The sequence below is a fragment of the Carettochelys insculpta genome, chromosome 4 (assembly GCF_033958435.1).
Source record: "Carettochelys insculpta isolate YL-2023 chromosome 4, ASM3395843v1, whole genome shotgun sequence".
Lineage (NCBI taxonomy): Eukaryota > Metazoa > Chordata > Testudines > Carettochelyidae > Carettochelys > Carettochelys insculpta.
This window is the reverse complement of record NC_134140.1, coordinates 68,929,757-69,073,935: the sequence shown is the minus strand read 5'-3', so window position 1 is coordinate 69,073,935 and position 144,179 is coordinate 68,929,757.

Here is a 144,179-nt window from a genome sequence, read left to right as displayed (position 1 = left end):
AGTGGTGAAAAAGACAGCCCCCTACTGGGTCCTTTAAGAAAGTCTGGGAAGGGCTAGCTGTGGTGTAATCCAGCAGCGAGCTTAAGTTACAGGGCTGTTGATGCTGGAGCTTTTGCTTCATTTTGATTTTTTGATCACTCAGAAAGAGCGGCGCTATCAGTTTTGATAGAGGATTAAACCAGAGGGAGAAGCGAGGCATAGTTGGTTCATATGATGAGAAGGTAAACACTTGCTACACAAAGCTCTTTAGATTTGCACAAAACTTCCAAAATGCTTTAATTTCAACCACTCCAGTGTTGTCCCAAGTTCCCTATCCTTACAATTTTGCTTTGATTTTGTTCTGATTCACTCCCAGCCACTTGTCGTTTTGCATTGTGGTGAAGGTTTGCAATAAGAAGTGCAGAAAGTGTAAGAATAGAACTTATTCCTTGGGAAAAAATATCATTAGAGAAAGAACATCTTTTACTATGCAGTGACTTCCTGCATACACAAAAATTAATTCCAAGCTGTTGTCCTTGACATTCACAAGAACTGAGTTCAGCATAGTTCCTGAAAGTACAATGCCAGCATAACTTCTGAAGATGCGGATGAAATGATATGGAAAACACTGGGCAACTAACTAAAACATGATACAACCGTTGCCAAGCAAATAAAGCACAGGGGCATTCGTCCTGTAAATTCAGTGTTGTATATAATTCATGTTTTATATTTTGTCTGAAGAAAACAAAGATCCATAATATATACAGCAATATTTTTGTTTAAGAAAGACTGTGTTCTATAGGCCTGACAGTGGGAGTTCTCCAAGTTCCATTGTGAAAGGTCAGTGGACTGTGGTACCTTATTGTTAAAGTCTGTGCCTACAGGGAGAAAAATAATAAATGTGGAGTTTGATCTTATATTACATATGGTCTGACATGAAATAATGTGTGACAGCTTGGGTGGTTTTTACATTACCTGCTGCCACTGTTAGTGGTTCAGAATTTATTGAGAAATGTATAGGTGCTTGAGTTTCACATAAATTAAGATGATAGATAACTTAAGAGTGTCCCACAAGACTAAATCTTTCATCCCAATCTAAAAATCCCTTTTTTCGCCTTTTAGCTTTCATAAGTAAAATGATGCGTGTATAGGAAGAAACCTAATTAAACCATGCAGATGCATGCTAAAAAAAAGTGCCAGTGATTGCATTACATATGAAAATAAAGACCCATAACCTCACATTTTCTTGACATATAAGTGTAATACATAATTCAGTATAATATGTGTTGTTTTGATGTATACGTATTTAGAAAGGGAGGTAAGAGGATGCTTTATAGTGATCTTATGAATGAGGCACAAATCATAAAATGGATTTAGTAATGTATACTCTCATTAGTGTAGAACAACTTGAAGTTACAAGCAGTACATTAACAAATGAGTGTTCTCAGGCTGAAACCTATAGCCTATTATGAATAAGTTAGTGGCTTTAAATCAGAATATTTTACAACTTGCATTTAGTCTAATCTTGTCTTATACCAAAAAAGACTACTTTTAACTATGACATCCTATTTACTAAATGAAAATGATGCCATATCATTTCTTCCTGGATGAAACATGCACATCTTTTACCCTTAATTAAGTCTTACTGGAAATTCTCCATCAAAATATTTTTCAGTGGAAAAATGCAGTTTCTGCAAAATTGAAATTTTCTACAGAAAAGGGGTTTTTGCTGAAATTTTTCATTCCTTCATAGGAAAAACTGAAATGAAAAAAAATATTGTTTGTCACTGAGTTAACTTTAATTGGAATATTTGGTATGCCAAATTGAATTGAAAATTGAAAATTCCCAAAAGTTTTTGGGAAGAAGGGGCCTCTGGAAGGAGGACTGCCTTCTGGAAGACCCCTTGGGGAGCCACAGTTCTACACATTGTTTTGGAGTCCAGAAGAGTGTCTTCCAGACTCCAAATCATGTGATCTTATGCTAATGAGGCATGGGGAGTTTGCATCCGCACCTCATTATTATATTTTGGGCTGTTTATTAGAAAGTGGCATGTATACAAACGGCCATGGAGAGATCCATTAATAGCTAGTAGATAAGATGATCAGGGATGCAACCCCATTCTCTGGGTGTCCATAAACCTCCACCTTCCAGAAGCTGAAACTGGATGACAGGCGATGGATCACTTGAAATTACTGTTCTGATCATTCCCTCTGAAGCATCTATTATTGGCCACTGTCAGAGACAGGACACTGTGCTAGAAGTACCATTGGTCTGATCCAGTGTGGTTGTTCTAATGTTCTCGTGAGACTCTCCTAAATATGCTACAGGCACACTGTTACATATTCTACAGAATATAGAAATGTTATTTATGCTGAGCACTTGCACTGCTCAGTTGCCTTGTTCAGTAATATTAATGCTCCTTTTGATGTGTATTGCTCCAGTTTGTAAAACAGCAGAAGAGCAATCCAAAAGAAATGCATTAATAATTTATCCTAGAATAATATATTTTGTCATTTAGAGTGATTTACAAGAGTTAATGGTATTTCCTTGTACTAGCTGGCAGCTTGAAAGAGGATTTCACTGTTAATAGTGACAGCTAGTGGAGCTTCTTCTTTATTAGTATTAATGATACAGTAGATGCCATTAAAAAGTCAATATGCATAGAACAGTACCGCACACAATGGAGTCATTTCTTGAACCGTTTTATAGGTTGGGTGAAATGCACCTTATAACATTGCCATTGGCTAAAGGTTATTTAAAACATCAAAATGTGGATTAAGTGGTACCTAAACTATGTACTTAATCAAAGAATCATAAAATTCTAGGGCTGCAAGGGGCCACAGGAGGTCATCTAGTCCAGCCCCCTGCCTAAAGCAGGATCAACCCCAAATAAATCATCCCAGCCATGACTATGTCAAGTTGGGACTTAAAAAGTTCTAGGCCGTGTCTACACTAGCCCCAAACTTCGAAATGGCCATGCAAATGGCCATTTCGAAGCTTACTAATGAAGCACTGAAATGCCTATTCAGCTCATGGGAATAAGGGGACTTCAAAGTAGGCAGGATTCTTTCGAAAAGGAGCCCCATCGGGACGAGCTGCACAGCAGCGAGGCGCGTCAATTTTGAAGTGCCACGGCTGCCTGCATGCTAATGAAGTGCTGAATATGCATTTCAGCGCTTCATTAGTAAACTTCAAAATGGCCATTTGCGTGGCCATTTCGAAGTTTGGGGCTAGTGTAGATGTAGCCCTAGGGATCGAGAATCCACCATCTCTCTTGGCAACACATTCCAGCCCTTCACCGTCTTCCTGGTGAAATAGTTTTTCCTAATATTCAACCTACACCTCTCCCACTGCAACTTGACCATTTCTCATTGTTCTGCTATCTGTCACCATTGAGAACAGTCTCTCTCCATCCTCTTTAGAGCCCCCTTTAAGGCAGTTGAAGGCTGCTACCAAGTCACCCCTCGGTCTTCTCTTTTGCAAATGAAATAAGACCAAATCCCTCAGCTGCTCCTCATAGGTCATGTACTCCAGCCCTTTAACCATTTTTGTTGCCCTCCCCTGAACCCTCTCCAATGCATCCACATCCTTTCTACACTGGGGGTCTCAGTACTGAACACATTACTCCAGGGCCATTTCTATACATGCCACTTTTTCTGAAAGTGGCATGCTAATAAATGGGCTGAAAATGCTAATGTGGTGCGGATGTAAATTTCTGGCACCTCATTAGCATACGTTCACATGATTCAGAGTCCAGAAGATCAGAGTCCAGAAGAAGCTCTTCTGGACTCCAAAACCACATGGACCCTGGGGGGAAATTTTCAGAAAGAAAGGGCTATTTCACCAGGAGGGTGGTGAAGCACTGGAATGTGTTACCTAGAGAGGTGGTGGATTCTCCATCCCTAGAGGTTTTTAAGTCCCAGCTTGACATAGTCATGGCTGGGATGATTTATTTGGGGTTGATCCTGCTTTAGGCAGGGGGCTGGACTAGATGACCTCCTGTGGCCTCTTGCAGCCCTAGAATTCTATGATTCTATGATTAAGTGCGTGGTTTAGGTACCACTTAATCCACATTTTGATGTTTTAAATAACCTTTAGCCGATGGCAATCTCATAGGGTGAATTTCACCCAACCTATATAATGGTTCAAGAAATGACTCCATTGTGTATGGTACTGTTCTATGCGTATTGACTTTTTAATGGCGTCTGATGTATCATTAATACTAATAAAGAAGAAGCTCCACTAGGTGTCACTATTAACAGTGAAATCCTCTTTCAAGCTGCCAGCTACTTCAAGGAAATACCATTACCTCTTGAAAATTTTCAGGAAGAAGGGGCTTCTGGAAGGTGGATTTCCTTCTGGGAGATCCCCCAGGGGCCGCGCCTCTACATGCTGTTTTGAAATCTGGAAGAGCTTCTTCCAGACTCTGAATCATGTGACTACATGCTAATGAGGCACTGGAAATTTACATCTGCGCCTCATTAGAATTTTTGAGCTGTTTCTTAGCATGCCAGTTTTGAAAAAAAGTGGCATGTGTAGAAACGGCCCTGATGTGGCCTTACCAGTGCTGAGTAGAGGGGAATAATAACTTCTCTAGATCTGTGGTAAATGCTTCTCCTAATGCACCCCAATATGCTGTTAGCTTTCTTGGCTATAAGGGCACGCTGTTGACTCATATCCAGCCTCTCATCCACTGAAATCCCCAGGTCCTTTTCTGCTGCACTGCTACTTAGCAGTCGGTCCCCAGCCTGTAACAATGCTTCGGATTCTTTCGTTCCAAGTACAGAACTCTGCACTTCTCCTTCTTGAACCTCACCAAATTTCTTTTGGCTTAATCCTCCAATTTGTTTAGGTCACTTTGGACCCTATCCCCACCCCCTCTAGCTTAGTGTCATATATAAATTTGCTGAGGGTGCAATCCATACCCTCATTCAGTTTCTGAATAAAGATGTTTAACGGTACCAGCCCTAGAATTGATCCTTGGGGCACTCTACGTGGAACTGACTGCAAACCAGACATTGAGCCATTGACCACTACTTGTTGGGCCCATCCATCAAACCAGCTTTCTATCCATCTTACAGTCCATGTAGCAAATCCATACTTCCTTAACTTATGGGCAAGAATGTTGTTGGAAACTGTATCAAAAGCTTTGCTAAATTCAAGGTACCTCTCATCCATTGACTTCCCCATGTTCAGGGAGCCAGTTACACCATCATAGAAGCTGATCAGATTGCTCAGGCACCACTTTCCCTTGGTGAATTTATGTTGACTACCCTTGGTCACTTTCCCCTCTTCTAAGTGCTTCAAAATGGATTCCTTGAGGATGCCCTCCATTATTTTTCCAGGGACTGAGGTAAGGCTGTCTGCTCTATAGTTCTCTGGATTGTCCTCCTTTCCTTTTTTAAAGGTGGGCACTACATTTGCCTTTTTCCAGTCATCCGGGACCTCTCCCAATCACCATTAGTTTTCAGAGAGAATAGCCAAAGGCTCTGCAATGACATCTGCCAATTCCCTTAGTACCCCTGGATGTATTAAATCCAGACCCATGTATTTTTGTGCATCTAGCTTTTCTAAATAGCTCTTAACCTGTTCTTAACTCTTAATCCAGGTACTAACATGAACTTTCCTCACAGGCAATATTGTTAGATCCAGTCATAGAATCAAAGAATTCTAGATCTGGACGGGACCTCAAAAAGTCATCAAGTCCAGTACCCTGCACTCATGGCATGACTAAACACCATCTATACCATCCCTATTAGATATTTATCCAACCTGTTCTTAAATATCTCCAGTGATGAAGATTCTACAACCACCCTAAGCAATTTATTCACATACTTAACCACCATGACAGGTAGAAAATTTTTCCAGCTGTCCAACCTGAACTTCCCTTGCTGCAATTTAGCTCATTGCTTCTTGTCCTATCATCAGAGGCTAAGGAGAATGTTTCCCCGCCCCCCCCCCCAACTCCTTGTAACACCCTTTTAGATATTTGGAAGCTTCCATCATGTCCCCCTCAGCCTTCTCTTTTTCAAACTAAACAAACTCAATTATTTTAATCTTCTCTCATAGGTCACATTTTGTACTTTTCATCATTTGATTTGCTTTTCTCTGGATACTCTCCAATTTCTCTACATCTTTCCCAAAAAGTGGTGCCCAGAACTGCATATACTGCTTCAGCTGAAGCCTAGTCAGCACAGAATAGAAGTTAATTCTCATGACTTGTCTCACTCACAACCCTCCTCATGATGCAAACATTTCAATGGTCATGAATCATGGCCCCTCCCCGAATAATATGACTAGTTTAAAATCACGAGATTTTGGAAAACAATGATTTCAGGGTTCTTCAAAGTTGTCTTCTGGATTTTGAACCTTTAAGATAGACTTGGGTCACTTTTTCAAGTTTTAATCTGCAGCCAGGGGTTACATAAAATTTTTCATTTTAAATGAAAAATTAGGTGCTCACAAGATTACAGAAGTTGAGTCTTTAAGAAAAAGATCCAAATATGATAAAATCCCAAGTATTGGCAATATACAGTAGAGTGTTACTTCACAGGTAGGCCCAGTAACATCAGTGGAAGGACTCATGGAACAAGAGCTGACTTAATTTGAGGAAGGATAGCAGAATCTAGACAGTTTTGCCAAATTAGTCTAGCAATGGACCCCTGGGTCCTGTTTTTGATATCAAGGGATTTGGAGATGTTGATGCATTACATGTGTTGTTTTCCTAATAAATATTCTATATAGCTAGAGTAAGAATGAAAGTGAATGTGGGAGGGGGAACTTCAGTGGTCTGAATGAATAATTTTCAGAATACTGTGTTAGTGGGGTTCCCATTTTTGTGTTGATGATGTATTTATGGAAGTGCAGAATTGAGGTAAGTGCACTGAGTAACAAAGCAAATTACATTAGAAGTGTAGTCTTGTTCAGTTTGAGCTTTGCAATTGGAAATAAGTAGTTCACCTTCAAAAAGGAACAAAATCTGATTTCAGAGGCAGGCAATCTGTTGGATTACATCTAGTAATTTATTTTGGAAGCTTTTGGAATGCTATTGGCATTGAAATTATGAGGAGCACTATTTCCTTAACTATAATTAAAATGGGCTTGATTGTATAATCCTCCTTCTTGTAGTAACAGCATTTGCAGGAGTAGATATTGGCCTTACTAACACCTAAGCAATTTAAAATTTCTGATTACTCTGTTAAAATCCTAGTGTCAATAGTAAAAGAAATAAAGTTGCAGTGCTTCTTTATGAGCACAGTTTGAGTTGTCCAGGGACTGTGAAAATGTAAGATGCATAATTTTGTTAAAGTGATTTAAAAAAAACCCACATGTTATGACTTATAAAAATCATGCTTTTCAATGACAGGTTTGCTTGCATGGATTTTAAAAGCCTAACTGTATCTTTTAAGAATGCTCACTTCTTGGTCACAAAATGTTGGTGTTAAACATGCAGTCAAACTTTCCCCCTCTTCTTTCACTTCCACTTGATTGCTGTTGAAGCCTATGGAACCTACCCAGCCCAAATACATCATGAATATTCAGGGTTTGTAGGGGCAGTTGAGGAAGCAAAATCTACCTCAAACCTGAAATTAGCGTCAGGACTGTGTGCCCGAACCCTGCAGCTACTATTCCATGGGGCACTGTGGTCTAGTGGAAATAGCATTAGATTGGGATTGCGGAGATACAGGTGCTTCTATTGGTTTGCTGGGTTACACTGTACATTTCCTTTAATTCCTTGGGCATATACTTAACTATGTAAAAAATGGGGATTATAATACCCCTTGTGAGATATGTGGATGAAAAGTGCAGACTGAAATAATAGCTGCAGCCAATTTTGTGGGATATTGGGGCATTGTAGCCCTATAAATAGGGACTAAGGCTCTTGCCCTGGCTCAGGCTCAGCTCTCCTCCAGTATAAGTTTTTGCACTGGCCTACACATGGTTAGCATGTACTCCTCTTTCCTCAGTGCACAAGGGGCACACAGGCTAACTGGTGTGGCTGGTAAGCTAACAGACATTGATGCAGGGCTGAAGTGATTCAAATCATCTTGTATTAGCCCTACAACCTAAAGAACTCCACCCCTTCAGGTTAGGTTCAATGTTCTGTGACTATCTATTGGTACTGTTCCAAAAAATCTTTCCACTTTTTCATTTGTGTAGCTGCATCTATGCTGTTTTTCTTGTTAGAGGGTTTAGTAGTGTGTGTTTGGTTCAAACGGTTCTGTAAATATGGGTGCGTCTACACTAGCTGGCTACTTCGAAGTAGCTGCACAAAGTCGAAATAGCATCCATCGTGTCTACATGCTCCATATGCTATTTCGATGTTGAAATCGACGTTAGGCGTCGGAGACGTTGAAATCGCTATTCCCATCCAAAGATGGGAGTAGCGCCCTACTTCGACGTTGAACGTCAAATTAGGGAGTGTGTAGACGATCCACATCCCGCTACTTCGAAATAGCGGGGTCCTTCATGGCGGCCATCAGCTGAGGGGTTGAGAGATGCTCTGTCCAGCCCCTGCAGGGCTCTATGGGCCCCGCGCGCAGCAGACTTTAAAGCACCACGGATCCGGATTTCCTGTGGCAGGAAGCTGAGAGCGTGCAGGCAGCACCATACGCACGTGCTAGCCTTGCACGCCCTCTACAGGCAACGCCTCTAACCAGCGCCATGGCATTGAGCCAGCCCCCCGAGCACCCCCAGGGCTCCCCTCCTAAGGGGACCCAGGCACCCCCAGCAGCCAAGTGGGGGGCCAAAAAGAGGCGGGGCCCCTCCTGGTTGGAGGCCGAGCTCTGAGACCTGCTGGGGCTCTGGGGTGAAGAGAAGGTGCTCCACATGATGGGGAGCAAGTGGCAGAATGCAGAAGCATTTGCCCGACTGGCTGAGGGCCTGGCCACCCAGGGTCACCCTGCCTGCACTCCAGATCACGTCCAGAGTAAGGTGAAGCAGCTGCGGCAGGGATATGCCCGGGCCCAGGACTTGGCCAGATGGTCTGGGGGCTGCCCCCGCTGCTTGCCTCTATTACAGGGAGCTCAGGGCCATCCTGGGCCCCTGGGACACCTCCTCCCCCCTGTCCACCCTTGACACCATGGCCGACGAGCCCCAGCAGGCCTCGGAGCCAGAGTCTGGCCCAGAGGCCAGCCCTGCACCCCGGGGCCCAGCCGATGAGGCCCCCTCAGGACAGTGGAGGAGGGGTCCAGCAGCAAGCGGGGGCGCTCCTCATTGACCTCCCCTCCCGGAGCACCAGCCGGGTGTCCACCCACCGGCCTTCCCCCGACCGCGACAATGGATGGTCAGGTACGTACCCCGCAGAGCACACACCCATGGGCCACGGGGCAGGGGCACCAGACAAGACCGGGAGCCTCACACCCCCCCAGCAGACCCTAACCCACAAACACTCAGCCACAGTACAGTCCCAGGATGGTGGCATGGCCATCAGCGCCCGTCAGCACTCACACCCATGGACAGCACTCAGCCTTAACCCCAAGGGCAGGGGGACAATCCCATGGCAACAGCCAACAGGGACATCAAACCCACTGACGGGGACGGAGACCCAGCACCCAAGAGTGGGCAGGGGGAATGGGCTGTGGGCCAGGGCACTGTACTAACAGCCTTCCCCTCCCTCTCTCCCTCTCTGCAGCTGCGGCATCCAACGCCCCAGGCAGCCAGGCACCCTCCGTTGTCCCTGACAGCCCGCCAGAGGTCAGCCACTGCCAGCGCCCAGAGACACCCCCACGGGCAGCGGGATGGTCTCGCCACCACCAGACTCTGAGGATGGCCCCTGTGGATCCCCAGCTCCTGGCAGCTCTCTGGCGGCAGATGGAGGTGGCGGAGGAGAGACTCTGCTTCGACTGGGAGGAGTCCACCCAGTGGTGGGCAGCATGGGAGGACTTCATGGGGGTCTTCCGGGACATAGCCGGGTCGATTCAGGAGGCCGTTGCCTGGCTCCCCCGCCCCTGCTGCCCCCTGGGCTGCCCTCCCTGCCACTCAACCCGAGGCCCTCCCTGCTGCACCGCCTGCTGCCCTGCCTGCCGCCCCACCCGCCTCACTGCCTGCTGCACCGCCTGCCGCTCCACCCGCCTCGCTGCCTGCAAGCTCCACAGAGCCCACTGGGGCTGAAGACCAGCCAGTGGAGGCATCCTGGCCGTACTTGCCGGTCCTCCCAGCCTCCAGCTGGCCACTCTGGGGACTGCGGACACGGAGGGTGGGTCGCAAGCCATACCCGCTGGGGGTCATACCCCTATACCTCCACACCAGACTAATGGGCCAACGGCCGAGCCAGCCACGGGGCCCCCATGTATATAGTTGTCTCCCATGTACATAGTTTCCCCCCTTTTTGTATATTGGTTGCAGTTTCTGTTGTGAACAAAACAAGTTAGCAGTTTTCAGAAAAAAAAGCTTTTATTTTCCAAAAAGCTGGAGGCGTGTGCTTGTTGGGGGGGTGGTGTGCGGGTGTTGGGGGCTGTGTGCGGGCAGTGAGGGCTGTGTGTGGGGGGGTCTTCTGGGGAAGGCCAGGGAGGTGCTCAGGGGTCTCCCTGATTGAAGTGGGCCGGCAGGGCCTCGCGGATCTGTACACCCTCATGGTGGGCCTGGCAGCTGGGTGTGGTGGCTGGCTGGGGGAAGCCCATGCCGGCATCGATTGCACACTCCTGGACGAAAGCCTCCCCTTTGCTCTCAACGATGTTGTGGAGCGTGCAGCATGCGCCCACAACCTGGGGGATGTTTTGGAGGCTGATGTCCAGTTGGGCAAGGAGGCACCACCAGTGGCCCTTCAGACAGCTGAATGTCCTCTCCACCACCTGGCGGGCGTGGTTCAGGTGGGTGTTGAACTGCTTCTGGCTGGCATTGAGGTGGCCAGTGTATGGGTGCATGAGCCAGGGCTGGAGGGGGTAGGCAGCATCTGCCATAAGGCAGAGGGGTACAGTGGTGTCCCCCAGAGGGCTCTCCCTCTGGGGGATGTAGGTCCCTGCCTCCAGCCAGCGCACAGGCCCAAGTTTCTAAAAACATGGGCATCATGTGTGCAGCTGGGCCAGCCCACATGCACATCCTGGAAGCAGCCCCGACTGCCTACCATGGCCTGCAGGACCATGGAGTGGTAGCCCCTGCGGTTTATGTGTCTTCCTCCACTGTGGTCTGAGGCACAGATGGAGATGTGGGTCCCATCCAGGGACCCGAAGCAGTTTGGGAACCCCATGGAGGCGAATCCAGAGAAGGCTGCATCCAGGTCCCTGAGTCAGACAACCCTCTGGAGCAGCATGGCGTTAAGCGCATGGACCACCTGTGGGGAGGGAACACAGGCACCCATGAGGCTGTGCAGGGTGCCCCAGGGCCCTTCCCCCAGGCCCCCACCCGGGCACCTTCCTAGGGCTACAGCAAGGTAATGGCAGAAATACGATCCTTGAAGTATGTCTCTTGGCTCTCTTAGGATACCAGCTGGTACCCTAGTTGTGCGCATTCCTTTATGGAGGAAATGTGACAGATGTAACTGGAACTTGTTAGTAAAATCAAAGTGGCTGTACCAAAAGTTTGGCTATATCAGTCATTTTTTCCAAAGTTGGAGTATTTTGTTTTGGTTTGTGAAATATTTTTGAAAAAAGAAATAGAATTTTCTTTTGTTGTTTATTCTTCCTGTTCTTTCTTTAAACCTGTCCTGAAGAACTGAATGATGTTCATGTTTTCAACTTGTGAAGCTGACGAAGTTGTGAAAGGAAAAGTTGTGAGAAGGAAAAATGTAAAAAGAAAGAAAATTTGAAAAGCTAAATAAAGAGAGAGAGAAACCAACCCTGGGTCTTCATTCCACCACCATTCTGCACCTGCTGAGTCTGTGATTGAAGTTTTCCATGCTGGGATCCAAGCCTCCTGTGTGGGGCTTCATACGGCAAGGAAGCAGAGGGTAAGCGGGGTCACTTGATATTACTATAGGCATCCCCACATCACCAATCTTGATTTTTCCAGTTTGGGAAAAAGTCCCATCCATGAGCTTTCTGTACAGTCCAGCATTTCTGAAGATGCCTGTGTCACGTACCCTCCCCAACCATCCCACACTGATGTTGGTAAAACATCCTTTGTGATCTACCAATGCCTGCAAAACCATGGAGAAGTACCCCTTTCAGTCTATATACTCAGAAGCTGTGTGTTCTGGGGTCATAATGGGGATGTGCATGCCATCTATTGCCCCACCGCGGTTAGGAAACCCTGCGGAAGTAATGCCATCCACTATGGGCTGTATGACCTCTCAGGGTCACGGTCTTCCTGAGGAGACACTGACAGATTGCACGGGCCACCTGCATATGCATGGACCCCACTGTAAATCTGCCTACCCTGAATTGATTAGCCAATGACCAGTAACTGTCGACTGTTGCAAACTTCCACAGAGCGATTGCCACTCGCTTCTGGACTATTAAAGCTGGTCTTATCCTCGTGTTGCTGCACTTCAGGGCAGGGGCCAGCAAATCACAAAGTTCCATAAAAGTGGACTTACACTTGCAAAAGTTCTGCAGCCACTTCTGGTCATCCCAGGACTCCAAAATGATGTGGTCCCACAAATATGTGCTGGTCTCACGAGTCCAAAACTGCCACTCCACTGTCAGCAATGCATTCAGGGCAGCCAGCAGCTGTGAATTCTTGGACTGCAGTTGAAAGATTTGATCTTCAAAACCTGCATCATCATCATCATCACCACGACCACACTGAACCATCACTGTGCTTTGTAATAGAAAGCAAAATTGCACAACAATCCAGGAACCTGACGCAACAGTGTGTGCAATGACTCACTAGTGCTGTGCTGGAGATAATGCCAGACAGAATGGGATGATCTCCTATTCGTTTTTGTGTGGTTATTGGGTGCTCTGAATTCTGGGACAGTGCTTTGCATTCTGGGATTCCTGACATGAAACACCCACAAGCAACTGGGGCTAAGGCACTGTGAGATGGGTACCCACAATGCACTGCTTATGCAGTTGAACTTGGATAACGCAATGGGGACGTGGAAACTCGACTCAGAGAAATGGTGTCTCGAATTTCCAGAAGGTTTGGAGACACTTAGATTTGAATTCATAAGAATGAGGTTAAAAATCAAATTTAGTAAATGTTGAATTTATCTCATAGTGTAAATACAGCCCAACTGATAAAGGGACAGAGTGTAAATAGTTTTAAGGAGTCTGCCATTTGTTTTGAATTGCTACATGGGTATATACACTGGTTTATAACTTACATTTTAATTCTTCATTAAAAAGAAAGGTTATAGGGTTGCTGATCCTCCTCAGTTAGCAGGAATGACCGTGACGTGTTACAATAGAATTCTTAATTCCCTGATTAGGGGATTCTCTACCTGCTGCTTAAAGCATGGCTCTGTGTTTGTCCTCACGATATGATTTCTCTTGGTTGCTATGTCTGTCAATATATTTCTATGATGCACATCACTGGGACATCTAACCACTGTCAGTATCTGTGCTTTCAGGGTACTCAGAGTATACTACCAAATGTACTCTCTCCTACTCACATTCTGCTATTTCCACAGACATAGCTAGCCCGAATTTGTGTTTTAGTCAGCTCCTTTCTTCCACTCTTTTGTGTGTTTTGGCTCCTTTATATTATTTTGCAAACTTTTGAATACAAAGTCTCCACTGACACCTGCAATTATTGGCCATGGCAGAACAAACAAGTGCAAAGGAAATCCTTAACTTCAATTTCCTTTCCCTGAAGGAAAAACTATTTAAAGAAAACCTCTCGCACGGCTCATCATGATATGAAAACCTGAGGCATGTTACATTGTTGCATTTCTCAGACCAGCTCTCAGAAAGTGGGAAAAAAACCCAATTTACATTAATCCACAAAGTCCATTTCAGACTTGCTAATCTCTTGGACCAAAAATACTTCCAAAATCATCTTAACTGGAGCTCTGGCTGCATGAGATAAGCAACAGTGCTGAGAAAATCTTGTTTCTTCTTTTCAACCTAAATATCTATACCTAAGAGCAAGTGCTCTGCTTGGCAACATGAAATTTAGAATGGCTTGCCTGTATTGCGTTTTTCTTTATATTGCATATTTTCTTGAACAATTTAGTAGAACTGGAGAAGTGGGAGATGTGTAAGAGGCAGTACTCAGACATTTACTGCAGAGGATGAATGGCAGTAACTGTTTTACTAAAACACAAAGAAGCATATGAATTCGTTTATACACACATACACACCAGACCTGCCAGTGTTGTGATAGTTACCAATCTGTTACTTGTATCAACCTAATGGCCAGTTGGGCTGAATGCGAGAGGGGAACCAGTCTCTCTTGATCCAGACTGATGCCTCAGATCTTGGCAAGATGGAATTCAAAGAGTCACGCAAGAGACCCCATGTATGGATTTTGATACATGATGCCGTATTCATTCACTTTGCAATGTATGCGTATTTGGAGATTTCTTTTATTGTTGTTTAAAGTTAGTTTGATAATGACTTTTATGGACTTTTCTGACACCTTTTCCTGCCCCACTGGTGTCAATGGGATTTGTTATTTTACACACTGGGAGCACTTGCTTTTAGTGTCATTGTTGCCAACCTGCCTCTTATCCATTACCGAACACAATGGCGCATTCAACAGTTTTGCTGTGGTCCCAAATCCCCATCTCCTTCTCTGACCATCTGGATGATGTGCTGGCCTTCAGACTGGTTTCTTTTTGAACAATCACATTCTTTAATTACACAAACACGATGCTATCCTTTCCGCTTTCTCCATTTAAGCCAACAATAACCTCTCAAAGTTACATTGAAATTTAGTAATCAGAGAAAGCTTGGGTTTTAGCATCTGGTAAAATATTTCCTCCCCATAAATCTCCTTTCAGCTTCACAGAGATGGTTCAAATTTCATTCCAGTGTAAAGGTTGTATGCACTCACATCCCAAGGGGGCTTGTGCAAACCATTAGCACTCTTGTGAATTTCAGACATCTTTTAGGAATCCTTTGTTGAACCTACACCTGTGAGAGATTAAAGAAAAAAAAAACCATAATCATTGTCCATGGCCACTATAACAAGAGTAAATAGTTTTTTTTTGTTGATTTTAGTTTTTCAGCCCAAAAAACAAGATGAAACCGTATAATATTGGAACTTACAGAGGCAGATGTGGCAGCCTGTTCGTATTTATTTCGTTTGTAAAGTATTATGCACAAAGATTGGATCTCAATCTTTCGCCTCACACTTTCTCTCAGAAGATGAGTTTGTTTTTACTTTGAGTATTTCAATCAAAGTATTTTGAATCATGGGTCAAATAGTAAGTGTGACAGTCTGCACTCTTATGGTTAACACTTATACAAAATGATGATAAATTGTGCACTATTGTAAATCTTGCACCATTGGAAAAATCTTCACTAATATTATCACCTGGGGTAAGGGAGGCTACGCCATCTTGCTACGGGCAGCCAGTAAAAAACCTGGCTATGGAAATAAGCTTTGGGTGCTATTTGGTGGGGCAGAGCATAAATAAATAAAAGGCAGCCGGCATCCTCTTGGCTGGCACAGACAACAGGTAAGTCTCTAGCTACAGCTACATCAGTGAGTTTTGCTGGTAAGACTCTGGTTTTATGGGCAAATCTAGTGTAGTGTCCACAAACAAAATGGGATTTGTTAATAGTGTCTTGACAATACTTGGCATGTTCACCGACAGCATTCTGCCTCTTGGCCATGAGGCATAATGCTGCTGTCGAGATTTTCTGTGTGTGGATACCCTGGGTGGGGGAACTTTTGTCAACAGAATGGTCCTCCATGGCACTGGCCAGCTGGAGCTGTGAGATACCCTCTTCACAGCAACCACGTCTCTATGATTTGTGCCTCCAGCTGCTCTTTAAGCCTCACAGACCACCCCCCAGGAATCCTGTGGCAGGAAGCTGAGCCCATGCAAGCAGCAGAGTCATACCCTGCTAGCTGCATGTGCTGGCAGCCACCCCCTGGGCCCTGGAAACATGAGTCAGGCCACCCAAAACCCCTTCAGCCCCTCACAGGACATGTCTCAGGCATCCCAGAAGTGGACCCCCTCATGAACAGGCCTTCTGGGCCAACGGGGCCATCCTGCTTGACCTCAGCAACATGTGCAGGAATGCCCCAGGTTATGTTTGCCTGGCCACAGCCCCGGAGATCAGCCACCTTGCACACAACATGGAGCAGGTGCGAGCCAAGGTGAAGGAGCTCCATCAGGGCCACATGTGGGCCCAGGATGCCAGGTGACGGTCCGGGGTGGGGGCAGGGACATCCACTTGCCTCCACTATGATGAGCTCAGCCAGCTGCTTGAGGGGTGGGGGGACGATTGTACACCATCCATCAAGGACGTTGACATGGCTGCAGCAGCCACCCCACCGCAGTCAAAACCAGAGCCAGAGCTGCACCAGGCACCAAGCGTATGCTTCACAGAAGTCCCAGCCAGGGAAGAACTCAGACCTGAACTCCAGCCAGGAGACCCTGGTGATTGTGTCAGGCCCCTCCAGTGAGGCCACACCCTGGACATCATGGGACCTCTTTGGGGAACCCGCTTGTGAGTACTCCACATGTCAGACACCCCGGGGAATGGGGGAAGTACACACATGGATTGTGTGACTTGCCAGGCTGGCCCAGGCATGGCCCACGCATGTGGGCCCAGGCTGAACAACCATGCACCGTGTGGCATGACTCACCAAGACTCAGCAGGAAACCAGCCCTATGGAAGACCACACACACCCCATGTCCCCACGGAATTGGGGTCCTGGTGAGGACCAGTCCACCCCTAGCTTGCTCACTATCCATGTGGGGACCCTCCTGTGGCTGGACACCCCTCTAAGCTCCTATACTCTTGGGTGGAGGAGCCAGGGGGTGCAGCAGTCAGCCTGCTCCCCACGGCTCCACAGGGTCATTGTGTGGCAGAGCCCGCTGTGCAGGACACACATGGCCATGGTCTCAGAACAGCCCCCTCCTAGGTGTTGGGGGGTACTGTTTGTGGTGGGTGGGGGGTACAGCTGTAGGGGCTGTGTGGGTGGAATGACTCACCATCTCTCCTCCCATACATATGCACCACCAGAGGGCCGGGATAGTGCCTCCTCCTCACCAAGGCCAGCTAGTTCAGGCCCCCACCCAGAGCCAGCCAGTCCTGAACTGGCACCCACCACAGCCAGCACACTACCACCATCACCTCCACCACAGGTGCGGGCCCACCTACGATGGTCCTGCCACACCACTGGCGAGAAGGCAACATGTCTCTATGGGGCTGCCATGGCCCACCAAAACCAGCTGCAGAAGCAGGACCAGCAGTGGCAGGAGTGGGCCCTGGAGTAGTGGGAGGTGGTGTGGGGCCCAATGCTGGCTGAGCTCTGCAAGATTGGGACCATCTGGGAGGCCACGCTACGTTGGGTGTACCCACCCACTGACTCTGCTGCCCTGGTCCCCTTCCCACACCTGCCCCCCTTGAGCCCCTACCATCTGGTTCTCCCCCACCCCCCATGACCATTCCTCCCATCCCTCTCCTCCAGTCCCCATGCCAGAAGCCATGTTGCAGGCTCTGCAGTGAGCAATGCCTATGGCTGGTGCCCCTGCTCCCCAAACCTCCCTCCCCCCACGCTTGCCCTCTCTAAGCCCCAGTCCCTCCAATGCACCTGTTAACCCTGCCCCTGTCCCAGCTCCATAAACCCCATACTTCCCCATGCTCCCAGCCCCAACCTTGCTCTGAGAAGGACCCCAAACCCATGGCGGGAGGATTTCCTGCAGCCAAGGCTGCTCAGGGTTCTGCTCCTTTGTGGGATCATGCCCCCCAAGCCTCTCTAGACTGAAGCCACCCATCCCCTGTCCCAGGCTCCTCAATCATGTTCAGAAGTTCCCCCCATCCCAAACCCTGACACTGTACATTGTTAGATGTTACTGCACATTGTACATAGTTTCAGTCACAATGTTTATTTTAACACATTTTTCTCTGTTAAGTAAATGGTTCTTGGTTTACCACCCCCGCATCCCTCTTTACTGAGGCGAGTTTGGAGGGGATGAAGGGTTGGAGGCAGGGTTTGTGGTGGGGATGGGGTAGGACTGTGAGCCTGAGACCCCCTGCCATGGGTGCCCTCAGCGGGTCTTTGGGAGAAGCTCTCCCCTAGGGCCTGCCTGATGTGGATCTCATCCGTGTCTGCCTGGCCACAACCAGCTGCTCAATGCCATGTTCCACATCCATCTCCCACCCCTGGAGGAAGAGCTTCCTCTTCCCCTCCACGACATGGTGGAGGGCACAGCAGGCAGCCACCACTGTGGGGATGTGGGTCTACCCCATGTTCAGGTGGGTGAGGAGACAGTGAAACTTCACCTTCAGATGCCTGAAGAGTCAGTAGACTGAGTTATGTGCCTAGCTGAGGTGGGCATTGAAGATCTCCCTGTTATGGTCCAGGTGGCAGGTGCATAGGCGCATTAGCCACATCATGAAGGGCTACACTGCATCCCCTACCATGCACAAGGGCATGTGGATGTCCCTGATGGGCACGTTGTGCTGTGGGACATATGTGCCCACTGCCATCCTATGGCAAAGGCTGGAGCACCTAAAGACCCTGGTGGCGTGTGCCTGGCCCGACTACCCAATGTACACGCCAGTGACCTGACCATGGTGGTCCACCAGGGCCTGCAAGATGACCGAGTGGTACCCCTTCTAGTTCGTACACCATGCTGTGCTGTGGTTTGGGCCGTAGCTCGGAATGTGAGTCCTGCCTATTGCCCTGAAACAGTTTGGGAATCCAAGAGTGTAGAAGCTGGCCGTGGTTGTGTCCACGTCGCTGACTTAGATGAGCCTCCTCAGCAGGATCCTGGTGATAGCCCTTACCACCTGGAAGTAGAGGAGACCAAATGCACAGGTGAGGTGCTGTGGGAGACAGTTCCTGGGCCCTGGCAGCCTCCCTGTCCTCTCCCAAGGTCCCTCCATGTGGCCGTCCCTCCGGCATCAGGTCTCTGTGAGGGTGGGATGGCCTGGCACCCCCAGGGATGGGGCTTCTCCAACCCCCTCAGCTTATCTGGCCCCACCCCCTCAGGGCCCCCCTTAGCTGGAACTCCATACTTCCCTCTCCACCCCCCTACTGAGACCTAGTCTGAGAGTGGCTTACCTGCATCAGGACGGCCCAGTGCTAGACTTCCTCACCCTGAACTGATTCACCACGGAGTGATAACTCTTTGAGGTGGTGCGCTTCCATAGTGTGATGGGGCTGTCTGGCCACATGGGGGCGTCTTGTTGCCATAGCGCTGTGGTGAGCCAGGTGCAGAGATCCTGGAACATCTCCCTTCTCACACAAAAGTTCTGCACCCACTGGTGGTCGTCCCTCTCTTCCACTACTAGGTGGTCCCAACAGTCCACACTGGTGTTGTGTCACCACATCTGTCGTGGTAGCCCAGGGGGTGAGGGCAGGTGGTGCACTGGTGCAGCAGGGGCATTCTCAGCATCATCAAAGTCTGGCAGGTCCCTGTGCATGTGACGAAAGAATCCCAGCACAATGGAGAGCAGTGCCTGCAGCAGCCACTGGGCAGTGAGGGACAAGCCTGTGGGCTACTCCTGGACCATGCTGGCTGTGCCCTGTTTTTGATCCTTCCGGGGGAGTCTCTGGGCCTGCAGCAGCCTGTGTGTGCTTCTCAGGGTCCTTGAGGCTCAGCATGGGCAGGCACTGGCCAGGGGGAGGGCGAGCCCTTTAAGAGTGTGCTTGGCTGGAGCTCCCAAAAGGGCTTGCTGGCAATGTTACCCTGTTTCCTGAGCTTCCAGGGCCCTGTTCTGTTGAGAAAGTGACCAGAGAATCTGGCTGCCTTCTGTCAACAGAGTGGAGTGCGCTGTTGATCTACTCCTGTGTATGGCCACGATCTGTGAACGAGATTTTTTCCCAGAAGATGTCTTCTGAGAGTGACCTCTGTCAACAGATGGCTGTAGATGAAGTGGGCCATGCTGTGAAAGACATGAGAATATGCATCTTACAGCAAAGAGACTTTAACAGCAGATAACAAAGGGAAATATGTGAACTGTAGTTTATGCTCAAATTTGATATGTTGAGGCTTGGTCTTAATAGAGATAGCAATTACCTCACACATTACAAAGACAGCTTCCCTGTCTTTGATATGTGTAGTGATCTCAGGCAGGACACTTAGTATTTTGCTCATCGCCTCCCCCCCTCCACTCCACTTCCACTTCCCCCCTTCAGTCCTATGTATCTGAATTGTCAATTTTTATTTCACAAAATTTTTTTTTGATCTCTGTGTTATAAAACCATCAGCAGCGTACTGGGAATAGCACATCTCCAGATCTGAAGAAGTGGGTCTGTCCCACGAAAGCTCATCACCTAATAAATCATTTTGTTAGTCTCTGAAGTGCTACATGACTGCTTGTTTGTTTTGTTAGAATACAGACTAACACAGCTACCTCTCTGTTACTGTTCAGATGGCTGTAGTGTAACCGTAGCCTGTAGGTGTAGGCTTCTTGGCCTAGAATGAGTTTGCAGGCATTGGATGGCAGCAGGAAAAGGGGATCTGGCCTCAACCCAGGGCCCTATTAGCGGTAGGCAGTCCTGAACCATGCTGCTTTGCTTCTTGGCAGCTTAATCAGATCCCTTGGCTGCTTCCTTCTCTGTATAGTTGCTGGTGCTCCACTGAGCAACAGTTCTTTCTCCTCTCCCCACAGTCAGATGTTGGCTGCTTCACTCCCTCCTCAGGGTCTCCCATCTCCTCTGGCAGTGGGCAGCTACTCCACTCAGAGGTTGGTCTTGGATGCTACTGAGTACTCTACTTCCTGGAAGTGATGTCTACTCTCTCCAGTGGTCCAGCCCCGACTGTCCTCCCAGGTGGTCCTTTTATACATTTTGTCCTCCCTGAGCCTTCTAGGGAGGGCAGATTTGACTCTGTGCACCAGGGTGAGTGTAGTGGTCCCTCACCCTCCAGTTCACAGGGAGAACACTCCACTTCAATACATCCTGTTAAAAAGTGTGACTCAAAATTGTAGGTGAAGTTATGAGATTTTGCTCTCTGTTTGTTATTGAAACATATGAGTCTGGGGAATGTCCACAAACCAGCTCCCTAGAAATCACAGAAAGAGTTATGAACAAAAGTCTTATATGTTAAGATGCACGTATATACAAGGTGCAAGCAACAATTTTCAATTCATATAAAGGAGTTAATGTAGAATACATGGGCAATGGACCAACCTGAACCCATGACATAGCAAGTATTTTTCCAGTATAGAGAGCCAAGATATAAAAAGGGAGAACAAAGACTTTTGGCCACCTCCTCCCCCAGCTAAACTGGAGGCAACAATGTTGTCTGTAATCCCCCCCCAAAAACCAAACCAAAACCAAAACAAATACCTCCCCACCCCCGAAAACAAACAAACAAATAACAAAAAAACCCAAACAAAACCCATTGAACAGGGGAGGGTGGGGGGAGTGATTTTAACTGGGAAAACTTTCCAGCTACCATAGACAGCAGTAGGCATTTGGGTAAGTGAAATCTTGTCCTTCCAATTCAATTTAGCTTGATAAAGATTAGGAATTAGACTGCAATGCTATCCTTTTTCCTTTTGTAACCAATTCTGATCTTCTTTCCTTGTACCACTTAATATAACTTAAAACCTATCTTCCTGCAGTTAATAAATTTATGTTATCTAAGCCATTGTGTTTTAGATTAAATTTATGGAATCTACTCAGATTACGAGGACTGGTACATATTCACACCATTTGATGGAATAATGAAGTAATTAATGAGCCAGCTGTGATCAGTGTGGTCCTGAGCAATGTAAGATGAACATTTCTGGGGTGCAAGGCAGGAGTTCAGGGAATCAGCAAGTGTCCCCCTGCTTACAATTTGTGAATGGCTGTGGGAGCCTTCATGTAACTTTGGGAGTGCCTTCTCATGGCTGGTGGGAGATGCTTGTTACTAGAAGAGCTGTGTGAGTGGCACCCTGAGCTAGAGAGTTAAAGGTCTGTAGCCAGACATGAACTCCCCCATTTGGTCTTTTCTTCTTCTCCCCCGCCCCCCACTGGGAGAGACAGAGAGAGAAACAAGCAAGGGAGACCCGTAGCCTTTGATGTCCTGGGAACGCAGGTGGGCTGTCTCGCCCAGCATCTCTACTATACACAAAAACCAGACAGTGAATGGGCTAGCTAATGGCTGCCCTTCTGGCTGATCTCAGTAATTGACACGCCTGATCACTTCCCCAGGAAGAACGGGGAATCTCCGCCCATCACCTCCAAAGGTGTCCAATTGTCCACAATTCACAGGTGCAAATTGAGCCTTGCACCTTCCCTGGGAAACCTGGGTTTCAAAAACATTCCTCCCGATTGGCCACTTGAGACCAGGAAGAAGCCTACGTGACAAAAGGGGTACAAGAGGGGTTTGGCAGCCCACCCCCTTTGCGTTTCAACCACCTACACCTGCTGGCCAGGTCTGGAATTAACTCCCGAGACTGGGGACGCCTGGTTCGTATCTACTTCTTCCCGAGGGATTGAGAGAAAGATTCTGGGTCACACCGGATCTAGGAGGCAGGGGTAAGAATTACACCTGTATTACACTTCTTTCCTATAGGAATTGAGGGAAAGACTCTGGTTCCACCAGGTCGAAGAGGCAGGGGTGAAAATCACACCTGCAACGTGCCTTTCTTGTGTACACATTAATTGTATTAGTTTAAGCTAGCTAGTTTGTCTAAAACTTTTCTTAAGTTAAATTGTGTTGTTTCCCCTTTAAAACCACGAGTACTAACTTGTACTTTAATCATTTGTCTTAGTTAAATTGTTTCTTTCTTTGTATAAATAAAAAGTAACTGTTAAAGCCTCTCTAAGTGTAATTTTCCTCTTGCTGCTGTACCCGAACTAAACACAAAGCAAAGAACCCAGCCTGCCCCCGCTGCTTAGCGTAGCTGCTGGTGTGGCATCACCCCCTTTGCCCCACCAGACCTTTAGCTGGAACCTGGGTATCGGCTCACAAGGTCACAGCAGTCAAACAGCTCAGATTGTACCTCGTCCATGTTGCACAGGGAGATGAACTAGATCATCTAATACGTCTTTTCTTTCTTTCGATTCTGTTCTATCTACTACAAGGCTTTATTCGGTTTTGATTTTGCTTTGTGCAGAAATCCAAGATGAGTTTATTATTTAAGAGGTGAACCTAAAAATTATTATTGCTGGCTTTAAAATAAGATCATTCTGACTAACTGAACACACGTCATGAAGAAAATTTAGACCTCAAATGAGAGCTAACTTGAAGGCAATTGAATAGCACATAATTATAAGTAGAAACTAGAAAGCAAGAGCCTAATGAAAATACTCCCTTTAATCCTACTGGAAATGAATTATCATTTTACACTCCAAAAGGAGAAGCTGTCTACAACATTCCATATGGGCCAAATCTGAGTTTGCCTAAGAGCCTGATATACTGAGTGGCTCAAATTCTTCTAGAGTTGTAATTTTGTTTTGCACATATGCACTTTAATACATTTGTTTAATGAATTGGTGAGCAGACTCTAGGTTCTGTTTGCCTGAAGTCAAAGGTGAAATTTTTTTGACATCTCAGATGATTCCTTACAGGAACCATATAAAATAAATCCTCTTTAATGATTGGAAACATCAATTCTTTTAGGTCATAGTTTAGGATGCTGGTTAGTTGTTCACACCTGAGTATGGAACTACACACAGAAAGTCACTTCATTACGTAAACTACTATTCACTAAGGCTATGTCTTTCAAAAGGGGGATGCTAATGAGACACTTTGGGATGTGCTAATGAGGTGCTGCAATGAATATGCAGTGCCTCATTAGCATAATGGTGGCCGTGGCACTTCAAAAGTGCTGCTTTCGATCTCGTGTGGCTCATCTACACAGGACCCTGCAAACTTCGAAATGCCCTGATTCTATTTGGTTATACTCATATCCCAAAGTGTCTCATTATCATCTCCTTTTGGTGGTGGGGGGAGGAGGGTGGCTAGTGTAGACCTACCCTAAATGCGTGTTTCTTTACAGGAAGTAAAAACTATTTACTATGTGAAGACTTTCTCCTTTTATTCATTAGAATTTCTGTCATGCTAATGAAGTGTACTACAGAACATAAATGTTGAGGGTGTCAGTCTGTTTTGGAGTGTTTAACCAGTGTAGTAAATGTCATGAAGGAGCTTTCCAGCGTGTCCTCTTGTTCCATTCCTGTCTCATCATCTGATGCAATAGTTTTTTTAAATGAACTTTGCTGTGGAGCCGTATTTCAGAGACAGTGACTTCAAAAACAGCGTGCCGTATGTTACAGTTTACTGCTGTGAACAGAGTTCCTGAAGCATTATCTGTCAGATGTTGGCTGGCTGATAATATAAACCTTGTTTTATTTTTCAAGATCATTCCCTTTAACAGCAACACAGGAGTCTGCAATATGCAGTTGTGCTTCCCTCCCCTGAATCTTTTAAAGTATGGCTTTTTTTTTTCTTTTTTTGGTTAGCTAGACTATGCATTTGAAAGGATTCTCGTCATGTTTGGAGCAGGCCTTTGTGTAAAAAAGGACAAGGGGAAATAAAAGGGGATTTTCCATGCTTATCACTGAATTCTCTAGGTAAGGTCAAACTTGTCTGCATGAACATTTCTCATGCAATAAAAGGTAAAGTGAGTTGCTTTGAGGAACCCCCTCAATTTCTAAATAATTTTGCAGAGAAAACGCTATAAAACATGCAGATTTGAAAACTGCAGATACTAGGACTGTGGTCTAATATGCTAGGCAGGTTCTCTCTCTTTTTATTAAAGTGACTAAAGAATGAGACATTCAGATGCCAGATTTTCCAACTGGACTGCATGAGTTTTTGTAGTCTTTAGGAGGGTGAATATCTGTATGGACAGGCTGGACAACATGAAAAAAGGATTAGCACAAATCAAACTTCAGCAGTTATTTCAGAGGTGACCAATAAGGGAAATTATGTTATCATAGGCTCAGGGTGATGTGCAAGATAATGAGGACCTATGTTGTGTATATATTGGTATTCAAAAAGCAGGTTGTACTGTCAAATAGTAAATAAAGAAGTCATGAATATTAATACGCTGTTAAAGTCTGCATGAATTCCCCAAAGGTAACTGAATGAACTGCCTTCCCTCTTTTGCTTATTAATACGTGCAGGATGTATGTTATATTCATAGGAAAGCATATTCCTTTCCTTATGACCTGTGAACTCTGAGATGCATTATGACAAAAAAAAAGAAGTAATTTTCTCGTCAGGTATGCTAAGGAAAAAGCAAACTAAATAATGTGAAACAAAAATTACACATAAAGAGCAGCTGCTGTAGTGACTGTACAGCTGTGTCTAGACTAGCCCCCAACTTTGAAGGAGGCCTGGTAATTAGGGTGTTGGAAGATTACTAATGAATTGCTCTGGTGCACATGGCTAAATGTCTCCCATGTCAGCTTCGAAGTGAAGGAGTAAAGGCACACTTCAAAATACCTTCGGCTGACCTGCGGCTACAGGCAAGACGGAACTTTGAAGTTTCACAACACCCTAATCTCTTCAAAGTTGGGGGCTAATCTTTATCATATGCCATGTACAGTAGATTTCTTTTTCTTTTCTTTTTTTTATTCCAAGTAACATTTCATATTAAATTTTCTTATATTTCCTATTCATTTTTATTGTGTTTATAAAACAAAGTACTTTCTCGGGCTCTTCTTATAATTAATATTTCATAAAATGGGTTCCCATTAAATAGAGGAGTTTTATGATAAGAAAGTGTTTTTGTTATATTTTGATTATTATTCAGATCTGACTTAATACAACAGCGTTCCTTGTTTTGCTCAGTAGCCACATCCATTATGAAAGATGAAGTGATACACAATTTACTAGAAGGTTAATTTACACATACTCATTATATGTATTTTTATACAAGTTTCTACTTGCTACAGCCAATTATTTTTATAGTTTTCTCATTGTGTGAGCAACAATTTACTATCTTTATTGCAGTGCGAAGTATAGCACCTTTACAATGCCTGTGAAAAGTCTTGTAATGAATTGAACTAGAACCTTTTAACAGAAGACATCATGCCAGACTTAGCTCACAGGCTTTACACTGTCTTATAAAATCATGTTGCCACATAATGAGCATCCATTTGGTTACAGAACTCACTAACAGGACTGTGCTGAAACTGATATTAATAATGACTTCAGTGGAATTCTCTGATTCGCACAGTGCTTTAATAAGTTATTCAGAGGGTTTCTAACAGAAAACCAAGGATCATGACAGTCATATGCTCTAATGAAAAATACTGAGAACTACTTCAGACAGTCATCAAAATTCAGTAGCAGCATAAAGCTGCTGATAATCTCATTCAAGGCATGGTTGGAATAACAAAGTCTACGGTGAAGGACATTTTTGACAAAATTGGGCAGCCTGCAGTTGAATGAGGGACGAAATATTACTCATGACATTGATTTGCAGGCCATTATGAACTTTGTATGCATCTTTTTAAAGCTATTTGCAACTTGTGTAGAAACTAGCAACCAATCCAGCCCTAGCCCATAAATCCTTTTTTTAAAAAAAAGTCTCAAAATCCTCAGAGTGAGTGTGCAGATAGAGGTACATGTTGAACCTCTCTAGTCTGGATGTTCACTTATCCTGGGTTTGGTCGGGTGTCCCATAAAATTTGTTTACAGCCTCCTGTCCTGTCCTCAGGCTACGTCTAAACTAGCACAAATCTTCGAAATGGTGCTGCACTAACAAGGTTCGACCGATAATTATTCGAGAGACATCAGCTGGTTTTGCCAAAGATATGGGTGTCAAACTCAAACATGGTGCCCTTGTTAACTGCTTGCTTGCACTGAGCAAAAAACATTCTGCTGGATCTACAGTTTAACCCATTTACACTGGACCAAATTCTTCTCAGATATACTGGCATAAAATGCTAAACAATGTCAGTCCAATTCATATTTACCCTAGTGTAACTTGTCATCCCTCTGTTATGGTCCACTTTCTTGGACACTGTGGTATGTGAAAACTAGTGTTTTCTCTGGAGATGCCTTCATTATGAAAACTGAGCATAAGCTACCAAGGTCCTCCTATAAAATGAGGAATGTCCTAATATGCCACTGACTTGAAAGGGTGTTAAGGGCACTTGGAAGAAGGAGAAGGAACTCAATAGCTTACAGGTTCGTTTCTGGTGTGCTAATCTTATTTTTGAAGCCCTTGATTGATAGGTTTAAGTGAGAGCTGAAGTATTATTTCCTTATGTTACAGCACTAGATTCTCCACTATGCCTAAGCTCTGCTCAGGCATGGAGGATAAAGGTGCTTTCATCACCCTTCTTCATCTGACTTGCTTCTTCTCTTCCCTTATACACCATTAGCTTCATTTTGTGCTATGTAGGAGGCACAAAGTGAACTTGGAGAACAAGAAATTTTGGCCCAGTATACACAGGTGAGTTGTATCAGATGTAGGTTTATGTTGCTAGTCCTTTCTGCAGTATTGAAATATTATTCTCATCTGTAGTTGCAAATTTACATGTGTATTCCATGGTATGACTAGCAAATTGTCTAGCTAATGTATCTGTCATCACAGTACCCATGGACTGTGATTTGACGAATAAAGGGCCCAGTTTTCAGTCCAATTAATCTTGGTAGGGAGAATTGACAAGACTGGGGAAAAGGCAGTACTAAAGCAAAGTAGAAATCAATTGAAAACTAACCGCATATATCCAGCTAGTGTTAACCTCCTGCTGCTGCTGCATTACTCTGTTGTTCTTCTCTGCTGCCTTTACTTGTATACATTAGCATGTGCCCAGCCAGGACTGTGGGATTTTTGTATGACCTCACAGTTTCCTAATTGGATGGTTAGCGCAAATAGCCAACATTCCCAGAGTGACAAGGTCAATAAACAACAACAGAACCACCTGTATTTATCTCTGAAGGAGAGTACAGTGGCAGCTTCACTCCTGCTGTTATAAATTACTCCTGCTTTATACAGTCTCAGGAAGCAGAGATACTCCCTCTGAACTTCTTCCAGGCTTATTTCCTAAGACATAATTTCCTTCTATCTAGGGAGAGGCTTACTTTATAGGGACTGTATGGGGCTGGAGCCAGGTACTCATACCCACACTGCCCAGTAATTCTGTCATAGTAGGATTGAAGTGAGTGTAATTATACAAATGAAAAGGCATCTAATAGTGGTTTCTGAAAAAATGGTCAACTAAAAGCTACAGTATCTATTATTCTTGTGATGTGTACCAGCAATTCCATACCTCTGTGACTATATTGTCAGCACACAGAGTCGGAGTCAAAATAGCTTTTCATGCAACATAAGACGATTTCTTATTTTTAATTCATTTTTAAAGAAGTAGAGTATCCAACAACTTCTTTTTGCATAGGAAATAAAATATATCCATTTGGTATAAATATTAGAAAACTATCTCTATTTCACATCTAAGTGTAGATAGCTAGTGTATTATAAATGACCCATATGCACAACAAAGGTCAAATTAACTAGAGCAGACACAATCAGATATATCTGGAAGAGGTACCTAGGCATCTTTTGTAAATACACAAAACTGGCTATGCAAATTGGGCAGCTCTGTGTGTGACTGGGTACTTAGGGATGGACATACTGAATGTGCCACACAAAGGCATGTTTTTGGTATGGTTATACTTATTGTATCTTCCTTTGAAAAGATGGCTTTAGGTTTGCTAGTTAATATTCTTGCTGTTTGTGGAAAATTATATCAAAGATGGCAAAGTCTGATTTCCCTATTAAAATTTATTTTTGGATGGTTTAAAAGTTGCATAAGAATTTCTAGAAAAAAAAGTAGTTTCAGTCCTCTTCAGTTTGGACATTGGGCAAGGTTGAATTTTCTCAGGCTCTGGGAGGAGACACTTTGTTATCCCCATCCTCTTGGCTACAGAATGGAAGTGTTTCCTATTCCCAAGCCACCTATGCTAGCCTGAAAGCAGGAAGATGGGTGGCTTTAGAGACACTGCTTTGGGGCAATGTCAAATTCATACCAGTTTTGCTGAATGTTTATTTAACCTCCCACCTAAAACTATTCAGGCATTGCAATGCTTTGTTTTGCAGTTTTTAAAGGAAACTTTGCAGCTTATTAGTTAGAAATGACTTTTTGTTTCAAAATTTCCTTTTGTTTAATGTTAATAAATTCAAAATGTTTAACAATGGTCAAAATCAAAGAGAATACATGGTTTGACCAAAAATCATCTAGCATTTGCCCAATACTATCTAAGAAACAACTTGGGAGGAACAAAAAGATTACATTATATGATAAACTAGTTGAATCGGGGGCTTATTTACAATCATTCAGAATTACCTCTGAACTAGCCATCTGTTTCCATCGACTGATATGAAATAAACAGTTTACTCCAAAATACTTAAACTATTTTTCTAACTGAAGGGGACATGTCATTTTCAAGCAAAATGAAATCTCATATTTCTATGGCTCTTCTGATTTTTTGAAAGAGAATAATGGATGACTCCAGAGAGCTGAACATGCATTTTAGACTCTCATGCTCAGTTCACTTGTCAAGAGCATGTGCTAAGGTGCAGTAATGTCTCCAGTTGTGGTCCTTGACTATATATGCTTTCTGCATTCATTAACAAACACATCACAGTAGAGACCAATGTGTAGGAATCTATCTCTCTCTCTCCCTGTGCCTTTTTTGTAAATGTGGACAGTAATTATATTAAATATAAAGGTGTTCAAAATACACATGTGATGAGTGTGTGTAAGAGAGGTTAATGAAAATTTTGAGTACAAACAGTGACTGGTAGTGTGATTTTGTGATAACATACTACAGTTTTATACAGTAATAAAGGTTTTATAGAAATTACCTTTTTGGATCTTTCTGTAATAGCCTAAATTGAAAATATTCTCTCATTTCCCTGCTCTTTCCTGGTACTTACAGGCAAGGACATGCTGGGAAATATAGTCCCTTCCCTCCCCCAGGGTCTGCTTTCTAGGCAGGGACCTGTCAAAGGAACTATAGCACCCAGAGTGCCTTGGATTTCCACATCATGCTCTTCAGGCTCCCTCTGCACAGCACAGCAGGGAGGAAGGGAGAGAAACCAGAAAAAGGGGTGGTGTTTGCACCCTTTGCACATCCGCATGTATGGGCTGCAGTATTCCTCTAATGGCTGAGAAGGCTGGCAATTTCTTTCAGAACTACAATACCACTCTCTACTGAGCCACTGAAGAATATTGGAGACACAATCTGTAATTTCTTTCCCCCAGCATGAGATCGTAAATTATTGCTCTTCCATGATCTTCATAGGTTCTGACAGCAAGGATTGCTCCAGAATCTGGATCTTTCTTGTGACAACACGGCAAGCAATCAGAAACAGGACTCAGCCTTCATTCATGACAGTATGCCCAACTTCTACAAGATGTCTCATTCACTTCAGTTGCATTACTCATGAGACTGGTTGAGACTAGTGGCTGTAGGGTAAAGTTTTTTCCCCTTCTTGGGTCTTTAGATATTCATGTAGTACAGAAACTGACATGTTCCTCATTAAAAAGAAAAATAAATCCATGAAATGCCGACACAACAAAATGATTATGATTATAACCAGAGAACAGAAAGGATATTAGAGCTTTAACACATATGCTTTTGAATTTAAAACACTCCATAATTTATGGATGACTATTATAACCTTCGCCACATTCAGCATCCTCTGAAATTCACAAAAAGGTAAAGAAAGCTATCACACCAAAATAAGCTATAATTTTAACCTTTATCTAACCATCAATCTTTCCTTTTGTAGATTTAAAACAAACCATTAACTTTCTGTTTTAAAATAGTAAGTATGAATTTGAATTCTAAAGCAAGTTTTACAATAACTGCTTCAGAGCAACAGATTTATAGATAGAGTTTTCCATCAAGCTATGACATCACTTAACTCACAAGTACTTAGCTTTGTCTGGTTCCTTAAAGATGTGCTGGAAATCTTCTACTGCACTGAATGACTACATACACCATCCATGCATGCTCACAACAGCAGACTGTGTAAGAATATTCACTGAACTTTAAGTAATCAGTTGAAACTAATGTTAGTCTTTTGAAATGTTGGTGACTAATATGTGATTTATTCAGGGCTAGATTATGAGTTGGAATACACAATTTAAATGGGGGAGCAAAATCCCCCTTATGCACTACTTGGAGGTACCCACTTAGTCCTCCTCCAGAGCAAGTTGGCATGGAGGGTGCGTCTACACTAGCACCCTATTTCAAAATTAATTTCGAAAGTGGCCCCAATTTCGAAAGAGGCTGTGGAGCGTCTACACGCTCAACAGCCTCTTTCGAAATTGTTTTTGGCGAAAACAGGTCCAAATTTTGAAATCGCTCTTCCCATTGGGATTGGAAAGAGCGGCCCCTTTCGAAATAAAGTTTCTAAATAGTGCATGTGTAGACGCTCCGTGTCCCGCAATTTCAAAATTGTGGGTCTGCCATGGCGGCGGCTCCAGGGAGTACGGGAGATGCACTAGCAAGTCCTGGCAGGGCTCTATGGCCCCTGGCCAGCCCCTTAAAGGTGCAAGGCTCTGGAAACCCCGTGCAAGAAGCTGAGAGCATGCCTAGGGCTCAAGAAGCACGAGCTTAGCCCTATACATGCTTCAGCAGCCAGACAGCTGTGCCACCCAGCCCATCAGAGGGATGGCGAGCCTCCTGCACTCTAGGGCACCGCAGGAGGCCCCCTCTTCCCCACCTGAGGGGTCGCCAGAGGACAGCCACGGCCAGAGAAGGAGGGGCCCATTCTGGACGGAGGCCGAGGTAAAAGACCTCCTCGGCCTCTGGGTGGAGGAAGAGGTGCTGCTCCACAGCAGGGGGAGGCCCCGCAACGCAGCTGCCTTTGAGCAGCTGTCCCTGGGGCTGTGGAAGTGGGGATACCCCAAGCGCACAGCTGCTCAGGTCCGCTCCAAAGTTAAGGAGCTCAGGCAGGCCTACAGCCGGGCCAAGGATGCCCGCAGCCGATCAGGGGCCAGGGCTGGCCCGAGGTGCCCACACTACTGAACACTGCAGCAGCTCCTCGGCCCGAAGGACGTCCCAGAGCCGTTGGTGCAGGTGGACACAGGCGACCCAGACCCTGACTGGGAGATAGACCCGCTGGAGCAGCTGGGACCCTCCAGCCAGACCACACCTGGGGGGGCTGGGAGCGACTCGGGGGAGGGGGGCATTACTCATCACAGTCAGTTCTGGGACCTCCAGCCAGGTGCCCTCGAGGCTGGTGTCCCCGGACCTGTTCTCCGGAGGCCCAGGTAGGTGACAGATGGATTGGGTGGCCTGGGTCGGGGGGGGGGGCTATCCCATGGTACCCTGCCCCGTCCCAGACCCAAGCATGGCACCATCCAGCACCTGCACCCATGGACAGCACCCTAGCCTGCCTGACTGGGGAGGGATGCGGGGGCCAGGCTACAGCCAGCAATTGCCCCACAGAAGAGGCCCTGGTGGGCACACAGGGGTCCCAAGGGGGGTCGGCAGGGGAGGCACCACCTCAGGGGATGGCCTGAGGATGGCACAGGTGGAGACCCCGGTCCCGGGAGACAGCACTGATTGGTGACCACTCTCCCCTTGTGTCTCCAGAGCATCATCCTCTGAGGGCCGGACCACACCCGTGCCATCCTCGGCCGGAGCCAGCAGGCTCTCCTCCCCATTGCCCCGGGTGCCGCCTGCCTAGACCTGGATGTCCCGATGCTGGTGGCTCTAGGACCCGCAGGAGGCAGCAGAAGCCTACACTGCATCCATCCGGGAGTAGACCGCCGTGCTCCAGGAGCGGCTGCTCATGGAGGGGGAGAACAGGGCCTGGCGGAGGGAGGTCTGGTCTGAGGTGGTCGCAGCCCTCTGAAAGCTGGCCCTCAGATGGCCCCCATGCCACCCCGCCGCTGCACCTTAACCCGCCCCCCCCCGCTACCCCTGAACCCACTCCCACTGCTGCCCCTGAACACATTGCCCTCATCCCACTCACCCTCAGCCCATCTGCCTGTCTTGCCCTGGCCAACTGGCTGGTCATCAGTGCCAGCCAGGAGGGGGATCCCCTCCCCGTCCCCTCCCAGCCCCAGCCCCAGCCCCAGCCCCCACCCCCGCCCTGCCCTGCCTCTCCCAGCCCACGCTGCTCTTCAGCCCCTGAATGACCCTACCTCAATGTCCTTCCAGCCCCCCTCCTGGACCCGACAGGGTCCCTGCACCAGGGGCGGCAGGGGCACCCGCACCCTCTGGGGATCTCACCCCTCCACCCCTGTGGGGGTCTAGGCCTGCCCATGCCCGTGGCCCCAGCTATGGGGGCATGCCCCTGCCCCATTGTATATAGTTATCCCCCTGCTCCCCCCATATTTAGCCCCAATAGGAAGACCTCATGCCATTGTTTAACAGCCATTTATTGACATAGTTAGTCCCCAGTTATTAAACCTTTTTGTGCACCCCAGTGTCCCCTGTGTGTGTGGGGGGGGCGCCATGCTGCAGGGTGGGTGTGAGCCACGTGCCAGGTGGAGGTCAGCATGGCTCCTGCTTGAAGGCCTCCCTGAGGGCTTCCCGGACCCTAACCCCTTCATGCTGTGCCTGGTGGCACAGGGCTATGGGCAGCTGCTCATAGCCAGGGCTGCTGTCCACAGTCCACCCGGGCATGTAACGCTCCTGCTTGCCTTCCACCACATTGTACAGCGCGCAACAGGCCGCGACCACCCCGGGGACATTGCGCAGGCTCACGTCCAGCTTCACGTTGAGGCATCGGAAATGCCCCTTGAGGCGTCCGAAGGGCTGCTCAACAGTCTTGCAGGCCTGGTTCAAGCGGGCATTAAAAACGTCCTGGCTGGCGGTGGTGTGCCCAGTGTAGTGGTGCATCAGCCACGGTTTTAATGGGTACACCCCATCGGCCACCATACATGGTGGCATTGTTGTGTCCCCCACAGGGAGCTCCTGGGCAGGGATGTACGTGCCCTCCTCCATGCGCTGCCCCAGCCAGGAGTTGCGGAATACCTGCGCATCATGGGCTCGACCGGACCAGCCAATGCAGATGTCAGTAAAGCGGCCCCAGGCATCTATGAATGCTGGGAGCACCACCGAGTGGTACCCCTTGAGGTTTATATAGCGTCCTGCACCATGGTCTGGGGCACGGATAGCAATGTGCATGCCATCGAGTGCACCGAAGCAGTTCGGGAATCCGAGGGCTGCAAATCCCGCCATGGCATCATCCAAGTTGCCAAGGCGGACAACCTTCTGCAGGAGGAGGCGGTTGATGGCCTGGACCACCTGTAGGGAGGCACCGACATGTTGGCCTGTGTATCGGGGAACCCCCCTCCTGCCCCTGCCGGCCTCTCACCTGGGGGCCCCCTGACCCCTGACCCTGCAGGCCTCTCACCTGGGGGCCCCCTGCCCCTGCAGACCTCTCACCCGGGGGCCCCCTGCCCCTGCAGGCCTCTCACCCAGGGGCCCCCTGCCCCTTCCTGGGGAGGGTGTGGGGCCGTTGTCTGACTTACCTCCAGGAGGACGGCTCCCATGGTGGCCTTGCCCACTCCAAATTGGTGCCTCACTGACCGATGGCTGTCTGGGGTGGGCAGCTTCCACAGGGCAATCCCCACACGCTTCTCGACTGAGAGCACGGGCCACTTGCAGGTGTCCAGGTGCTGCACGGTGGGTGAGAGCCACTGACACAGTTCTATGAATGTCTGCCTTGTCATTCTAAAGTTGGCGAGCCACCTTTCGTCATCCCACTGGCCCAGGACCAGCCTCTCCCACCAGTTCCCACTGCTGGGGTGGCTCCAGAGGCGCCATGGAGGATGGGGGATGGGGAGCGGTGGCTGCCCCCCTTGGCAGGGCCTGCAGGACACGTGTGGGTGGGAAGGTGGGCTCCAGGGCATCCACCGCGTCCAGGATGGCGATGACCACCTGGGTCCTGGTGACAGTGCCAGCATTGGATTCTGGCAGCTGCTGCTGCTCCATTCTCCTTTTGGTTCTGGGTGCACAGTCCACGCAGTGGTGTGTACTGCTCTGCTGGGCTCTGTGTGTGCAGGGTGGATGTGTTTGGGAGGGGCTCTTTAAGGGCGCTGCTGGCTGTGTGACCCGGAAGGGCTTGTCAGCCATGTGACCCCATGCGTGATGTTTCCTGGGTGCTTATTTCAAATTAGCCCATTTTCCTGTGTGGACGCTCTCTTTTGAAAAATGGAGGGTGTTCTTTCGAAATGGCGGATCGGTACAGCAATCTGTTTTGTGTGTGTAGCCACGCTATTTTGAAATCCCTTATTTCGATTTTCTTTTTCAATGTTACCCTTTCAAAATTTCTTTGTAGTGTAGACACAGCTGGAGTGAATGAGAGGTGGAAAGAAGTAAGTAAAGCCTGGGTTGTTCTCCCCCAGAATTCCAGCCACCACAACCAGGCTGGTGCAGTGGGTGTTGTAATTCATGGATGGGATCAGCCATCAGTAAATTATGACCCTTTTGAAGTAAGGGGCTAATGACTGAACTGGACTTCACTGAGGTAGCTGATGTACAATGCCTCTGGCCTATTCTTGGGATGATGTGCTTTATGAATCAGAGGTGTTTAGCAGTTCCCTAATTTTCCAACATATTTTCTTCAGTAGCTCCCTTCTTTCTTTTGCATGGATTTGACTTGCAGGGTTGTATCAATACATCCTGAAAAGAGAAACTTGGGAGAGGAATTTTGAGCAGGTCATCATGCAGTGTCACAGACTCACCAACCCTGTGAAGGCTCAACTCACAAAGCCCATAGGACTCTAACCACAAGGTAATCCTAATATCTTTGAGAAAATGCCAAAGACATCAAGATACCTGTGAAATTGGGCTGCTCCTTTGCCCAAACTCCTGGCAGCATGGGCCAGAAAGGAGCTACTCCTGACTTTGTTTGATCACCATTACTTGGGCATTACTGCTATAAATGTGTGGTGGATGAGGTAAGTGATGGCAGCTAATGGTGAAAACCTGGCACTACTTCCACAGAGCTTCAAATGTAAAAGCTGTGTCTAGATTGAAGAGAACTGTTGGCAAAAGGTACGCCAATTGTGCAACATATTTGTGTATCTCCCTCCTACAGTTCTGCTGGGAGAGGGTTTTTTGACATTTGACTAGTCTACATGGGGCCAAATGTCAGGAAAACCCCCTCTGCTGACACATCCCTTCTTTCTCGTGGAATAAGGATGTCTGGGATTTTGGCAGAAGGCTCCAGGAGTGGCAGGCTTCTGTCAGGAGATCTCCAGGCTCCCAACAGAAGCCTGCAATCTAAACATAGCCATAGTTACCTTGGGACAAGGGTAAATTATGCATGTTTTAATTTGTTCCGCTCTTCCCAGGCTTACCAGAAAGTTTGCCTAATGTTTGCATGACTCTGTATGTCTTTGGTGTGGTGGGGCTGGACATGATCAACTATAAATCAAAGGCTAAAGCATGTGGTCCTTAGTCAGACATAAGTTCGATCTCACTTAGGGAAATTTTCCTTTCCTTCTGGTAAAATTCCTTTATCAGCTATGTCTAGATTACCACAATTTGTTGACAGAAGATTTTGTTGGAACATGCTGCCAAGCAGATCATAAGAGTGAGCTACTCTCTTGACAGAGACTGCAGACCTCTCTATCTACAAAATGGCCAACCAGAAGTACCGCAGACAGGGCTGCCCAGTGTCACAGAAGCCCTGTTTGTTGACAGAGGGTCCCACAGAATGTCCAGACCAGCTTTCTGTCAACAGATCTCTGTCAACACAGGCATTATGCCTCATGGGGAGAGGGATAAGACTGTTGATAAAAGTGCTGCACGTTGTTGATTTACTGTTGACAGAATGCCTTGGAAATCTGGATGGTTCCCGGGTTTGTTGACAAAACCCTCTGGCGTAGACATAGCCATAGTGAATAATATCAACTCCACTCATCTACAAGCTGGTCTGGTCTACAAACAAGCAAGTGTATACTGAGCAAGTGCAAGTTATGACTGAAGCTTTTGCATTGGTTCAGAGTCACAAAGTAAAGAAGCATATAGAGCTTCTCATGGAATGTCATGAAAAACCTGCTATTTGTCAAACAGAAAAATACAAGGCACCTAATGTAGGTAGCGTGAGGAGACAAGCCTGTTTCTCTGGATCCTTGTCCTCAAATGAGGGCAGGAAAGGAGTGGACTAGACCAGCTGTAGAGGGGTTGATGTCAGCTCTCCATGAGGTGGAAATGATTATGGCCTGCATTGTACAAGATGTTGCTGGATAGTTTTAGATGTTATTTTAATAAAGTTGAGGCCCAGTTAAAGCCCATCCTTCCCCTGTTGGCTTTCTTTCTGTGTATCCAGGACAAGAGTCAAAGGAAATGATGATTTTAATAATTTACTTCAGTCAAATCTGAAAGGAGATTTATGGGACCAAAAAAAAGGCACATGCTGGTTTCTCTGAGAACAGTGTGGCTTACTGAATTAGATTACTGGACTGGATTCAGAAGACCTGGTTGTGTTCCTGACACTGGCCTCGTGAGTGGCCTCAAACAAGTCATATCATCCCCTGGTTGCCTCAGTTTCCTCATTTTTAAAATGGATAATGATGCTTACTTCCTCCGTAAAGCACTTTCAGATCAGCTAGTGAAAATGGCTATGTAAGAGCAAGGGGTTCCTTTTTCCACTGCCAAATTTCATGGGGCTGCTGCAAACAATGGAAGTATGAGAGAGTCTTTTAAAAGAGTACACAAGAATCTATTGTAAAGGTTAGTATTAAGCAGCCTAAATGTATCAGCTAAAGTTATAATGATGCCATGTATGACAGGGATGCCGTTGCAGGGCAAGTTCATTAAGATCTGGGCTAATGATGTCACTGATATTACAGTCTCTCACAGAATGGCTACGTCTACACGTGCACGCTACATCGAAATAGGCTGAATAACGTCTACACGTCCTCCAGGGCTGGCAACGTCGACGTTCAACTTCGACGTTGGGCAGCACCACATCAAAATAGGCACTGCGAGGGAACGTCTACACGCCAAAGTAGCACTCATCGAAATAAGGGTGCCAGGAACAGCTGCAGACAGGGTCACAGGGCGGACTCAACAGCAAGCTGCTCCCTTAAAGGGCCCCTCCCAGACACAGTTGCACTAAACAACACAAGATCCACAGAGCCGACAACTGGTTGCAGACCCTGTGCATGCAGCATGGATCCCCAGCTGCCGCAGCAGCAGCCAGAAGCCCTGGGCTAAGGGCTGCTGCACACAGTGACCATACAGCCCTGCAGGGGCTGTAGAGAGAGCGTCTCTCAACCCCTCAGCTGATGGCTGCCATGGCGGACCCCGCTATTTCGATGTTGTGGGAAGCGGATTGGCTACACGTGCCCTACTTCGACATTCAACTTCGAAGTAGGGCGCTATTCCCATCCCCTCATGGGGTTAGCGACTTAGACGTTTCGCCGCCTAACGTCGATTTCAACTTCGAAATAGCGCCCAACACGTATATCCGTGACGGGCGCTATTTTGAAGTTGGTGCCGCTACTTCGAAGTAGGGTGCACGTGTAGACATGGCCAATATGTTCAAATGTAGGGAAGATACAGATTTATTTTTCAATAGAGTGTATTACTTTATTTTATAATGAGTGGAACGAAACAACCATATATGCCTCAGCCTTGCTTGTAGTAGCTTCTCACCTCTGAAGGTGTAAGAAAGCAAAAAATATACATTTTACCATTTATACAAATATTATTGTAAATCATTGAAAAATTGCTGCATCAGCTAGTTTTTGCTACTTGTCTGTTTAATGACTGTAATGATTTTGGGATTGCCGTTTGTTTTTTCTATTTGGAAGTATCTGTTGTATTTTAATCAACTTTCAGACACACACAGGCTATGTCTACACCAGAAGGTTTTGTCGGCAAAGTGGCCAGTTTGCTGACAAAACCCACAGAGCATCCAGATTTCCAAGGCATTCTCTTGAGAGTAAGTAGACAGAATGTAGCACTTTTGTCAACAGCTGTACCCTGCTCCCCATGGGTGAGTTTACAATAGCAAGTACATTCAAAATTCAGATCAGAAGACTGAGTTCTTTCTAAAGAAGCCACGGAGCATCGACACTGACACAGCGCTCTTTTGAAGTTAGTACTCTGTTCCTGGGATGGGAAAAGTGCCCTCCTTTGGAAGATTATTTCAAAAGAGAGTAAGTGTAGATGCTCCGCTGCCCACTCTTTCAAGAAAGTGGTCCTCCATGGCCGCAATCAGCTGGCAGGTGGTGGCGCTGCTCACAGCGCAATTGGAGCTCTATGGCTCCATCGTCCGGCTGTGTGTAAGGACACAGGCTCCCACAAACCTTCAGAAAGGAAGCTGAGAGCATGCAGGCAGCAGGGAGCTCATGCTGCTGCCCACCCAGACATCAAAGGCGATGCCCCAGCCCGTCTATCACCCTCCTAGGCACCATGGCCAGCGCACCTGACTCCCGGCCACCCCAGCGGCCATCCAGGGACCAGGGGAAGTCCTCGCAGGAGGGGAACCAGCCCCCCCAAGCACCAGGTCCCCTCCTGGACCAAAGCCGAGATGCAGGACCTCCTCGCCCTCTGGGTAGATGAGGAGGTCCTGCACCAGACGGGGGGCCTGGCACAGGAACTTGGCAGTATTCGAGCGCCTAGCTAAGGGCCTCACTGGCCGGGGTCGCCCAACCCAGACCCCGGACCAGGTGAGGTCCAAGGTGAAGGAGCTCTGGCAGGGCTATTTCCAGGCTTGGGACATGGCCGGGCAGACCGAAGCCTGGGCCACTCCCCCTCGTCCTCTGTGGTTGGGCTCCCTGGTCCCATCGTAGGGCTGGGCTGGCTTCTGGAGTTGTGGAGACATAAGGGGGGAGGAACAGGCCTTTAGTCCCAGTGAGGAACCCCTTGAACCACCCCCCCCGTCCCTCCCACCCCATCCCAGGGGCCCTGCACAGACCTGAGCCAGGGTTCCCCCTCTGGGTTGTGGGAGCCCTAGCTCTCCTCTGCCACCCTCCATCCCTCCGCAGCCTGACGGTCCATGGTGCTCTCCAGCCTGCATGGTGCTGGGTGCCACACGTAGGTGTCCTGGAACCGGCCTTTGACGTTGACCAGGGCCTGCAGAACCTCCGAGTGGTAGCCCTTGCAATTCACATAGGCCTTGTGGCTGTGCTCTGGGGCCCGTATGGTAATGTGGGTGCCATCCAGTGCCCCAAAGCATTTGGGTGAAGCCCAGCTCCTGGAATCCCCGGATGGCATTGTCCAGGTCCCCGATGCAAACCAGCTGCCTCAGGATCACCTTGCTGATTGCCTGGATGACCTGCAGGGCATAGGGGGGTGCACTCATGCACGTGGGGTGGGATGCGGCTTGCCCACCTGTGCCCATCCCCATCCCTGCCCCTGTCCCCAGGGTGCCCACCCGTCTCCTGACAGTGCCCCTCGCCAGGCTGCCCCCCCATATGCAGTCTAAGTGTGAGCTGGGCACAGCTTACCTTGATAAGGACAACCCTGACGGTGGCTTTGCCCACCCTGAACTGGTGGCCAACAGATTGGTAACTGGCCGAGGTGGCCAGCTTCCATAGGGAGATGGCCACCCTTTTGTGCAGACAGAGCGCCAGCCTTAGGTGTGTGTCCCGGTGCTGGAGAACTGGAGTGAGCCAGTGGCACAGCCCCAGGAACATCCCCTTGGTCATCCTGAAGTTCTGTAGCCACCAGTCATTGCCCTAGTCCTCCAGCACCAGCTGGTCCCACCAGTCGCTGCTTGTGAGGAAGCTCCACAGACAGCAGACGATGTGGGGGACCAATTGGGGCTATTGCGCCCTGAGGATGGCTTCCAGGAGGGTGGCCATTGTGGTGTCCACCTGGAGCCACTGCAGCACAGTGGCCAGGACCATGGCAGTGTGCTGGCTATGGCTGCGATGGAGGTGGGGTGTTGCTCGCGGTTCATGCGGGCCTGGGATGCTTCCTCTAATCTCTCTCTCTCTCGCTCCCTCTCTCTTGCTCTCTGTCTGCCCAGGGACAGGGTGTGAGCCGATGCTCAGGTGCCAGCTAAGGGTCTGGTGGGGCAAAAGTGAGTGATGCCACACCAGCAGCTATGCTAAGCAGCCAGGGTAAGCTGGGTTCTTTGGTTTGTGTTGAGTTCGGGTACAGCAGCAAGAGGAAAATTACACTTAGAGAGGCTTTAACAGTTACTTTTTATTTATACAAAGATGGAAACAATTTAACTAAGACAAATGATTAAAGTACAAGTTAGTACTCCTGGTCTTTAAAGGGGAAACAACACAATTTAACTTAAGAAAAGTTTTAGACAAACTAGCTAGCTTACACTAATACAATTAAGCTACGTCTACACATGAAGCCTACATCGAAGTAGCTTATTTCGATTTGGGGGGGGGTGCGGTTGGGTGCTCCGTGGTGTGGGCGTAGGGGCAGGGAGTGTTGTGGAGGAAGGGGTGGGCAGTGGGGGGCCTGGCAGAGTTCACCCCATGGCCTCATCATCGAAGTGGGCCTGCAGGGCCTCCCGGACCCGGGTCCCTTCGAGGTCCACCTGGCGACTGGGGGCAGCGGGTGGCTGCAGGTCAGCCCTGCCGGCCTCCACAGCCCAGCCCTGATAAAAGGTCTCCCCCTTGCTCTCCACCAAATTGTGCAGGGCACAGCAGGCACCCACAATCTGGGGGATGTTGTTGGGGCCCACATCCAGGCGGGTGAGGAGACATCTCCAGCGTCCTTTCAGGCGGCCAAATGAGCGCTCCACCACCTGGCACGCGTAGTTCAGGCACTGGTTGAAGCGCTCCTGGCTGGCGGAGAGATGGCCTGTGTACGGGTGCATGAGCCAGGGCCAGAGTGGGTACGCTGCATCTGTGATGACGCAGAGGGGCATGGTGGTGTCCCCAACAGGGATCTCCCGCTGGGGGATGTAGGTCCCCGCCTCCAGCTGGTGGCACAGGCCCGAGTTCCGGAAAACCCGGGCGTCGTGGGTGCTGCCAGGCCAGCCCACATAAATGTCCTGGAAACGGCCCCGGCTGTCCACCAAGGCCTGGAGGACCACAGAATGGTAGCCCTTGCGATTGATGTAGCGTCCTCCACTGTGATGCGGGGCACGGATGGGGACGTGAGTCCCATCCAGAGCCCCGAAGCATTTGGGGAAGCCCAGGGTGGCAAAGGCCGCGATGGTGGCATCTGGGTCCCCCAGCCTCACGAGCCTGTGCAGGAGCATGGCGTTGATGGCACGCACAGCCTGCAGGGAAAGCACATGGGAGAGCACCAATGAGGGGTGAGCAGGGTGTGCGTGGCCCTGCCCTCCCCTCCCCTGCCCTGCCCTGCCCGGGCCCCTCTCCCCTGCCCTGCCCTCCCCCCGTGGGTCCTCTTACCTCCATGAGCACAGCCCTGATGGTGGCCTTGCCGACACCAAACTGCTGTCCCACGGATCGGTAGCTGTCTGGAGTGGCCAGCTTCCAGACAGCGATGCCGACCCGTTTCTCCACTGGGAGGGCATGCCGCATGGCGCTGTCCTGGTGCCTGAGTGCGGGGGTGAGCCACTGGCACAGCTCCATAAATGTCTGCCATCTCATCCTGAAGTTTCTGAGCCAGCGGTCGTCGTCCCACTCCTCAAGCACCAGCCGCTCCCACCAGTCGGTGCTGGTGGGGTAGCTCCACAGGCGGTGGCATGTGAAGCAGGGGGGGCGGGGTGCTGCAAGGTTGGGGGTTGAGCCCTGCTGCCCTGGGGGCAGCTCCTCCTCCGGTGTAGCAAGGAGGTGCTCAGCTGCCTCCCGCATGGCATGGATCAGGGCGAGCCCTGCTCCTGCCAGGAGGGCTGGGTGGACCTCTGGCTGCTGCTGCTGCTGCTGCTGCTGCTGCTGCTGCTGGGGGTCCATGCCTGCGTCGCCCGGGGTCTGTGTGCCTATGGCTCCTCAGACCGCGTGCTGTGCAGGCTGCGTGTGTCTGGGAGGGGCCCTTTAAGGGAGTGGCTAGCTGTTGCCCCGGAAGCACTAGTCCGCCCTGTGACCCTGTCTGCAGCTGTGCCTGGCATCCCTATTTCGATGTGTGCTACTTTGGTGTGTAGACGTTCCCTCGCAGCGCCTATTTCGATGTGGTGCTGCGCAACGTCAAAGTTGAACGTCGACGTTGCCAGCCCTGGAGGACGTGCAGACGTTATTCATCAAAATAACCTATTTCGATGTCTCCAAATCGAAATAAGCTACTTCAATGTAGGCTTCACGTGTAGACGTAGCTCTGATGAGGATAGCGGCTTCGAAGTCTCGCCGCCTAATGTCAAAGTTAACTTCGAAATAGCGCCCGACACGTGTAGCCGTGACGGGTGCTATTTCGAAGTTAGTGCCGCTACTTTGAAGTAGCGTGCACGTGTAGACACGGCTTTAATGTGTACACAGGAAAGGCACGTTGCAGGTGTGATTTTCACCCCTGCCTCTTAGACCTGGTGGAACCAGAGTCTTTCCCTCAATTCCTATAGGAAAGAAGTGTAATACAGGTGTAATTCTTACCCCTGCCTCCTAGATCCGGTGTGACCCAGAATCTTTCTCTCAATCCCTCGGGAAAAAGTAGATACGAACCAGGCATCCCCAGTCTCGGGAGTTAATTCCAGACCTGGCCAGCAGGTGTAGGTGATTGAAACTCAAAGGGGGTGGGCTGCCAAACCCCTCTTATACCCCTTTTGTCACGTAGGCTTCTTCCTGGTCTCAAGTGGCCAATCGGGAGGAATGTTTTTGAAACCCAGGTTTCCCAGGGAAGGTGCAAGGCTCAATTTGCACCTGTGAATTGTGGACAATTGGGCACCTTTGGAGGTGATGGGCGGGGGTTCCCCGTTCTTCTTGGGGAAGTGATCAGGCGTGTCAATTACTGAGATCAGCCAGAAGGGCAGCCATTAGCTAGCCCATTCACTGTCTGGTTTTTGTGTATAGTAGAGATGCTGGGCGAGACAGCACACCTGCGTTCCCAGGACATCAAAGGCTGCCTGTCTCCCCTGCTTATTTCTCTCTCTGTCTCTCCCAGTGGGGTGGGGGGGAGAAGAAGAAAAGGCCAAATGGGGGGTTCATGTCTGGCTACAACAGGGTTGCTGGCCTTCGGTGTGTGCAGGCTGAGGCATAGGAATGGCGGGGGTGCTTTAAGGAGATGGCGGAAAGCAGCCCTGGAAGGGCTTGTCCGGCATGCGACCCTGCCCATTGCACTTCCTGCCCCTGTTCTTTTGAAAGAGCACCCTGGTATGTGTGGATGCTCTCTTTTGAAATTGTGCTGGGGGCCTTTTGAAGGAGCGGACTGAACCTTCAGTCCCCACTGGTGTGTGTGTGGATGCTCTGTTTCAAAAGGCCATCTTTCTACGTTCTAGACGCAGCCCATGAAGAATAATGTCTCTGTCAACAGAAATCTGGTCTGCTTGTTCCGGTTGGCCCTCTGCCAACAGACAGGGATTCTGGGACACCGGGCAGCCCTGTCTGCTCTGCTTTCAGTTGGCCATTTTATCGAGAGAGTTGCTGGGCTGTCTGGCCTCTCTCTGTCGACAAAGTGGATCATTCTGACTGGATCTATGCTGGAGAGTTTTGTCGACAGCAGGGGCCTTCTGTTGCCATAATTCAGGGAGCATCCACACACTTAAATCATTCTGTCAACAGATTCTCGACAGAACTCTGCATTTGCCTCCACAGTATTATCCCTCAAAAATTTGAGGCATAACAATCTGTCTACAAATATCAGAGAGGTAACCGTGTTAGTCTGTAGCTTCGAGAACAAGAAGAAGTCTTGTAGCACCTTATAGACTAGCAGATATTTTGGAGCATAAGCTTTTGTGGGCATGAGTTGGGGGTTGGTTTCAAAGGGGTATTTAAAGAGTGGCGTCCCAGTAAGAGGGAGGGCGAGAGCTGGCAATGTCTATTCAGCAAGGTGGAAATGGCCCAGTATCAACAGCACAGAGAACTAAAAATATTCATTTTTTATTTAATATTTTTAATATTAAATCAGTTAAGTCATTTAATATTTTGGTTCTCTGTGCCTTAAATATTGAGTCTGTTCTGGTATGGCTATGGCCTGAAGAAGTGAGTCTGTCCCATGAAAGCTCATCACCTAATAAATTATTTTATTAGTCTTTAAAGTGCTACTGGACTGCTTTTTTGTTTTGTTATGCCTCAAATTTTTGAGGGATAATACTGTCGAGGCAAATGCAGAGTTCTGTCGACAGATTGCTTTACGCATGTGGATGCTCCCTGAATTATGGCAACAGAAGGCTCTTTCTGTCAACAAAACTCTCTAGTGTAGGCCCAGCCCCAGTGATCCACTTTGTCGACAGAGAGAGGCCAGACTGCCCAGCAACTCTCTCAATAAAACGGCCAAGCGAAAGCAGAGCAGACAGGGCTGCCCAGTGTCCCAGAACCCCTGTCTGTTGACAGGGGGCCAACTGGAACATCCAGACCAGATTTCTGTCAACAGATCTCTTACGGTATAAGATAGATATCTTCTGTTGTTTTATAATTCTAAATAAATCTAACCTCTTTTCTTGAGCTATCATCTTTTTCTCTATCTCCCAAAACTTAGGGGGTGCATCTAATTGCAGACACATGTAATACCAACCTACAATGAAGACTCTGACACCAAAATTAATTAGCCTGAAACTCAAATGGAAAATGGGCTTCAGATGTTACTTTTGCTAGCACTGTGCTAACACAGTGAGATAGATTTTCTAGGTTAATACTGAGAAATTCTAATTTAGGATTAGTGCATTTTCCTGTTCCATGCTTCTTGGGGGATGATGGAGATAAAATTGCTGGGGTTCAACAACTTCTAATATGTTGATGGAGAGGAAATACAGGTGAGCATTGTTTTATTTGAACTTTCAGGAGCAAGGAAACTGCTGTGAGGGCGAACAGGTTACAGAAAAGCTTCTGAACCCTGTGGACAAGACTGAATTGCTTCACAGTGTTTTCAGGAAGGGAGGCACAGCTGAAATGTCTTAGATCACCACAGAAGTTTGGTATCTGGATGATATTCTGCTCATGCGAGCCCAGGTATGATTTTATTGATAACTGTACCTTTCAACTTGATTTAAATGCACATTATATTAACTGATTAAAAAGGAAATTAAAATTCATATTCTGTAGCACTCCATTTAAATCTACCCAGAGTAGATCGCAAAGCCATTATCAGGATACTTCAAAATTTCTGTTCAATAAAGGCAGAGCTATCTGATGTTCCACAGCAGTCCTTTTAAAACTTCTGAAGACTGCCCGTTATTGTAGAACCATTGGAAACACAACTATATTGCAGTTACAGGTGAGCATGAGTGGATTACATCTTTACTGCTCCTCGTTGTTAGAACAACTTGTACTCCTACTGTTTTTACTCTTTAGCTTTAAAAGTCCTACTGAACACATCAAACTCTTTGGAGCTTTATCCATTAATTTTAATCTATGAAAAAAGAGCTGGAAGGAAAGTCAAGCAATAGTTAACCAATAATGTGCATCCTAATGAATAAAAATCATAAATATTACAGGTAAAATGGACATGTGTGTATGGGAAACCTTTTAAGTGGAAGGTATATTTTTTTGTAGTGAGTGGTCTATCAAACTTTTCAGAGCGAGCACCAATGTTCCCAAAATAATAAGTCTGCTCATGTCATTGCACAGTATTTCTTCTGCACACCCTAGATTTAGATTGCTTTGATATTTGCTCAACAAGTCTTCCAATTTCTTTTCAGTGATATATGAATTATTTAAGGCCTTATACCCCCCGCCTTTTTTTTTTCTTTATGAGAATGAGAACGAGAATGAGAACAAGCCTTCAGAAATGGCTTGGTAGCATGACCCTGACTATTAACATATAAATAATATATAGCTGGTCTATATTTCAAGAGATATTATTTGGACCCATAAAGGTATTTGAACAAATCCGTTTGTTATTTAATCCTCATCCACAGAAATATAATCACACTAGCACCCGCCTTGAAAGATAAACTAATAAATCTTGTGAAGAACTGTGGACACCTTCAATATTTGCTTTGAGAAAGTAGTGAATAAAGCATATGTATTGGTGAACAAAATATTGATTGATATACCCATCTTTCCTAAATGCTGAGGCAGTGCGGCTGTTAGCCTTTATTGATGATGGCATGATGGTCATTTTTATTTCAGCAACAAATCATAGTATGACAGATATGAAGGTATCAGGCAATAAATCATCCATGAAGAAGAAACAAATCACTTTAAGAAAATATCTAGTTTGAAGAATAGAATTTACATGTCATTTTCATATCAAACCGGGGAACAGCATTATATAGTATTGTTTCAAAGCTGAATTGATTTGTGTTAAGTATATACCCCTTTCTAAACTAACAGGACAGAGGAGACTGATTTTTAAACCAAAATATATTTCAGTAACCTAATTTTGGGGGAAGAGAGATGCATTGTATTTGTGCTATTTTTACTTACCAAAAAATGTAGTTTGTTTCCCTGTTTAACTAAACATTGAAAGAACTACACATGTTTTATGGTACATTTACTGAGAGGTTAATATTGAGGCATTTCAATTCAAATGTGATACAAATAATAACAATAACTACATAGAGTTGCCTTATAGATGTTTAATGGTGTACAATTTACTTTTAAAACAGTGAAGGCATTTAATTCTATAGGGAATTCCTGTGATGAGAGTTAGAGGAACAAGACACATGAAAACCCACGGAGGATGCGGGAGCAGATTTACATGAATTCCCAGTCCTATTAAAGCTTTATAGATCCACACTGCAGAACAGCTAAGGAACCAATCTGCACACATTTATATGATAACAACGGAGCCAGGTGGCTATAAAACAAGGGATTGGGTAGAGCTCCTGTATTTTTCTTTCTCTGGAACAAATTCTCAGCTCTGGGAATATCAATAATAGAGTACTACCTAGTATCTGATCTCCTCTGCTAGCTGTCTGATCTTCATCTTGCCCTTCTGAAGGCCCTTGTGTAACCCCTGCCTCCATCTGCCGCGGTCATCTGCTAGTTCTTCCCAGTTGTCCAGCTCGATGTCTACATCTCTGAGATCTCTCTTGCAGACATCTTTGTAGTGCAACTGGGGGCGTCCAGGAGGTCTTTTGCCAGAGGCTAGCTCACCATACAGGATGTCTTTTGGAATCCTTCCATCATTCATCCTGTGGACGTGGCCAAGCCAGTGGAGTCGACGCTGCCTGAGGAGGGTGTGCGTGGTTGGGATTCCAGCTTGCTCAAGGACGGCGGTGTTGGTCACTCTGTCCTTCCATGATATTCCAAGGATGAGCCTGAGGCAGCTCAAGTGGAAGATGTTCAGCCTCTTTTCCTGGCGGGCATACAGGGTCCAAGTCTCGCTGCCATACCTGTGTATGCCATTCAAATCCTGCTGTCCACAGACATCAAGAGGGGGTGAGAATTCCTAACCAAAATGGACAGCCTACTTCTAAACACTGATATGGCTCGATGTGCACGCAACAGTTCTCACAATGGTTAAGTGCTGTTTCTGTTGAGACATCATAATCCCTCTTACCTTCACCCAAAAAGAGAAACAAAGTTTAAAGGTTCTTTAACAAATAGAATCATGCAGTTGGTTTGGGGTAGCAAGAGAGACCCCAGCTTTTCACATAATGACCTATGAGAATTGTGATTGATATTTACAGCCCAAATGACCTACATTTATGTATTGAGATTGGCATAGATGTTTATTTCCTTTCTAATTTTAAACCTTTAGCTCTGTTATGTTAATTCAGTGTGACACTGATTTTTCTGCACTGTTCTCCCCCTTTCCAGCTCAAAGTTCTGTTTCTGTGCACAAACCCCAACATAGGATCAAAAGAGGTAAACAGCATTTATACAGTCAGCCAGACCAACCTTTCTACATCTGCAGTAGGCATCAAGACTGGACTGAGAAGTTAATAGGGTTGCACCCACTTCAGCTGGGGGAGTGACTGAGAAGGGAGGGAGTGGAAACCCCTGGATGCAAGGGATATGGATTATGGAAACTCCCTCATACTAGGGGTAAATCTAGAACTGACTGAAGGTTTATAGTCTATTGGTTATTCAGTTACTGGCTTACCCTGAATGTGCAGGATTATCTGTGACCTAGTTAGTAGGCTGAGTCCTAAGAAGCAGATAGCTGGAGTAGCTGTCAGTGGAGTACAGCAGAGGAGGAGGGCAAGTTATGTTATTCCACGCTCAGACACAAGATTTCACAAAGGCTGGTGAGTCTCACTTTCAGAGTTTCATTGCATTTTGCCATTTAAATGATAATCTGTTCTCAGTTACAAGTAAGTCTCTTTTAAACTGATATTTTCACTCAGTGCTTTTTTTTGGAAATGGGGTCCCCCTGAGCCCCTGGCAGGGGATCCTGCGGCTGGGGTTGTCAAGGTGCCGGCACAAAGAAAAGTACTGGTATTGGCCACTAACACCACCTGCACACTAAACCCAACTACTGAAATGAGACCAAAGTCCACAGGAGACTAGACTATGAAGAGCCAGAGCCAGAGAATAGATGAGATTGAGATATACCAGTGCATTAGGGAGACGATTGTGAGACAAACCCACTTGCTAGCATTCTGTGGATGTAGCTCTGTTTTCCTTTGTCAATGGAAGAATTGGTGAGTCATTTAATGCTACATATTCACCTCCGTGTGGTTCTGCTTGCAAGATTTGCACTAGCCTCCATGTCTGTAGAGACTCCATCATCACAGAAGCATTCAAAAGGGTTCACACCATAGTAATTCTTGGGTGTAGGAGTCTATCTGAGGAAAAAAGGTGTTTCATTAGTCATGGCAAGTTCTGAAATACAAATGGAAAGGGGGACTATGTCAGTCAGTTATCAGATTTCATTATTCAGAGCATTTAGCATTTACCATGGGTTTCAGGTATCCTTTCTACTTGCAGTTAAACCCTTAATGAAACAAAGATGTTTCTGTACCACAGAAGGTATTATCATTTGTTGGATTTAAAAAAAACCCCAGACCTAGACATTCTTTTCTTCTTACCTCTGAAATATGCTATACTTCTAATTTGCAGTGTGTATTTATGTAACTCATTTTGGAGCAGAGACAGAGGACAAACAAGAGGACGTTGTGCTTTATGAGAGCACACACTTTTATCAGAATGTTAGAAATTTGCTGTTACAAAGGTTGAAGGAAGTATTTGAAGATATCTTTTGTGTGAAACATTTACATCAATCCTCGGGACTGCAGCAGTTACTTGCATTGGTTAAATAACTGAGTCTTTTTTCTAAACGGAGTTGTAGATGAGACAAACACACAAAAACTCCAATAAGTTGTCATATAACTTTTATACATATTGAATTCGAAGTGAAATTAAAGTACCAGATCTCTTGGAGTCTGAATGGGATCTTTCACCTGCCACACTGCATTTCTATGGATTCACAGCAATAAGTCACTTTTATTCTAAGTAGTAACAGAGAGAAAGCTGTTCTGGTATGGCTATGGTCTGAAGAAGTGGGTCTGTCCCACGAAAGGTCACCACCTAATAAATTATTTTGTTAGTCTTTAAAGTGCTTTTTTTTGTTTTTATTGTAAGTAGTACATTTATTTCACTTAGCTGTCTTTGAGGATAAAAGTCAATATAGTAAATGATGGATATTTTCCTTTGTCCCCCATTCTTATACTTTCTAGCTCAACTGATATTTTAATTTTGTTTTAGATATTAGATATATCTTTTAAATGAAGTGGATGAATTTATTAAGACAGTTTTTGAAAAAATGTATGGTATTGGGAGAATGCCCATGCCAATATAAATTTGCCTTTGATTCTAAAACTCTTCTTTAAGTGCTGATAACTGGATTCTTATTCCTGGGGTTAAAATAGGTCCAGCTTCCTGGTGCCAGTGCAGCTGCTCTCAGTTGAACAAATTAAGCGAAGGATGGCTGCACTTGAGCTACAAAGGTTCAATGAGACTGAAGCTAAAAGGGGAACTGAGGATAGGAAGGATCTGCTGCAGTGCCTCTAAAGACAGACAGTAGTAGGGGACTGTTTCCTGAGAGTGTGAAGTTAGTTCAAGGAGCCCTGAAGAACAAGAAAATGGAGGCCGGATGTTGTATCCTTTGGTGATGAAGGGATGCTGAAGTGGTGGCCACTGTGTTAAAGTGCAATTTTTTCATTTTCCCTGCGTCTTTTTATAGCCCATTGATTGACATCTAATCATATCATGGCATATCTCCAGAGGACTGGAAATTTCCAACGAATAATAATGAAAATGAGTGCTCCGGTTTACATGCAAGATAAAAGCTGATTTCATAGTGATATTGGTTGTGAAGACTAAGTCATCTATCAAGAGTTGGTTTGAGGATTGAAAAAAAAAGCAGTAGAAAAACCTTGAACCTGACTAAACAATCTGTAGTATCCATCATAGTATTTCTAGTGTACATTCAAATTTGACTTCACATCTTTGCCAGCAACTGCAAAGCAATATTGTATGTAAGATTCAATTATATATAAACCAGCTGAACACTGTGTTTCTAATTTCTTTACATAGGCTGTCTACGCCCCAGTTTCATCAATAAAGATTAGAAATACACACTTACCCTGCTTTTCAGGTCAGTAAGTTATTAACAACATGTAAAAAGACAGATTAATGTTTTGTTATTGATTCAGATATGTTGTCATGCTTTCTAAATTAAAACTGACACAATCAAATAAATATATTTTTGAAAAAGAATTCAGTTTTATAGTTGACAGTCACTTGTGCTGGGTTGTCAGAATTTTTATGGTTTCTGCCATAACCATTTCTTGCTAATCAATCAGGTGACTATTTATAGGAGAAACAGAAGCTGACTTTGACAAGTATACATCAGAGAAAAAAAGTTATGTTTTTGCAAGCTAGGAATTTATTTTCATGTTAAAAAAACTGTAACTTGCAGCACAAGGATATTTTCATGACATTGTCTTTATGTCCCAGTTTCAGAACTACTGCTGAATAAGCCAGCCACAAAGAATAATGTTTTTAAGTGTGAAGAAGGATGGGTGCATATATTTTCTCTCTTAGGGAAGTGAACATGTTTGGTTGTCTTTTGTGGAAAATATTTAAATGACTAGTTTATAAATGGAATTATATATTCTTATAAGAATGTAAATAAGAAACTTTGAAACCACATATTTTCAGGTTAAAAAGTGTTGAGATAGAATTAGGGTTGAGAATATCTGTCAATAATTTAGAAAGCTAACAGAAGTTGTAATAATTCTGAATGAAAGTATTATAATCACATAAAATTGTTAGTTAAACTTTAAATAAAGTCAAATGTTAATATACAAATATATAGAGTTAAAGAACCCAAACTCCCTCTCCCATGAGCAAAAAATCACGAGGCTAATGTGTCATTAGATTCCAATTGATTTTTAAATAGGTGGAATTTTTAAACAAATATTAATGGTAATTTTTGTTATCCATCATAACTGAAAGTTTCTTGCTAAGAAGGGCTTGGTATATAAAATATCCCTCAAATAATTTCATGGAGACTTGTCCTCACCATCATCATTGCTTTAATGCTCAGAGGCTGTCCTTAACAAAAATGGACATTGCCTCCAATGATTTGGATTGGAAATGAAGACAAGGGAAGAAGGTAGCCCTCTGTGGTGTCTGGAGTCAGAAATGAGCACTGTGAGAAGCAGGTTGGAAGAACCTATAACAATGGTTGTTGCTTGCACATGATGAAGTTATTCCCACTGAGAACAGTAGGGCATTGCAAGCATTCCCTGTGAGATTTTTTTCTGAAAAAAAAAAACATTGTTCTTCAGATTCTTTTTGCTCAGGACATTTAGCATTGTAAACCACAGTGTTACCTCTCTGCCTTATCAAGAGCAAGCTTTACTGGAGGCACATCAGTGATGATGTCTTGACTCTCCTCATGAGAACATATCTGGTTCAGGCAATGGTGACTGGAGGTCAACAAAGGACAATACCAACTTCCATGCATGCTTTTAACAGGGAAACACTTTATATGATTTCAGCTAAGCAAACTGGATTCAGATCCACACTTTACAGTGAGCAGGCACACACGGAAGAATGTACAATTAAGTATTATTCAGCTCATAGCAAAGTCTGATGTGCCTCTCCCTGTAGTACAAGTATGGATGAGTATTTCTGAGACCTTTGCTCTTGCATGTGTTACCGAAACGTTTCAGCTTGTTCCAGTCCTTGAAATGCTGTGCCTTTGTATAATGACTTCATAAGGTGCTACAATAGCCTAGTGCGCAGACTTCAGGCTCCTGTCATACTAAATTTTGTTGTGCTACTGCACTTGTGGTAAGCACCCAGGTTCCATAGTGTTTCACTAGACTAGACGTAAAAGTGAATGTAAGGTAAACCAAACATGTAGAACTTGTACTCTTGCAAGGCACTTCTCCTTTACACTTCCGTGTTGTCATGCACACTACAGGTTGTACTTCCCTGGTCCAGCACTCTCATGACCTGACCAGTCCTGAACTAGGGATTTGCTGGAGCTGGGAGATCAATGCTGGCTCCTCTGCTGTCAGGCTCCACTATCTCAGCAGCAGAAGGGCAAGCACTGACTGAGTGTGGGGCACTGGTGGGGGAAGAGGCAGGGTGGCTGCAGCGCCCCATGACCAGGGACCAGAAATGCAGCCCCATAAGAGCTCACTGGCTGTCAGGCTGCACTCTTGGCCCCTGCCTGCAGGGTGCTACAGCCACCCTGCCTCTTCCCTCAACCCCTCCCACATGACTTCTCTTCCTTCTCCCCTGCCAGAGGTTGGGTGCCACAAATGAGCTATTTGTGGTGCTTCAGAAGATTTTTTGGGGTGGGGGGGCAGAGGAGGAGTTGCTGAGTGTGAGGCCTGGCTTTTCCCCATGAGGGCTCCCACCTGGGAGCACCCCCAGGGATGCCAGATTACAGAGATTCCCAGACAATGGAATTCTGGACTATAGAAGTCCAAGCTGAAGATGTGCCTTACTGGGGGTCTGGAACCCAGGCCACCTTCTCTCCTTTGGTGTCATCTCACTGCAGGTTCTTGGGCTGTTGTACAACATGAGACTTTCTTCTTTCTCCTGAGGTGTTGGCTTCATTCCCTGTGTCAAAGCATTTGTCTCTCCTGGAACGGCTTTCCTGGAATAGTTGCTGCTGCAGAAGATACACACACATCTAGAACTGGAAGGGATCTCAGGAGGTCATCTAGTCCAGTCCCCTGCCCTCTTGGCAGGACCAAGCACCATCCCTAACATCTATTTGCCCCAATCCCTAAATGATCTCCTCAAGGAGTGAACTCACAGCCCTGGGTTTAGCATGCCACCGCTGAAACCACCGAGTCCCAATTTCTGCAGACTATTTTGTTCCCCATTAGAGAGTCTGTGAAGCACCCAAAATTGCATGTAGCAGCCCGTGTGCTGCTTGGGCTGTAACAAGGGGTCAAGCACCTCTCCCTTAGATTGGTGTCTAGTGGAAAAACCTGTGTTGCTCCACAGTTTCTTTGTGCTCTGGGGACCAATAGGTCACCAGGGCATAGGCAGTGAGTCACATGGGCCCAAGTGCTGAAGCACCCAGAATATTCAGGGTGGGGGTTGGGCTCCAGCAATGTTTTGGAGTCAGGTCTCTCCCATGCCTCAGAGTGGTTGCTACTTCTATGGTGGGTGAGTTTGAAAGCTGTAAACGATGGAACTGCCAGCTGCTGTGTGGCCTGGGGCAAAGTGGGAGAGGGACCTGGCTCTGTGCCCTGGAAGGGGTGGGGCTGAGGCCATTCACCCCTCAGTGCCACGCAGACTGTTGTCCTGCCCTCCCCTCCCCCTGCCATACACAAACACAGCTGCCTGCAGCTGAAGCAGCACTGCCACAGCACTTCAAAAAAGCATGGGGCTACAGCCACCTCTGGCACCAAAGTAACAATGGTGGTGGCTGGAGCTCCGGGCCCCTGTGAAATGCTGGTTCAGGGGGCAGCTGCTCCCTTTGTGTCCCCCCGTTAGTGGACCTGGCTGTACACAAACTGCAAACAAGAGCAGTGCCAGAGGCAGCAGTCTCACAGTAGGTGGCCCCTAACTGCTGTACCTGTGTGATAAGAGGGGGAGAGGGTGGGAGGCGACTGGCAGCCTCCACTTTGGCAGCTCCCCAGGGGCAATGATCATAGAGTCATGGAATCACAGAGCCAGAAGGGACCTCAAGAGGTCACCAAGTCCAGCCCCTGCCCCAAGCAGGATCAACCCCAACTAAATCATCCCAGCCATGACTATGTCAAGCTGGGACTTAAAAACTCCTGGGGATGGAGATTTCACCACCTCCCTAGGTAATGCATTCCAGTGCTTCACCACCCTCCTGGTGAAGTAGATTTTCCTAATATTCAACCTACTCCTCTCCCTCTATAACTTCAGACCATTAACCCTTGTTCTGCTGTCTGTCACCACTGAGAACAGTGTCTCTCTATCCCTTTTACAGCTCCCCTTCAGGAAGTTGAAGGCTGCTATTAAATTGCTCCCTCACTCTTCTCTTTCTGCAAGCTAAATGAGCCCAGATACCTCAGCCTTTCCTCGCAGGTCAGGACACACATCACATAGAGCTGGAATTGACGTCTGGAGGTCATTGAGTCCAGTTCCCCTGTTTGCCCCAAGACCCCTAAATGGCCTCCTCAAGGATTGAGCTCACAACCTCAGGTTTAGCAGGCCAATGCTCAAACCACAGAGCTCTTCCTCCCCCTAACAATGAAGGGGTTTCCTATAGAGCAAGATGAAAGGAGGGACCTCACACCTGACCAGTTACTACCTAAGGGGGCTTCTTGGGTGAGTATCTTGTGGAGACCTCCTCCACCCTATGCAGGGCAAGGGTCAGCCCCCATCCCCCACGGGCAGCTTGGGAGTTGGTGGTAGGCCCCATGGAGTCTGGGACAGGTGCGGGCAATAGAATGGGTGCAGCAGGGAGTGGGGAGATGGATATGGGCAGCAGACCCCACAGTGGTGGGGTGGGTTGATGTAGAACCTGGCACAGAGACCCTTCGCCTTCCTGCCCCAAGTCATAGGGATGCACATGTCAGCAGCAGTGTGAGCGAATGCCCAGAAGCTGCTCTAAGCCTGTTGCACTGTCAGCAGCCTCCCCTACCCCCAGGCTGTTTGAAATCGTCTGGAGTGTCAGGTGGGGCTGGAAGAGACACAGAGGGAATGCATAGTGTGGCTGAGGGCTTCAGGGATGAGGAAGCATGCAGGGGCAACAGTGAGTGGAGTCCCCCACCTCCCCAGGAGCCATTGCCAGAGGGAGGTGCCCCCCAGCTAAGCTTGGCACTCCCATGCACTCCACTTCCAACAGAATACGCACCTTCTCCCCTGCAGCCCCCAAACTCTGTCCCAGAACCTGCCCCCCGGGACCCATCCTCTGCACTACGGTAGAGTCCACACTCTCCCTCTGTCCCACAGGCCAACGTTCCTCTAGTCATTACCATCCAGGTGCTGATTTCTTTTCATCCACGTGAGGAATGAATTTTTATGTGCAGTGAGGACTCTGCGTGAACGTGCACCAAGAGTAGAAACATAAACCTACCTCTAGCCTCTTTCAAATGATGCCCAGCTGATTAGCATTCTTTCTTGAGCAGCCCAACCTATGCACAGCTTAGAGAGAACACTGCCCCAGACTCCAACTTCACCCAAATGTCCTCATAGTCTGCACCCAGCACCCCAGTCTCCAAATGCCCTCCCAGAACCTGCACCTCAGGCCTCCTCCTGCACCCAAGTCCCCCCAGAGCAGCACTCCTCAGCCCCTGCACCCAAACTCTCTCTCAGGGCCTTAGGCAGGTGGGGGTGGGAAGAGTTTGGGTGGGGGAAGGGCAAGGGTTCTGAACATTCATGGCAAAAACCTGCTGCCCCTGCACTAGGGCAACTAGGACTGCTACGAGGCTTGAGGCAGTGCTGAGCTTCAGAGTGCTGCAGCTGTTTCTGCTGGATGAGGTAAAGTAACAATTGTGCATTCTATGTGTTGTTATTCTGCTGTGTACAGCTTGAATTCCATCTGCCCCTGGTTCCATTACTGAGCTAGCTTTGTGCCTGCTAATCCAGGGCTCTGGGGAGGAACAGAAAAGTCACACCTCGAATGCTGCCCCATTTTTCGCTAGGGATCATCAAAGTTGCTGGCATTTATGAGCACTGCTTGAAGTGACCCATAATGACAGTTCAAAGTTAGCTCAGTACAAGGGTGCCTCAACCTTACTTCCCTTATTTTCTTGCCACGTCTCTGCACCGTACAATCAGAGGATTCTCCAGTGAAGGAGCTTTTGGCTAATATCAGTTAACATGGATTAAGGGCTGCTTTGAGTCTATGGCATTGTAATGAATCCTTGAGAGTATGTACTTTTTTAAGCTACTGTCTGTTTTTCCAATATGCCTCCATCAACTTCCTCACTTTTTATCCTTGAGTATCTCAGGTTAAGACTGCAGCATACACTTTTATGTGTTTCTGAAGATTATTTCTGGGACAGGGGCGCAAGAAGTGAAGTGAACGCATGATGTGACGGGCTTGATTACTAATATAAAATCTATAATTAAATGGTTTATAAAGACTCTAATGTTGCCGAGACAACAAGCAATGGGAGAGAAGTGACTCTCCCAGATGCTTAAGAACCATGGTTGTAAGTCATTGTTGTTCTTCAACAGTAATTCTATTTTTGGAGTCGAATTAATTTGTTCTTGCCACTGGTATATTAAGAAGTGATGTCCATAGCCACACCTATTAAGAGCCTATATTAGTGAGGAAGATGTGTGAATAGCAAATTATTTTAATCATTTATTATTCCTGATGACTAGTAAATTACTTTAATAACACTGACTATACTATTCATGTATTATTTGAGAGTGATTGAAAGTGAATATCTGTTGAGAAGGCTCTGCAGCTGCAAACTTACTTTAATATAATATTGTATTTACTTTTCAATATAATTTAATTTTCTTTCTTCCTCTTTTCATTCAGTCATCTGTCGTTCAAACACCTCTATATCTGCCTGCTTAGTATTGCTTTGCAATTGTGTAGGGCATTTCGTTCTTGCAGCTCACTCACTGTTTATTCACATTTAATTAAAAGCTATTCTTCCATCAGCCTGTCTTTTAACAGAATCACTTTTAACATTTAAGTCAGGGGCTTGAAACTCCTTAATCTAAGATGAGTTTTCTGTAATTTCAATCAAATTCAATAATTAAAACGTCTATTTTATATGATTTGGTGTCCAAATTTTTTATTTTTTTTAGTGAATATATAAATCTTATATGCAGATAAATTATCCTGTAACGAGCATTTTTGTTATTTGCATTATTGTTTGTTTGCCATAAAAATGCTATTTTTCATCAGTCTTTCTCAATAATGCATTAATAAAGACACTGCGCATGGTATATTGTTTCCATTAGTCCCTCTGACGTGATTTTTTCATATATTTCTGTGACGTTTAGAGAAGGGTCGATACATTTTCATGCTCAGAGTAGAGCTTATGTTGGTCTCAACACTTCTCAGGAGTAACGTTTTATGGAGGATACTTGACCATTGACAGAAACCCTCTGACATTGGGGTGAGGAAGAAATTGACCATTTCCCTCTCTATATTATCCTAGTGCAGATGGAGTAAAACACTGCCAGTGTGGTTTGGTAACATTTTATATCCACTTTGCATGACTTCTCACTGGTATAAACAGTGACAAAAGAGGGAGGACAATTGTGAATTGGATCCAGTCTCTATAAGCATGGGAAAAATTTTATGGTTCACTGAGTGTAAACGTTAGGTAAAAATACAAAATAATTGTACTGTAATTCTTAGCATCCACATTAAGAATGCATACAAACTCACTGCTACATGAAACAGAGTTATAGCTCAATTGACCGTACTCTACAATGGCCATTTTGTACTAGGTCTTGATTGCATACTACCCTATGGAGTCCTGAACCACCAAGTAGGACCTGGAAAAACATAGAGAATGAAACACACTTTTTGATAAATCATAGAAATTAGTGGCCACTGTAGATCTTGCTGATGTGTACTGAAGGTTCCTTATTCTGAATTAATGTAGTATCTATCATAAATAGTGGAACTGAACTCTGCTCATGTTCCCAGAAGGGCAAATTGGACTAGAAGCAACTTAGTGGCATGGACAGAAGAGTGGACAGGGTTAATGAAGTTCCACTTCTTCAAATTAAATTACATTCACAATCATTTTTGGTAAATAAAACAGTCCCTTTGAAAAAAATACTAGTGACTGGCCATTAGGGACCTTTTACTTTGCAAGGGCAGGCACTAGTTAAAGTGTGACATGCTGGTGTTTACAAAAATTTTACACTCCTCTGGTGCAGATTAAGGCATCAAGCAGGTGGACCCTAAGATTAGAGGAAAAATGCAAAATGATCAGTACTGCAAGAGAAATTGATTTTCTGGAGCAATTTAAAAGGTGAACCCTCTGTAGCTCTAAATCATTCTTGAACTATAAAAACAGTTACAATTTAGGATATGATTTTGTCAAAGAGGTCATAGTTTTGGGACCTCCATGACTACCTCTAAGCCAAACCTGTCAAGTGGGGCACTGGAACGGGTGAGTCATGGAATGTTCTCCGGCCACCCAGAGCTGTTGCTGCGGCTGGGTCAGCTCTCCTCCCCCACCTTTCTGGAACAGCAGCAGTCAGCTCTCTGCGGGAGCCACAGCAGGGCTGGAGCTGCAAGGTCTGGCAGTGCTCTATTTGTCCTCCCTAATTGGTATCCAGGCTTCAGATCGCCAGTTGCATTCTTTATTAAAATGGGGTATTTTTAGTAAAATCAGAGACCAATTCATGAAAGCCCACCACCTTTTTTTATTGCCTGAGAACTTTTACTTAAAAACCAAAAGAATATTTACCCTTAAGTACAGGTTGCACCTTTCTAGTTCAGAGCTCTCAGGTCTGGCAAAATCTGTAATCCAACATTATTTTAATTAGCCAGATGACCACTTCTTATGGGTGAGACCAAGTTTCCTGTGGTCCCATAAAGTATGTTTCCAGCCACCAGTCCTGGCTCGCAGTGTTCTGTGCTGCTGTTTAGCTGTAATTTGTCCCAAAGAGCCCAGTTAGCAGTGGAAGTGTGGGTAATGCTGCTAGACAATGTTGACCTCCTGTGGTATGGCAAATTCTCTTGCTCAGCACTGGTCAGGTCCAGAGAGTGCTGGACTAGAAAGGTTCAACCTGTAGTGCCGTCCCAAAGAAATCCAAAACACAAATGCACACAAAAGGAAATGTAAGGAAGGGATTAGAGTATTGCCCTTCACAGCTGCTGGGGACAATTAGGTTGTGTTGCAGGGGAAGCTTAAATGGAAGGACTGCCCCATCAACAAATGCTCTTCTTGAGGCATGGTGCTATTAAAAATGTCATATTGACAGAGGTATCTATAATATAGTTTCTTAAACTACCAGGGACCACAGTGATGTTATTCATCTATTATGCTACATTAATTGGCATACATCTTACTGGCATGGTAAGGTAAGTTTCTGATTTCCTCTGAGATAATCACAGCATTTTATAAATCTTAATTATGGTCATTAGTTACCAACAGTCTTATCTAGAAACTTGAATTGACAAATAATATAAATACACCTTAAAAGTTTACATCCTAAAAGGTTATGATAATTCTTCATTTGTTGCACTCTCTTTTTTTTTAAAGAATAACTCCTACCATTCTTGATTCATCTTCTGGTTAAGAACTTCACTGAAGTCAGTAAATATTATCTGTTTAGAGTTGGTACCTTTTAAATACTATGGCCTTAATTGTCAGCAAACATGTAAGTGAATTACTAAGGTTGACATCCAATTAACACAGTCTTTTACAGGCTTAATGAACAATGATGAATTTAAATTGTATGGCACTTTTAAAGTAAGTATAATTACATCTAGAGCGAACAAGAGAGATTGTTGTTCAATTGATCTATAATAAATTATTTTAGTTATTTGTATTGAGACGTTCGTAATGAAGATCACAAGTCATTTAAATCTGTCTGCAATAATGTGCAACAAAACATTAATTCCTGCAATATGTAGGAAAATAACAGGGTAAGATGAGACACTGTTTCATAGCATATTCTTATTTTTAGACATAATTAGTAGCTTCTGTACTACTAACATTTGTGGCTTTTCTTGATTTCCTTTGACATTACTTTGTTGGTTGTGAGAAAAACATTGCTTGTTGTCTAGGTAACATTAGAGACTTGATAAAACATTTAATTATAGCTTTAATTAGCAAGCATGGCCCTCACATCATATGTTTATTGCATCTCTCTGCTCCTCAGAAGTATGAAGAGTAGGCTTTTGTTAATCAAAATTCCTTAGGAAAGGATTAATAGTTCTATCCAGGCCTAAGATCACTAGTTGTATTCATTATTAAAATAGTGGGACCAATGCTGCTCTAACACCCAGGGGGGCTGACTGAATTGCTGGAACCCTGCACAAAGAAGTGACGCCTTGGTTGGAAGGGGTGGTGCTGAGGGCTAGCCTTCCTGCAGCAGCCCTTCAGCACTGCCAGAAGTGTGCTACCTGGGGCTCTGGTGGAGATTTAAAGAGCCTAGGTAGCAGCAGTGGCCAGGAACCATGGGCTATTTTGAATTGCTGGGCCCTGGGGTAGTTGCCCCCTTTGCTCCCCCTGTCAGCAGGCCTGCTTAAACCAGTTTTATGCCGTTCCAATTCCAGACATATTATTGGAGTTATTCCTGGTTCATATCAGTGCCAGTGCAGACTCAGGTTTGTTAAATATAACAGAGCAACCCATCCACAAAACCCTTCAAGAGATGGTGTCTGATTCATAGCAGCATGATCCACAGATTGTAAATCCTTCTGTGTAAGTACTGTCCTTTTTTGCTTTGTTTGGACAATGCCTACCACAATGAGGACCTAGTCCATGACTTGTGCTCCTTGGTTCTACTACAATAAAATAGTCTTTAATCTTTAAAACGATACCTTTGCTCAATCTTTCTAACTCAGTAATTGTGGTAATCGATTTATTAGGATATGCTGTTTGGCAAAATAAATTGAAGGCTTAGTTTGTGATTTATTATTTGTATGACCTTAGCCCTTAGGAACTCCAGTTATGGACTCGGACTCCATTATGTTGGGTGCTGTGCAAACACAAAATAAAGAGGATCTCTGCATGAAGGAGCTAGCCATCTAAGTACAGTAACATGTCAGTATATTATGTAGCTAGGTATGTCAAAAGACTGGAGATAAGAGGCACAACGAGAAATCTCAATTTATCCTTTGATAACCCAATAAATATATTTTGCGGAGGTGCTAGCCACCCAGCGCACCCATTGCCTTCAGATCAAGTTGTGGGTACTCAGCTACTCTGTAAAATAGTGAGGAGTTAAAGTTTGAAATTTGGTCAGAATATTTAAAGCTTTTTTCTTTAAAGGAAATTATTAGAGTGAGTCACAAATTCTCAGTGAAGCAATTTTTGGTTTGGAAATGGAGTTTTACTGAGATCCAAATATTTCATGGTGATGACTTCAACACAATTTTTGGTTGACATAGGAAGGCAAAACAAAATTAAAACTTTCTTAGATTTTATAATGTTAAAACTTTCCAATTTTTACTTTTTTATTCATTTCATTTTGACTTTAATATTAAAATATTAATGTAACAGTGTCTAATATATGTGCTGTTCCATTTATACATTGTCTTATAATATTTGAGCATTATGCAAACAAAATGACTCAGAAAGTCCCAAACTGAATTTTTTTTTAAATTTTCATTTCCTGGAAATTTTTGATATTATTATAGAGGGGTAAAAGTTTCAAAATGTCAGAATTCCCCACTTAATAGAACTTCTAATTTCTATTAATTTCAGAAACTAAGCATTCATGCAATGGACTTGATTCTGCATTGGCTTTGCAGTGGTATAAAAAGTTAAGGGCTGACTCTTCTGAAGTAAAGAGTTTAAGAGCTGCAAAGAAACATCTATTAAATATACAGTATGTAGATCTGCTTTGTACAAGGATTAGAACTCCTCTCTAGATCATTCTAGTCAGCAGGGAGTTAGCTTCTCAGAACCAGGAAGATTGTCAAAAATACAAATGCTTGTTAAGTGTCAAATTAAATGGGAGGTGAGACATTTGTGCACTTGAATATGTCCCTGTAAATTAACTTTGTACCTAGGCCATTAGTTTTAAAGGCCTGTACTTCATTAACTTGGTGTACCCTCATCTGGCAACTTCCATCATCCTCCATGATTTTATCCTGAGTGTGGCCATGTTTCCTGTGGTCTCATAAAGTTTGTTTACCACTGCCAGTCCTGGCTGTCAGAGTTCTGTGTAAGTGTTGGTAATGCTGCTGGACAATATTGACCTTCTGAGGTTCTGCAAATTCTCTCTTTCAGAATCAGTCAGGTCCTGAGGGTGCTAGACTATAGAGGTTCAACCTGCAGCATAATTTCATGATTGTCTAAGAATGGCTGCAGATTATGGCATGCATATCTGTCATTCTGTGACTTCATTCCCAGACATTTTATATTAGGAAGGCAATAATTTAGGAAATAATATTACAGAGAACCACATGAGCATTTTTGGACTGTGTTCATATTATCATGTCAGTTTTATCTTCCAGAAGACTTATTTATGGCACAGTAAAATCATTAGAAGGACAAGGTGGGTGAGGAAATATTGTGTGTTGGACAAACTTCTTCTGAGAAGGACAGTCTTTCAATCTTACAAGGGTTATATTTCTCTATCAATGATTAAAGCTGCAGTCAGCAAACAAGGAAGAATAATATTACAAGTTTAGTACCATTGCAATATAAACTGTGCCATAATTAGGCATTTTAAACAATCAGTGATTTAGTTTCAATCTTAGATTCCACAGTCATTAAACAGTCTCATTTAAGTAATAATAATCTGGTTAAATCTGAGCAGGAAAGTGGTGTTAGAGATGGCAGGATGACAGAAATAAGAGCAGTGTTGCCCAGTTACCTAAGTAAGTAACTCACACTTCTCTTAAATAGCCAAGAAAGACTGGAGCCAAAATAGTAACTATGGTGCGTGAAAAACTTGATTATTTCACTAACTAAGACATGGTTCTGTGGGATGATCGAGGCAGTTTCATGTATTACCCTGAAGAAACACCCATGTATCATTTGTAGTGAAGTAGAATGCAATGAAATTATCGTCCTGCAAAAACAGATTTACAGATCAGAACGAAATTTTTCAGAACCATTTTTTCTTTAAATATTGCATTATTCATAAAGGTCAGCTTAGTGGAGAGTTGCATCCTATTACTCCTGCACTTGATTGAGCCCATTATGCACATAACTCTTGGAAGACATAAGTTGTGAACTTGGATAATCATGGAACACTAATACTGGCACACTGGCTTTCAAAGGTAATTAGCAGATTGGCACATGCCCAAGATTGGTGGCGTCGTATTCAGAATTAACGGAAGTTAGGGGTGGCTGTAGAAACCTTAGCACCAGAAAAAATTTGGCTGCAGGAGACCAAATTGATTGCAAGCAGGTGTAACTGACATCAGAGATGGTACTTCTGTTTATACCAAATGTAATTTGACTACATTCTCCACTGTTCTTTCATACTAACAGTCGGGGACTATTGAATTTCACTGTAATGGAAGTGGAGGTCATGAACTAGAGCCTGGATTCTGTGTAAGTAAGCTCAGGCAGGTTTTTATTTTCATCTGGGATATATTTGTGGTTTTGTATCTGTAGTATAGTTTCATGAATTTTGGAGGTATCACATTGTCCCTGATTAGATTACATAATTTTCCTTGACTTCATGAATTCTACTTTGTTTAGAAACTGTTGATATTGCATACATATAATTTTCATTTGGATCCTGGGATTTTGTTCTTAGTCCACCTCAATGGAATATTATGAATGGTAGCTGATGCAAGCTTGACAAACACCCTGAGGTCACTGAAGGTTGGAAGTATGAAAAGCATAATAGAGATTCAATTTATTAAAGACTGTGTCCACCCTTGAATCATGCTAAGTTTAAGCAAATACTTTAATGGGATCACTCTGGTCTTCTCGGCTCTATGGAGCATTAACCAAAACCAGAGTGATGGTGTTAATCGTCATAAAAGCCTTCTGGAGAAATCTCTTATGATGCTTGAATTCTCCAGCTGTGGAAGATATCCAGGAGAATTAAATGAAATTTTGTGAAGACTCTTGAATCAAGTGTTTCAAGGAAGATGCAAGGAAAGAGATAAAGAACATAAATACTGCAAAAGACTTGTTCTGCCTCCCTTGCTCTATTAACGCTCTCTCAAGTTATTTGCCATTGTAGTCAATATCACAGATGATGAGGGCAGCAGGCAGAATTGGTTACCAATAAGGAGATTCTTTGAGGCCGTGTCTACACGAGCCCAAATCTTTGAAATGGCCATGCAAATGGCCTTGTCAAAGATTACTAATGAGGTGCTGAAATACATTTTCAGCGCCTCATTAGCATTCCGGAGGCCTTGGCACTTTGAAGCTGCCACGTGGCTCATCCAAACAGGGCTTCCTTTCAAAAGGACTTCAGGAACTTCGAAATCCCCTTATTCCTATCTGCCGAGGAAGGAGCCCTATCTGGATGAGCCATATGGCAGTGAGCTGCAGCAATTTCAAAGTGCCACCGCAACCAGCATGATAATAGCTTTTCAGTTTTGTCATTTACTGTTGGTTTAGCAATATCTTGCTGGATTAATGGAAGTGGTTTAGAAGTTTCATTTTGCATTTATTGTCTTGGTAGTCTTGTTCTTCAGTACATATAAAATCCCCTTTTTCTAACCGAAAACAATAGCAATCCTTTTATGGGGTTTGGGAATTTATTTTGTTCTTTCCTTTTATATTTAATTGGTTTTTCCCTCTGAAAGATTTTCATATTTTTAAATTTCCTCCAACTGTCTCTGGAAAGATGCCATCTTCTGTTGATATTGGGTGTCCTTTTACAGATTTCTAAAGTCTTAGGCCTGTGTTGTCTTGCCAAATTTCTGTTTCTTTACCACACTTTTCCACTTTTCCTTGTGAAATGAGTCATCTAAAGTAGAAGCTTAATTCACAACACCTCAGTGAGAGAGAAGACTGCATGTTTATTAACGAGGACAATTCTGAATTATCTTCTTAAGGTCATAAAGTGACATCAACTTAGGATAAAGCCCACATTTAAATTAATGTCACTAATGTAGATGGAAACTGGTGCGTGGATGACTTTAAAGTTGCAGATTAAAGTTTTGACTGGATGCTAGATAGATGTGTAGATTTATGAGGAGTTGCACTGAACAATGTGTTTAAGGAGGTAAAGAAAAATCCTCTTGTCTAGCTCTTCAACAAATTCCTTCCCCTGCACATACCCCCATTAATATACATTGCCTTAGTCTTGGCTCAACTGGAATCAGCTCTTCCTTTTCTGTGAGTTGGTCTCTTCTAGCACTGGATCATGTGGCCTCTAATGGTTTGAAGAGGGATGGAGAAAGGCAGCTGAGGGGCCTAAAAATAACTGGAAATAGCTGTATTCTCTAATAAAGTTTTGAAGTATTTTTGCAGAAAACTTTATTTTCAGTATACACTTTTTTTTCTTTCTACAAATATAATTTTGAAACACAAACAATTTTGTCTTAGGCTAGGTCTAAACTGCAGGCTTCTGTCGGGAGCCCGGAGGTCTCCCGACAGACAGCTTCCCCTCCGTAAGTGTTCTGCAGATATCCTGGTCATCCTCGTTCCATGAGGAAGAAAGGATTGTCTTGGTAGAGGGGATTTTTCCTGACATTTGGCCTTGTGTGGATGGGCCAAATGTCAGGATAGATACTCCTAACAGAACTATCAGCAGGAGATATGCAAATGCAGAGCACAGGTTGCATATCTTTTGCCAACAGTTCTCGGCAATCTAGACATAGACTTAATGAAGACAGATTAAACCAAGCACAGTCTCATAATAGACCAAAAATGCTCAGTTGTTGGAGGGTAATATATAGACATTCCATAGAAAAAACTCAACAGGGTATTAAATTACCAGTCTAGAAACAATAGCAATTCACCAATTACAAATGTATGTGTATATAGGGTAGAAAATTACCACTAAATTTTGTTAAGTTCAAATGAAGGCTATTGTAAAGACTGTGGTATTCTGTCATAGTTTAGCATTTTTATAAAACAAATCTTCAGGTACGACATTTCAGGTAAAGTACGGAGCTTTTGTGTCTGATAATACAGTACACATTTTGCCTTGCAGGTTGTGAATTTAAATTAGACTCTTTGCATACGTCTACATTGCTCTACAGACTTGTGTTTGCAGGACTCATGACAAACACAGCAGTGTGGACGCTGCTTGGATGTTGCAGCTCAGGCTAATGCTTGGGCTGTCAAACTCCCATTCCCCCGCATCCCCTCAACCCCCAGATTTGAAAGCCCAAACTCCAGCCCAAGCTACAGCATCAACATTATCATTTTTAGCAGGCTAGTGCAAGCTCTGTCAGGAACCTGGGCTGGGAGGGTCATTCTATGTGGCTATGTAGGCTAACATTTTATGGACTAAATCCTGTTGTCTTTAACCAAGCAATGTTCCAGTTTATTTTTAATGAGAGTGCTGTCTGAATAAGAATGAGAAAAATCTGCTCCAACAGACCATTGAAATGTAAAATTACTTTAAAGGGGGTAGTGCTAATTAGGTAAGTTCAAAGGATCAGAAGGAGCGAAGAACTGATTCCATTGTCCTGCACTTTCTACAGTTCTTTACACCAGTGCAAATCATGTGAAAAGTGAGTGTTTAATGACATACCACTTTGAACTCATATTTGTTGCACTTGTGTGAAGGAAGGAATGGGTGAATCCTCGTTTCAATTCTTTACTCATTCTAAAATGTGTGCTACCACAATTTATCTATGTTGAACGACATCCTGTTTTATGAATATTTCCACTGAAAATCAATAGCATCATTCAATGAGTGAGATATTACTCAGCAATGGTGAAAGAGAAAGTATCTGGTCCATTGTGATCTTGCGTAAAGGACCCATTCAAAACTGTGGAGGTGTAATAACCAACATAGGAACTCCAGAGGTTTTAGCTCTCATCTAGATCAGTCAGCTAGAATACGTTGCCTCTTAGTACTTTAGCTATGTGGATAAATATTATATTTAGCTGAACCTTAATGTAAATATACTATTATACGTCTAAAGAGAAATAAGAGCTGTATGAGCGGCACATGCATGTTGCAGAGGAGAAGGAGCCAGGAGAGTGCTCATGAAGGGGACGATGTTGGAAGATAAAGCAAGGTTAGGGATGGTATAACGTTGTGGCTCAATAGAGTCCTTCCGGGAAATTAAGGTTTTCTTTTCGGAGTTTTGAGGTAGAACTTTCAAAAGTACTCAGTATGGTGTTAATTCTGCTGCTGTTGAAATAAATGGTGACAGTTCTCTTCAGTGGAGCAAAGTCAGAAGTTTTGAAAATTTTGACTCTAGTATGCAGAAGTTACAGGAAGAGGAACAACTCTCTCCACACCCCACTCCCCAAATATTACATGGCTAGGAAACCAGGAGAACTAAACCCATTTATATGTGCGAGGCAGCTTTGTAACAGTTGCATTCTGGTTTCTGCTTTCTCCACACTTTTTCAGTTTCTTTGGAGTCCCTTATTCCCTCTGTGACTTTAATAAAGGTCTTCACACACTTTCTTTGTCACTCTGCATGTAAATACAAGAAATCTGAGGAGACAGTTGCTACAAACCAAGTAGAGGCTCCGTATTGTGCTACAGAGGCTGCGTCTACACGTGCACGCTACTTCGAAGTAGCGGCAGTAACTTCGAAATAGCGCCCGTCACGTCTACACGTGTTGGGCGCTATTTCGAAGTTGAAATCGACGTTAGGCGGCGAGACGTTGAAGTCGCTAACCCCATGAGCGGATGGGAATAGCGCCCTACTTCGACGTTCAACATCGAAGTAGGGACGTGTAGACGATCCGCGTCCCGCAACATCGAAATAGCGGGGTCCTCCATGGCGGCCATCAGCTGGGGGGTTGAGAGATACTCTCTCTCCAGCCCTTGCGGGGCTCTGTGGTCACCGTGGGCAGCAGCCCTTAGCCCAGGGCTTCTGGCTGCTGCTGCTGCAGCTGGGGGTCCGTGCTGCATATACAGGGTCTGCAACTAGTTGTTGGCTCTGTGTATCTTGCACTGTTTAATGAAAGTGTGTCTGGGAGGGGCCCTTTAAGGGAGCGACTTGCTGTTGAGTCCGCCCCGTGACCCTGTCTGCAGCTGTGCCTGGCTCCCTTATTTCGATGTGTGCTACTTTGCCGTGTAGACGTTCCCTCGCTGTGCCTATTTCGATGTTGGGCTGAGCAACGTCGAAGTTGAACATCGACGTTGCCAGCCCTGGAGGACGTGTAGACGTTATTCATCGAAATAGACTATTTCGATGTCGCAACATCGAAATAAGCTATTTCGAAGTTGGGTGCACGTGTAGACGTAGCCAGAGAGGTTCAGAAGGCAAAGAAGTCAGAGAATAGAAATAACAATAAAGGGCAACAGAAGCAAAGAACAGACAAAGGACAAAAAAGAGGCCACAAGGAGACCTAAGAAAAAAGAACGGTGGAGTGAAAGATCCAAGGCATCCTTCAGTCTGCATAGACTATGGATCGCGCCCTTTGTAACTCCATTTAAGATCGTCATTTGCAGCATTGACTGTGACTGTAGAGGCCCACATGAGAGTGATAGTCCTTGTTATATCTGCCGTATATGTAAAAAACTTTGATTTCCTTTTCTTAATAATTTCCTTGTTGGTTTGCCTGGTGCTCATTTCAGTCACTCGTCAGGTTTGGGAACCTTAAGCCTTATGCACCCAGTGAGGCAAGTGAACTATGGCGAGATAGTACCTTACTGGCTGGGGGCTGCCCAGCTTAAGGCAGGCGGTGACTGTCCAATGAGATGCGATGATCTCTCCCACCATCGGAAGCAACCCCTGGTGCTCGTTCTCTACGCCAGTCGAGCGAGAACTTATAACCGGTATCTGTTGCCTCCTGTGTTGGTTCAATGCTGTTAAGCGATGCTGGAGTACCTCTCCAGGTGCGAGCCTGGGCAATTTTTATGGACATCCTGGGCTGCCCAGACACCAGGCCTCCCCTCTCAGCTTTACTGATATAGTCCAAAGGAAAGGATAACCTCTACGTTTGGCACCAGCTCAGCTGCAGGAGTTGCCGGGACAGTGCAAGAAGTTGACACAGAACCTCCTTGGGACTCCCCTCTGAATTTTCTGTCAGGGTTTACTCCCTTATCCTTACTCCTTCCCAGGATACCCCACAAGGCAGTGGGGCATCTTCCTCCACCTTCACAGGAGTTGTCAATTTGCAGCACCACAGCTCCTGGTCTGCCGTTGAGACTGTGCATTAGAAGGGAGAAGGAAAAAGTCCCTCCATAAGGTCGGTATGTGAGACAGACCAGATCCCCCTCACTGTGTTTCGTCTGCGAGCTGACGCAGTTGCCCGGGGGATGGCATCACTGTAATGCACAACAGCTGCTAGGAGCCAACAGTGAGAGTTGAGTGGTGGGTTAGGACCAGTGCTTCCGTCCGCCTGAAAGGGCGCAGCTGCCGGAGAGTCAAAGGTACTACCTCTACCCCAGACACCCCATATCCACCCAGGAGTGAAAGAAGAATGAAAGAAAAGTGAAAAAAAAATCTCTTTTCAAAAATATCTTTCCTCTGCCTCATGGTATGTCTCATTCCATTGTGCATTATCAGGTTAATATCGACTTTGTAATTCTGGAATTTATAAATTCAATTTTGTCTATCCTCCCCTCCCCACGTGCTCCTCAGAAAGTCAACTTCCTGCTGCTACACTTAATTGGCAAACATCAACTGTTGCAGTAGTGCATTGTGGGGACCTATCCCACAGTTCCCTCATCCCCCTAGCATTCTGAGTATGCTCACAGGTCCTTCACATCATCTTCCCACATTGCATTTTCTGCGTGCCCGTCTAGTGTTAAGCAAATGTCCATTTTTCCTGTGGGAAGGAAGAAAAAGTAGGGCATCCACAGAGATGGCAAAAAAGTTAACAAAAATCTCTTTCTTCTGTAACTTGATTCTCAACTGGCCATCCACTGACTGTCCACTGTCTCAAGATTGCATCCGATCCCTGAAAATAATAAAGGGATCTTGAAAAGCCTGAAGAAAGTGATGATAGGAAAGTTTTCGGAAAAAGAGACTTGCTGAAGGGAGGCTCTTGGGCTCTCTGGTGCACTATAAGGCTTCTGTGCACAGGCTGTGTTCTCAGCTGGCCATCTACTGAGTGTCCCCTCTCCCGTGATTGCATGTGAGTCCTGAAAATAACACTGGGACCCTGACTGTATTCTCGGAGTCAGAAGAAAGAGGATAGAAAAGTCTAGGAAAAAAATTGTCTTCCCTCTTCACTACACAGACATGGCCAACAAGGTTGATGGCAGTGAGATATCATACACTGACCTTATAACACAAATAGGAATCTCAACTGGCCCTCTCCCCTGTGTTTGGGGGGCTCAAAGCATGAAGACAGATAGCAAATGTTAGGAAAAAGATTTTATAACAGAAATATTAAACCAGCAGGTGTCTGAAAAGGACAGCGAGTGCCTGAAAATATTTTTGGCGGAGGGAGGAGGGGGTGTGGTCTGCAGCTGCAGAGCCAGTTGAAATGTTGAAGTAGTTGAAGTAGTCCCCCATCCAGCTATCTTAGCCACTAGGGGAGACTTCCCCATGGCAGCAGCAAGCCCCTGAATATCCTAGCCACTGGGGGAGACTTCCAGCACCGGTGGTAACAAGCCCCACTGGTTCCTTGCTTGGGCATGGGGGCGGTTGAGTGAATTAGTACCCCCTGAATATCTTAGCTGCTGGGGGAGAATTCCCCCCAGCAGCTGCAAGTCCCCATATATCTTAGCCACGGGGGGAGACTTCCCCCCCCAGTGGTTGCAAGCCCCTGAAATTCTTTCGTGTCCTTGGACCCCTAACTGCATGCAAGCCAGGACATGGTGCTGCCTGGCAGCATGGTCAGCACCGAATGGCAGGCACATCCTTTTTTCAGGTTGGGGGCTACCCAAGTGATGTGGCTGAGTGCAGGAAAGACCCCAGCTACGTGGCGCCTGTAGGGAGAGGGAGGTGTGCACAAATGTAAACTGTTGAGAAGAAGTTTCTCAGCCTCTTATGCAAGCACGACCCCCCACAACAGCCTTGTTGCCTCATGGTGTGGTGAGGCAGTGGCTGGTGCCGGACAGCACAGAAAAAAATACCGAGTGTAGAGCAGCACCACAAACTCCCTGCAGGGGCTATTTGTAATGGGTCAATGAGCTCAGAGTGCTAACTGCAAAGAAAGAAAGACATTTCTCAGGCTGTCATACAAACATGACATCATAGCCACAGGCTTCCTGGTCCCATTTTGAAATTCACGGTCTTCCTGTTAGCTAATTCATGCACTCCTGGAGAGCAGAAGTCAGAGCGGAGCATGAGGGGTATTGTGGGTTACATATGGGACACCATGGGAGGCTAATAAATTTGATTTTAAGATGTGGCACTTCCACACTGGCCCTTAATTGAATTTTGAATTTGAGCTAGACATTATACCCAACAGGTACTGATGATATTGTAATATTCAATCAAGCTAATGGTATTTACAGTGAAGACAGTCACTTGCTAATATCGAGCTAACTGCCTTAAATTTGAATTTATCTGTTTGTGTAGATGCATCTTTTAAGGCAGTACTCAATGGCCTGCATACACTGGCTCCATGTTGTGGAATGCATCTGGGGAATCTGTATATACAGGTTGAACCTCTCGCATTGCAGCCTCTGGACCTGACCGGTGCCAAATGAGAGAATTTGCCAGATCAAGGGAGGTCAATATTGTCTAGCAGCATTACCCACACTTTCACTACTTACTGGGCTCTTAGAAGACATTCCACAGTAAAGTAGAGCTAAATAACAGCACAGAACACTGAGCGCCAAGAGTGGAGGTTGTAAACAAACTTTATGGGGTCACTGGAAACTTGGCCACACTCATGATAAATGGATGTCTGGTTAGCTAAAATTGTGCCAGATTATGGATGTTGCGAGACAAGAGAGTGTCAGATTAGAAAGGTTCAACCTGTAGATGGTTTACTGGGTTTTGCTTTCTAAGTCATATTTCTGGTTTCTGAGATTTCCATCTCTTTAATTAAGGGGATGTTGCTGAACTGTAGTTTTAAACCACCTTCTTGAATTTTATTTAGACTTATGTGTTCCCTAATTTTCTCCTACTGAGGTGCAATGGATATCTTCTAATTTTGTACATGTAAGATCAGAAAGATGCCAATAGTCAGATATGACTCCTTTTTTTTTTCTTTTCTTTTTGACTAGAACGGTCTTTGCAGCGGGTGATCAGAATGGTGTTCAGTAACTCAACACCCAGACTTTAACTGTGTGAGCTGAGTGATTCTCAGATAGAAGCAAGTTTATCTGCATCATAAGATGGGACAGAAAATTCTTTGAGAAAAGATCCTTAGAAAATAAAACTATTTCAGACTTTATTTTTAAAATATTTTCTGATATACTGAAGGGAAAGCTTATTTTCATTTAATCCTGTTTGTCTTAAGCCATCTGATTTTCAGGGGGTTTGAACAGGGCTGGCATTCAATTACCAACAGTAATTTTGAACCTTTTAAAACCTGAGATATCAACTCTTGGGGTGTGTCTATGTGAGTTACCTCCTTTCAGAAAGGGCATGTTAATGAGGGAGTTTGAAAGATGCTAATGAGGCACTACCATGACTATGAAGCACCTCTTTAACATAATGGCAGCTGCAGCAATTTGAAAGTGCCGCCTTCGAATCATGCACTGCCCACATAGCTGGGGGCCTTTTCAAATGACCCCCTGGACTTTGAAAGGACCCTGGCTACACAAGCGGCACACAATTTAAGAGTGGCAGGTCCAAATCACTGAGGTCGCCGTTATGCTAATGAGGCACAGCATATTCACGGAAGTGCCTCATTAGCATCTTTTGAACTCCCTCATTAACATGCCCCTTCTGAAAAGAGGGGGCTCGTGTATACACACCCTTGGTCCTTTGGATTTCTTTCAGTACCTGCTCAGGATCTCCTCAAACAAGAAGTTCTTTGTGTGCTACAGCCTGGTTCTGGGCAGTGCTCATCATGTCCTATGGAGTTATGAAGTTGAATGGCAGGTGGTAATACTTAGCATCAGTAATGTAGTCATCCACGTACAGAAACTGAAACAATATATTCTGAGTATAACCAGATAAATAGATTCATAATTTCCCTTCCTTGTATTTTTCCCCATTTACAATATACGCTTAAATGATTATAAAATCTTGCCATATAAAATGATCTCATTTAGTATGAACAAAAATAACAGAAAACTGCACCTCTTCAGCAAATAAACACATAGGCTACGTCTGCACGTGTAGCCAACATCGAAATAGCTTATTTCGATGCTGCGACATCGAAATAGTCTATTTCGATGAATAACGTCTACACGTCCTCCAGGGCCAGCAACGTCGATGTTCAACTTCGACGTTGCTCAGCCCAACATCGAAATAGGCGCAGCGAGGGAACGTCTACACGTCAAAGTAGCACACATCGAAATAGGGATGCCAGGCACAGCTGCAGACAGGGTCACAGGGCGGACTCAACAGCCAGCCACTCCCTTAAAGGGCCCCTCCCAGACACAGTTGCACTAAACAACACAAGATACACAGAGCTGACAACTGGTTGCAGACCCTGTGCCTGCAGCATAGATCCCCAGCTGCCGCAGAAGCAGCCAGGAGCCCTGGGCTAAGGGCTGCTGCCCACGGTGACCATAGAGCCCCGCAGGGGCTGGAGAGAGAGCATCTCTCAACCCCCCAGCTGATGGCCGCCATGGAGGACCCAGCAATTTCGACGTTGCGGGACGCGGATCGTCTACACTGTCCCTACTTCGACGTTGAACGTCGAAGTAGGGCGCTATTCCTATCTCCTCATGAGGTTAGCGACTTCGACGTCTCGCCGCCTAACGTCGAAGTTAACTTCGAAATAGCGCCTGACACGTGTAGACGCGACGGGCGCTATTTCGAAGTTGGTGCCGCTACTTCGAAGTAGCGTGCACGTGTAGACGCAGCTATAGTTTGTTTATACAGTCCCCAATTCAGAAACTTAGTATTCACCTTTATGTGGGAAGTTTTACTGGAATCAATAGGATTATTTACATACTTACTGTTTGGCATGCTGCTGCATTAATTTTGGTGGAATAAGGTCCCAGAGAATCAAAGTTGTTAACATGAGTCTGTCACTGCACAATATTAACTGCTTTAAACAAGATTCAGAGTAAAGAGGCTTTGGTCTGATTACTAGAAAATGCATGAAAATGGTTAGAAATTTATTCTATTATATAGCCAAAAGGAAGAGTTTAAAACAAGACAAAAAGCATTGGCACTGAAATTGGGTGGTCATACAAAGCAAACATAGTCAAATCAATCAAAATCCCATCTTTAGAGAAAGATCATTGATTTAGAATTTATTATATTAAGCAGTCCTTGTTAGTGTAGAAGAAGAAATTAGTTGTGTTGCTTGATTTTGAATACAGAATGCTAGTCAATTTTGAGCTTAAAAATACCAGATACAAGTGGCAGAAGAAAGAGGGTTCCAAAAAAGTAACGGAAGTATGGCTTCTGTTGATGCTTTGTACGTGTGGGATGGCCACAGCAGCTGATTTTCTGTGTCCCAGCTCACCTCCCTATTCAGGTATATCATTTGATTTGCCTGGTAAGATTGCTCTCTTTCACAAGCTCTTCTTAGGGTGAGCAGAGCTGGATAGGCCATTTTGTCTTGGCACGCCATGCTTTTGATTTCAGGATCAGGGGAAATGCTGAGGGAAAGAGAGGGCAGGAGGAAGATAATGAGGTCTGAAAAAAACATGTGAGGGTGGGTAAGTCAGAGCAGGATCTCTTGTGTAACTGTCTGCAATCCTCATTGATGGTGGTCAGACATCTCGACTGGTGTTCCAAGGTACAGGTATCCCTTAGCAGCTGCTATAGTAGTACTGCTAGTAGTTTTTCCTCTGTCCACCCCATGTCTTTTAAAGGTAATCTAAAATTCCTGTCTCTTTTTAAGGGAACCCAAAAGGAGCGAGGGATGGAACATTTCATTCTCTCATTATTTTTCTCACCAATTAAACCTAAGTTTTGATATGCCATTGATTTCCAGTTCCACACATCTGTTGTTTACCAAGCATAATTTAAACAAAGTCCTTGAATTACATCAATATTTTGGATTAATTCCCAATTATTATACTGCCCTTCAGAATTTGTCCTGGTAGATGCACTATTGATTTCTCAATCAATACTCACACACCACAAGTTATAATAATGTTTATTTTCTTTACTTCCTATTATTTCTATTTACATCTTCTGAATTAGCTAACAAGAGGGATGTTCTATTAGTTACTTTATACTTATGTATGTGATCAAGTAAGTGACTTGACTTGTGGTGCACAAAAATGTGTAAAAACTGAAACCTCTTATGCAAAGGAGATGTAGATGGCATATTAAGAGCATATATCAATCATCCTTGCTGCTTGTACTATGTTTGATGATATAAATGCTTGACAAAATGATAAAATCTAGCTTTGTCTTTATGTACTGTAAGTATATATCACTGAATAGGTTGCATTGGAACATTCTTGTTGATTTTCATCTGTGGGGGAGTATGAAAAAGCTAAACAGCTAGCTGTCATAACTTGTTAAGTCCTCCGTAATCTTCCATAATTAAAAAAAAACAAAAAAAATTTAAAATGACCTTTTGGAGAACACATCAGAAAATTGCCCACTATAGATAACACATATGTATAACCAAGGACAGAAAGAATACATAATTCTTCATACTAAACTTCTGATTGGCTAGTCACAATCTATTACTGACCATTTGAGACTCAATCAATATCAAACAATTTTACATCTTTCACCCAAAGGAAAACCATATACCTTTTGCTTCATGATGCTTCAAGCTCTTGACCTGAGATACCCAACTCTTGCAAATAAGACTTAGATAAGGAAGCGTAAACTGACCTTTTGATCAGTTCACTTCCACATACAGTTTGATTAAGTTATTTCATGTTAAGTGGGCCCAATTTTCCTGCAATTATTTAAAAGAATGAAGGCTTCTGGTCCTTGTCTCTCTCACCTACTATCATGTCCTAACATCTCAGGTAGGTTGGTTAGTGCCCTCCTTAGTACTAAAAATTTTATAAATTTACTTCAGTGCTGGTGAGCTGTAATATGTATGAGTGTGATTGTGCTATAATATTTGTTCTCATGAAAGTGTTGGACAGTTTTTGCTATCCAGAATATCACTGAGTATTGTTTAGTACTTCAGGTAGCCTATATGTATGCTTGGTACACATAAGAGAAATTCTTTTCCCTGAAGATCTTTATTTAGAGTGACACAGTAGGTGGAAGTAATTAAAAAAAATAGTAGGAAGATCTAGAGGATGCAGTGTTTAGCACTGGCTAAAATGGAATAAAATGGAGTGTTATAAGATGTAGAGAATATTTGAATACTTCCCTATCAGACACTCTTAATCACCAATGCCTGTCATCCTACGCTTCAACTTCCATCATTTCAATGTGAGTATAAATGTTACCTTTTTTTGATTTGGTAGCAGTTTACACTCACTGTATGCTAAATATGCTGAGGTGCAAATAATTACACAAGGTACTTGGCAATGGTGATTTGGGACCTGTGTGAACTGATTAGCCTTCATCTTCCTGGGGATTGCCAGGAAGATGAATGGGAGGACATTGGAATCTGTAGGGATATCTGCTCTAGTGCCATCCGATCACCGGTCAGGAAAATGCAGTGAAATTTATTTTCTCTAGATTGCTACCTGGCATTAATTGGTCGGACAAAATGAAATGCCAGTTATGGCTAGTTATTTGTTTCTAAGAATCACACGAAATTAATTTTCAGGAATAGCTTCATGAGGTTGGAACTGCCTTTCAGATGTAATACTTACACACAAAGCTTTCTTAAACCCAATTAAAGTTAATTGGCAAACAGCTGTCAATAACTCAGCAATCTTCTCCAGTTCTTAAATGTATCCTTAGAGTAACTGTGAGAAGCAGCAATTATTGATAGATAGATTAAAACAAAAACACTTTTTAGTGAACAATTTTACTTTAAAAGAGCTTGAAAAATATTTAAAATGTATTTGTAAAGTCACCATGATGTGCTATAGAAGAACCTCAGAGTAATGAACATCTTGGGAATGAAGATTGTTCATGACACTGAAACTTTCATAATTCAGAACAAAATATTATAGCTGTTATTTCAAAAGTTTTCCATGGAGTGTTGATTTAATACCACCTTAAGACTTTACTATAAGGAAGCAAAAAGCTTCTTTCCATTTATTGTTTTAGTAGTTTATGATTAACCTAGAAATGGGCTGTATTTGTCTCTTCTACTGCCTGATTGTGTACTTCTGGTTCCATATAAGGTGTGTGGTTTACTGTTCAGTTCAGAACTCTGGTGTTTATAACTCCAAGGTTCTACTTCAAGTCAAATTGTTCACTGATGTAGTGCCACAGAAGTCACTGGAATTACATGAAGGGTGCTTTTAGCTTGGCATTCCCCAAACCAGCAATGTGCTATTTCTTTGTTACTTGAAAGAGAAATGAGGTATATAACGTTTTGTTAACCAATCAAACTTTGAAACATTTTGAGATAATTGCATTACAAGTATGTTGTGAGATTGCATCTTAGCCTACATTTCAGTTTACGTTAGCCTATGTTATAGTTTGTCTACACTAGCATTTTTGTCAGTTAGGTGTGTAAAAAAACCATACTCTTGACTGACATAAATTTTATCAAGAGATAGCAGTGTCAGCAGGAGATACTCTCCTGCCTACATTGCTACTGCTGCTTGTTCAGGGTGGTAATATTATGCTGACAGGAGACATCTCTGATGCCGGCATAGAGCAGCTAACTGGGAAACCTTACCATGGGATGACTGCAGTGCCACTGTAAGGTCTATAGTGTTGACTTAGTAAATGTACGAAACTGTCAAAAGAAATAAGTCTATTAGGTTCACTCCATCAAATCCAGGACTTTAAATATTCAAGATGAGCAATATTCACTGACAAACTGCTGAAGGACAACAAAGATTTTTAGTTTTCATTTCTAGTTTGTGACAGCATCAATGGATTTGTCACTTTTAGTGCCAGGTTCTTACTGCAATGTTTTGGCAGAATTTGGAGGCAGTTATGTTATTTCACTGTTAACATTAAAATAAAACAAAACCCCCAGTAACTTAGTATTTGTCAGTATATTTCATAGATAGGTGAATGTGTTGGGAACACAACTCAAGGTCATTTAAGCATTTTTGTGTTGGAATACTAATAAAAAACAAAATCTCAATGTGAACCTTATGGGATACATTTTGGAGCCTTATAATGCCCCAACCTGAACATTGTAGGTCGACTTCAGGCTTCAAATATGCACTACAATATTGGAGTAATGAGAATGAATACTCCAGTTGACTTCTAGAGGACAAGTAGAATAAGGACTCACACTAGGCTAATGATTCCTTTTGGAAACTATTTAAAAATTCTAATAGTTTATAAATATTGTTATAGTCATAATATTCTGTAAAGAAACTGATTATATGCAATTACATAGAAACATTTACATAAAACAACAATAATATTCAACTTTGGTATCTGTCCCTTCCCCCTGTGAACCCATGTCTTTTTTCCGGAATATAGGGCAAAATTCTGACCTCCTCCTCCTCTCCTTCCCTCTCCATTGTTGTGAAGAAAAGGAGCTAGAGTGACATGTCTATTAAAGCTCTGTGCTGGCTGAGGAGAATTCCTTTGGCACAAACACGGAGGTAGATAGCCATAGACTGCTTCTAAGGACATCCTCGCAAACCCTGGCACAGGAGATGTAGTTGTTAGTGGGAGGGCTAGGCTGGGGGAAAAAGCTGGAATGTGCCAGCACTACAGCAGTGGTCCTGCAGAGATTTTGAGCAATGCTGTTGTTCATAGCACCTCAAGCCTGTTTAAGTTATGCAGAGGGCTTCTGCTGACCTCAGAGCAGTACAGTGCAAAGTGGTTTAACATCTGACTCTCATTCACTAACTTTAAGTGATGGAAAATGAATTTAGATACACCAGGTTCACCAGTCTTATGAACATATCTGCTCCAGTCTGCCTCACCAGAAATGCCCCTTGTAGCCACCTGCTTTTTGAGCAGTAAGAAATATTAGACGAAAAGGAAAAAATGATTAATCTAAATTCAAAGAAAAACAGTAAGATAAAATGAAGTCCATTGAAGTTAATGGCATTAAGTTAATTTTCACCAACTGAGGATCTGCAACATTGTGTTACATATTATGCAAGAAAATTTGTGTAATGATGAATCGATATTTAAGATATAGACTGGTTTATAGTCTCTCACACTGGACTGCCAAATTTGCCCATTTAAAGACATCACATTTTGAAAGAAGATTATTGCCAGTAGAGGCATCAGAAATGTTTGATCTGATATTATAACTTGATTTTCAGAATTATTTTACGTACGTTTTTAAATGATGAGAAATACTCCTCATTAGATGACGACAAACTGGATAAAGTCTCTCTGTCTCTGTCTCTCTGTCTCTCTGTCTCTCTCTCTCTGTCTCTCTCTCTCTCTCTCTCACACACACACACACACCCAAATACACACACATATTTTGGCAATAAACCAACAACTGGGACATTGGAAAACACATTTATAAACTCACGGACTGGCAAAGGAAAAATATTAGTGAAACATTTTTAAAAGCTAAAAGGAAAAAATTTAAAAATGGAACTCTAAACAAAACCGTTAAAACAGACAACACAAACTTAGGGTTTTGATATAGAATCAAACAAAATAGGGAGTGCAAGCAGTAGAAATAAGACAACTCAAAGTCTGCAATAAAGGACCTCTTTTGTGAGTTGTCTTAAGAAATGCCTGAGGCTAGAGGCTCCCTTTGTTATATTTGTGTGAGGTTCACCATTACGCTACTCTGTTTTTGTACTAGTGTATGTTGTTACAAGAGTGTAAAATGTAGTAGGTGAAGAATCAGGTCCTTTGTGCCTTTATCTTTTTATTTTGTGTCTTAAGGATAATATAAAGTCTTTGGGACAGTATCCACATCCCCTTGTTTATAAATTGCTGGCTCTCAAATCCTAAATAAAACTAATGCACAAGATCTACAGAGGTGTTGAGCATGTCCAATTCCCATTAATATTCACTGGCATTGCAGATGTTCAACGTCAGGATTTGAACCAATATATGAAAAGAGCAAAGTTTTCTGAAGATCATCATATCAGACTGCCCTCTCCCTCCCCCAGGTTTTGTGAAACTGATAAACAGTAAGTTATTTTCTTCAGTTTCTGATGGATTGTTACTGTCAGTGGCTTATATTGCCCTGTTAGTCTTGTTTTAATAAGAATCTGAGAAAATGAGGGCTCATATGAATGGAAATTAGGACTTCTATGATCATGCTTTTTCCTTTGGGTTTTCTAAAATAAATAGTCTGCTCCCTTTCCCCAAAAGAGTTATGTTTCAAACAATGACATTTCTGTTGTGTATGGGAAATTATTAGACTTTCCAACTTGGTTGCAAATGCCTTTATTAGAAAACAACAAACAAACAAAACTTACAGTCACTGGCATAAAATAAAGAGAATTATTTTATAAAATATAATCTGCTGTATTATATACAGCAGAAAGAAAAATGTGCATCTCAAATGTATTCATTAGTGCTAAGTTTATAGCAGGAGCTGTTTCTTGTCTTCTGTAGTTAATTAGCATAAATATATAATTTTAGGTTAATGATACATTGTAGCAACAATTGTTCTGTATATCAGCTGATGTGCCATATGCTCTTCCATTGGTACATGTATTTATAACTCATTAAAGCTGCTGGCTTTGCCAGGTATGTAGACTTGGGGTGGTGGTGGTTAGCATGTGGGCGCTCTCTTTTGAAAGCTGCATTTTCAAATGCCCTCTTTCAATTTTTGCCCTTTTGAAGGGGTGCTTATGTGTAGACACAGCTTATAAGAAACAAATCCTCAGGGAAATTTTAAATGATATGTCTTTCTCTACTTATGTTTGGAAAACACTAGTCTTCCTCTGCATTTAACCTAAATCCTTAAAATACTCCAGAGGAATCTTCCTAAAAGTAGCATCAAGGGATGAGTAAATTATACAATCAGAGCACCAATGGATAATTACAATTATTACATTAACTGTCATGAGCAATGGCTTCAAAGAAAACATCTGCAGGTTAAAAAAAATGGACCTCTCAGAAAGGAAATTTGGTAGAGAATAAACCAGATACAAATTTTATTTTATTCATATAATATACTAGTGGAAAGGAAACTTGAAAAATATTTTTATCTGCTGAGGAAGGACAGAAATTTGGATCTCAGACAGATTGGTTTCTGTTGCTTCATATATGGTAAATGTTCTAAACAGGGGAATCACCTCTAGTGCTAGAATTTAAGGTTTACTGAATTTCTTAAGACAGTTTTACAGTTTTATGCATATAAATAAGTGTGAAGGCAGTGTTTGTTGAATTATGTGTATGGTCCTTTGTATGTGTGTTTAGGAAACACTTGAATACTTTTACCCCAGTTATTTTTTAATAAAAACAAAGATGATGCAGGTCATTTGTACTCAGGAAGCTTCATGAGTGTCATAGACCAGAGAGGATGAATGAGACCACCAGAAGTGTTAAATAGGATGTTACTACAGTAAACTCTTTCATATCCTACAGCTCTGGGACCAGGAGGTTGCTGGTTATTAAAATACTTTGGATAGTAGAGAGGTATACCAAGCAATGCATAACACTAGATTAGATATTAAGAAAGATTAAGATATTAAGATGATGCAAGTCATTCGTAGACAGGAAGCTTCATGGGTGTCATGGACCAGAGAGGATGAATGAGACCACCGGAACTGTTAAATAGGATGTTATTACAATAAATTCTTTCATATCCTACAGCTCTGGGACCAGGAGGCTGTTGGTTTATTAAAATACTTTGGATAGTAGAGAGGTATACCAAGCAATGCATAACACTAGATTAGATATTAAGAGACAAACAAAAACATATGCAGAGTACTTTATTTACTAACAACAGTAGTATTGTACACTGCAAAACTTACACTGTATTTGCTGTATTTATTTGTATTTACTTTCAATATACTGTACTTATGGATAAAGTAACTAACATTTACTTATGGTTAAAATGCCAGTTATTTGAAAGTTCTGCATGATAGACTGGAAAAGTTGACTGTATTAGGAACTGGCCACATGCACATCATAAGTTTAAAGCTGGATTGTGAAAGTGAGCTTTTTCAAAATAACATCTACATAGCAGAGGTAGTAGTAATGCTTCAGCTTCAAATAGTTCTATTTATATATAGCAGAAGATGGGCACCAAAGCAAAATGATCATCTGCTAGCCCTCTCCTTATTGCAGTTTGGAGAAGAGAATCCCTGCCACATAACTAGGATAGCAGGAATGAAAGAGGAAGTAGCCTTACCCTGCCTGAGGAGAAGCCTCTGGACATTATATTGTAGCATCTATAATAATTCAACACTACAAGGAATTAAATATCACATATCTACTAAAATGAATAATAATGAAATACTGGTTGCTTAAAATTTTTCATTAGGTCTCATCCATACCACCTGAGGTAGCTGAATGGGGCAGTTCACATCTTCATTCTACATTGATTGACGTGGTATTACACCAGTAATGGACTGGACTTCTTTCTGTACAGTACTTTGCATGGAAAGCTTTTTTCCTTATATTCCTAAGAGTTAGAATCCTAATCAGTTGTAAATAAATACTGAAGTTCAGAAGCAAGCATCAGGGTCCCCGTATCAGAACATTTGGTATTGCTGTGTCTTTGAGGTTTGCTTTTTTACGCAAAGGAGCCAACATTTCCTATGACAAAGAACAACTTCATTTACTGCTACAGAGCTTATTATGCCCCAGTTTCCTATGGAATTTCTTAAATCACAACACTGACACAATAGTAACAGACAGGAAGCTGTGCTAGTCTATACACTATCAAAACAAAAAGCGGTCAAGTAGCACTTTAAAGGCTAGCAAAATAGTTTATTAGGTGAGGTTTCGTGGGAGAGACCCACTTGTTCAGACCATAGCCAGACCAGAACAGACTCAATATTTAAGACACAGAGAACCAAAAACAGTAAGCAAGGAGGACAAAGCAGACAAAGATAATCAAGGTGAGCAAATCAAAATCAAAATCAAGGTGATTATCTTTTTCTGATTTGTCCTCCTTGCTTACTGTTTTTGGTTCTCTGTGTCTTAAATATTGAGTCTGTTCTGGTCTGGATATGGTCGAAGAAGTGGGTCTGTCCCACAAAACCTCACCTAATAAACTATTTTGCTAGCCTTTAAAGTGCTACTTGACTGCTTTTTGTTTTGACACTGACGCAATAGTGAGGTACAGAACTATAAACTTTGCTTCTCATTTATGGACAGCAAAAATTGTGCTCTCCCTGTACTATCACCAATCACACAGGACACAGTGTGACTCTTACGAAGAATTGGTTGGATAAAGTCTCTACTTCAGTTGTCTGCACCTTGATTTGTGATTATTAATATCCCTAGGACATTGCAGGCACCAGTTCTGAAGTCTTTGCTCTCCCCTGAATCTTATAAAGTCAGAGTGACTTTTGTAACTCATTCCAGGTGAGCGTAAGTCTCCATTCCTTTTCTCTAGAATTTGTTTTCCAGTAAGAGACACCAAAGCTATTACAAATACCAGCTAACAGTTATTCCCTTGGTAGTTAGTTGAACCTAACAGCAAATGCCCAACGTACAGTTATTACAAAATTAACAGTGTGTGTGGGGTGTTCAGGTGAAAGAGTGTCTGAACTCCAATAGACGTAGAAGCTTGGGATGAACTTCTGCAGGCAAGGGAAGTATCTAAGCAACACATGGAGAGTGTTGATTTTTGTACTCTCTGGCATCTTCCTTTTGAGAAAACAGGAGAGTCTGCCACACTTAGCCCTTTAGGTGAAGCAGAGGAAGGGCATGCTTTGAGTGCTGAAGGCGTCAGGTACAAACCTCCCTAATAACTCCCAGTGGAGGCGGTCATACTTGCAATACAAAATACAACAATAAAGATTGTGCGTCGCCTTAGAAATTTCTGCCCAAATTCCCCATAGTTGTGATGTACTGCTGGTACAAATGGCAGGAGCCCTGGAGTAGACAGAACTCTAGGTGGCTGCTGACATTTCAGTAACTGTATTGTTTAAGTTTACCTTGAAAGATTAGTTCTCAAGGTCACATTGGAGTAAAATCAGCTGCCTTGTTACTGGTTTGGGTTAAAAATAGTTTTTTCTTACTGTTCCACCCTGTTTGAAGACAATAGAGGGGACTGATCCAGTAGTTCACATTATTAAAGGGTTGTTTCATACAGTTTTAAGGTAAATTCAGTGGAAGCCAAAATAAATTGTTTAAATAAGATATCCAAAAATATTTGTCCAGTTGGTATAGGAACGAGGAGTGATATGTACTTTGGAATACTGTCTTTTGCATATGATACCTCACAGCTTTGAAACATACCTTCTCAGCCTGATCAGAGTAGACATTCTTATGACTGACTTTCATCATTACTCATTTTCTTCCATGCATTTAATTAATACAATTTAATTCCTGCTTGAGCCATTTGAATTTTTTTAGTATTGTTGAAACATTGAATCAGCAAAAATTATATTGTTTCATAATGTTCCTCTAGTTATAAATCTGTATAAATCACTTGACAAATAAATTACTGTCATATCAAGCTGCTGATCCTACTACCTTTGCTGGCAGAGACTGATGCAGTTCACTTTAGTTAGCTTGGAACAGTGGATCCTGTTTTAAAATATACAAAATTAGAATTTCTTAATGCAACCTGCTTAGATACATAACCTTGTGAGGCGGCTCAAGTGCAACTGAGATGAACACATTTCACTGTCCAATAGCAGTAATATACTTCAGCACTTTCTTTGTTCCGAAATAAATATAAAGACCATCTGTTTCGTATTACTGTTTGTCATTAACACTTAAAATTTAAACAATAGAATCTATGATTAAAATATACTTTCGTGTATTTCAGAAGATGAATTAAAATAACAATTACTTTAAGTGCATTTGTAAAAAGCCGTTCCAATGAAAGAGCATTTAGAGATGGTATAATAATGGGTAAACCCAACTCTTTATGTGTATGGTGCAGCTGATAGACGATACTATAAAAAGATTTAACTCCAATTTGGGGGAAAAAAACATTTTGAAAACAAAGCATGACTCTCATCCTTTAAGAAGGATGAAACTCTTCCACTTAGAAAGCTACCATTTAGCAAAAGGGTTGTTAATTCAGCTCACTCTTCCCAGGACCTGACAACACTTACCCACCTGTCGGCTTGCTAGTGATCAACATGTCATCCTTATGTCTGTCACCTGCATGGACTGTTGACTTTATGGGATTTGGCTTTATGACCCACAAGCTTTTACATTTGCTATTGCAGAAAGACAAGTACAATCCACTAATAAAAGAACTATCAAAGCTGCTCTGAGGAGAGATAGTGGTAGGGATACTGATTCAGAACTGGAAAAACACATCATATTTAACGACTGAGAAATTATTCATCTCACCAAAAAGAAAATGCTTGATGAACCAACAATGGGGAGTTATTATATATAACACCTGTAAAGAAGTTCTATAATAACCTGGAGCTGATGGCTCATTTTAATTACATGTGGTATTTTGAGAACACAATAAGAATTCTATTGATTGCAGGGGGAAAAATAATTTTCTATACAACAGTCAGATACACTGTTGGTACAAAGGAAGGTATGTTACCTTATCTAACATGAAAACAAAAAAGCAGTCCAGTAGCACTTTAAAGACTATCAAAATAATTTATTAGGTGATGAGCTTTTGTGGGACAGACCCATTTCTTCTTGAGCTGAAGAAGCGGGTCTGTCCCATGAAAGCTCATCGCCTAACAAATTGTTTTGTAGGTCTTTAAAGTGCTATCGGACTGCTTTGTTGTTTTGATAGTATATAGACTAGCATGGCTATCTCTCTGTTACCATCTAACAGGAGGGTCTGATCCTGCATACATAAATACATTTGGAAAGATAAACACTCCAGCCAAAATGTTATGATCAGACTGGTACCTACAAATAAGCACCTAAATAAAGGTGCTATTCACCCACCATTCCAAAGGAAGTCAAAAGCATTATGAGATGAGGGTTTCATAAGTACCCAGCTGTAGCCTAGCCATGATCTCATTGAAATTAATGATAAATATTCAAAATTTAATGCCAGAGATGAAAACAGAACACAAATGTCCCAAATACATGGCCCCTACTATCAAAGATGTGAAACGATTCCCTTGGCAAAGTCTTCTTTGAATCCCTAACTTGCTGATAGTGCCCTCTGTACAACAACTGAAAATTTTGCTCCAATGATTAAAAAACACCTCATCTAGCTCCTAGCTGACAAATACAAAGTGAACATGTTTGTTCCAAATGAAACCACAATTTCTAATCCACCTGAAGCAAACACCAAAGAAAATTGGATAACTGTAAAAATTCACATGATAGTTCCTCCCTTCTACCTTTTTTTAATTTTCTCCTTTTAGTTCTTCTTTTGTTTTGTTTTACCTTCAGTCCTCTGGCAATAGTATAGAATGCGGATGATCTAATTCATGTTCTAACTTCAACCAGTCACAGTCATGTATTAATTTGTGCATCAAACAGATCAGCTAAATGTTTTCAAAGGAAGAGTGGGATTCATGAAACAGGACTAGGGAACATATCAGAAAGCATATATTTTTCTTTTCACTCTATACTGTAATTTATGCCAGATTAATAGAAAGTATATGGGAAATGTGACAAATCCTTGCCTGTTTAAAATTGAAATCTTAATATAATTAAGGTGTTTACAATCCTTAAGGGATCTGGGGATTCCATTTAGAAATCTCTGGGGCTTGATAAGACAAAAGCTTGTCAGCTGTCCTCTGTTAAGCAGATGTTTAGTGGCAGACTACAGAGAAATAGGGGTTGAACTCTGTGTGTGTGTGTGTGTGTGTGTGTGCGTGTGCGCGCGCGCACGTGCACCATTTGTGTGCCAGAGCACATACCCAAATCTACAACTCCATGCAGCCTCAGTTTGCATATGACAATAATGAAGTCTGTATTTTGTGAGCTATAGTGGTACTGAATATTGCTCAGTAAGATTACATTGCTCAGAACAGTAGAAATTAAAGATATGCCCTGCTGAGGCGAAACCTTGATCATTTGTGCAGTAGTTTCTAGTTAGGGAAGGTAGAATCACCGTTAAAGGAAATTTAATAAATGGCAGAAAAAAATGTTTACTTTTATTCATTTGATAGCATTTGACCAGCCACTGGTGCAGAGCTGGTAAAGTGCCAAGGGAAAAAAAAACAAAAACAATGAAACAAAAAAAAAACAACCTTACAGTCATTAAATTTGTTGAATCAATTCCTTTATCAGCCCAATTCATTTCCCACAAACTTACTGGGCATGACTATTCTTACCAATAATGTATATAAATAGTGCCAATTATTCAATGGCATGCCTTACACAAGAGATAGGAATAGATCACTGTTGGTCCCTACTGGCCTTGAAATCACATGAGAAATGAGTCATTGTTGAAATTCTAAATGACAAACATGAATATATTATGCATGTCATTCAGAAGGGTGAAGAGTTTTCCTCAGACACAATGTGTCCTTCAGTAAAAGGGGGTGGGTGAAGGAGGTGCCTAGTAGGATTTAAGAGTGTAGCAAGAGAATGTGGCCTCTGTGGGAGACTGACAGGGAAGAAGCACCATCCACCACCCTTTGATGGAGAAGCTTAGTTAGAAAGGAGTTTATGAAGGAGACAGACTCTTCCCAACTACTGCTGAACCCCATCCTTGAGGAAGGGTCTGATAGTTCAGAGGTCTCAGAAGGACTGATGAGACCCTGCAGAAGCCATTACCTGTGTACCCCAGACAGATGGAAGAAGCACATGAGCTAGAGGTACATTGCAAAGGAGTTGTAAGAAGTAGCTTAGGGATACCAGAGAGTACTTGAATTGCACAGCCAGAACACTGGCCAACATTTTTTGATGGGATCCTCTCTGAGTGAGTGGCAGAGCCCTCCAATACTGTCAGAGTCCTGGGTTGGGACCCAGTAGAATACAGTAGGCCAACCCCCTGCGGTGTTCCAGCACTGAAATGGCTGCCTACCCACTTTAGGCCAAGAGGCCAGCATTTGTTCACTATCTGTCTAAGACAGGACACTAGAGGAGGGCTGGGCAATAATTTTTAATTGGGGGTGCGGACACTCCAAGAATTTGGAAAGTGGTTGAGGGCTGCACTCGTCTACGATATTAATGGAGGAGGTACACAGTGTGGGATGGAGGTCGGGTGGAGAAAGGAGCGTGGGGGTAAGGGATTGGAGTGCAGGAGGAGCTGTGGGGCCTGGGAGTGAGTTTGGGTGAAGGAGATGGTTGTGAATTGGGGAAGAGAACTGGGATGCTGAGGTTTGGGTTGTGACTTCTAGTTTGTTTCCAGCACAACCACAAATGCAAAGAAATAAAACTCAGTACCATGCAGGCTGTTGTGGTAAGGCATGTACTCACAACAATACCAACAATTTGTTTTTTGTTTTTTTTTAGTTTGAGACTTTAAGAAAAAGAAGTAAACCGACGGTGACTCCATGCATAAAATCCATTTAATTGTAAGAAGCTGTTAGCAATTATCTCTATTGTCTGGCTTGGTATGGATTTTAAGAAAGAAATGGCTGGTGAGGGGTATACAGGCTTTGTATATGAGTACAATACAGTGGGTGCATTCAAGCATGGAGCTAAAGATCCCTCCCCTGCTGCACACACAGCAATCTTCTGCTTCTGCCAAGCTTTTCATTTAAAAATATGCCTGGGAACCTTCCCTGTGAATTGCAGTTGTTGAATTTAATTACCATTAAACATCTGTGCTAAGGAACTCTCCTCAGATCTAGTGAAAAAAATTACTGTGTATTGCATAGCTTTCAAATTTCATGGGTGGTGCATTAGTTTAGTAGTGGCACAGTTGGATTTCTAATAAAACCTATCATCCAGTCTTTAACTAACATATTTATGCTGTCTATATTGTACATCTGGGTGTGTTTTATTCCCCTACTTCTTTTTTTTTCTTTGTTTTTGCAGTGGAAATGAATGATACATGAATGTCATATGAACAGGTGGTATAAAGAAAAGCATCCTCAATGAACACAAGTAGCATTTGTAAACTCATTAGATTTTTGAGGTATTTTTAACTTGCTCTTGTAGATGTAGTCAAGCAGCAGTGCATCTATGTGCATGTGGTACACTGTGAATGAAATGTATGGGGAATTAGGTACCTAACTTTCCCTTCAGTACAAACAGGAAATTTAGCTCCAATTCACTAAGCTGAAAATTGCCAATGAGATTACAGGGGCTGTCAGAAAGTGCAATCACCAAGGGGAAAAGGAGAGACATTTTTAGGGGCTGTTACAGTCAAAAAGCTTCACATTCTGTGGAGTCTTGCTCAGGAGTGCTACAACAATTTTTATCCCCAGCTCTACTAATTCCAGCTTTATACTGCTTTGTATTATTGGTGCTTCTCAAAAAGTCCACCAGGTGTGTGAGTTCAAAAACATTTTTTTAAAAAGCCACCCAACCCTCAAACCTAGATTCAAACTATGTGAATATTTATAAGCTCTAGCCTTCAAAAAAAATCCACCACATCATAGGCCTGAGAGAGCCTCTCAAAGACACATGTAGGATATATTATAAGGATGCCAAGCTTGGGAGAGTCTTGACTACTATGTCATGACTACAATGAGCAGCATAGCATATTTCAGTTTCACAGTATTAAGAGTCACATCATTTGGAATCTGCTTATAGTGTTTGAGCTACAGCTCCTCATATTTCCTTCTGTGCTGCTTATTCAAGATCTCTTGAATTTCCACCTGAAGAGCAATGGAGGATGACACTGTTTTGATGGATGCTAATTCAAAGTTCGCATGTCAAAAGAATTTAAAAATCAAAAGGTTAAAATTGGCTTTGAATATAATGTTTTAAATCATGTGCTAATTAAGGAAATATAACAAACTTCACTCAGCAGCTCTGAGCACCACACTATTCTTTCTGGTGAGAAACTAAAAATGCTTTATGTTGAAGCTCATTGAATGGAGGACAGCAGGAATGAGTCCACTAAGTATGCGAGGGCAGCATGACCCATATAACAGTTGTATTTTTAGGTTTGCACTGAGCGCTTCTTTAACCAGTAATTTCCATAAGTCTAATAGTTATTTTACAGTCAAAAAAAACTGGCATCGGAAGAACACAGAGATTGGTTGCAGAGTTAAGCATCCAAATGTTTGGAAATGGTGGAATTAAGGTAGCAGAAACAATGTTGTTATAATTTTTACATTTTTTCGACTCCCCCAGCCTCCAGTGGAATCTTGCCTCACACAAAAGCAGACTGGACTTGGTCTCTTACTCTATATTTTTATCCGTATCATTGGTTGTTTGGCCTCAGGCCTGCCTTCTGATGCACCATCCAAATCCTGTTCCATCTCTTCCTGCAGGCCTCAGACTTGCTCACTTCACACCTTCCAATTTTTTCACCAAAGAAGGCAGGGGTCCTACAGACAACAGCCTGAGTCATTACACAACTCTGATTCAACTCCTGAACTCTGTCCAGCCTGTGCACTGAATGAGACAGAAATCCTGTTTATGGTGAAACAAACCCAACATGTGATAATGTAAAAAAAAAAGATTGTATCATAATGCATTCACCCAAGGGGCTTAGATTAGGTTTGCATGGATAACTTCAGGCTGGCATTTCTTGACTTTTGATCACTTGTTTTTGTAACTGTTACATGTTCCTTTAATATAAGAACAAAGAACTCTATATTAAAAAGCAAAGTGAAAAAAACTTCATTATGAAACCATACTGTCCCATGCTTTGTTCATCACCAGGTTTAGAAGATGCAGAACCATATTGCACCCAATGCCACTTAATCAAATAGATTAATTGATAAACAATAGTAGATTATTTTCCTGAGAAACACACACCACTCATCTGAACCAGCCTGAGTGTGAGCTTTGAGTTGGAGACCACAGAAGGAGGCAGTATTTTATCACTTGATTCCAGTGACTGCAGATTCTGTGGCCTTTAGAGCCACGTTGAACAACTGCAGGGTAAATTCTGCTCATCTGTGAGCTCCTGAGATTGGGTATACTGGGTGAGTCTGTGTGGCTGGAGCACGCACAGTCATCATATAGAAGCTCTGAGGGCACAGAACATGCTCAGTGTACTCCATTTTTTTGGAGAACGTAGCGGCCAAAGTCTAACAGGCCTTTTCTCAGAATATGCAAACTGTAATTTTCATGGGCTTACAGTTCGATCAAAATTTGGGCATATTTTCATATAGACAGCAAAAGGCGCATACATCCCTCACCCCAAGCCACTGCCCACCAAATTTCAAGTTCTTGCTCCAAAGCATGACAGTTAGTTTCTCACTGATGCAGATGTAGGAACTTTTTTAATAAAGCAAAACGTGCCCCTCCCCTTTTTGTTCTTAGCAATGATTGAGCCATGTCTTCTGAAACATGTCCGAAACAATAACCATGAGGCAGACACCTGGTATGGAAAATTTCAGCCTGAGTGAGTAGAGTTTGGCAAAACTGTCTCATAATGGGAAGTGTCAGGGAAACTTTACTACAGATGGTGCTAACAACCTGCTCTCATGCCCTTTAATTTAATTCTGGCTCGCTTATATGCCAGAGCTAAGTCGATCTTTCTCACACCATGTTTATTACACAAACTCAGAAAAAAGCCCAAATATATTATCATTTGCAACATCAATACCTTTTTCCTGGCTGCACTTCCCCATCATTCCAGTCCACTTAAAGCCCAAGTGCAATTATATTAGCAATGCAAATTACACCTCCATGGCTCATTTTGACTTCCCTGTCTGTATTGCCTTTGGATAAATTATAACATTTTTTTTACCCAGCTGATTAATTGAGCCAAATATATGTGCTGAAGTCAATGAGGTTGCACTAGGGTTGCTGAGAGGAGAATTTGGCCAAATGTGCCCTTTCTTGTGTGAAATATTAGCAGTGGTTATTGTGGCAGGGTCACTTGTTTTGTTTCAGTGCTTTTATCTGTTCTGCCTCTCAGTCAGACTCTGCTTCCGAATGGCTACATGCTTTCAAGCACATTTTAATAATTCATCATGAACAGCTTTGGTAAGCAAGATAAATAATACAGTGTGCTCTATGGTGGCACATCAAAGGCAAGAAGTGTAAATCCTGTTTAACTTCACAACCATTGCAATTGCCTTGCAGTTTGCGCTAATAGAGTGGAATCCCATATTACAAATGGTTTTGTATAAGACATTCAGAGCAAAAGGGGACCGGAAGAGAAAAAAACATGTCCCCTCCCTTCTCATTTGAAAAGATTCAAGAAGAGACAGAAACAAAATAGTCCATGTGAGAGGGAACATTTTAAGAAAACAAGGCACATTCAAAGATAGTTATATACTAATTTTAAAATTAATTATACAAAGCACGTGTTTCATACACAGCAACTTTGTATCTCAATTACCTGTAGGTTTTATCTTCCAGTTTTCTCTATTCATTAAGACTCAGCTTTATTTTTATAGGGATAGAGACTATTCATTCATCGTATTTCTAAGGAGCTGTACATTGGCCCTTTGAGGAAACCTCCCTCACATTAACACATCACACCACATGTTCCTTTGACTGGGGCCTGCACACCTTCCCCTCTTACTATTTTTGGGGCCTCTTGTCCTTTGGGAGGCATTGCAGGGAGCAGGCGAAGGAACGCTGATGCTGTCCACATCAGCTCTTTGCCATCAGTCAGACTTGGGGATTGGGGATGGTTAGTAGGTACAGGAACTGTGGGAGTGCCAAGAGCTGCATGGCTTCTGATTGAACATGCTGCCCAGGAGGAGGGGAACAATAGAGCAGCCTCTCTACAGTCATGTTCCAGGATATATATTTAGCCATGTGCTTTAGTTCTGTATCCAGAAAGTCTGTTTAGCTAAATGGTCAACCATTGCTTCGACATGTTTCTGACAGAATTTTTTGGTCCTCCAAATCAAACTTGTTCTCTGTCCGCAATTAGTGCATTGATTTTCCTGATATTTCAGTGTTTCCATTTGGGCTTGTGTACACTAGCTGCCTACTTTGAAGGGAGGATGGTAAGTAGGGTGTAGGGAGTTTATGAATGAAGTGCTGCAGTGCATAATTTTGAGGAGTAAAGGGACTTCGAAATTGCCCAAGCACTTTGCAGTACCGGCGGGTGAGCTGCGACTACATGTGAGCTGGTGCTTCAAAGTTTAACCCTTGGGCGTTGTCGCGGGAGGGAGGCAACTTATACCACAGCACTTCATTAATAAACTCCCAACACCCTACTTACCATCCTCCCTTCTAAGTAGGGAGGGCATGTAGACACAGCCTTTGTGTATTTAGGCTTCGGTAACTTTCAACCTCAAGGTTACTGGCTGCCTCCTGCAAAATGCTGGTCATCTGTAGCTCTGGCCACTCATAGGATAAGGCTTTGGGTAAGGTACAATTGGGCAGTCTTATACGGTTAGAGTTAGAAATAATTTATATTCCTATATCTTTTATTTTTCCTTCAGAAGAACCCCCAAAGCACTTTACAAGCCATAAGTTCTGTGCATGAAATGACTGAATCTACTTCTGAAATTCTGCTGGTGATGGTGTGAGGCACAACTATTATGTACTAACATACATAAGCACTTTATTAAGAAAACAGAATGACATTACCAACAATGAACTTGGACCCAGGGAAGGTAAAAAGGTGCATATCTATTTCCTTCCATGCTTTAGTAAATTTCAAGCATCTTAAGACTCTTAAGATAAGTATTATTATTTCATCTACCACATTACTGATGCCTACTCAATAAAACATCATGGAAGCATATATTTTAAAAGTAATAGTATATTGGGCTACTTTATCTTGATCTATCCATGCTGACTCTCACTCAGCTCCTTTTAGGTCTCTTATCACATGATCACATTACCAGCTGGTAGAAAAGAAACACGTGACCAAGAAAATACGCTAACAAAATTTCTGGCACATTGTGCGGGGAGAAAGAGGAAGAATATTTTACTCAGTGTTTTATACAGTAGGATAATATTTCCCTGATTTGTTCCATATATTAAAGATCTGTCTGTTATGTATGCTGCTGTAATTAGTCAGCAGGTGTTTGTACTGGGTAGTCATACTGATTTTTTAAAAGGCTTTAAAGTACCTATATCAGGTAAACAGATTAATTGGAACTTACTTGTTGAGGAGATTTTATGGAAATTTTCTGTACTAGGCTATTCTGCAAAGTTAGCACATTTTCCAATAATGACAATAGAATAGAGTGGAGTGGATGCCTCCTACTATGAGCCTATTCTGATGCTCACTTGAATAGAAGGCATGTTGTTCCCTGTACCATTCATTCACTTTTAGCACATCAACTTTCATAATCAGCAAAGACTTCTGCCTGATGCAGTAGTATTTCCTGCTTAGCATTTCTCTCCTTCTTCCCTGATAGCCACTCCCTGGCTTCTCCCACTACAGCCAGTGCATGTCAGGTATTATTTGCCATTTTTTTATTTTAATTTCTTTCCTGTGAGTGGGGAGCTTGGTATTTCAGGCACTTCACCAAATAATTAGATGGGCAAAATGACTAGGTTATTCTATATATTTCTGTCAGGGAGGAAAGCCAACATTTTGGTATTTAATTTAACAATGAAGGCAAGACTGAGGAATAAACACACTGTTAAACCTAAAATTATTTCTCACACACCCAGAGTATCATGTGATTGTTTTCCAGAATATGATGTGTACACTGGTAAATACTATAATAATGAACAAAGTTACCATACATCAGCTCCGTATAAATGGAACGAAAAATAACTATGGTATCTTATATATCATCTGTAGTGACTGCTGCAAAATAGTTGGTAATGGCAACCATTTTCTGTCTCCCTGTATGTGCATGGGGTTTTGTGGTTGGTTGTAGAAATGGAGCACCCCAGAGAAACCTGAAGACAAATCCTTACTGGGGAAGACAGAACAGTCAATTGACACTATGAAGCAGAGAGAGTGGAAATCAGTTGCTTCTATCCCTTACTGTCATCGACTGTTACTTCTATGGGCCAACAATGGCAGAAGATTATTATTATATATTTTAGTTGCAGACTGTGTTTAATAAACAAATCAAATGCACAGTAGAGGTATAGCCAAATTCTGCCATTAGATGTGTCCATGCAATTCTTTGTCAAAGTGTCCACCATGCACTGATTCAGGCTGGATGCGTCACTGTTGAGATGCTGGACTGAATTAGTTTCTGTAAGAAATTATGGCATCCTATTGCTTTCCTTGGTTCTTTTCCCACACTTAAGTTAGCATTCTAGTACTGAAAATTTTGAGGGCTGCAGATTGATCAATTGTTTCATTCCAAACTTTTCTGTGTTCAAAAAATTAAATAAGGACTGACACTAAGTGATGCTGATTTTTTGAAAAGTAAATGGGAGGCTTTTCTTGAATTTCTTGTTTAGTATTGCATTGTTATTTCATTGCAATCGTCTTGCTTTAAATTGCATTTCAAATTCTCTTAAACCCTGTTATCTACAGTCTCTCTGAATTATCCCTGTACATTATGGATCATTATTTTTGGTAGTATTGTTTTCATTTTGCTTTTAAGGATTCAGCTGTGAGGTCTTACCTAAGAAATCACATTTCTCACTTTATTAATTAATGCCTAGCTCCTAAAAGGGTACAGGGGACATATGAGAAGAGAAAGTCTTTGTCTTTGTCTTGAATGCCTTATGGAGTAATTTAGATATGGCTTGGGGACACAAAAGCAGGGTGGGGAGAGGATGGGAGAGGAATATTTTGTGAATGTGTGTAGTGTGGTGAGGCAAGTAATTTTAATAAGCATAAATTTAAGTCCTTTTTTTTTTGGTTCACTTCCAACAGGCATTAGTGTATCAGTCAAATGTAGTTCTGTTTATTGAGAAAATAGAGTCTGTTGAATTTTCATTAATTCTAAATATTCTTATGCCATCTCAGCACTTTTAAAAGTTAATCAATCCATTTTGCTATTTTTTTTTCCAGTGCTAGAAATGCATTGAAGAATTAAAATTATTTAAAATTTGGACTTCTATTTTTTGACAATTTTTTAAAAATGAATTGCTTAAAGGGTCTGAGCTTTGGTATACAATGAACAGCCTATGGCAGATAGAATAGTGGACGCAATTAAATATGAACAAAACATAGTTTATCAAATGGCCACATTGCTCTGCAATTCATTATGTGGAGGAGAGTACTACCTTGTATGTAATGCTTAGTGAAATATATTAAATTTAAAAACAAGACATTAAATTAACATGTAGCGATGCTCTTCAAATGTCAGTTTTACAATAATGGAAGTGTGGTGACTTTTACTGGTTTCAACTACTGCAGTGGCATTACATTTTGAAGGAGAACAATATATAGGTCATAATTTTAAACATTTTTGTTTTCCCCCTGACAATGCTAAATGGGAATTGATTGTGTCATTCCTTCAAAGATGAAATCTGATGCTATGTTCTTCTTTTAAAGAAGAATGAGCACCTTTAAAAGAATTAGGGAACCAACATTTCAGCTGAAAAGGATATTACACATATGAAAGGAGTGGGATACATAATGAACATAGGCACATTTTTTCTCTTTGCTTTTGCTCAGTTCAATGCACATTTTATGCTGATTTTATGTTGCTAGAACCACACTTAAAGGTTCATTTGTAGCAGGGGCAGGTGGGGGAGGGAAAGTTCCAAAATTTAGTACCTTTGAAGAGGTTGAATTGTTTGCTTCTATTCAATTAAATATGTTAGAGGTTATGAGAGGCCTGTTTTTGACACTGAAATTTGTTTTGGAACACATTTACAAGCACTTGGTAAAGTGCCTTATTTGTAATTACACATCTCCATTTGCTTAGATGAAACCTCAAGAAGAGTTTTACTGTATGCATTTTGTACTTCTTGACTATACTGATGTAAATCTGTTTATTTGTTTACCTTTTCATTTAATAATCAAAGCACACTGAGTACAGCAATCACTGATGCTGGTCTGTTTCTTTCAATAGCTGGGAGTGTCCTTGTCTAGTAGGGGAACAGTTCTAAGAAATCCCAGGAGCAAAAACAGGTCTCTGCACCACACTGGGGAAGAATGCTGCGTTCACTTTAATCTGCCCGGCCAGTTCTACTGGTCAAGTGACACATTAAGCCAGTGCTCCTCAACCGATGTATCGACGCACACAGGTGTGCCGTGAAGTGGTGCTTAGCACATCTCAGAGCTGCATGCTGGGAGTGCCGTCCGCTGCTCTGCACATGCCCCACCGCTTGGTGGGAGAAGTGCGTGGCAGCAGTGACAACAGCAGCAGCAGTGGCTCAGGGGCGGGGCAGCAGTGATGGCAGCAGCTCTTGTGAGTCACCAGTGCTGGAACAAAGTCTGGACACCGTGTATGAAGCAAGCGGGAGGGTTTATTACACACAGAGCAGGTGGAGTGCCACTTTGCCCATCAGGATTCAGTGAAGCACTGCCAGACAATAGATTACAATTGATTATATAGATTATTGATGGGCGGAGGGGAAACAACGACATGGGTGTCACCCACGCCTGGATAGGTTCTAGCGGCAAGACCAAATGAGCACAGTAAGCCAATATCTAAAAAGGTTACAGAGTATCCCTGACCATAGTGTATAGAGCATCTTATCCCTAGTACAGGTAGTTTCCTCTACACGTTAAACAAAACAGATACACAATGACCGGTTCATGTCAAGATGGGATAGGGGATGTGGCGACGCCTCCACACTGGTGCATCTTGGGGGTTACCTAGAAGTTTTAAAGCACAAATCATTGACAGCACTAACAATTGGTTTCCACATGCAGGGCCTCTCCTTGGAATGTAGTTGCTGAGGCAGCTTTCTCCCTTCAGACTTCAAGGTCCTTCCTGCCCTTCTCTGGGTGTTGTGAGGGAGGAAAGGGAGAAGCGGGTCCAGCAAAGCATCTGGTGAGAGAGATAAGGAGAAGGGGTCCCAGTGAGGTATTTTTCCACTCATGCTCGCTGGGTTTCTTATTTTATAGGCCTATTCCAGACTTTAAGAATTGAATAGGGGGTCTTTAGCACAAACCGTGGCCTGCCTGAGGATTAACAGCATCAAGTTAGAGTGGGGACGTGGGAGGTGCCTGGCTCTTGGGGAGGGGAAGAGGATGGGGTTTTCTATATGTTTGGTGTGCCGTGCAATTATAACGTGTTATGTAAGTGCTGAAGTGTTCCGTGAGGTGATAAAGTTTGCCTGGCACTGTCTTACGCAATCAGATAACACAGTGTTTACAGTTAACTGGTGTGACAGATCTGGTGCTGCTCTCTGATTTACGAATGCAGTGTGTTGGTTGGCCTTACCTTTAGCATATTTGTTGTATGAATACAATGGTTTTGTTTAATAGGGAGGAGTTGAGAAAATCAACCAGAGAACAGTGACTCAAGATATGCTCCTGTTCAGCTAACTCTTAACAGTTGCTTAGAGACAATGATGCTAGGAGAGAAAAAAAGCCTGGCATTGGAAGTCAAAAGAATCCTGGCAGTTTATAAATAAATGCTCTTTCAAGGGAGGGGAAGAGTTGTTCAGAGGAATTAGAATGGGACTGAACCACCTATTGGGATTACCTGAAGAAGTTAAGCCAGCCTAGGCTACAATCAGGCCATGTTCAGACTATGGAAGAGGTTCACATTTGTAGCCTTAAAATCCTTTTGCTCTCTACATTATTTATTTCTCCCACAAAACAATAAATCCTATGTTAATAAGGCTGTTTTATCACTGCTTACTCTTTAAGGGAAGAACTGCAGGTACTCAAACTCAGTTTGTCTTACCAGGTAAGCACAGATGACACGTGCTGTTCTGTAGCCCAGTGCAAGAGGGGAAGAGTTTCCAAATTGCAGTCCAGGAGGGGCAAAAGTACCAGCCCTGGCAGCAGATGGGGTGTATTCTATTAGACTAGAATGATGACAGAGATGCAGCTAGTCCTGTCGCCATGACATTGTACCAGTCTATAAATAGTCTCCCTGACATTAAAGTGTTCTAAATTCAGCTCTTGCGATTTAAAAAAAAACAAAAACAAAAACAAAACAAAACAAAAGCTTAAATGGGACACCCAGGAAGCACAGCTGTGTGCAATTTCTGCCAGTGAACACTGAAATGTAAATTAAAGCTTTCTCTTTGTTGCTGAACTCCCTGTCAGCTTCTTTCCAGTATTAGTGACCCCATGGGATAGCCCCTTACCTTTGATGTTAGATAATCTGAATAGGCAGATGTTTCAGATTCCTTAATTCTATTTAACTAAAGGAAATTAAAGAAAAGAGTGACTGGTAGCACACTTATAACTTGCCAGCTTGTGTATTGTGTAAATTTGGGGTAGGGGGTGGGGTGGGGAAGGGAAACAAGGGGTGGACCCTGACCAGACATTGGATCCCTTTCTAACTTAAAACTTCCAATGTCTTTTTAAATAATTAAAAATAAGAGCAGGGTTGAATTTGCTTATGTCCATCTTCATACATTCATGTGTTTCATGGCAGAACGGACAATTGTTATCTGACTGACTGTATAACACATGCCATAGAACTTCCCTAAAATAATTTCTAGGGCATATCTTTTATTAAGATACTTAGTTTGGATTTAAAAGTTGTCAGTGATGGAGAATCCACCACAATCCTGTGACAAACTTCCAGTGATTAATTATGCTCACTGTTAAAAATTTATGCTTTATGAGTCGGGATTTATCTAGTTGCTCATGCTTCCAACCAATCAATGATATTATGCCTTTTTGTTGTTAGACTGAAGATCCTATTATTAAATTTTTGTTCCTTAATCCTTTTACCTTCTCTTTTTAAGATAAATATATTGAGCCCCTTGAGTCTATCATTATCTGTTTCTAATTATTCTTGTGGTTCTTCACTGACCCCTCTCTAACTTACCAACATTTTTCTTGAATTGTGGGCCCCAGAACTGGACCCAGGAATCCAGCAGCAGTCACATAGCTGTCAAATTCAGAGATAAAATAACCTTTGTTCTCCTATTTCAGATTCCCTGGGATCACATTAGCTCTTTTGGCCCCAGCATTTTTTTTTCTCAACCATCTGTGCATAATAGTAACTTGCCCCCATTCCTGAAGAAATAAAGCTATTTTAAAGAAGGTTAATGTTATATATGTCATAAGACATTAATAGAACTTGTGGAGTATTTTTAATTAAATGTGGCATTTTTTTAAAGTCAGAAAATGCCAGTTTGTTGAAACTAAAAATTTTCAAAGGAAAGGGTTGGGTTTGACAAATCTTTATTTAGGAGGGTTTTGCAATGCCAAAATGGAAATTTTTGTCAAACTAAAAGAGAGTGAGACTATCTCCCTGAGAATAGCCAATGGCCTGGTTATAGTACTCACCTGGGACAAGGACACCTGCATTCAAGTCCCTGCTCTGTGTAAGTCAGAGCAGGGACTTAAAGCCAGGTTTCTCAGTGGGGGAACAGAGGTCTGAACTTGAAGGATTAAGCAATTGAATCAAGCGTTTGTGTACAATGCCTTTCCTCCTCTTCCCCCTACCTGCCCCTCCTTTGATTTACTGCCTGGTCACTTACCTGAACCCTCTTCCCTCAAGAAAGGCCACTTCAATTTCCAAGTTACTGACCCCTCTTATTTGTCTTTCTCGCACTTCCTCTCTTAAAAGACTTGTCTAACCTCCAAAGTCTATGCAAACTTCCACACTCACCATTATTTTCCATTCTGTCTGTCACTGAATCCTCTCACTCTGGCCACCACTTGATATTCAGCATTTCCTTGTCCTTCCCCATCCTGTTTCTTTCATGCTCTTTAGCCTTATGAATCTCCTATCTGCATATCTTTACCTCAGTACTCTCTTCACAGCTTTTATCATGAAGCTACTGTGACTGAAATGTGTTTTGCTTTGTCTTTGACAAGCACCCTATCTTTATATATCCAGTAGTACGAGCTCATGGATTATTTAAAAAGTGTTATAGAATGTAGCCTCCAACATCTATATGCATGAAGGCACAAGTGCATAAATATTGATTATTCCTGAAAACTTTAGTTAATTGAGTGTGAGCATATGCTGACAAGAAGCTTTGTAAGAGAGATACTCAGTAGTTGTCAATAAATTAAGGTTGAGATATGGGCTACGTCTACACGTGCACACTACATCGAAATAGCTTATTTTGATGTAGCGACATCAAAATAAGCTATTTCGATGAATAACGTCTACACGTCCTCCGCGGCTGGCAACATCGACATTCAACTTCGATGTTGGGCAGCACCACATCAAAATAGGCGCTGCGAGGGAACGTGTACACGCCAAAGTAGCACACATCGAAATAAGGGTGCCAGGAACAGCTGCAGACAGGGTCACAGGGCGGACTCAACAGCAAGCTGCTCCCTTAAAGGGCCGCTCCCAGACACAGTTGCACTAAACAACACAAGATCCACAGAGCCGACAACTGGTTGCAGACCCTGTGCCTGCAACATGGATCCCCAGCTGCTGCAGCAGCAGCCAGAAGCCCTGGGCTAAGGGCTGCTGCACACGGTGACCATAGAACCCCACAGGGGCTGGAGAGAAAGTGCCTCTCAACCCCTCAGCTGATGGCCGCCATGGCGGACCCCGCTATTTCGATGTTGCGGGATGCAGATCGGCTGCACATGCCCTACTTTGACGTTCAACTTCAAAGTAGGGCGCTATTCCCATCCCCTCATGGGGTTAGCGACTTCAACGTCTCGCCGCCTAACGTCTATTTTAACTTCGAAATAGTGCCCAACACGTGTAGCCGTGACGGGCGCTATTTCGAAGCTGGCGTTGCTACTTCGAAGTAGCGTGCACATGTAGACGCGGCCATGGTTTCCTTTGCAGATACTAGGGGAAATTTTCAAAAATGGCTGAGATTTAGGAACACAAGTGCTGCTGAAAGTCAGCACAGTTGGACTTGCAGAGCATTGGACCCTATGACACTTACTGACAAGTGGTGAAACCTTTCCCCCCTGTTGTCTCAGCCGGAGTTTCACCATTGATTTAAATGGAGTCTGGCTACTACCCAATGCTGTTTATGTCAATGGATTTTGGTCCAGGGCTGTGGAATACTACACCATTTGTAAACAGTCCTATTGAAATCAATGAGACCTTTTGCAGAATAAGATATTCAGTGTGGCATGTGACAGATTCTAGCCCTAGATAACAATATTATTTCCTAAAATTCTTAGTGTTTGAATAGGAGTTCATAAGAAAAGCTCAGTTCAGTGTTTCCCACTGAAATGCAGATTAGCTATCAGCCAAAAGCACACTTTTAAATAGTAATCAAAGCCTCCTAAAACATACCATGTTCAATTAATTAGCTAATAATATAACATCGTAGGTGGTAAATGAGCTAATAAAATATGTAATATAATTCTATGTTGGAGTCCATACCCAAGAATTAAAATAACATTTGTTTGTAGTAATTTATATAAACTGCCTGGCAGGTGGCAAGTGTTGAGCTGTGTCAGAAATTATAGCAGGCACAATCTCATTATCAGTATCAGTAATAGAAAGAAATTCTGTGACTCTTCTCCACATCTCATTTTGTTAGTTCATGAACACACAATCAGTGATAGGTGTTAGTTTAAAACAAAAACAACAACAACAATAGCAAGTCAGCAGTACACTGAGTAATGGCTCCTTTTAAGGGAAAAACAATTTTAATGAAAATTCCTAAAATGGTTTGCAAAATGTTGAAACAAGTAACTTATGCTGATGCTACAGAATTATAGAAAAAAGAACAGAAAACCCACCCCGGCTGAGAAACCCAACCTAGTAATTGCACATGAAAGAGTTTGTAACCCACAGAAATATTATGTGGAGAAGTCATCGTATTGGGATTGATCCTGAACCTCTGACTAGAATAGAATTTGTTTTTAGAACAAGACGGTTAAGACTGGGCTCACTTTGGATGCAAGTCTTCTCAACTCGTGCCACATAATAAGTCAGTGGAAGAGCTGAGAACAGATCCCAACTCACCTAATGCCCTAGTCACTGAACCATTATCTATTATCTATTCCTTTATCTAGATGGAAAAAAAAATCAACCAAACATTTTTCCAGACTCAGAAAAGCGTTGCCTTTAATTTTGGAAGAAACTTCCATCAGGTTATTCAGGCGGGTCCATTTTGACTATTCTTACTTTAGACTTCAAATTCAGGAAAGTATTTTAATGTGTTTTAATCCAGCCATATTTATGACAACACTTAAGAGGATGAATGGCTTTTTGCATGTTCTTATTTACAATTGTGTTTTAAATGCTTTATGAATAGGGCTACTTGCTTGAAGGTAGTTATTATTCTAAAATATCTTTAACCAACTGACTTGTTTACCACAGAGTAATATTACAAATAACAAGCTGTCTAGTAGCACCTTAAAGATTACAAAAAATATATTTATAAGGTAATAACCACTTCCCCAGATCTGAGGTCTTATTACCTAACAAAAGCTTATTACCTAATAAATAAATTTGTTAGTGTTTAAGGTGCTCCAGGTCTGCTTGTTCTTTGTGAAGCTACAGATTAACCCTTCTGAGTTTAAGGCATGATATTGTTACTCCTAAAGCAACATATTTGTTTAGAGGCACATAGCTGATACGGAGTAAATCAAGAGGGAGGTCATTACAATTAGACATAATGAGGAGAACACAGAGTAAAGTATTCAGGAATTACAATTATTCTGCTTAACTTCTTGGATTCTATACTCAATGCTCCCTTCTTTCCCACATAGAAAATATCAAATTATTTAGCATATAAAAAGGGAATTGGCTTCCTTGTAGTTATGGATTAGAGCTAATTAGATAAATAGGGAAAGTTTGGCACAAAGTCCTGTCATGAGCACTCACATAATGATCCTTTATTGAGTGAAATACAAAGGAAAACATTCTGGAGAAAATCACCTTCTGAGACTAGATAAAATATAAGGACAAGTAATGACACAACAGATTGTGTAACTACAAAATGTGTTTCCGTTCTACTACTTATTTTGAGTCTCTAAATATATTTTCTCCATGCACTATTACCTGTGTGCAAAAATATATGTGTAACTTGTAAAAATGTGAACCAGAAAGATCATCTAAACTATTTAGGCCAAAATTGAATTTGGAACAAAATATGTGATCTATATTCTAAAGTGTGTGTGAAAGAGCTGGTAGGAAAGGAGGGTTCAGAAAGGAAAATAAGGACTTATCCTAAGTGTGGACATTTAATTACCACAAGGCCAATGTTGTCACTAACATAAAAGATCATCAGAAGCAGCAGACATACCAGATTGGTGTGTATAGATTAGGCACCTTGATTCTAGACATTTTCTCAGATGATTTAAGGGAAATCATGGAAGAGCAAACTTTTGTTCAAATAGTAGGGATAAATTCATAAAACATACAATAAACTCTTTCACATCTGGCATTCTATCTTCAGGAACTCTCAGATAGCTGGCATTTTAACCATAAGTAAATTTTAGTTATGTTTTCCATAAGTACAGTATGGTGAAAGTAAATACAGCAAATATAGTATACGTTTACAGTGTACAGTACTACTGTTGTTGGTAAATAAAGTACTCTGCATACATTTTTATTTGTTTTTAATAGCTAATTTTGTTTTTCTTCAGTGTTATGTATTGCTAGGTGTACCTTTCTATTATCCAGAATATATGAATATCCAGCAACCTCATGGTCCTGGGGCTGCCAGATATGAAAGAGCTTACTGTAATTAATTGAAAAGGTTCTCTGTGAGAAATAGGATTAATTGTTCTGGGTGAAGATAAGCTTTTGTTTGCCCTTGAGTCCTTATTCCTCTTAGATTGCAATATGGAGTTAAGAATGAGCTACATGAACTGAAAATTTAACTTTTAATGACAAAGAAAGACTGGAGCATTACAAAGCTGCTTTCCTGTTACTGACACAGCTATATCAACATTTGGTTAGCTCACAGATTGTAATTGAATTAAAGCTTTAAAGTGAAATATATAGAGTATTGATTTCTCCTGTTGACTAATCAAGGAGCAACAGTTTAGATGCTGAGAGAGAAAAAAATCTTGCCAGAAAATATAATTGATGTTAACACATGGTATAGTCAGGCGATGACAAAATCAATAGCAGATGGACATCATGCAAGTCTGAATAATATTCATTACACTAAATTAAGCACGTTATGCTCTACACAGGAAGGTAACGGCATTTGCAAGTTTAACATTCACAAATTCAATTATTTGCGAGTGGCTCATGAAATTACAATATTGTAAAATTATTAATTTTTGAGTGGGGCTGCTGTGGTGTGAAATACAAATTTGCCATGTGCCAAAGCATGATCATGAAGTGGAACATTTGAGTGTTGCTAGTGCGCAAACCTCAAAGCATCCCACCAGACGGCATTCCAGCTCTGTGTGGTCTTGTCTTGCAGAAAAATGACCCCCAAGGGAGATAAAAGTGCTAGTGCTCATGGGGAAAATCTTCTAAAGAGATAAGGGCCAAGCATGTGAATACCCTTGAAGTGAAAATTGAAATTTTAGACTTACTAAGGAGTGGACTGAGCACCTCCAAAGTTGGCTGTCTGTTCAGCATGAATGAGTGCATGATACGGTAAATCAAGAAAAGGGAAAGAACATCTGGGATTCAGTAGCAGCAAGTGGTCCAACCACAGCTAAAGTTACCTGTCATTAGTAAAATATGAAAGGGCACTGAATATGTGGCTGGAAGATATGAATAGGAAATAAATGTCTATCGATGGGCCAGTCATATATGAGAAAGTGAAGTGCCTGTACAAGTATTTTCATGTGGTAATAGGTGGCAAAGGGACTAGTGAAGCTATAGAGTTGATGTTTATTGTGAGTAAAGGTTGTCTCAGTAATTTTAAGCAATGATTTTCACTGTATAACATCAAGCAAATGGGTGAATCGGCATTGGCTGACCACGAGGCTATGGAAGCATTTCCTGCCATGTTAAAGAACTATGGGACAGAACAAGTTTTTAATGCTGATGAAACTGGCTTATTTTGGATGAAAATGTCCAAGCGGACATACATTTCCAAGGCAGAGAGGCAAGCACCAGGGATTAAGGCAGCCAAAGAATGAGTGACAGTTCTTCTGTGTGGCAATGTGGCAGGCTTCATGATATAGATGGGTATGATCTACGAGTCTGCATGCCCCAGGGAATTATGGGGAAAGAATACTAACCTCTTGCCCATATATTGACAATCAAATAAGAAGGCTTGAGTCATGGAAACACTATTTCTGGACTTGTTCCGTAATTGCTTTGTGCCACAGGTGGAAAAATATCTCGCTTCACGGAATCTTGAGTTCAAGGTTCTATCCGTAGTTGATAATGCCCATCCACAAAGTTTAGCGTTTGCCCACCCAAAGGTTGAGGTCATCGTCCTTCCTCCCAACACCACCTTGCTCCTCCAGCCTCTCCAGCCTTCAAAGTATATTACACTCAGCATACCTTTGCCCGCACAAGAAATGCAATGGACATAGATCCCAACTTGGTGTTAGTAGGTATTGGAAGCAGTACGATATAGCTGTCTCCTTGGATGAGCTGAAACCAGAAACAGTGAATACTTGTTGATGACCTCTCTGGAAGGAGGAGGTGAATGACTGTATGGAATTCTCTTCCATAGATGCAGAAGTGAAATGAATTCTGAGTGTTACTCGGCAAGTGAGTGGCAAAGGTTTCTTGGACATGGTCAAAAGTGAGGTGGAGGAGCTAAATGAGGGGCATGGCAAGGAACTGATGGCAAGAGACCTGGAGGAGTTGGTAAAAAAGTGCAGAAGATGAAGATGATGAAGCTGAGGAAATACAGTAAGCAAACTGGGACTTGCATAAATTTAGAGAAGTGTTTCACTATGCAAAGTTGTTAACCAATACATTCACACAATACAATCCACTGTTGGATCAGAGTCTCGAGATTGCTCGGCAAACAAATGAGTCATTGCTTCTGTACCAGGAAATGTATAAGGAACTCCAAAGAAAGAGAAAACAGCTGCCAATCACAATGTTTCTTAAGAACCACCTGCATTGTCTTCACAAATGTCCTCTTTCCAAGCTTCTCAATCAGATCTGCAATTAGCACCAACCTCACAGTCACCTCCCTCATCTCCTTTACAGTCTGCTTCCTTTTACATTGACCCCAATGGTCTACCAGAAGGTCCAGAGGACCTTCCTGAATGGCAATAGCCTGACTTCGTCATCATTATGGGGTAAAATGACACTTGCAAAAATTTGACATTCGTGAGGGTTCTCAACACTGAACCCTTGTGAATGTCATAACCCTACTGTACTGACTTACAATGTATACAACCTGACAGATTTCAGAGTACAATTTGGCTTAATACCTATAGACCCATCTACTTACATAACACATTTTTGTGTTTTTTTTTCTTCAGCTTGGGTGTGCCTGAATTGAAGCTAATTGCTCCACTGACAGTAATGGGAGTTGGTTCAGATTCCTGTTTTTAATATTTACTGTGTAACTGATTTTTTCATTCTTATTGCTAAGCCAGCTCAGCCAAACACATAGACATTTTTGCCTATCTTTAAGTACATAAGCAGCCCTATTGAAACCAACCAGTGGAACTGTTCATATGTTTACATTTATATACACATGTAAATGCTCTGACACACCAGATCATGCAGTTGAAGAAGAGATGAACAGGTTTGGGCGATTCCTTTGTAACTCTTTGTCATCATTTTTGAACTTAAATATATTGAATAATTTTATGTCAACTGCAAATTTTGCCACCTTACTGAGTATTCCCTTTTCCAAATTGTATAAGATGTTGAACAACACTGGTTCTATCAAAACAAAAAAGCAGTCCAGTAGCACTTTAAAGACTAACAAAATAATTTATTAGGTGGTGAGCTTTTGTGGGATAGTCCCACTTCTTCAGACCATAGCAGTACCAGAACAGACTCAATATTTAAGGCACAGAGAACCAAAAATAGCTACCATGGTTGACAAATCAGAAAAATGTAATCAAGGTGGGCAAATCAGAAGAGCAGAGGGGTGATAGGAGCGGAAGAAGTCAAGAGTCAGATCAAACAAAGTATGTAAAAGAGTCCATATAATGACCCAGGTAAGTGGCGTCCCGATTCAAACCATGTGTTAATGTGTTGAATTTGAATATAAAAGAGAGCCCAGCAGTCTCTCTTTGCAGTCGATTCTTAAAGTTCCTTTTCAGTAAAATGCAGACTTTCAGGTCATTAACAGAATGTCCCACTCCATTAAAGTGCTGGCTGACAGGCTTATGAATTAAGAGCTTTTTGATGTCTGTTTTGTGTCTATTCATTCTTTGTCGAAGAGCGTTTACCATTTGTCTTATATACAAAGTACGTGGGCATTGTTGGCACATATGGTATATATGATGTTAATAGAGGAACATGAGAACGTGCTCCTGTACTCCACTGAACACTAGCATAAGAAGATCTCACTGTGGTCGCTACAGATCAGCTGTCATTAGAAATAGCTAAAGACTGCTGGATTAGTATAGCTGTACCATGGTTTTGTGGCCTTCCACACTGTCTTTGAATGTGTTTCTAATACGACAAACAAATTCATTTCTAAAGGGGCCTTTCTTGTGTCTTAGCCAAACTTTGTAGCTAAGCAACTTACAGAGATGAATACATTTCCTTTTCTTTTTTTCCACACAATAAGCTTCACCTCCTTCCTTGTAGTCTGATGACATTGTATTTATTACATTTCAGTTATCACTACAGAAAATGACTATATTTAGACAAAAGTACGTTTTAAATCATGAGCTTCAGATACAATTTGTTGAAGCCCTCAGTGACCGAATAAAAGAATGCCAGCCTGTCTGCTGCGTCAGATGTCTCATCAGAGATACGGTAGCTGCTTTCAATATCAGTGAATAGTACACGGTGACATTTATATACAGAAAAAAATTGAAACAGATTTTATATTGGAGGACATTAGCATGCAATTTGGAATTTATACACCCAACTTTTTGTGGCAACTGTGCAGCTGTATTCATAAATTGTTCTGTAAACCTTTTACAGTAAAAGCGAAACACTGAACAGCCTTCTCTTGCTTTAAAATCTTTGGGCCAGATTCAGTTCTAGGAAATCTCATGCCGTACCACAGTTAGCAGCAGTGGAGCAAGATCCACTCCATTAGTGCTGCTCTAAATCAGCCTAGTTCAGTCTCACTGGAATTCAACAGCTGTAGGGGACAAGCCACTTACAAAAGTCCTCTCACCAGCATCAATGGCTATTCTGTTATGGGGACAGTAAGAGAGATACTTTTTCCTGCATAATACGAAGGAAATGTTTCTCTGAGGGAATGGTTAGGGTGATATTTTTCGATTGCAGAGTAGGAGGTGGATTTGCCTTGAAGTAGGAGAGTTGTTTAAGTTATCTTCTGATGATGGGACATAATTCGTTTAGCTATATGTGAAAGCCTCTCATGGTTAGCAATGTCTGTAGTATCTGATTTTCTTACCTGGTTCGATTACTCCAAATTCCGGGTTTAGGGGCAGAAAACAGAGTCCTAAATGGAGAATGACCCTGGTATGTCAGAGACTCATTAAGGTGTGATTTTTGCTCATCAGTGAGGTGAATGGGATCATGGAATATGTGGTAAATGGGTGAGGGGGTTCAGTTTGGTCTTGGTACCAGTTTTGTTCGTGAGAGCATTAGGATTAGGGTCTGCTGTGAGAAATGGGACTAATTGTTCTGGTTGAAGATAAACTTTTGCCCTTGAGTCCTTATTCAGATGTTATGTCTGAAATAGCCTAAAGCTATTGACCCTCAAGCTATAAGGCCATGTACCTTTCACAGAATTTTGAAGAGGGAGATGTTGGTGGGGCACAACGTAGGAATAGTACAATACTTGTCTTGATTCCTCTTTTGCTATGTAGAATAATTGGTTTAATACCATATATTAAATAGCTGATGCTGGTTTGAGTTTTGTATATTTGACTGTTTTTTAAATTGTGTAAGGAATGCCTGTATCTTGAGAGAGCTGCTGATATTATGGTTAGAAATACAAATCAAGAAACTCATAGGAGGCAACAGCAGCCACATGTGCAGAACCAAAGCTAGAGGCAATCCCAAATCATCTCATTTGGTTAGATCTATTCAAATAATGGGAAGACAGATTCACGAATAAACATCCTGAATTCAGTTTGATGCTGTTTGTGGAGTCACAATATTATTATGCCTATGAATATTAAAACAAATGAAAAACAGATTTTTTTTCTCTTTGTAGCGTAAATACCACTTTCCATTTGGTGTTTTATTACTCAACTGGTTAACAAGTTGCAGACATGCAACCATTGAACTGAAAATGTAGCACGTGGCCAATTACATATCACAAAGTTTCAGAGTTAACAGTTTGCAAACAATTCTCAATTACAAAAGTTACCTGTCCAAATAATGTTTGGTGAATGAAAACATAGTAATTAGGTATAGTTATTGGCCTCAAAAAGGAGGCTAATTTTAGAAAATTTCTGAGTATTTTAATACCTCATGACCAACTTTGCATTTAATCACAAAAGAACCTAAAGCTACAGGTACACTATAGCAATCTTTCGAAAGATTTTCCAGAAGAGATCTTCTAGGAAATCTTCTTTGAAAGATTGCGTCCACTTACCAAAGGCAGATTGAAAGATCGATGTGCTCTTTTCAAAGACAGTTGCCACACAGCTCTGTACACTCTTTCGAAAGAATGGGTCAGGAAATGCCGCCAACAGTGTTGCATGGATGGCGAGTCCTTCTGGGGGCTCCGGTGCTCCTTCTGTCCCAGGATGTGTGACATGCTGGGCAGTTACCAGAGGGTCCCAGGAGGATGGCTGAGGATGCCCAGCAGAGGTTGCCTGGCTGGGCAACCCTGAGGGAATGGTGATGACCCCTTTAATTTAAAAAAAAAAGACATTCCTCTTTAGAAGTTTGCCATAATACTACCCTATATATATAGTGTATAGAGGAACTATTTTACCTAATATGTGCCACTGATATTCAGCTACCCTCAAAGTGAGTTTGAGCTGAAAATCAATAAATTCTAAGGTAACATCGTGCGCTACAGCCAGCAAATATATCACATCAGGTCAGATTATTGTCTGAGACATACTCCTATAAATCTATAAAGTAATTGCATGATAAGTACAATTATGGGGCTATTTCAAATTTAAATTTGCCGAACTGACAACAAAATCTGGTATGCTATGTCCATTTGAAGATATAGGCCTTGTCTACACGACCACCTTCCTTCGAAGGAAGGATGGTAATTAGGGTGTTGGGAGTTTACTAATGAAGTGTTGCCCATCCTTTCTTCGAAGGAAGGTGGTTGTGTAGACACAGCCATAGAGATATATGAAGTAGGCAGAATGTGTTCTCTTTATAAAAATTGGATATGAACTGTGTGAATTTACTCATGTGGACATGGTATGTGTCTATCTCTGTTCAGTGCCTAACACAACAAAGGTGTAACTCAATTCTATCGGCTTAGCACTCTTGAAAATCAGGCCTCTTATTTTTCCATCTGAATATGATTTAGGAGTCTAATTGTTAATTAACCCTTTGTTTTTAAAGTTCTGGCCCTGGGGTTTTGATTTGACTGTTGTTTCCAGTAGTGACCAATAGGTAATCCAGGAATTTCAATGAAGTCTTATTGAACAAAATATTGGTTACCACCTGTTCTGATTTCTATTGGATGCTTTTAACATTTGTTCCAAGATTTTATTCATTCTTTTTTCATTGAGCACTCTAATGGGCTAAGGGATTGAAGGACTTGTTTATAATAGCTTCCAAATCTCTTTTCAATCAATAGGGTTCTGTTCTTTTTCCATTTACCTTCTTTTTGCTTTTGTTTTGTTTTGTTTTGTTTCAAGACCCATTACTGTACATTTATCTGCATTTGTCTTCTCCAAGCCAGGAGCATTAATTTCTTACATTATTATATATTGCTTTGCTCTTCTTCATGCTCTCCCTTTCACAAATACAGCTGATTAAATGATTTTAAAAAATACCCTCATCTGTGAATACTTTTTTGTGACTAAAATTACACCCTCCATTCAGTTCATTACAATTTGTAAGATTAGTTAGATGTAAGAATTTACACAAGCATTAGGTATCTATAAAAAATGTTCAGAAACTGTGACCATGAAGATTTTACCACTAGTCATTACTTGTCTAAAACTCTATACTGAGTGCATTAGTCTCATTGGCCATGTCTACACTAGCCCCAAACTTCGAAATGGCCATGCAAATTTTACTAATGAAGCACTGAAATACATATTCAGCGCCTCATTAGCATGCGGGCAGCCGTGGCACTTCGAAATTGACGCGGCTCGCCACCGCATGGCTCGTCCAGACGGGGCTCCTTTTTGAAAGGACCCCGGCTCCTGCGAGGTCCCCTTATTCCTGTGAGCAGATGGGAATAAGGGGACTTCAAAGTAGGGGGAGGGACAGTTGAAGTAGTCCCCCCAAATATCTTAGCCACCAGGGAAGACTTCCACCCGGTGGCAGAAAGGCCCTGAAAATATTTTTGGTGGGGAGCCAGTTGAAGTGGTCCCACCCAAATAGCTTAGATGCCTGGGCACACTCCCCCCCAACCCCCCGGCAGCTGCAAACACACAAAATTCTTTCCCGCCCTTGGACACTTAACCACACACAAGCCAGGACGTGGTGCTGCCTGGCAGTATGGTCAGCACCGAACATCCTTTTATTGGGTTGGGGTGGTTACCCACGTGATGTGGCTGAGCACAGGAAAGACCCTGACTGCATGGTGCCTGTGGGAGAAGGAGGCAGGGCACACAAATGTAAACTCCTGAGAAGTTTCTCAGCCTCTTATGCAAGCACAACCCCCACAACAGCCTTGTTGCCACATGGTGTGGCGGGGGGCAACAGCTGCTGCCTGGCAGCACAGAAAAAAATATCAGCTGTAGAGAGAGAACCACAAACTCCGTGCTGGGGCTATTTGTAATGGGTAGATGCGCTCAGAGTGCTAATAGCAAAGAAAGAAAGACGTTTCTCAGCCTCTCATACAAATGTGAGCCCGCAGACGCAGGCCTCTTGGTCCTGATTTGAAATTCACAGTCTTCCTGTTATCTAATTCCTGTGCACCTGGAGAACAGCAGCCAGAGCGGAGCACTGAGGGGCGTTATGGGTTACACACGGGGCACCTCTGGAGCTAGTAAATTTGATTTTAAGACATGTCACTTCCACACTAGCCTTTAATTAAACTTTTGAATTTGAGCTTGACACGATACCCATCAGATAAGGATGATATTGTGATATCGCTATTAGTGCTCGCTAAATCCAGCTAATGGTGTTTACGGTGAAGACCGTCATGTGGTAATATCGAGCTAACTGCCTTAAATTCAAATTTATTTTGTAGTGTAGACACAGCCATAGAAAGTACTTCTGCAGACAGCCAGAACTGGTCCATGCATTAAGTGTTTTGTTAATCACAAAAAGGTGACAGCTAAATTTGTAACAATTTGACCAATTCTTAACTTATTTGTATTCTGGTAGTACCTAGAAGTCCTGAAGATCATTAGAGCATTACTGTATCGATGCTGTAAGTGCACACATTAAGAGCCATTCCCTGACCCAACTAGCTTACGGTCTCAATCCATGATCCCCAAAGTCCTATGTCGTTGCCTCCCCTTATCCATGATGTGATCTGTCCACAGCCCCTCCCCCACCAGGGTCTCAGTCAGGGCTTAGGTCTGTGCTAGGGGAAAAGGGTTGGGAGCAGGATCAGAGCCATGACCAAAGGCTGAGGCCTGGACTGGCTCCAGGGTTGTAGGCAGGACCAGCAGCTGGGAGAGAGGACCCAAGTTTGTGGCTGGGGGGGTGGGGTGTTTGATGCTGGAAGCCACAGCCATGGGTTCGGGGTGGGGGGCAAAACAGGGCTGGATAGTGTTCTCTCTCTGCTACCCCTGTGCATGTTCATTTCTGCCCAATTGGTTGGGGATCACTGATCTGAACAGAGTAGGGACGCCAGATGTCAACAGCGTAGTGGGGCTAAGGAAGGTTCTTTGTTTGTCTTGGCTTCACAGAGCTCCTGGAAGTGGCTGGCAAGACTCCTCTGGCCTGTAGGAGAGGAGCAATCAGGGAATCTCTGTGAGCTGTCTGTCCCTGTGGGCACCGGTGCTGTCCCAGCTGCTTCCATTGGCTGGGAACCATGGCAGTGCGCGTGCATAACATTCAGAGTTGCTTGGTCACACCTGCACACAGAAGCTGGACATGCCAGCCACTTCCAGGAGCTGTTCAGAGCTGGAGCTGGCCAGCTGTGGTGCTGAACAGGAGCTGCCTGGGGTAAGCAATACCCAGCTGAAGCCCAACCCACCCCTGCCCCATGTTCAAATTTGCTTCTGGAGCCAGTGCATTCTACTTCACACTAATTCCCTGACCAGACTCCTGGGCTTCAGCCCAGAGCCCCCTCCTGCACCCTAAAACGTTCACCCCATGGCCCATTCCAGAGCCTGCAACCCAGCTGAAGCCCTCCCTCCCCCACTGAGGTAAAGCAAGTGGCAGGGGGATGGAGCCTGAGGGAACTGGAAAGAATCTTCTGAGATCATGGAGTCCAGTCTGGTGCCCTCTCAGCAGCACTTATCACTATTCCTGACAGAGTTTATTTTAAATCTGTTTGCCCCAGACACCTGCAGGATTGAGCTTACAATGCTGGATTTACCAGGCAAATGCACAAACCACTGAGCTATTCCTCCCACCGGTGAGTGACTGCTCAGAAAGTACCATCTGCAACTGAAAAAAAATATTTATCCCTGTTATGGATAGGTGAGTGAGGTGAACCAGTTGAGACCAAATTAGAACTCACAAGATAGGAAGATGAGCCATTTTTGATGCTTTAAAAAGTTTGGATAATATTATATGAGCTGAGCTTTCATGGGCAAAGACCCACTTCGGCAGCTCTTTTGTAGGTCTTTGCCCACGAAAGCTTATGCTCATATCTATTTGTTCATCTATAACATGCCACAGGCCTACTCACTGTTTTTGCAGATACAGGCTAGCCCGGCTCCCCCTCTGGTAGTTATAGGAGCTGGTAATTCATTATTATGGCTAAAAAGAGAAACAGGCTGTTCTTACAAATATGCACTGTTATTATGTTATTAAACTTTTATATTTATGGTAACGCGGCTGAAGCGTGAAGTACTAGAAACCTAAAGTGAAAGCTTGAGTCTAGCTGATTTAGAGCTGCAGTGTAGTGTTCTGCAGATCCTATGTGGTCTGTTTCGGTAAGTTTCCACTAATCCAACTGGAATAGTTAAAGGAGCCAAATACATCAGTACCTGGAATTTTTTTACATGTAAAGGAGTTTAGAATACTTCTTCATTGAGTGTGCATGAGAAAGGTTAATGAAAAATTTGGGTGGAAACAGTGATTGATAAAAATGATTTTGTTATAATACACTAAAAATGTATGCAGTAATAAAGGTTTTATAGAAATTACCTTCTGAGAGCTTGCTGTAATATTGTAAGTAAAAACAATATTCCTTTATCTCTCTCCCTTTCCTGGTGCTAAAAGCCAAGGGCATGCTGGGAAATATAGTCCGTTTCCTACTCTAGGGCCAGTTCTAAAGGCAGGAAACTGGACAAGAAAGTACAGATCCCAGGCTGCCTTGAGTTCCCCCATCAGGCCCTGCAGGCTCCCCCTGCACAGCACAGTAAGGAGGAAGGGAGAGAAACCAGACATGGGAATGGGTGTCTTCATACTCTTCAAACCCTACCCCAATTATGGGCCTGTACTGCCAAAATTAGAAGTCCATCAGAACTGAATCAGTTCTGTTACAGGCGGCTTCTGGGTTTCAGCTTCAAATTTCATCCTTTTAATCTTGTCCTGCCACTGGCTGTGGAAGAGCAGATGAAGTTAGCCATAAAGAAAAACCTCAATGTGGTGGTGGTCAGCTATCCTTAGCATACACAGTTCATTTCTGTTCATAGAATCACAGAATCATAGGGCTGGAAGGCACCTCAGGAGGTCATCTAGTCCAGCCCCCTGCTTCAAGCAGGATCAACCCCCACTAAGTCATCCCAGCCAAGACCTTGTCAAGCCGGGACTTAAAAACCTCAAGGGATGGAGAATCCACCACCTCTCTAGGCAACACCTTCCGGTGCTTCACCACCCTCCTAGTAAGGTAGTTTTTCCTAATATCCCTTCTACACCTCTCCCTCTTCAACTTCTGACCATTACTCCTTTTTCTGCCATCTGACATCACTGAGAACAGTTTCTCACCCTCCTCTTTAGAGCTCCCCTTCAGTAAGTTGAAGGCTGCTATTAAATCACCCCTAAGTCTTTTCTTCTGTAAACTAAACAAGCCCAAATCCCTCAGCCTCTCCTCATAGGTCTTGTGCACCAGACCCTTAATCATTTTTGTTGCCTTCTGCTGAACCTGCTCCAGCAAATCCACATCCTTTTTATACTGGGGGGCCCAAAACTGGACACAATATTCCAGATGTGGCCTCACCAGTGCCGAATAGAGAGGAACAACGACTTCTCTAGATCTGCTCGAAATGCTCCTCCTAATGCACCCCAGTATGCCGTTAGCTTTCTTGGCTACAAGGACACACTGTTTACTCATATCCAGCCTTTCATCCACTGTAAACCCTAGGTTCATTTCTGTCGTACTGCTGCTGAGCCAGTCAGTCCCCAGCCTATAACAATGTTTGGGATTCTTCTGCTCCAGATGCAGGACTCTACACTACACTTCTCCTTTTTGAACCGCATCAGATTTTTTTTGGCCCAGTCCTCCAATTTATCCAGGTCACTCTGGATTCTCTCTTTCCCTCCAACATATCTACCTCTCCCACTAGTTTTGTGTCATCTGCAAACTTGCTGAGGGTGCAATCCAGTCTCTCATCCAGGTCATTAATAAAGTTGTTGAACAACATTGGCCCCAGAACCGAGCCTTGCGACACTCCACTTGAAACTGACTGCCATCCAGATATTGAGCCATTGACCACTACCTGTTGGGCCTGACCATCAAGCCAGCTTTCTGTCCATCTTATAGTCCAAGCATCCAATCTGTATTGCCTTAACTTATGGGCAAGAACGTTGTGGGAGACCGTATCAGAAGCTTTGCTGAAGTCAAGGTATATCCAATCCACTGACTTCCCATGTCCACAGAGTCTGTTACCTCGTCATAGAAACTAATCAGATTGGTCAGGCAGGACGTGCCTCTGGTGAATCCATGTTGGCTACTTTTGATCACTTTCCCCTCTTGCAAGTGCTCCAAAATGGATTCCTTGCAGATCCCCTCCATTATTTGCCCAGGGATTGAGGTTCAATGGCATACGTAAAACTAAGCTGCTATAGACAGGCAGTTTTCAACATGCTTCATGCCATGATGTACTGACAAAGGCTGCTAACAGAATGAACCACAGTAGCAAATGTACAAGTGTCCGCATCTTTCAAGCATCCTTCAGCACTGTCGGTTACACTGCCCTTATTTTTGACATTTGCCAGCTACTCAGTGTCCCATCTAGACAGGTTAATACTGAGCTGGCTGTAATCTGGAGCTGGAGAATGCTTGAAGATAATGATCAGGGCCTTAGTTTTATTCATATTAATAATTGAATCCATATGTATAGCTTTGTGCCAGGCAAAATTAAATGCAAGTCATCAGATGCAATGATTTACCAAACTGGACCAGCACGATAAACATATGAGACCTCAGTGTTCAGATAAATGAAGGCAAAGAACTCCTCGAGCATACTCATCCATCCACCTCTCGGTGTTCATACTGAGCAACATTGGTGACACAAAGGAGTCTTGCTGAAGTACCTTTAGCATAGAAAACCGTGTTGTGTCTCTGCCATTGACTGAACCAGAGTTTTTTGTCCCCTTATGGATCTCTTCTGTCCAAGTTACTATCTTCCAACGATGCCGAGTTGCCTCACTAGATGCCATGGAGTTATTAGATGAGTGTTGCTCTTCTTCTGGCCAAAAAAGAAAATAAAGATGAATGTAGAACCTATCGAGATATTACACTGTTGTTCGTCTCAGGCATAGTTTTCATTTGCATGTTAATGTTTTGAATCAAAGATGCACTTTATGGCAATGACTACGTTGCTTAGAGTGACTTTGGACCTGTGGTTCCACTGGAGAGCTGTTCTTTAGCATGAGACAGATTTTTGAGATGATGGTTGAATTTAATAAGCCATGTTCAGCACTTTATATAGACTTTAGTGAGGCCTTTTATTCAATCCAGTAATTCTTGTTATAATATAAATCAGACTGATCCCTCAGGTATCTACCAGAAGCATAATATATCCCAGATAAAGCTATAAAGAATATATGGACTTTTATCCACTGTGTGTAATTATCAATATTCATCATTTAAGCTAGTCAAAAATGCTTAAAATGTTCAGAAAATCATACTTGGGGGAATTCCAACCCACAGCGCTATCCATTAATGATCTGTCAAGTTTTTCATGCAGGACAAGTGGATATGTGCGAGTTTTCAAGGTTGGAGCAGGCAGCTCACATGGTATAGCACAAACAAAAAGTGAAAAAAAAAAGAGAGAGAAATCCCAAGAGCACCTCATGCTCCCTATGCTGCTATTCCTCCACATCCTAGATCCTAAATGGTCAACCCTGACCCTAAAAGCTGCATCTACACTAGGCAGTTCTTTCAAAAGAGCTGACCCCTGTTCAAAATAGCAAGCGTTGCATCTCCACACACCACGTGCTCTTTCGAAAATGAAATTGACAGTAGGCACCGCAGGAATCTAAGTCACTCTTCCAAAGAGGAAATAGGAAGAAGCCCCTTTTAGACATCTTTGTTTGAAAAAGGACGTGTGTAGACACTCCACGTCCCGCTCTTTCGAAAGAGCAGGGTGCGCCATGGCGGTGATCAGCTGTTAGGCAGAGATGTGCTACTCAGCCCCTGCAGGGCTCTACAGTCTGTGGCTACGTCTACACGTGAAGCCAACATCGAAATAGGCTATTTCGATGAATAATGTCTACACGTCCTCCAGGGCTGGCAACGTCGATGTTCAACTTTGACGTTGCGCGGCACCACATCGAAATAGGCGCTGCGAGGGTACGTCTACACGCCAAAGTAGCACACATCGAAATAAGGGTGCCAGGCACAGCTGCAGACAGGGTCACAGGGCGGACTCAACAGCAAGCCGCTCCCTTAAAGGGCCCCTCCCAGACACAGTTGCACTAAACAACACAAGATCCACAGAGCCTACAACTGGTTGCAGACCTTGTGCCTGCAGCATGGATCCCCAGCTGCCGCAGCAGCAGCCAGAAGCCCTGGGCTAAGGGCTGCTGCCCACGGTGATCATAGAGCCCTGCAGGGGCTGGAGAGAGAGCATCTCTCAACCCCCCAGCTGATGGCCGCCATGGAGGACCTGGCAATTTCGACGTTGCGGGATGCGGATCGTCTACACGGTCCCTACTTCGACGTTGAATGTCGAAGTAGGGCGCTATTCCGATCCCCTCATGAGGTTAGCGACGTCGACGTCTCGCCGCCTAACGTCGAAGTTAACTTCGAAATAGCGCCCGATGTGTGTAGCCGCGACGGGCGCTATTTCGAAGTTAGTGCCGCTACTTCGAAGTAGTGTGCACGTGTAGACACAGCTTGTGTGTGCAGCAGCTCTTAAAGCCACATGGAGCTGGAAACCCGATTACAAGAAGGTAAGAGTGTGCAGGCAGCAGATGCTACACATGCTGCCCTTGCACGCCTCAGTATGACTCTGAGCAGCCCCCTGCTTGCAATGGACAGCACCCAGGCAGGTCAGGAACCCCAGCCCACACCCACCCCTGAATACACCCAGGGCTTCCAGGGGTTCGGCTGGCGGGGGGCAGGGCGTGAATCATGCCCCCTCCTGGACAAAGCACAAGTTCTGGGACCTGCTGTGGCTCTGGCAGGAGGAGGAGGTGCTCTGGGTTATGGGCACAAAAGGGCAGAATGCAGCCATTTTTGCCTGGGTGGCTGAGGGCCTGAGTACACAAGGTCACCCTGCCCGCACTCCTGACCAAGGCAGGAGTAAGGTCAAGGAGCTGTGGCAGGGTTACACCCGGGCTCAGGACTCAACCAGCCAGTCAGAGGCCGCCCCTGCTTTGTGCTCCTTCTTCTGGGAGCTCCAGGGCATCCTGGGCCCCCAGGACACCTCCTCCCTGCCTGCCGTACTCGACACATCAGCCAAGAAGCCCCATCCAGATGAGGAGCAGGAGCCGGGTCTGTCGGCCAGCCTCATATCACCAGGGCCAGAGATGGAGCCAGCCACAGCTGGAGAGTGGCCCAGCAGGGAGTGGGGCCTAGTAATAGACCTCCCTCCACCTGCACACTTCCATTCGGGCATTGGCCAGGCAGGCATCCCCTGACCTCAGCAGTGGACCCTCAGGTATGTGTCTGACAGGGCACACACCTTGGATCATAGGGCAGGGGCACCATACACAACCAGGGGTCCCCCACACCCCTGGCAGACCCCAGCCCACTAGGACCCAGTCAGCCCATGACCCTTGGGATGGTGACATGGTCACCAGTGCCCAACAGCACCCACTCCCATGGACAGTGCCGCACCCTGCCCCCCCAGGGGCAGGGGTGGAAGGGGCGGACCGCACAATGAGGCCACCCACAGGGCCACCGCACCCCTGGATGGGTGACAGGGGACAGGGACCTGGTGTCATGGGAAGTTCGGGGCCATAGGCCATGGCACAGGGGTCAGTACTCACAGTCTGTTCCTCTCTCCTCCCATGTCCGCAGCTGCACCATCTGAGGGCCGGGAGAGCCTTGCCCCATCAGTGTTCCTGGACAGCCCCCCAGAGGTTAGGGACCATTACTGGCTAGAGCCACCCCCAGCATCACGACATCAGTCACAGAGGGGCCAATGGCAGCTGGCAGGGGACCCCCCGCCTCACTGCCTCCATTTGGCAGCAGGTCAAATCAGCTGAACGGCGCCTTTGTTTTGAGGAGGGGGAGGCAGCCTGGTGCTGGGCAGCCTGGGGGAACATTTTCAGCATGTTCCGGGAAGTGGTGGCCACATATTGGGAGCTGCTGGCCTGGCTGCCCCCTCCTGCCACCCCACCGGCTCCTCCCTGCTGCCCCACCAGCTGCTGCCCCTGATGCCCTTCCCACCACAGCTGCACCCCTCCCCCTCAACGGGAGAGGGCCCTGCTGGCCAAGACCACTGGCTAAGGCCGATCCCGGGCCCTACCTCCCTGTCCTCCCAGCCAGGGACCCTGGATAATGGGGGGCACATGTCCCACGGTTGGCACAGGTCTCAGCCCTCCACCCCACCTCCTCCTGTAAATAGATAGACCCCCTTCTGCAACTAGTTGGATATTATGTTATTCTTCGCAGACATTATTCACACATTTTTTTAGTGCACAATATAACTGTTTATTTTTCCAAAACCCCTGTGTGCTTTGTGCTTGGGGAGAGGGGGCAGTGTGTGGGAGATGGGGGTAGCATGCAGGAGGTAGGGGGTAGTGTGTGGGAGGTGGTGACGTGAGGTGTGCAGGGTGGAGGGGAGAGCGTGGGAGACCTGCTGGGGATGGACCCAATTCAGTGACTTCAGTGGTGCATACAAGTTGTAATTGCCACTGAAATAATTACATTATTACAGTCTCATTAAAGTCTTTCCCACTAGATTTCTGCTGTTTACACAAATTCAGAAAACTCACAGGCTTGAGCCAAACAGGCGAGCCATGCAGGCGGAAGAATCCACTGTTGGCTAGCAATCAGTACTCAGATGCACGCAGTGGAAGGAAAAATACATGAAGCTTATCTAAAATGTGAGGGTTGTTTAAAATTTGCTGAAGTTTAATGTTTTTAATACTAGTCCTGCAAATCCTACCCTGGAGTTTCCAAAACACTAAATTAATAATGACCTATGAATTAATGAGTTAGGTGGAGGAGGAAGGTACATTTCTTTTTCGGATTGACTCCAAATATTAGCCATGGAAATAAAAGAGATAAATAAAGTAGGAATATAGATTTTGACTGAGAACTCATTGACTCTCATTTATTTCATACTAAGCAAGGGATGGTATTAAGCGACTCCAGTTGGTTGTCCTCAGTGTGGTCACTCATTTGTCCTTGTATATAGACTTTTACAAACCAAAACCTCACATCATTTGCTAATACACCCATTCCTAATACTCCTAAAAGATACCTTTGATCAGGCATAAAGTATTGTGAGTCATTTCTTTCTAATCTTTTCTTTGTTCATATTGAGTCCCCTCTGCCTCTTTAATAAGCATTTTTCACTGTAGACTGTAATTGCATAAATAATTTCTTTGGGGGATAAAAGCTCAATTACAATTTTAAGAGGTTCTGTAAGCAAGCATTTTAATATTTAAATACATTACAGCTAGAAGGCAATTAGATCCAAGAATCTTTGATACAGCAATATCGATTTGTTCAGCTGCTCTAAGCTGAATGTCTAGCACTGCTTTTCTTATATAGTTGATTAGAAAAAGCTCTGGCTCAGCTGGCTTTATTTTTCAAATGCTCTAAAAGCGTTTATGGAAACAGACAATGGATGATCTTAAGGGAATTGTGGTGTTAATTTCAATTTGTTCTCATTTATTTTGATGCTACATTTCGAAGGATGGTAGTTGCAAAAACAGGTTCATCACAAAGCATATTGTGATGAAACTTCCAGATAACGCAACACGTAACATAATTACATTAAGAAATAGTAAATGCACTATACTCCGAAGGGATGGCTGAACGAAAAGGAAAAAAATAAAATATGAACTTTATGGAAAATAAAACTCACAGGCTCCCCCAGGCTGGATAAAACCATAAAACCACTGCTGGAACATTCTCAGCAAGTTTCCAACTGACTTGCAATTACATAACTGTCATTCACCATCTGTCAGCCCTGTAGACCTGATCATTTATCCATATGATGAGTCACTCTAAGGAGCTATCAGTATCACCATTGCTTTATTTACTGAGGACTGTGACTATTTGCTCCATTCTTGACAATGTGTGTCCATATCACTCATGTATTGTCAGTTTACCATCAGTTTAGCCGGGGAAGCATTTTATGCAACTGACTCCTTATAGTCTGCTGCCTTTGTTACCACTCCTTCAGTTAATATTACAACTGAAGGAATGACCTAGTTGTGGCCATTCTTACTGAACAGGCTGAAATTCCAATAACTAAGAACTCTTCAAACAATAGACTCTTTCATGATGCACCTAAATGATAAGAATTTGAAGCTTCCAAGGGAAAATTACTGAATTCCTTTTGATCCTGAATCATATATAGTATGCAGAAGCAAAAATCCCTATTTGATTCAGACAACTTCCTACAATGGGGGAATGGGCTGGGATGAGGAGAAAGATCCATGAAGTTCCCTTACAGCAGTGTTCCCTGTAAGCTGAGTGCTTGTGTGGTCACCCAGGACAGATTGGGACAGCACCCACAACCACCTAGAGTAGGCAGCGTGTGTTTCTGCTGATGGTGCACATCCACCCATGCTTTGGTGCACATATCACAATGTATTGGATGGAAAAAAATTAGAGGGAACGCTGCCTTACAGATTTGTTCAACAAGGGATAGAATGTTCATCCTCTTCTTCACCCACACCCAGGAAGGAGATCCTGGGGTGCATGGCAAGTTTTATGAGGCAGGGTTCATGTTTAAGTAATGGATTGGTACAGTGCGTAGAAGTCTGGGGCTCTCACTGGGCCATCATAATACAAATAAAGTGTCTAATAATAAAAGAAAATAAGCACAGACGACATCTGCACAGGGTCGGATACTTCCCAACTTCTCTGAATTCTCAGTCACCTTGAAGGGCATCTCCAGACTAAGATTAGTAGAGTACCCTGTACCACCATCTTACTTATTATCTAACTGTTTCTCAATATATCTTCCAATAAAAAAATCAGTTTTCTTACCTTTGAGATTACTAGGCAACGTTACTGTTTTTCCACTCTCTCTAATGTTTTCAACTTTTTGTAGCAGTGTTTTTTATTCCTTTGCCAATGCTGCAGATATCAACAATATGTTTATGTGCCAGCTATGGCTTTCTTTCCACCTGCAGTTGCTATTAATGTGCTTCCTTTCTTCATTATTTTTGGTGCCTAAAACTGTACAGTCTCTAATGAATTTATCTAAAAGTGTGTTAAATTTGCTTGGAGAAGCTAACTACAAGTGTAGCTGGCATCTAAGATTTTTAGCTATATTAGACTTTCTTCATCTGCTAGCTATAAGTGTCGAAATTTTAGGAAGTCCTTATGCATCATTTTATGTAAGTCAACCATTTCAAAGAACCATTCTTTCTTTTCTGGACTTGCAGCCACTTCAATTTGTCCATGAGGCCCAGTACCCAAAGGACATGAGTTCACTGCAGTATGTATCCCATCCTGGCTGACCTGCATCAAAGTCATGTGCTACCCAAGTTAGCCTCTTGGTTTCCACACTGGAGAGGTTCACACAACCTGTTTTTGTAGACATATCCATTTAGGCATTACAGTGGCATATGTTTTCTGATAGGCCTTCTGGGTCTGTATTGCAGACTTTTTAATGCCTCACTAACTGGAGGCATTCTAAGGATTTTTTCACAATCCATTGTGGGAGAATGTGTCCGTCCTTTCTAGTTTCTCCTTGTACGCGATTGGCTTTAGTCTGCCAAAGCGTTTTATATGAAGCTGTGAACATGTCTTCCTATCGTCTTCTCTAGCTGGGTTCACATCATGGATCCAATCCCACAAGGTAGGCTGATTCTTTTTGATAGATATTTCATGAGATGGTGGATGGTGTTTTAGAATCAGTTTCCAAACTATGGAAGATGGCAGATTTTGGGTGGTATGGTGGAGGGTCATTCATGATAGACTTGAGATCTCTCCATGCTTTTTAGAATGCAGTTTGGAGTAGAATGTTGTCCACAGCCACTGCTTATGTAATTCATTCCAGATTTACAAAAGTATTTAAACAATTGAAGATGTGGACAGGTGCCTCGGGGTCTTTATACAGGTTCCTAAACAAGTCAGACACCTAATTTCCAGTGAAGTCAGTTAGAGTTAGGCACTTAACTTGTTTCATTGGATTTGAAAAAGCATATAGAATTTATTTATATTCTTGGAGGAACCTAGATATCTTTATATATGTAGAGCTAAATGTTTCTATTCAGACACAATGAAGAATTAAAGCATTAAAAAATCCCTCACTTCTAATGGTGAGTTAAAAACACCATACAGGAAGCCATTTGCAGAACACAGCAGTAACAATTTCACGGGTCATATGTAAAATCCAGCAATTATATTCTGTGTGTCATCTACCAGCACTTTTCTTTTTATCTATTTACACATGTATAAACATAGAGCACTTCTTCCACAGTGTGAATAATTGAGGAGGAAGACTGTGTTGGTTAAACAAATGACCTGCTTCAGAGGATACGCGAAAGCACCTATATAATAATAAATAGAAATGGAAGAAAGAGGAAGTAATGAGTACTAGTAAAAATATAAATCAGAGATTAGTAATTGTAGAAAATTGACAAGAGAAGAAAGATTAATTATATGGCCAGTACAGTTCATGACCATAAGCAGTTTTCTAAAATATGTGGGAACAAAAAGGATCATGATAATAGTTTTTGGTCCATTACTACATGGAAATGGTAGAATTATCAGTAATATGGAAAAGGAGGATTTGTGCAATAAAAATTTATTTTCTATGTTTGTGGGGAGGGAACTGATATAGGATATGTCTACACAGCAGCCTTATTTCAAAATAAGGTATTCTGGAAGGGCTATTCCAGAATAGCTTATTTCAAAATAATACTGCTACACATAAAATGCACTTAGCTATTTTGAAATACAGTGTCTACACACATAGAGGCTATTTCAAAATAGAGTTATTGGATGCACTGTGGCTCATTTTGAAATAGGCTCTATTCCCTGTCTTAACAGCATCTATTTTGAAACAGGCACTATTTCCCATGCAATGGGGTTTTCCAATTTCAAAGTAAGCCAACTGCCATTTTGAAATTGGCTGTTATTTCAAAATAACTGTGCTGTATAGACACACCTGTAGTCTCATCATATGGTGCTGACAACACTCTTCTACAATTCACAAGTATCTTTGGAGGATGTTAAAAACTACTCAAGTTAGACATTTTCAATTCAGCAAATCTTCCAAATCAAGATAACTTACACCAAGGAATTTTAAAAGAGCTGGTTGAGAGTTTGTTAGAAGAGTAATATAGATTTTCAATATGCCTCGGAGCACTGGGGAAATTCTGGAGTACTAGAAGACAGCTAATGTGCCTATTTTTTAAAAAGAGTAAACAGGATGGCCCAGGTAATTATAGTCTTGTCAGCCTGACATTGATCCCAGTCAAGATGATGGAGGAAATGAAACAAGACACAATTTAATGATGAAATAAAGGAAGGTAATGTTAATATGAATGAACACAGGTTTATGGAAAATATAGTCTATCAAAATAAATACATTGTGTATCTTTTTAAAATGAATTTTCAACTTTGGTTCCTAATGGTAATAGTATTGGCATATGCTTCTATAAAAAGTTTGCCATGGTATTGGACAACATTTTTGACTTAAAACCAAAACAATGTAAACTTGGAGTACATCAAATGGATTAAAAACTAACTGTATTTTTATGGCACAGGTGTTGAGCTGTGCATCTCACCCTCACACACCTGGGCATGTCCCTCACCACCTACGCTGGGGCCACATGGGCTGCCAATGCTTCTAGACCAGATCAATTGGACATCATTGCTTCAAATAGAGTCTGGTACACCTGTTCTGGGACAGCTGGCAACCCTAGCCACAGACAGATGTCATTGTGTAGCCCCAGGCTGAGGCAAGCAGCAGAGCACCCTGGGCTGACAGCAGGCCCGCAAGTAGCAGCAGAACCTTCAGGGCCAGCAGGCAGCAGGACCCCTGGGTGTTCCCCAGAGGCTGGGATCCAGGTCTGGCAGAGTTGGAAATGGTTTGGTCAGGGTGCCAGCACCTAGGTATGGGGAAGTGGGTGCAAAAACTGGGGGGATAGTACAGCATCCCCCTCCCTCAAACTCCTACTTCTAACCCCTATGAATCTCAATAAATTGTAAATGAAGAATAGTTGTCACGTAGGAATTCCCAGTGCAGTCTTGATGAGATTGGATCTTTGCTCTACACAGTTCAACATTTATATCAATGACCTGGAAGAAAACATAAAGACATCACTAATAAAGTTTGCAAGGACACAGGAATTTTGGGAATGCTAAATAATGTAGCGGAAATGTCACTTATACACAATGATTTGAAGTGCTTGATAAACAGAGTGCAACCAAACAATTTGTTTTTTAATACCTCTAAATATGTATGTAAACACTTAGGAAGAAGGTATGTAAGCCATACTTACACAATGGAGGACTCTAACCTAGCAAGCAATGACTCTGAAAAAAGATTTGTCGGTTGCTGTGCATGACTAAAGGCAATCCTGGAATAAATAAACAGGAAATTCACGAGAGAGATTGTGACCACTGCTGGTATGCTGTACCCAGTTTTGGTGGCCCACAATTCAAGAATAATGTTGATAAATTTGAGAGGATTCAGAGGAGAACTCCAAGAATTATTGAAGAGCTAGAGTAATAGACTGAAGGAGCTTAAACTATTTAGTTTATCAAAGAGAAGATTAAAGAGTGACTCGATTACGATCTATGCCAACCTCTGCATGGGCAACTGCTGTCAACAGAACTGTCTACAGGGTCACTCTGCTGACAAAACACTGTCTATAGAGGCATTATACCTGAAGAGAGAGGGGTATAATTCTGCTGATTAAGGAGTTCGCTTCTGTTGACAAACTCTCAACAGACTGCCTTAGCTGTGTAGATACTCTGTGAGTTTTTTCTACAGAAGCCCTGTTCTATCGACAGAAGGTAGACATGGCCTATGAGCATCCACATGAGGGAACGAAATGTTAGTTCTTTAATCTGGCAGAGAGAAGTGTAATGGGAAGCTAAACAAATTTATACTGGAAATAAGACATAAACATGTAATTAGAAGGGTAATTAAGTATTGGACCAATTTATAAAAGGTCATGGTAGATTCTCCATTGCTGATAATTTTTAAATGAAGACGGGATGTTTTTGTAAAAGCTCTTCTCTGTGAATTATTTGAAGAAATCCTCTGGCCTGTACAGGAGGTAAGATTTTATGATCACAAAAGTCCCTTTTGGCCTTGATTCTATGAATTTTCTTGCAGTTCTTTAGTGTACAACTCCGTCTTATTGATTTGGTCACTTTTCAGAGTATGCCTGTATTTTAAGTCATACATGATCAGTCAGGTTGCCATCAGTCCTGAACTGTATATTTTGTGCTTGAAGTATGAACATTACAAGCCCAATATCAATAGTACATTGTTCAAAGCAAAAATGCAACTAAAGTATGAGAACTTGTGTGGCAGAAGAGCATTAAAACTATGTAGGAAGTCATCAGTAACTGTTATCAACAGTTCCCTGCTCCATTATCATATTTCTGTCCTCAGCCCAGCTCCTGGGATTTGTGAAGTAACGAGCGAGTTGCTTCTTAAATTGACTTTTTCCAAGACCTGAAATGTCTGTATTTCCCAGTTTGTTAATTGAAGAAATTCCTTTTAGTAGGAATCCTATAGCCTTTAACAACATGCTGTTTATAGAGTTAGCTTGCATTTTTGTTTTTTCCAAAACTTGTGTCTGATATTCTACTATAATTTTCAAAGTGTAGTTTATATGTCCTGCCTCTCCTGGGGAAATTCTGATTGTTTGCTCAGACTGACTTCTGCTGTAGTTCCACCTAGGGCCCCATGCCTATCCAGAAAAAAGAAATTCTTGACTTTATCTCCCAAAGAAAGTATTTGTTTACCAAGTATTTTTTTCTGATATTCATCTGCTTTGGGTATGTAGTGATCTGGACACTCTCGGTCTGGCAGTGTAGAAACGGAACAAGGTGGATATTTCAATTGTGATCCTCACTGATTGATTCATTTTTGGCTAAAAAATAACTTTTGGATTTCCTCTCTTCTTTGTTGCTTCCTGAGGTCCAGATATCAATCAAGATGGTGCAGAGCTTAACTTATTTTAAACCAATGTTTCTGTGTAACTCAAGCCTTTCCATCCTATTATAAGCAGATGAACAGGTATCTTTCACTGTGTCCCCCACTGTAATTGGCTGTGCAGAAAATGTTTTTTCAATAGTCAGACACAAACTGAAATTAATGGACTATGTTTTCTCCATTTTTGAGTCCTTAAACTCCTACGATTTTCCCACATTACTCATTTTTCCCCTTCACCTGCAATGAAGAAACCTTTATAATACTGTGACAGGGTACCCTTGGGTTTTGTCAGGGTCCCATGCCTCTTGCTAGAGGGGTTCGGCTGCACCCACCTCTGCCAGTCTGGGATGGCTGGTCAGTCCTTTCCCCCCTTTGTCTTGATCAGGGCTTCAGACTCCCTGGGGAGAGGAGCCCTGGCACTCTCCTGTTGAGCTACTCCCTTTCCCCTCCACTGTCTTTTGCAAACATTGCTTGTTCTTCATAGCTGTCTTCTTCCCTCTTCTCTCCACCTCTTCTACTTCCCTACCTTTCTCACCTCCTCTCTTACACTATCTCCACTGCCCAGACTGGGACTGCTTCTTAAGACCTGCCAGCACTTGGGCAGTGAGATCAGCTGCCCCTCACTGTTTAATTGCTTCCACTCCCTGTTGACTCCACCTGGGATCTTAACTAGCTCTTTCTCTTCCTTCCCTAGCCCAGGCTGCATCCTCAATTGCCTTTCACCCTTCCAGCTGGAGTCTGCTGACCCTGTTAAAATACTTAGTAGGATGGCAAGCAGTTTTCGCTGAAGATTATCAATGTTACTGTTGCACTGAACCAAAAGCATGTGTGCCAATTCCAGAGTGATGCAAAGTGTCCCTTTTATATAGCTGAGCCTTTTGTTTGCATACCAGCACAAGCATAGTAGAAGGCAAACTCAAGCAACACATAGGAGGGCAAGTACCTTGGAGACTAGGGAGGGTTTAGGCAAGACACATGCCTACCTACAGACAGAGGTAACTCTTTTGCTGGAATAAATTCTTCCATACCCTGGTGGGAGGCCTATGGTCAAATCTCAGGTTTTCCCATTTTGCTTGTTACACTCCAGTTAGGTAGGCGAGTGACATTCCCTTTTTACATTAATATTTTACTTCATCAGTGCCTGACAAATGTGTAATGTGCATCTTTAAAAAGGGAAGAGAGAACGGGATTTAGTGTCTTTGCTACTCCGCCAGTGTGTGTCCCAACTACTGGAGAGATTCAAACAGAGTTGGGTGAAAGAAACATATTCATGAAGAATAATTTTGAATTCATACCTACACTGGTAACCTGAGTTGAAGAACTTCACTCATCCAGTTGGGAACAGAAAGAAACCTCTGCATCCAGTCAAATCTAAACAACCCTGCTTGCATTTGGATGCTGAGTTCAGTTAATCAGAGGTATCGAGAATGGGATTATTAATTTCGGTAGGCATGCCAATCTGATTTAAAGATTAAAAGTTCACACCTTTCTCTCAGTCAATGCTAGTCCAGAGCAAGATACGTTTGGGTTTGAGGTGGTTCTCAAGACCCTCGGTGATCACACAGGCCACATTGTTTAGCAGCGATTATGGTTTGTTTATTTTTTAGCAGAATGATGGTATCGAACAAATAAACACTCAGATTCTGGTGTTCGCTTATAGCAGCATTTCCCAAAGTATGGTCCATGGCCAAGTACCAGTCCTTGGAAAAAATACCAGTCCTTAGAAAATATTAAAATTATCTCTAGGTATTATTATTATTATTATTATTATTATTATTATTATTATTATTATGAATAAATAATAATTCAGTGAAAATTTATTCATTTTTCATTTTTATATGCGCTTATATCTTTTTTGGGCCACCAAAAAAGGTACTGAAAAAAAACAGTTTCCAACAATATAAAGTTTGAGAAACCCTGAGTTACAGAGTTAGTACATGATTATGAACAAAATTAGCCTGATTAACTAATACTGCCCACTTAACAAACTGCACTTATGGTTTATACTCATGCTATGGAAGAAAATACAACACTCACATCCTCCTCAGAATTCTTGGAGACGAGGCGCAGTCCACTCCACAGCCATTGCGGGGAGATATGACAGTAGTAAGTTTGAGCAGAGAGAAGAGACTTTAAAGATTGAGAGAGATTGGTACCAAGAGAGATACAGAGATAAAATAATGTGCTCAAGAGTGCATGACCCCCTTAGGTGTTGGACCCACACCTTTACCACATATGACAAGATCTTATATAGGCCATTTTGTGTCACTGTGCTTAAACTTCCTTGATGACCAATTCCTTTGGAATTTTCTGGGGCACCCAGGTCTGACTGGTGAAATTTATTTAGGGTCTCTCTTTTTGACCACACACCTATGCATGACTCATGATTGCCAGTCCTCATGGGCAGATTCTGAGCAGAGGTCGGGCAAGCACCACAAAATGACATTATGGCTACATCTACGTTACAAAATAACATTGAAGTTGCTTAATTCGAAGTAAGCAACTTCGAGGAAGAGCATCTACACACAAAAAGCACCCGTCCCTTACTTTGAAGCAGAGTCTTTCTACTTTGAAGTAAAACATCTATACACCAATAGTCCCTACTTTGAAGTAAGGGGCCAGGATATGATCCAGGCAAGGGTTGCATGGCTGACAAGCCCTTCTGGGCTCACAGCCAGCTGACCCCTTAAATGGTCCCTGCCAACACCCCCACCCTGCATGTGCTCGGGGCTTCCAGGCTGCAGACAGCAGGGCAGAGCACATGCTGGGGAGCAGAGCTTCATATCATGCCTGCCCAGATGCTCCCTGAGGATGACCTCCTCAGCACTAAGGCCAGCCTGCAAGGGGCAAGGGGAAGAGGCGGCCACGTGGTTCTGGTGTTCATGGACATGTCTTCCTCCCACCCCTGCAGGTCATCCGAGCCATCAACATGGTGCTCCTGCAATGTGTTGTCATCCTTGGGGACGTAGATGTCACCTTCTCTGGGTTCTTGGAGCTGGGGTTCCCAAATTGTTTTGGAGCCCTGAATGGGGTGCACATGGAGATCTGGGCACTTACATTAACAGGAAGGGGTACCACTTGGTGGTACCCCAGGCCATGGTGGTCACCAGGGGCCATTTCCTGGTGACTTGTGCGTGGGGTGGCCAGGCAAGGCCCATGATGCCCAGGTGTTCCGGAATTTGTGGCTAGGACGCTGGATGCAGGAGAGCACATATGTTCTCCCCCATGAGAGCTCCCGCTTGGGGACATTACAATGCCCCCTGCATCCTGGCTGACACTGCCTACCTGCTGCACCCATGAGTCATACGGCCCCATACTAGATGCACCACCCTGGCCCAGGACACCTTCAATGACCACCTCAACTGCATCAGGGGCACGGTAGAGTGGGTGTTTGGGAGGCTGAAAGGGAGGTTTGCAGCCTTCTCACAAGGCTGGATGGCAGCCTTCCAAATGTCCCTGTGGTGGTTGCTGCCTTGCAGTGTCATCCACAATCTTGCGGAGAGCAGATGGGAGCCCTACTACCAGGGCTGAGCCACAGACCCAGGGGCCAGGTATGAACAGCCACCCACTGTCCCATGCTGCCAGGTGCACAGGGATGGGGGTCAGGATCCAGGAGGCCTTTGCCCACGGCCTGTCCTGACCCTCCTAGCCATGCTCCACACTGCAGGCCCTCCCATTCCTTCCATCCCTCATGCACCCCCACTGAATACACCCCCTCCCACTCTCCTACTCCCCACTCTCCCACCACACACAAGGGACCCAGGGTTAGGGTGGGAACAATACACGTCGCTGTTGGGGAATAAATGTATTTTGCAAAACAAACCAGAATGTGTTGAACTGTGTACAGTACATGGGGGGACCACTCCACAGAGGGGAGGCAGTGGGCTGGGTGTGGAGGCTGAACCTGAAGGAGGACTGAGTGGCAGGGCTGAACTTGGAGGGGGCTGGAATGGGAGGGAACTCACTAGACCAGCTGCAAGGAGGGCCAGGAGCCACAGCTGCCATGTCTTCCTCTACTGCTCTGGGTCCAGGGCCCCTGCCAGGCTGCAAAGGGGCCAGGACCACAGGAAATAGGGGTGAGGTGTGGGTGTTGTGGATCAGCCTCCTCAGGGTGTGCAGGAGGCTGCCACTGGGGCTAGGGCAGATGCACCTGCCCCAGCTAGAAGCCACCCCAGGGACAGGTCCACCAATTGGTGGGAGTTTTTTTGGGGGGAGGGGGTGCTGCTGGGGAGTGGCAGCCAGAGGGGTGGCTGTGGGATGGGCTCATGAGAGGTTGGGCGAGGCAGGCACCCAAGGCCTGAGTCATGGTGTCCAGGCTGCTGGCCAGCCGCACCCACACCATCACCAGTGAATCTCAGAGCATGCCGGTCATTTCTCACTTCACTGCCTGGTTGGTGGCTGCCTCTTCATCCCACCAGTGCCATCAATGTGTGGCCAAGCTGTGACCTCACAGGGATACAGGCTGGGGTGATGGGGCAGCCTCCCAGCTCCCTGCGGCAGTGGAGCACTCTGATGGGCTGGGATGGCTGCCAGACAAAGGACCTGTGGAGACAGAAGGAGAGAGGGGGATGGCCCATGAGTGCTGGGTCGAAACCCTGGGGAGTCAGGGCACCCATTCTCCTGGCCCCACCCCACTTTCCTGCTGTCCAATGGCCCGTGGGCCTCGTGGGATCCTGCGTGCCGAGGGGTTCCAACCTGGCAAAGGTCAGGCTATGTTCAGTGCCCCTCTTCTTCCCTGGGAAGGTGGGCTGCAGGGCTGTTTCAAGGGTGGGGGAGGTTCCCAGGCTTAGTGACATCCTGATTGCCCCATACCTACCAGCTGTGACCTCCAGGGGCTTGGGCAAGGCTCAGCTGGCTGGGTGGCTGGGTGTCCCAGAGGGGAGGGCAATGATGAGGGTCCCATCAGTGGAGCCCTCATCATCACTTTCAGTCTTAGGGGGCTGGTCCCTGTGCAGGGGGCTGGTGGTGCTGGAAGGGCCTGCCTCCTTGTCAGTGTCCGTGCGGGTGGGTGGTGGTGGCGGTGGCGGTGTCTACGATATGCTCTGTGGCAGCCACCTCCCTCAGCTCCAGGAGCCTATGCAGCTCCCTGTGTGGGGGCAGGGCATGGGCCATGCCCCTGAACAACTGGCAGCATCATGCGCTTTGCAGTAAACCTGCCTCAGTTCTTTTACTTTGATGCGAACGCTGCTCCTGGTGTGGCTGGGGTGGCCTCAGGGGGTGAGGCCACTGGCCAGCCTCTCATAAACCTTAGTATTTTGCTGCCAGGTGCCTGTTTGGCAAAGGACCTCCTCTTTCCCCCATAGAGAGAGGAGGTCCTTCAGCTCACCCTCAGTCCAGGAGGGTCCCTTCCTGGCATGCCTCTTGCTTGGGCACTGAGAGACCTTGGACTTGTCATTTGGGGCCTCTGGGAGGGCAGGGTGGGGGTGGAGGTGGGTCACGCTGTGCTGCCATGGTGGCTGGATGGTGCAAGCACTAGCTGGAGCCTCAGCAGGGGCTATCCAATGGGGAGCTTGTGCCGTCCCTGCTTGTGGCATGCTTTCAGCTTCCTGTGTGGGATTGCTGGGGAGTTGATTCCTGTTGGGTGGCTGGCACGGACCATAGAGCCCTGCCTGGGCTGGCCAGAGTGTCTTCCTGCTCCAGGGAGGGCCACCACCACCACTGTGGACCCGTTATTTTGAAGTAGTGAGTGCAGAACATCTGCAATGTAAATGTTGAACTGCTAGCAAAAAAAAAAAAATTTCAGTAATTTGGGCTTAGCAAGGAAAATGACAGTTCACCAGTGTTTAGTTTTATATTGAGGTGCACAAATTTGTGAAGAAAAAATCCTGTAAGGTTGAATTCATTGGTTTGTGCCTTTATAAAGCAGATAAATATGAAGTTAACTTGATTTTTAATTACTATTTTCTTTAAACCACTGAGCTGACTATAATTTACATACAGTCTAACAACTAAAATCCGGTTTTTTCTGCAAGCATGGGATTCTTAAAATTGTTAATGCTGCAAGTATTATTTGCAATTAAATTATTAAAATGTGCAAGCTAAACTGTGAAATAGGGCACTACTCATGCCCGGGACTGGAGTGGTGACTTCATAGTTAGCCTCCCTTCCTTTGAAGTTAACTACGAAGTAAGGAAAATTGTGTGTGGATGCTCTGCAGGCTACTTCAAAGTAGCCCCTGACTTCAAAGTTGTTTTGTAGTGTAGATGCAGCCTATAAGACCTTTGACCATACCTTTTGAGTCACTAAGGCTATATCTACACTCGGCCAAAATTTCGAAAGGGCCATGCTAATGGCCAAATCGAAGAATACTAATGAGACGCTGAAATGAATATTCAGCACCTCATTAGCATGATGCCAGCTGCAGCACTTTTAAAGTGATGCGTTTCGCTCGCACGTGGCTCTTCCGTGGGGGGGGATTCTTTTTGAAAGGACCCTGCAGATATCGAAATCCCCTTATTCCTATCAGCTGACGTTTGCAGGGTCCTTGCAAAAAGGACCTCCTACGTAGCCAAGCTGCACGCGAGCGAAACATGGCACTTTCAAAGTGCCATGGCCGGCAGCATGCTAATGAGGTGCTGAATATTCATTTCAGCACCTCATTAGTATTCTCTGATTTGGTCATTTGCATGGCCATTTCGAAATTTTCCCCTAGTGTAGACGTAGCCTAAGTCATTAGTGTGATGACAATTACACCTTCCTGGCAATAGCCATGTGTGTGCATGAGGGGCAGGAGGAGTTGTATTGGAGCACAAAATAAAGTAGGGATTTGATTCAAGCGTATAAATATTCATCAGTGCATACTAATTTGACCTTACATTTGCCGTAACTAGTGAGACAAAAAGGAAAAATAAGAAAATCCCTTTGCAAAAAGCCCCTTCTTGCAGACTCCTATGCAGCTCACTAGTGATTACTGCTAAAATGGGCAGATAAAAATAGGCATACCTTCATCCTAGCTTGACTAGACTACAATTTTTGCATAAGCATTATGGGATAAATAAGTATATAAAGCCACAAGCTTTAATTAAATAATGGCCGTGTCTACACTAGCCCAAAACTTCGAAATTGCCATGCACATTGCCACTTCGAAGTTTACTAATGAAGCGCTGAAATACATATTCAGTGCTTCATTAGGATGCAGGCGGCCGTGGCACTTCGAAATTGACGTGGCTCGCCACCGCGCAGCTTGTCCGTACGGGGCTCCTTTTCGAAAGGACCCCGCCTACTTCGAACATGGCCAATATGTTCTAAAACTAGCAGGCTGCAATACTTACAGATTGCTCATATAGGCTATGTCTACACTAGTCAAAAACTTCGAAATGGCCATGCAAATTGCCATTATGAAGTTTACTAATGAAGCGCTGAAATACATATTCAGCGCCTCATTAGCATGCAGGCAGCCGCGGCACTTCGAAATTGACGTGGCTCACCACCGCGCACCTTGTCCATACGGGGCTCCTTTTCGAAAGGACCCCGCCTACTTCAAAGTCCCCTTATTCCCATCTGCTCATAGGAATAAGGGGACTTCGAAGTAGCCAGGGTCCTTGCGAGAAGGAGCCCCGTCTGGACAAGCTGCGCAGCGGCGAGCCACGTCAATTTCAAAGTGCCGCGGCTGCCCGCATTCTAACGAAGCGCTGAATATGTATTTCAGCGCTTCATTAGTAAACTTCATAATGGCAATTTGCATGGCCATTTCAAAGTTTTTGGCTAGTGTAGACACGGCCATAGGGAGTATAAATTATTTGCAAAAAACAATCTAATAAATACATTGACATGTAAGAAAACTCCAAATGTTTTTCAAACATTTTTTCAAAGAAGTGAAATAATTTATCTGTAAAACATTTTTTCTCAGTTATACTCTTTTTGTGACTTGGGATGTTAGGTCAGAACCATATCTCTGAAATAAAAAAAAGTAAGAACAAAAGTAGGTGGGTTTCTATAAAGGGAAGCCTTATACTTTCTTTCAATTATTTATTCAAAAGTCTAGAATTCCTGGATAAGAAATGCTTGAATAAATTAGCTTGTCATTGTTTCTATCACTTTTCATTTAACATTTCTCCAGAAGTTTGTATTTAACTAACAAAACCATTAGCTTCAAATCTTTACCATTTTTGGAAGGTCAGGAGAAATATGATTATCTTTAATTCTATTAGAATCCGTCAAGCAGGCTTATAATCTTCAGCTTCAGTCTTGGACATATTGTCTGATGGATATTTAGTAACTCACAGCGAAATCTTGAGATGTTAACCATGGCTACAGCTGCCAGAATTAAACAATCCTGATCCCATTGATTTCAATGGGAAAAGCAAATAAATAAGCCGGCATCCTCTGTATTCTGAATCTAAAGGGTGAGCAGTGAGGCTGGTTTTACAGGCAATCATGGTTCCATTTGAGTCACCAGAGCATTCAGGCATTGTGCAGAGCAGCAGAACTTCACTCAAAAATGTTAATATTACAAGCTGCTCAGGGAAATGCTTTGATGAGCTGAGATAAGGGACTACTAGCTTTAAATAACCTCTTGGATCACTCAGCATTCTGTCCTATGAGCATGCCGTCCCCTAACTGGCCCGAAGAATGAGGGATCTGTACTGGCAGCACTTGTGGGCACTTGCACTGCTCCACCTGGTGCAAGTAAGCTTAGAAAGGAGGCTTTGTCACTGGAAGGGGCAGCAATCAAGAAGATGGCTGCAGAGCTCCAAAGTTAGCTGATTCTTATGGCATAGCTGCCAGGAGGAAGACAGTGTGTGAACTTTTGCCACCTGCAAAGACCCACCAGACCAGGTACAAGCTTACTGTAGCAGGGAGAGGTTGAAGATGGACCCTGATCTGTGATTTAGTTGTACTCAGCTTTCTGAAACAAGTGAGACATCTACCATGTTTTCTGAAATACTTGGAGACAAAGCACCGTGGTAACTGGAAGAGCATTTGGGTGGAAAAGTTCTCACAAAACACTCAAATGCAACCAAAAAGGGGCCCAGCCTGTCACAGAAGTATGTCCTTCATGGCATGGCAATCTGCCATTTGGATTGCTGGGTGATTTATAACCTTTTGAGGACATTAAGAGAGTCCCTGTACAAAGTTATTCTCACATAAAGCTGAAATGGAAATGGAAATTTTACTGACTGGAAATACTAAAATAATCACTTTTGTAAGTATCTGAATAATATTCTTGGTCTCATGTGGAAACTTCTTATTTAATTTTATCTATGATATGGAGATTAAATTTATTACTGGGAAGTTAATAATCTTCCTGCTAGATTTGTTAATATTTCTGCAATGTTCAGTGGACAATGATAAATTAGAGTAATTCAGATTAAGGTAAATTAGTTTGGAGACTCTCTTATTTAATATCTTTACTATCAGACTTGTTTTTGATGATCAGCTCTTAATTTGTGAGTGACAGCAATTAATAGGTAATGTTGTAGCCCTAGCTAGAAAAACAGTAGACTTAAATACTGTTTTATTGACATTTTAAAAGCAATTGTATTTTTGCTCACTTTCTATTTCTAATTAAATGGCAAACTATGGGGTTAGAAAAGAGATAAAATAACGTAATTTGAAAGCAGGTAATTCCACTCTTCTAATTTTTTTTGCCTTGGGCAGTATGAATGCTCTGGAAGTTTGGCCCAAATGTTCACCTGCCCACATCACTAAATGATGCTTTCAAGGATTTGCGTTTCAGTCTTTTCTTTAATTTCCCATAGTAACACTTCACTTGAAGTAGAAAACCACTATCCTCATTCCTTTCTCTTGATTTCTGTTCTATAGGCATCTGATTTTATCAACCAATAAAAAATGTTTTGTCTAGTCCCTGAATCGTTCCAAAATCTAGGATTGAAAAAAATGTTCAGTCACAAACATGCCTGACCAGTTTGTAGTGCTGTAATCTATTATTACTAGGTTTGTGATAGCTAGAAAGCATATATCCATACAAGCAAAACTACACCTCAGTTTTGAACTTTGATACCTGCACAATAGTAAAGGAAAAATATAATCAATTGCAGATCCAGATTAAATTAATCATGATCCATTTGCTAAATCCTAAATCACTTTTTGTTGAGGGATGATAAAGTTCCCTGGTTGATGCATATGTGGTCTTTGTGTTTTTGGAAAAATGTGTAAGTGTAATTCTGTGAGGCCAAAGCAGGACACAGAATTATTTAGTTTGTTCAAATTCCAAGGTTTTTCAGAAATTCACACTTTAGGCATTAATAACTTCTCCTTGAGCAGGAGAATAAATTCCAAGAGAACAAATGACTAAATATAAACATTTTTGTATTCTTTAAAAATCACAATCTAAAATAAGTATATAGTGGACCTAAGCACAGGCAGAAATGTACATGGACAAGTATAGCTTAATTCAGAAACCATCCCATGAACCTTATGACCTTTCAGAATGAAGTACAAGAAACTTACCTGAACATGACAATGATACAGATCAATGGGTGATCTTATAGCCTCTATTCAACAAGTTTTTTGCTGCTATTTTGGCTTAACTGGCATGAGCAATGGTGACTTCAAAACTTAATTATATGCGGGTTAAGTGCTTTTACCTTTTAAAATGTCATATGCTCAATATTTAATGTCTAAATGCCAGAGCATCTCATTCAATGTGGAATATGCAGCTGACTGACTTAGTGTTGGCCCTTTAATACATAACCCCTGCACTGCTGTCACTCCATTCTTGCCTAACTAGCAGTATTATGTATTTTTGCTAAATTAGAAAAGCAATTGACGAGCATCAGGTATGAAGGAAATTCATAGGCTGCCTCGTTAGATCTACTTGCTAAAAAGTAATTCACCATAGCTGCGTCTACACGTGCACGCTACTTCGAAGTAGCGGCACCAACTTCGACGTTAGGCGGCGAGACGTCGAAGTTGCTAACCTCATGAGGAGATAGGAATAGCGCCCTACTTCGACGTTCAACGTCGAAGTAGGGACCGTGTAGACGATCCGCGTCCCGCAATGTCGAAATTGCTGGGTCCTCCATGGCGGCCATCAGCTGGGGGGTTGAGAGATGCTCTCTCTCCAGCCCCTGCGGGGCTCTATGGTCACCGTGGGCAGCAGCCCTTAGCCCAGGGCTTCTGGCTGCTTCTGCGGCAGCTGGGGATCTATGCTGCAGGCACAGGGTCTGCAACCAGTTGTCAGCTCTGTGTATCTTGTGTTGTTTAGTGCAACTGTGTCTGGGAGGGGCCCTTTAAGGGAGCGGCTGGCTGTTGAGTCCGCCCTGTGACCCTGTCTGCAGCTGTGCCTGGCATCCCTATTTCGATGTGTGCTACTTTGACGTGTAGACGTTCCCTCGCTGCGCCTATTTCGATGTTGGGCTGAGCAACGTCGAAGTTGAACATCGACGTTGCTGGCCCTGGAGGACGTGTAGACGTTATTCATCGAAATAGACTATTTCGATGTCGCAACATCGAAATAAGCTATTTCGATGTTGGCTGCACGTGTAGACGTAGCCCATATGAGTATGTGCTTCAATATTTAATCATACCCATCATCTAAATAACCAAGCCAGTGTATGAGTACAAACTTAAAAGGTGTGCCTCACTTTAAAATGATGGGGTTTTAGCTTTGACTGAAACTGCTAAATTGAACGCTGAAGTATATGGTCTGAGAACTAACGCTTAACTGTCCAATGAAAGTATTGTTTGAATAAGGAATGAAGCATCCAGCGAAAAGAGTACTTTTTATCAACTACAAGTAGTTTTTCTATGCTGCTACAATCCTGCGTGACAAAGGTGTACTAACTTTTCAATGTTCAAGAGAGGAACCCTTTTGGGTTGTCAGCATCACATTCCAAATATATTGCTCTAAAGAAACCGAATACTATTGACTCTGTAGCCAAAATGTAGCCAGGACAAGCAAGTTTAAGTAAGTGCTTTGGCTTGGTGAGTGATTTTTGTTAACCAGAAACTATTTAATAATCTGGCCTTGTCAGGTAGAATCACATTGATCAGCCAGGCTATTACCACAAAGAGTTGCGAAGGGGACTCTTATGCTTTAGAAAAAAAAAAAAGTAGTCATGCAGCACTTTGAAGACTAACAAAATAATTTATTAGGTGATGAGCTTCCGTGGGAGAGACCCACTTCTTCAGATCAATAGCCATACCAGAACAGACTCAATATATAAAGCACAGAGGTCCAAAAATTGTTTCCAGGGTTGACAAATCAGAAAAAGTGTTATCGAGGTTGGCAAATCAGAGGAGCAGAGAGGCGGCAGGATGTGGGTGTGTGGGGTGGGAAAGTTAAGAGTTAGATAAAACAAAGTATGTAAAAGAGTCCTTATAATGAGCCAGATAATTGCTGTCCTGGTTCAAACCAAGTGTTAATGTGTCCAACTTGAATACAAATGGTAGTTCTGTGCATTCCCTCTGTAAATGGTTGTTAAAGTTCCTTTTCAGTAAAACACAGACTTTCAGGTCATTAACAGAATGTCGCACTCCATTGAAGTTCTGGCTGACAGCTTTGTGAGTTACAAGTTTTTTGATGTCTGTTTTGTGTCCAAAGAGTGTTTACAGTCTGTCCTATATACAAGTTGTGTGGGCATTGATGACATATATGATGTTAGTTGAGGAACAGGAGAATGTGCACGTTATTCTGTGATTAACATGATTAGCTCCAGTGATGCCAGAATGCTATGGGGCTCAGGGAACTGTGGGATAGGTTCCCACAATACACTGCTGCAACAGTCAATTTAAGCTACTTGTGTGTGGCAGCAATAAGTTGATTTTATGGGGAGCATGTGGGAAAGTGAGCATGCTCATAATTGAACTGATAAAACCTAGTGTTAATAAATCGACTTTAATAAATTTGATTTTAGCTCATACCGTAGATGCAGCCACAGTATGTGCATGGGGGTGTGTGGAAAGGAAGGTGGAAAAAAAGGAGGTTACCTGTCACTGGTAGGACCAGTAGAAGGCACAAATTAATTGAAACGGGACTCATGCATCTGACAAAATGGGTCTTTACCCATGAAAGCTTATGCTCTAAAATATCTGTTAGTCTGTAAGGTGCCACAGGACTTCTTGTTGAAATGGGATGTGTGTCATTCCTGTTGCTAGTCTAGTGTGATGGATCTCCAAAGCAATGGATTACAATTGCTATCAACCTCCTTCCTACTACCCTTTCCATCAGCCAGGAAAGTGAAAAGTCCTGCACCAGGAGCTGGACAGCAATCCTAGTGGGTGGGAGCTAAGTGGCAGCAGAGAGCTGGAGAGAAGCCTGAAGAACAGCAGAGAGAGCTGTCAGATGATAAAGCTGGATGCAGGTCTCTATGGTACTATGGGCAAGCAGATGGGGAGGGGCAAGGAACATGAACAGATGGGCCCCGGTAAGATATGTCTGGCCTGGAACCCTGCCAGCACCTATTTGCTAGAATAGACCTGGACTGGACACAGCGTCCATGTAGTAGGCCCAAGAACCCTAACCCCCAGGACCCAAACTGCTGTTACTCATTTGGAACTATAACTGACTAAGTCTCTGTACTTAGAGTATCTGCAACTTTTCCCTTTCCTGCCAGCACTAGTAGAATACTCTTTCCCTTAGCCATGTATGGCAAAAGTGGTTATGGAAAGCCAGAAGGCAAGCTGCTGATGCATCTATGCTACATCTACACCACAGAGATCTTTTGAAAGAAGACCTTCCAGAAGATCTCTTCTGAAAGACCCTCTTTCAAAGGCGTGCACCACACACAAACAAATGGATCAAAAGGGTGATCTGTTCTTTCAAAACAGAGCATCCACACAGCCCCCAGTCTTTTGAAAGAATAGATCAGGGATAGAAACATCAGGCCCCATGAGGACTGCTCGTTCAAAAAAAAAAAAGAGCCTGTGGGTTGTCTACACCTTTTTCCCTTTTAAAGAAGTTTTCGAAAGGGCGTGCTCATCCTGAAATGGGAAAGAAAGAGTGATTTCGAAAGTAGTGCCTCATGCTTTTGATTTACTTTTGGAAGAACACTTTTTGTATGTAGATGTTCCACTGGATCTTTTGAAAGATCCCCCTTCTTTTGAAAAATCTTTTGAAAGAATTTGCTAGTGTAGATGCCCCCCTACAGTGCTTGTCCCTCAATTGTACTACACTTGCCATTAATACTGACCATCTAGTTTGTTGTTGTACTGGGCAGCCACAATAGCTACACAAGTTAAACTTACCTTTGAGTAAGAAGCCTTGTAGCAGCTGCATCCCAGAAGGAAAAAAAAATGTATTAGCCTAGTAT